General features: G+C 40.7%; 5 protein-coding genes across 14 annotated transcripts; all 5 read right to left on the bottom strand.

Moving 5' to 3' along the window:
• Positions 1-361: 361 nt before the first annotated feature.
• LOC122864239 (ATPase family AAA domain-containing protein 2-like) lies at positions 362-20549 on the bottom strand. Of its 2 annotated transcripts, XM_044171500.1 has the most exons (28): positions 20131-20549; positions 19029-19117; positions 18838-18866; positions 18131-18224; positions 16996-17068; positions 14772-14850; positions 14520-14645; positions 14176-14242; positions 13486-13572; positions 13044-13152; positions 12810-12925; positions 11794-11968; positions 11549-11637; positions 11123-11282; positions 10609-10699; positions 9807-10121; positions 9603-9720; positions 8807-8993; positions 7994-8179; positions 7656-7791; positions 6913-7109; positions 5404-5563; positions 4063-4185; positions 3638-3724; positions 2497-2925; positions 1781-1914; positions 1218-1346; positions 362-591 (listed from the first exon to the last, which is right to left on the bottom strand). In XM_044171500.1, the coding sequence occupies exons 1-28, from the start codon at positions 20272-20274 to the stop codon at positions 559-561; spliced, it is 3762 nt and encodes a 1253-aa protein (XP_044027435.1). In that variant the 5' UTR covers positions 20275-20549; the 3' UTR covers positions 362-558. The 2 variants fall into 2 exon arrangements, with proteins under 2 accessions (XP_044027435.1, XP_044027436.1); XM_044171501.1 differs by lacking the exon at positions 2497-2925 and having other exon boundaries at positions 20131-20548.
• Positions 20550-22829: 2280 nt separating this feature from the next.
• On the bottom strand, positions 22830-30802 carry LOC122864719 (H-2 class I histocompatibility antigen, L-D alpha chain-like). The gene is made up of 6 exons (XM_044172330.1): positions 30781-30802; positions 28164-28436; positions 27626-27916; positions 25031-25342; positions 24529-24633; positions 22830-22909 (listed from the first exon to the last, which is right to left on the bottom strand). The coding sequence occupies exons 2-6, from the start codon at positions 28357-28359 to the stop codon at positions 22830-22832; spliced, it is 984 nt and encodes a 327-aa protein (XP_044028265.1). The 5' UTR covers positions 28360-28436; positions 30781-30802.
• Positions 30803-31358: 556 nt separating this feature from the next.
• LOC122864240 (H-2 class I histocompatibility antigen, L-D alpha chain-like) lies at positions 31359-41453 on the bottom strand. Of its 4 annotated transcripts, none has more exons than XM_044171502.1 (8): positions 41196-41453; positions 36639-36911; positions 36094-36384; positions 35491-35775; positions 34654-34767; positions 33272-33289; positions 33156-33191; positions 31359-32759 (listed from the first exon to the last, which is right to left on the bottom strand). In XM_044171502.1, the coding sequence occupies exons 1-8, from the start codon at positions 41266-41268 to the stop codon at positions 32614-32616; spliced, it is 1236 nt and encodes a 411-aa protein (XP_044027437.1). In that variant the 5' UTR covers positions 41269-41453; the 3' UTR covers positions 31359-32613. The 4 variants fall into 4 exon arrangements, 2 of the variants coding, with proteins under 2 accessions (XP_044027437.1, XP_044027439.1); XM_044171504.1 differs by lacking the exon at positions 41196-41453 and adding an exon at positions 39902-40090; XR_006375178.1 differs by lacking the exons at positions 31359-32759; positions 33156-33191; positions 33272-33289 and adding exons at positions 34989-35194; positions 35321-35370 and having other exon boundaries at positions 34653-34767.
• Positions 41454-43279: 1826 nt separating this feature from the next.
• LOC122864482 (LIM/homeobox protein Lhx9-like) lies at positions 43280-59309 on the bottom strand. 2 transcript variants are annotated; one of them, XM_044171947.1, is made up of 8 exons: positions 58670-59309; positions 56931-57063; positions 54611-54813; positions 54321-54429; positions 53475-53610; positions 52388-52626; positions 50309-50524; positions 43280-44598 (listed from the first exon to the last, which is right to left on the bottom strand). In XM_044171947.1, exons 2-8 carry the CDS (start codon positions 57054-57056, stop codon positions 44038-44040), a joined length of 1590 nt encoding a protein of 529 aa, XP_044027882.1. In that variant the 5' UTR covers positions 57057-57063; positions 58670-59309; the 3' UTR covers positions 43280-44037. The 2 variants fall into 2 exon arrangements, with proteins under 2 accessions (XP_044027882.1, XP_044027883.1); XM_044171948.1 differs by having other exon boundaries at positions 52388-52620; positions 58670-59307.
• On the bottom strand, positions 50532-119200 carry LOC122864481 (tenascin-X-like). 5 transcript variants are annotated; one of them, XR_006375231.1, is made up of 21 exons: positions 119045-119200; positions 113709-114135; positions 112952-113009; positions 111799-112011; positions 106831-108198; positions 99820-99935; positions 82531-82684; positions 81353-81622; positions 75975-79232; positions 71272-71394; positions 70119-70262; positions 69413-69532; positions 68460-68609; positions 67898-68040; positions 66743-66875; positions 66505-66656; positions 66314-66410; positions 64153-64308; positions 63807-63970; positions 62313-62508; positions 50532-50554 (listed from the first exon to the last, which is right to left on the bottom strand). XR_006375231.1 is itself a non-coding variant. In XM_044171944.1 (21 exons), the coding sequence occupies exons 3-21, from the start codon at positions 113841-113843 to the stop codon at positions 62410-62412; spliced, it is 7053 nt and encodes a 2350-aa protein (XP_044027879.1). In that variant the 5' UTR covers positions 113844-114135; positions 117399-117607; positions 119045-119188; the 3' UTR covers positions 61260-62409. The 5 variants fall into 5 exon arrangements, 4 of the variants coding, with proteins under 4 accessions (XP_044027879.1, XP_044027878.1, XP_044027880.1 ...); XM_044171944.1 differs by lacking the exon at positions 50532-50554 and adding an exon at positions 117399-117607 and having other exon boundaries at positions 61260-62508; positions 119045-119188; XM_044171943.1 differs by lacking the exon at positions 50532-50554 and having other exon boundaries at positions 61260-62508.
• Positions 119201-121896: the final 2696 nt, after the last annotated feature.

Genomic DNA, 121896 nt, shown 5'->3' with positions numbered 1-121896 from the left:
ACATTTTCAAAACACAATCTAAACTTTCAACACATATTAATATTAAGCACAAATATCAAAGGAAAAACAGTCACATGACAAAAAGACAAAAAGAAGGAAAATATTTTCTACATTTTTGTTTATTGGCTGTTTGGCCTGAGCTGTCATCAGAGGCGAAGATTAAAGACATTCAGTGGTGAACTGCTTCAAATTTCATGCACGTTCTTAACCTCGCAGCTTTGATTTTTCTATACTAAAAGCGATCTAAGGTGTTTAATTTGTTCTGTCTGAACTACTGTTTCCAGATCAGTTACGAACAGCCTGGGCTGAAAATGAGAAAGTACTTCAGTTGGCTGCTGAACAGAAAACACACAAACAATGATCATAATTAAGCCTCAATAGCACTTTTATTTGAGTTTACGTCATGATAAATTAAAATTAAATAATACTGCATGGTCGTAAGGATTACTCTGTTATAATTGGTCACATTAACAAATATTCTAGCTAACAGAATGAGGAGTAAACAACTTCCTGTTTGAATGCACTGAGGTTTTATTAAAGTAGACCTGGTACGGGAGATCAAGAGAAGCTGTCGATTTCTTTCTTCATTTCCTGGAAGAAGAAAAAAAAAAAAGACAAAAAAGGGAAATTAAAACTGAACACAAACCTGGAAACCTGCAGCTGCTGAATACACAGAGAAACATTTGTCAATATTTTCAATGCGCGATCAGGTTCTCTGATGGTTTGACATCATAACTGTTCACTCCTGACAATTAAAAAAGAAGAGTGGTGCCCAAACCAGTGTTTCCTGACTCTATGTAATGATTACAGCAGAGGGTCACACTCAATGACAACAAGTCGCTTTATTTACAGAAGACAAAACGTTTTCAGCCGTCCGGCCTTCGTCAGGGTCACAATCACGCAGTATAGATGCCTCTTAAATAACAAAATTCAAGTTAGCCGATGAGCTACTGTAACAGTGTAAGCAGCAGTTTAAGCTGCTCAGAGTGAGACTCAGTCATGTTGTGGTTCGCGGCGTCTGTAAACTGTTGCAGAGCAGCCTATCACACAGCTTTGCTGATATAAAGAAGTCAAGAAGCACCTTTTCACGACGTTTGAGGCTGCGTCCCCAGTGCACTCTGGGAAGAGCTTGGAGGACTGAAATGAAACAAGGTCTTTACGACCCTCGTGTGAAACATATGCTCTGTTTCGGGACAGCGTCGGTGTGATGGTCGTACCCGAATGAGCTCCGTCTTGTTGTAGCTGTGTCTGTGTCTGTAGATGCACTGAGCCAGCAGAGCGTAAAGCTTCTCCAGCGGCTCCACCTCTGCGCCTTCTGATTTAGCCACAGCTCTGCTGAGGAGATCCTGAAAAAACACACAAAATTACTCTTCTGGCAGCAATATTGATAGCTCTAAATACTATTTAAACCCTTACTGCTACCACCAGGTCACCACGGCGGCCTGGTTTCAGGCCCAAATCCAGTTTTTCCAGCCATTCAAATAGATTTGGTGTTGTGCTCAGTGTCAGCTGTGTCCCAAGTTGGAAAACCACACAGCCAATCAGAGATTAGTAGGCGGGATTAAGATGATGTCATCTTTCATTGCCAGAGCAAGAAAAAAAAGCGTCAGAAAATTGCCACCGTCAACTGACGGTCACGGTCAAATTGCGTGTCAACTGACGGGACAGATAGGAAGGTCACTACTTATTGGCTAGGACAAAATACCCCCCCCCTCCTACTACTACTGTTACTAGTGCCGCTTCCCCTCATCATAATAACAACACGTCCTGGTGGACTCACCCTCAGTTTGCTGTGATCGACTACCAGCCGTGGTGTTTCCTCGTCGAGGATCTCCACAGATCTGCCTCTGTTGAACAGCTGCATCTGCTCCAAGGCGGCCTTCTTGGCTCTCGTCTCACCCCTGTTAGACTTTTCTGAGGAGGGAGACATGGAGAAGAGGACGTAATTGAATGTACTACTGGTACTTTTCAACTGACTGGACGACTTCGGGTTCTGTTGTTTACTGGCTGAATTTGCCAGGTTAAAGAGATCTTAAATCATTAATTTGACGTCATTGTTTGTTTCCAAAAGGGACATGTAGTGTATTTGGAAGTGCAAACATCATATGTAGACTAAAGAAAAACCTCTCCACTCTCCTAATGAAGCATCTGTGTATTTCTGTGAGGGTACAGCTTTGATAAGATATCAGAGAAACTGCTGTGTTCTCAGCTCAGCTTTGTGTCAGCTTGGCTCGATGCCCAGAGTTCTGCAGAGCCTCCGAGTCTGAAGCTTTGGCCTGTTGAAGCTTGTTCAGCAGCAGCAGCAGAAGCAGCGGCCTTACGTTCACTCCCTGTTTTATACACTTTTCATCTGCAGTGCTTTGAAGCTGCAGCAGCGTAGCTTTGTCGCAGTACCATGAAGACCAGTTAGTAGAGCAAGGCACTCACACTGCCACGGGAAAGGTGCCCTCAGTAATAGAGGCGTCCACCAAATGGCGTTTTCTTACATATACAGACCTATTTTGCTCAAACAAACCCCGTTCACCATCGTCTGCAGGCTCAGGGGAGTCTTTGAGGTCCGGGTCTGATCCCTGAGGTTCTGCCTCCCTGTGGGGGCGCTGTCAGCTGGCTGGAGGATAAGTGGCTCGGGATGATGGTACCCATTCACAAAGACTCCATTTTGGATATCTGGGACGCCATTTAAGTCGTGAAGATACCCGTTCATGGCTGTTAGGTGGCTCTGCTCCCCATCGCTGCTCTCTGACGCGGTGGATGAGCTTGGATCATCCACAGCTCTGTTTTCCTCTGGGCTTGACTCAGAGTTGCCCCTGCTGGACGCGGAGGAAGACGAGGCAGGGATGGGCAACTTCTTTTTCTTGGTTTTCTTAATGACACCGGTGCTCCACTTGGTTTTTCTCCAGTGTTTGTAACGCTTTTTCTTACAAGCTGCAAAGAGAAATGGGGATGCGGAGGAGAAGAGGAAAGGTCATTGGAAAGAGCAGAAAGTGAAGGTCAGAGGATGGTGAGTGCAATCAAATCTCCTCGTCTCTGCACTTGATCTCCTCCTCTTCTTCTCTTGACTTTTCCATTTCATCTGCGCTCTCCCTCTCGTTACTTTCTCTCCTCTGTCAGCGCTGCTGAAGCTGCCTCTTCCTCTCCTCCTCTGCTCTTTCACTCTGACGCTTTGATGGTAAAATAAAGAGTCTGCAGCTTCCTGTCCATGTAGCTTTACTTCACCCTCACTTTCACTTTTGTTGTATGAACATTTGTTGTATGATATTTTGAAGTAGATGTTTTGTTTTAACACAGCAGCCAAATGAAATGCTATGAGCTGTTTTCTGTAAATATTAATTTATGTGTTTGTTACTGGCACTGAGTCTAAAAAATAAGGTATTTGCCTTTTTAAAAAAAACTTTAAATTAAATATTATATTGCACTTCAGGTCCCCAAGGACATGACCTCTTGTTAAGGTTATTGATCATTTCCAATAACACAATCATTGCTGCACCATTACTACTATGTTGAGACTGTGCAAAAGGAAGTACGTTGTCCCAGTGTTGTTGTAGTTTCTCACCCGTAGATGTCAATAATACAAGCCAAATTATTTCATATTCCTTTCAAGAAAACAAATACATTTCATCCTTCGTGGTGGACGTACTTCGAGGTCCGGTGCTGTTTCTGGTGAAGGCCGAGCTGCAAACACCGCTAGCCTCCTCTGGGTTGGCCTCAGTCCCACCGGAAGAAGCTGAAAGCAAAATAAAAGTAAATAAAACTTAGAGTAAAGAGATTTGATGGTATGAGTAGCAGCTCATTGGGGTCTAAATATTCAGCATTTATATTTTAAGAATTTATAGGCTGCTCTTTTCTACATTTCAGACACATCTGTGGCACAAATCCTGTGTTTTACTGTTGTGGTTCTCAGTTAGCTTCTGTGGTTGAGACTGATTTGATTTAACAGAGTCAGTGTTGAACCTCTGCTGCACTTTCGCCATCACTTCTTGCTGCAGGTAAGATTTGAATCGAGACACCAAACAAACGGACGGGACACGAGGAGACAGGAGAATCAGTTTCAGGAGGTTTCACCTCTCTTGATGCGCGACTCTTGGATCTCCTCGCAGACTCTCTCAAAGTCTGCGTCCAGCTCGTCTCTGATGATGGCGCGCACCGTGTCCTTCAGAGCGCACGCACGGTGACGGATGTGACGGTCTGACGCACACACACACACACACACACACACAAAGAGTTAAACATAAATAGTAAAATATATAAACTTTAAGGTCACATTTTTTCCTATATACTATTAAAGACAGAGTCCTTGTATATACGATAGTGAGGTTTATGAAACTTATTTCAGTTCTGCAGAAACATGGTGTTATAATAAGAAATACATTTTTAAAACTCTGAGTTTACTTTTGTTTCTCATATACTGTAGTAATGCAGTTCCAGTAATGCAACGAACGATTATTTTCATTAAACTTTAAGCTATCAAATGATTATCTTGATTAACTGATTAATGTTTAGTCTATAAAACATCACAAAATAGTTTAAAATTCCCAGAGTCCAAGGTGACGTCTTCAAATGTCTTGATTTGTCGAGCAGCAGACTTGTTGAACAGTCCAAAACCCAAATATATTAAATTTACACCATCATTATATGATTAAATGCTATATAAAAAACAGAGAAAAGCAGCAACTTGTTTGACATTTTTGTTTGATAATTGACTCAAATGATGATGAAATCACTTATCAAAATCATTGCAGATAAATTTTCTGTTGATCAACTAATTGACTAATCAATCGTTCAATTCACCTCTAAGATACTAGCTGAGTGCGCGATGCAGAGGTCATAGTTCCCTCCAGTCTTTCACCCTGTTTCCACTGTGAGCAGGTGAATCCAGGTGAAAGATCTGCGTCTGTTTTATTTCACCTGTTAAACCCACTTCCCTCATCTAACACAGACACAGACGGAGAGGCTCAAAGAAGGATCTTTTCAACAAAATAAAACGTGCGAAAGAGACACAGTGTTCTCAATGAAAATGTCAGACTGTCAGCTGTTTTAAATCTTTTCGAACTCGTCTGCTTTATGACTGAAGTCCACGTAACGACTGAAATCGATGCAGCATCCGAGCTTTCGCCTGGAATCCCCTGCTCGGTCTGATTCACGGAGACAGCGAAGAAATGGAAAATAAAAGGTAAGATAAACCTCCAGTGGAAGGGCAAACAGAAGTCTTATGGATTAAAAATCCCAGCTAATGATATTTGGTCATTTTGAATAAGGCTTCAAATGAAAACTGAATTTTTGCCTCGGCCATTTCTGTCATTTCTGGCTAAAACCCATCTCACATGCCTGGTTCTTGTATTTAGTCTGTTTGAATACACAGTGAATTGCTCTGGGCCTGCGGGACAGTGTTAGTGGTTGTCTCACCCATGGGGTCGCTGTCTGGGTTGTACTCGAGGGCGTTCTGCCAGATGAGGTCTACGTCAGACATGAACTCTCTGACGGTGACGTACTTGTGCTCGTCGATGTTGGTCAGCAGCGTGGAGAGGTCCATGGGCTTCCTGATCACCATCGTGTAGTCCGGGACCTGGAGGAGATGGAGAGGGGAGGTTTAGGAGATTTTTTTGCATGAACATGGTTCACAGTTTCTGCTCACAGTTCTACTAAAACATTGTATACTGATCATTTCCTGTATGCATTACAGTCAATTTAGCCTCTACTTTTGCTTCAGAGTTTTTTAGGGGCCCTACTCACCTCGAGACGTGTACAAAATTATGCAAACACACACACACACACACACGCAGGTAACTCTGACAGACAACTTGGATTTTATAGGTCAGCCAGTCAAAACACAATCTCTAATGTACAAGGATATAAACTTATTTAAACCTGGATAAACTGCTGTAATACTGTAAATAAGCCAGATTGACCTTTTTTGTCTGTTTCAAAGACGATGTTTTCCTGCGGCCTTTCACAGCATGTGAGGCTATAACTGGGATCAAGGTACAATCCAGACAATCACAGGGTTAATGTAGTAAATTCAATTCAATTAAAGATGATTAGTAGCTAAAATTATATTGATTCCTAATTGGGCCATAAAGATTGTCAGGCTGTGTTGCAAGCACAGTTAACAAAGTATAAAAACGTGGAATATTTTAGACACAGATTTCTCCGCAGGACCAGAGGACCAAATAGATTGCTGACAAAACACAAACAGCACTAAAAATACTATAATATTACGTCTTCTTATTTTTGGCACATGACTATCAAAATTCTCATATTTCACATGAAAAAATACATCCGAAGCAAGCACTGACTTCAGTCACTCAACAAAGAAATTACATCAGTTTGGCACAGCGGCAAATCTGAAAACACCCCCAGCCCCTGACAAAATAATCACCTGTTGTACTTTATATTCACGCACACAGACTGGAAATGTAACTGTAACAATGATAAACATGAGTTTATTCATTTGGAGATAAATAAACTCCTTTGGTCCAACTACTGGGGCCCGTGGGCCCTGCTGCAGCTGCACATCGTCTACATCGTCTAATCGTTTTAAAGATTTCGGGAGTGACGTCTTCTGAACCACTCTGTAGTTCAGTGATTGCCCCCGTTTCCAGCTGCAGAGGCGAGTCAGTTTTCAGTGGATGTCTTCCAGACTAAACTCTCATAGAAAAAACTGGGCTTGTAAGATTTTGTTTGGCTTCGTGAGACCAGACAAAATTATTTTGGTAGATGTTTAAAGCACTTTGAGGACTTTTTCGTCCACGTTAGCTTAAAATCTGAAATCAAAAATACATTCTTGACCTTTGAAACAGTAGTTGACAAAACAATGTCCCCAGTTTGCTCGGTTGTCATGGAAATACAGACTTCCATTTTTTTTTTTTTAGCACTTAAAAGACTCATTAAGTTTACTGAACAAAATCCACTCACTTCCTCTATGTCGACCGGTTTGGTGAAGGCCTTGAAGCGGCGGTCCAGAGTGAGACGCTCTGTGACGTTACGCAGGAAGAGGCGGAGCTCCCGCAGCACGTCCTCCTCCTGCTCCTCCAGATGGAGGCGCTCCTGCTCCGGCAGCTGGCGGGGGGGAGGCAGGGGAGCCAGGGGAAGGATCTCCATGGCCTGAGTCACTGAGAGGTGAAGGAGGTCAAAAATATCATTGTTTATTTAATTGCTTCATGATTTTATTTATGGATTATCGGACACAGGAAAGAGAAGGAAAATCCAAAGGATAACATAAAGTGAAAACACTTATTTTCAACATGATGTTAGATGACAAAGAAAACACAAAGAAACACAAAACATCTCAATTTAAGAAAGAAGAAATAACCCCCACATCAAAAAACAAGAACAGCTAAGTAACATGTCTTTGCAAATTTCATTATTAATCTGTTACCCTGTTCCATAAAAAGTCCTAACCCGACTTCTGTTAGCCACTCTCATATTGAAGAACTTGGTGTGTAATGCTGCTCCACAACATGGCACCAGTGTAAAAAAAGGAACTTCTGGCTACATTATTCACTCGAGGCACTTTACATGAACGCACACTGGCCCTGGCATTATAGTTAAGATGAGTATGGACCATTTTTAAATCTATTTAATTTTATTTTAAGTCTAATTCTCCAACACTCAGGACTTGCGCTCAACAAACAGGTAAAAGCATCTGAACAACATACATGTTTTTTTGTTGGATGGCGGCGCCTTGGCCGCCTGGTCCAGAATGAGGTCCTGGAAGAAGTCGGTCCTCTCCTGCCAGCTGGGAACACTGATGGTGTAAACCTCCCCGTACTCCTCCCGGAACAGAAACTGAATCTGAAGATAGAAACAGAAGTTAGAATAAAAAGATTATTCCCAATTTATTGTTTTTCCTCAATTAGGTTAAAAAAGCAGAACAGTTTGGCTTCCTGGGGACAAAAACTGCTAAAAACTACGATCTGATGCAATAAATGTGAGAGGAAAGGTTTCAAACACGTTGTGTGTTATTTCTGACCGAGGGCTCAGTCCAGCTGCTCACCTCTGGGTCCAGCTGTTGATGGGGGACGCTGCAGGTGGCGAGGAGGAGGATGGGGGAGAAGGAGGGGATGCTGCCCAGCAGGCTGAGGAAGGAGGCCCTCAACGCGGGCCCCGCAGTCTCCCACCACTGCTGGATGTGGGGGATGTACAGGATGCTGGGAGACGTCCGCTTGGCCTCGCAGAACACCTGAGGGGGCAAAGAACAACGTTTTCATGTTGTTTCTTCCCCTAAAATAGATTTTTATGTTTTGTGTTGTTGGTTTTCTGCAATTCAAAGATTACAACATACTGTTTAAGCATGAAACTAATTACAACAGTCATCTAAAATATTCTGCAGTTGCCTGTCATCACCACCAGATGTCCCTAAAGGACAGCTGAGCTCTGTGTTGTTGCAATCCCATCGAATCTAGGGAGATGTTCAAGAAGGCAACGCCTGGAACCTAATTTTATACGTGAAATGAGTGCAGGTCTTCACTATTCAAATTGAAATGTTTTTCCACTACTTGAATATACAACTTGTTCAACACACTACTGGATACTAAATTAACAAAAGTAAGACAGGAAGTCACAAAAAGACACACTTCACCATGTGTATTTTAAACTGTTACTTCTGGGTGAAATACTTTTTTTTAAAAACTGTTTTAAATCCTGCAGAGTTTCGTCATTTTTTGTCCTAACTGAAATCCTCTACTCACTACTGTGTTCTTGCATTTTATCAGGAACGACAAGCCTCCAGTCTGATTACAGCTGCTTAACACTTGAATTAATGAATTAATTGAAGTTTAAATCGGTGTGGTGTTTGCTGAGGGGTCACCTGGGCGCACGCTTCCTCTGGGGAGGTGCTGCTGACTCCAAACAGCACTGCAGAGTCCAGGTTGTGGACAGTGAAACGCTCCACAGTGTGCAGAACCGCAGGAGCCAGGTGGGAAGTCTGACCAGCACCAGGACGACCTGCCAGGAGCATCCTGGGACGGTGGGACGTTGGGTGTTTGACTGCACTCCTGCAGGAAGGAAGGAGAGCAGTGACACGTGTGATAACGGGAAGTTGAGCAAGATTAGGCGAAAAAGGGAAGGCAGCTGAACAATATGGAGGGGAGAATGATGAGAGAGAGAGAGAGTGAAAAAGAGGGATTTATGAGAAAGCAAATGAAAAAAGACTTCAAAGTACCAAAGATGTGAGAATACCATCAGCTGAAGAGAGAAACAACAGGAGCTCTAAATCTCTGTAGTAAAAACACAGATTAAAAGTTTCTATTTTAAATTCAGTGTGAAAAATGTCGTCAGGGAGAGGCCAAAGCAGGAAATAAACCGTTTTACCCTGAATTCTTGTAAGTAATATAAGTAATTTTGTCTCGCATAGGATTACATTATTATTTAGTACAAAGAGTGCAAGGCTGTTGAGCCATATAGAAAAGTAAAATACAGTTTATTGCTTTATTTATTGTACAGTTTCTTATTAAATACACATACAGTAAGTGAAATTAAAGGAGGGTGCAACTGAGTTGGCATCAGGCTGGAAAGATGTTCTTTTCACATTTTTGTAGTAAAGTAAAGGCATCTTAAACCTGACCTGCTGGTCCAGATCTCGATGAAGTGTTGATTACACTCACCTGGCAAAGTGCAGAAAGTTTCTGCTCTTGGAGGTGGAGCGTGTGGAGATGCTGGATGTGCTGGAGCCCTCATCTCCTCCACACATCAGGCCGTCGTCAAGGATACCAGAGGTCAGATCTGACATGCAGAAAACAACAGATAAAAGAGTTGTTTAAACACGATGTAACATTTCATCAGGTCTTCAGCCTTCAGCTCTGACTCACCTGGCTCCCTCTTCCTCTTAATCCCCTGCTCAGCGTGAGGGAACAGCCTCTGCAGAGTCTCCAGGATGTCGCGCAGGGCGGCGCCCAGCAGCGGGTGAACCACAGGTGACAGGGGTTTGGCGGGCGAAGCAGCGAGGCGGTGGGAGGCGGGCGACATTTTCCTCATGGCAGCCAGAAAGTCGCAGCTGCCGACGGCGATGGAAGAGACGTCCAGCAGGAGCTTCTGGGAGGTGCCGTAGATCTGTGGGTAGCGGCGCCGCAGAGCACACAGCGCCGCCTCGGTGCACACCGCCCTGACGTCAGCACCGCAGTAACCTGAGAGAGGCAGAGGGAGATTCATTAAATTCATACAAATTCCTGCAGAGACATACAACTGACGAACCCTGCACTGTTTTAAAGGTCAAAGGTCAATGCTACCGTTCAGATTTTAACAATTATTCCTAATAAAACTTACAGCGCTTTGTATGTATTTTTTGAACAACTATCCTTCTGTAAGGACACACAATAAGTGTTAAAAATATTTTTCAGTCAGTTAGTATTTAATGCAGTTACTGCTCTCTAGCTTTGTATTATTATATCATTTATTATTTAGGCCACTGAGACATTTTTCTGTTCTGTCAAGCATATAGAAAATTTATATCAGATTTATAACCTGCCTGCTTTTTAATACTGAACGTCCTTCTTTTCAAACTCATATCTAGAAAAGTCATTTTTCCAGTAACATTATATCTGCAGTATTAGATACTAGTCAGAACAAATCTCTTTATTTGGTGTGATGAAGCACCTGTGCAGTCTTTCTTACCGACACATCGCTCAGCCAGTTCATCCAGGAAATCTTCAGACGGAGGAGGTTTCCACTGCCTGGTGTGGATTTTCAGAATCTCTTTACGAGACTGAAACACACACACACACACACACACACACACATATATATATATATATATATATATATAACAAACAACATCAACATCATTAACAAATAAAATCATGTTTGTCCGAACTACTCAGAATAAATGAATCTATCATAGCCAAACACACTTGGAGTGTAAGTGTGCCATCATAATTTTAATGCCAAAATTCTGCTAAAAAAGGATTCAAGTAATTATTGTGATGAGCTTACTGAAGATAAGTGATCATATGTCCTCGAAAAATTAATATGGCTTTAATTTGCAGCATCAAATTAAAACATTTTGTTTGTGTACACTGGATTTGGGAAAGATCCGTAAACAAACTGAAATGATAACAAGGGAAACTGAATGTATTATGTAATGTTTAAATGGTTTATGTATTTTAGAGGCATATAAAAAAGATGTCACCTCTCTGTCAGGCAGGCCGAACAGGAACTCCCTGTCGAAGCGTCCGGGCCGTCGCAGCGCTGGATCGATGGAGTCCAGCCGGTTTGTCGCTCCGATCACCACAACCTCACCTCGACTGTCCAACCCGTCCATCAGAGCCAGGAGCGTCGAAACGATGGAGCTGCAGGATGGACACAATGAGACAAAAAAAAAAAAACTGAACTACTCTGCCTTTATCATTTCAGCTTTCATCGTTCTCTGGTGGGATCCGAAAGCTGCCACGGTCAGCTGCAGAACAGCTGATCCAGAGGGCAGAACCCACTAAAATCTCCCTGAAGCCGACCATAAACACAGAGGCAGAAACTGACAGAATTGAAAAAGGTCTTTCTGCATGCAAATGTATGTGCTGCAGTTTTGTTTTGTTTTCTTGAGTTAGGTTGTTCTGACCTGTGGATCTGGTCTTGTCTGCTGGATCGGACCGGAGCCAGACCGTCGATCTCGTCAAAGAAGATGATGGAGGGACGCATCTGATACGCCTGAGGACGGCACACGCACCAACACACAACCAAAGCACTTTTAAATGACAAGTTCACAGAAAACTCAGATGAAGAAAACAAATTAAACGGTATTTTAAAGTATTTTTCAATAACGGTACGGTGTCATCTTTAACTTTTAACTTTACGTGACGTTACCTGCTCAAACAGCAGCCGCAGCTGCCTCTCCGACTCGCCCACCCACTTGCTGAGGCAGTCGGCTCCCTTCCTCATGAAGAAGGCCACCTTCCTGTTGCCGTGGCTACACTCGTTGGCCAGCGCCCGGGCAACCAGCGTTTTCCCCGTCCCAGGAGGTCCGTAAAACAGACAACCTCTGGAGAGAGAGACAGACGAAAAATGTTTTTGTTAATTATTCTTCCTAAATTTAAAAGTTTCATTGATGCATTTTTTTTGTCTCAGCAGTAATCAGATTTCCTTTACAGGGAGCATCCTAAACTTTTAAAAATCACAACTCAAAGTTTAATAATCTCCATAAATCTAAAGTGATTCTGTCTAAAGTAGCTCAGCTGTGTTCCCACGCAACACAAGCTAAAAGCTAACTGTCAGTTAAACTGTCACACAACCACAGGTGTGTGTTCACATATTATAGTATTGTCACATTAATACTAAAATTAATGTTTTGAGGCTTGTGGGTTTTTTTGTTTTTTTTTTACACTTTGATTTATTAGAAAATCTTTTTTATATCAAAAACAATAGCACTGGAGAACAGCAACATCACTGAGGCTTGTGTTTAACAGGTATTTTACAACCAGGTGTGGCCAATCACAACTGAGGACAGCAACTCTCTATTTTAATATCAGATTTGTATTGCAGTGCAGAGACTGTTTCGAAAAGGTTTCTTCTTGTTTTACATGATGAGTTTTACGCATCTTAACTAATGCTCCACGGAACAAACATATACTAATCTAATGAACACATAATGTATACACTGTGTGTGTGTGTGTGTGTGCAAATATCATTGAGCTAGGATATGAATGTAGATTAGTTACAGTACATTTTCACAGCCAAAACTGTCAGTGGGTTACGATTGGCAGGTCTTCCAAAAATAAATCTCAGGCAGTGTTTTCTTTATCCACGAGTGTCACAGGGCACAGAATGTATGTAACCTCTGTAAATATCTGAATCATCTGTGTGTGTGTGTGTGTGTGTGTCACCTGGGAGGCTGGATCTTGAAGTTGTCAAACACCTCGGGGTAGAGAAGCGGGAAAACAACCATCTCCTTCAGAGCTGAGATGTGACCCGACAGACCTCCGATGCTGTCAAACCCCACCTGAGGAGGGAAGGAGGGAGGCAGGAGATGAGAGGCAACGAGGAGCCGAAAAAAAGGAGGGGAGGGAGAAAGGCAGTGAGAGAGGATGGTGCCATTAGCAGCACATGTCTAAACTCACCGATTGGTCGATGGTCATGGGATCAATGTCTGCCAGACCTGCTCCTGCGTTAATCCTGTCTCTGCGAGTGCCCAGAAGATCTTCTGTACGCAGGCCGAGCGGGCGACAGCTGGCAAGAAGAACCAAAAATGTCCAACTTTTTGTTTAAGTCTGGAGAACATCCAATGAGAATCAATAAAGTCTGGCCAGATATGAACTTTATAAACACTGTCTTAAAGATCTAAAAAGAAACAAGATTTCTTTGACTGCATGGCCGATTTCTCTCCTCAAATTAGTTCAGGTATTTTGTTTGATGGACCTTTCCTGAACAGGAGCCAAGTTTGACGGTTTGAAAATCTAAAAACCAATGACAGCTCAGCGAGTGGTGCGTTCGTCCAATTAACTGTAGGGAAGGTTCATGTTGTCGTACCTCAGTGAAGAGCTGCATCATCGACCTACTGACCTTCCAGGGACTTTTTCAACGTTTTGCACTTCATCATCAGAGTCGTTGTCTTCATCAGATTGCTTCGACCACGCACTCTTAGTGGGTCTGGAGGATGAAAGGAAAAGAAATGAGGAAACAGAGGTAAAGGACTCCTGAAAGTAGAGTTTGTGGAGTTTTGGTGGAATTAAAATGTTAACTCGACGGCCTCTTTCACAGGCTCCATCTTGCCTGAGCGATAAATATTTTGGTCAACATTCACATGTGAGTAACCCAACTAAGGCAAGAGAGACACCAGATCAATGTTTCACTCATTTCAGACATTAACGTTTCTCTTTCAGCTGGGGTTTTAACTCTCTTAACTTTCTTAATTTCAAAGCAACAAATAAACTAAATCAGATTAAACTTCAACCTGGAACATCTTTAGAAAGGATTGTCAAGATTGTGTCATAAAGCAATGCCATTTTTCTTGGAACGTTCCATTAGACAATACAAAATAATAAACAAAGGTCATCACGTCATCCTGTCAAAGCTTCCTCAATGCTGAACTGGTTATGTGGCAGTTACCGGGTTTCCAAAATCTGAAGTTTTGACAATTAATTACAACACCTCCATCAGGCCAACTTCATGCATTTTCGCTCCAGGTTTGCTCCCACGTCTTTCTTTGTTTAAAGAAAAGAAAAAAGTTGTAAGTTCTGCCAGCAGTCTGACCTGAATGCTCCTCTGCGGGTCGTGTTTGGTCCTGAGGCGCTGATCCTGAAGGTTCCTCTCGGGAACTCTAAACATCACCAGAGGAAACGACAACATCAGAACTATAAATTTAAAGGAGGTGCCTGGACTTGTATAAATTTCACACATCAGAAATATTCTTCTTAACAAAGTTGGGAGGATCAATATCAAATATAAATGTGATTTCTTTTGAATGGTAACAAATTCCACCATTAAAAGGACCTCAAATTCAGATGTCTGATTAGAGCTGCCTTTCATCAAAGCTAATAGCTTATGTGAGGTGTTCTGGATGATCGCTGGTTTTAGTTCAGTGGTGCGGTACTGACCGTTGCCGGGTCCCTGGTAGAGCGACGAGGCTCGGCTCAGTTTGGCGTCAAAGTTCTGGTTAGTGCTGCAGTTGCTGTCGTCATCTGCAGCCACTTTCTGCCTGCTGTTCTCGTCATCGACTGCACCTGGAAATAACAGTTTATATAAGAAAAAACAAAACAACGGGAGATGTTGATTCACATCTCCCTCTCTTCTCCCACAATCCATGTTCATTCTCCTCCTCTTAAATTCTCCTGAATGTTCGTACAAACCCTTTTCATCCTCGCTGTCACTGAGCTCTCTCTGTTGCGGCACCGGTGTTCTCCTCCTCTGGGCTTTAGAGTAGATCTTCTGCAATTTCATCAAACACAAAAACACTGTAAGAAATTCAAAGACAAAAAACAAAACAATAACACATTTTCCACCCACAAAGAGATCCCGGGGTCAATCCCGGCCAGTGGTACTTCCTGCTTGGTTGTGTATTCCAAATACACAAGTGGCCAATTTCACAGGGACTTTAACATATCACACTTTTAATATTTTGCCATTGTGCCTATGTCCAAATATGCTCCAGAATCAATATTTATATCCTGCATATTTTAGGCTTGATAGTGTGTTTTTCTTTGTATAAAGCAGGTATAACGACCCTGATTTTTCTGGCCTGTAACAACACACTTACTTATTTTGTTTGTGCACGCAGGACAGAAGAAAATACCTGGAGGATTAAGAAACACCAGCAGAGATTTAAGTAGCAGGATTATTCCAGGTCTAGTCTAATGTCTGGAACTATTCCGAAATTTCAGTTTTAAGGCAAACCGAAGCTTAATGACAACGGCTGTTAGCGGCGTACTACAAGCAACATGTGGGCTCATCTGGTTCAGCACCAGACAGTATGGGGTTAAACTACGGAAGAATGAAGCATTTCCACAAGAACTGTTTTTCTTGTTATTGGTACCCTAAATTACACTAGGTCTCAAAGTTTACTGTAACATAGGCACAACACAAAGAGTATTTATATTTATTATAAAATCCACGCACTCCGCATATCCAACTGAACCAAAGTGGTTTGAACCAACAGCCTGACTGACATTTCCCTCCTTAATCTCTCACCAGCCCTCATCTCCGTCTTTTAGCTTCCAGTATGATGTAAAATTGTGACAGAATAGACCTGCCACAGTCCCGGTTGACAAAACTGGGAAGAAGCTTTTTAGAAAATGAGATGTTTAATTATAAACGTCAATCTTACACATCCTCTCACTGCGATCACATTTAGTCAATTAAATCAGAATGATGAAGACACAAGTTCGCATTTTGACTGGAAACAAACCAGTGTGAAGAGCAACGGATCTAAACTATGTCAGCTCTTAAACGTCATGTGACAAAAACATACAAAGACAAAAACAAGGGCTGGTGCTTCTCAGGCTTTTGGCTGCCTTCCAATATGGTGGCAGTTGATAGAGATTAGCCCACGTCGCCCACTCCCCACGACCAGCGAGCAGAGGGAGGGAGGCAGGGTGCAGCTGGGTGCACCGCCCTCACATCGGCCTGATAAGAGAGGCAGCACCCACCGAGAGAGACAGATGTGTGAACATGGTTTCAGCTGTGGTTTTGAAGCTGCTTCCAAATGTAAACACAAAGTCTGGACAGAAGGTCAAAACAGCAGCAGCAGCATCACTTCAGTAAACTGTCAGTTCTTGTTTTGAGAACTACAGTCCATGTAGTCAGATTTGTGTGACAGTCTATTTAAACTCTGAGCATTTCTTGTGTCACTGGGGTTTGTTTCTTCGAGTGATGTGAAAATGGTAGAAAGGTAAAAATTATACCGTTCAAATATCTGCTAGATGACAATTTACTAGAATTGTCAAATAACGAAAGTACTTCTGAGTCATGTGATTTTTGTTTATCTCTTGTAATTGGACAGAGTGACAAAACTATGTAATCTTCCCAAAAATAGTTTGGACCAAAACAAACAGCAGGATCGAACACTATCATGTGTGCAGGAAGGTAACTTGAACACTGCACATGAAGTGCCAAATCTAACTGATCTCACCTGGCGATCCACACTGTCGACAATTTTCTACTGAAGAAATAGTCCCCATTAAAACTGTTGACAGTTTTGTAGATCATTTAAAGTAACACATGGAAACACATGTGTTGTGAGCACCACAAACAAAATTTCATTTACCTTCATCGTATTTGGGTGGAAGCAGAGATATCAGAAGGACTGAGAAATTATGTCTTCGTAATGTGGATGAACTGACTCTTTAACGGGACGCATCCGGAGACACATTCAACCACTTATCAATACAGTATTCAGTAAAGGCAGTGTGTCTCCCACCCACAAACAGGAGCAGTGTAAAACCTCCACATTGCTGTGTACGAACCACATCTGAGGAAGCTCAGACCGTCGCCTCCTTGTTAAATACAAACGAACTTTGAGGCCAGATGAGGTGTTTACTGTCAGGACGGAAATGCTGAGTACATTACATTACTTACTCCTTCTTCGTTGTGACTAAGCCGCCTCTTCTTCTTCATGTTGTCCATCCTCTTCATGACCGACCTGGCCGTGCTGCAGAGAGAACAGTGTAGAATGAAATGTTCATTATTCCGAATAAACCTACTTTATCATCACATCCATACCAGTACTTATTTGCCCTAATTTTTGGAGAGACTGTGATGGAGGTAACTGATAACACAAATAAATGCTACAGTGCATGTTAATCCCCAGGACTGGTACTAAAATCAGTGCCGACAAAGTATCACAGCGTAGATATAGATGGGGATCGGCGTGCAGCCAGTTTGGAGAAGCAGACAGCTGCTCCGCCACAGATGCTCAGCTCTGTATTGTTGTGAATGGGGATCGACAGTAATACGTATTTTAACCGCCAAAAAAAAGTCCTCGTATGCTATCAAAGTAAAGTTCTCACCGCTTTACCGTGCTGTCAGATAGCCCTTTCCTTTGGCACTGCATTTTCTCAACCGCAGGACTTCGCATATCAGCTGTGCCGCCGGTAAGAAAGTGCTGTTATATTTGAAAGATGGTGCGTGCTTGTGTTTTTCCACGCTGTTAAACAAGCTAACAAACAAGTGTCTAGGTCACCATATATATTTCACCGTGTTCCATTGTAGGATATTGGCCTTCGACAACTGTGACTAGTTGCACTGAATTTAGACATCAACGCTCCACCGGTACAAGTGAGACAAATCCGCGTTTTCAGTGTTCATTTATCTGAAGATTATGTTCAACCACGGCCACATAGACAAACGCTGAAGAGCACTGCTGTATCCAGCCATCAGGTAAGATATATACCTATATATATCATCAGCACTGAATACCACAGTAAACTAATGGCTGTAGTGTTTGTGATTGCAGCTTAGTTTGCTGATACAAAGTATTCTGTTTACTATCGAATAACACAGAGAAAAGAAGCTAATCCTCACAAATGAGAAGCTGGAACTAGGAAATGTCTGGCAATGATTAATCGATTATCAAAATAGTCGCCGATTATCTTTCAGTTGATCGACTAATTGATTAATTGACTAATCATTTCAGCTCTGAAAACAACATCAGGCTACTTTTGTTTTTGCTTCTGAAAGAGTGTTTTGATGCAGTGCTGAGCTGCTGTCTAACTTGGTGCTGATGCCGTCGAACATGTTGGAGGCCTGATATCTGCTGGTCGGTTTGGTCGGCCTGGTGCTTCTCCTCAGCCCGCTCCTCCTGCCACCTGGGTACACATACACACTCATACATGTTGTTATACATGCTGACTGACAGGTGTTTTTGAAAGTCACCAATACCCAATATGTTGCACCAAAATGCAATGTATTTCTTGGCGCCAATAAATCTGAAGGGTTCCAGCTTTTACACCATCATGAGATGGTAAAACTCTCAAATTAAACCAGATAAAATGTCGATAACCAAATATTGTGGCCTGGGATGTTTAAGTGACAGATTCATTTACATTAAATACTCCTTTGTTAAATAAACTAAATAAATCTTTGCAGCTAATCTGCTTTTTCTGTAGTTGAACAGAAATTATACAATAAGGCAACACACGTAGTAACATACAATTAGTGGACACTTCACGATGGCTGTACATTGTGCAAATATATAACATTTCCCACTAAAATATTAAAGTATGACGTCTCAATCCAACAGCCAGTACTTGAGTAAATGTACTTTACTGTTATTTTCCATCTCTGACAGCTGAATTCCTATGAAATGAACCTGAACTTAATATTTTTATGACTTTTTTGAAGACTTCAATTTTTTCCAGGACTTTCTCTCTCCCTGATATTCCAGGTCTTGGCGCTTACTGTTACTGTGAATGTCCTTACCTGCAGCGTTTTGAAGCCTTGCAGATTTCCTATAAACACAAAACAAGACCGCTGTTTAGAATTTGCAACGCCGTCTTAAAATATAAGCATGTTAGGTACATTTATTTTGATACCGTAAATAACTGCAGTGATTCATTATAATGAATTAACTTGAATAATCAGAGTCACGTGTGTGGTCATTTTGGTCTGACCTGATGATGCCTCTCGCTGGTGTCTCATCTTCATCCTCGTGTGTTTCTGAATCCACGTGATTCTGTTCATCATCTTCGGCATTAAATTGCTGAAAGATATGTCAAACGTTTCAGAAGTTAGTCAACTGCAACTAGCAAGACGCCAGTGTCATATTCACACCGTCAAAGTATGACATCAATACAGACAACACTGCACACGTTTATTTTACTTTCAAAGTCGTGCATAGACAAGCTGAAACAGTGAGTGGATTATATATGCGTATCTTTCTTTCTATTGGCTACTGAACGGCTACTTTAACTGTGGATCTTGATAGCTGAACGTGTTTCCATCTTTATAATTAAAAAGCAAACCATTTGCAGAGCTGTACAGTGAGTACTGTACAGAGCTTTTTAAGGAAGATACCAATATTGATAATTGAGAGTTAAAGAAAATCCAACAATGATATATTGGCAGATATTGATAAGGTTCCCTTAAATATGTGACCAAGACATGTACTGGACAGGACATTTTACAGATGAAAAATAAATTTGTCTCTGGTGGACAAACTATAGATCGGTGACACTGTTTCAAAACATGTCTTTGGCATTTCTGTACTTGCATTTCTTGTCATTTATCGACTGGCATATACGTCAAAAACCAATATATCTGCAATGAGCTAATATCAGTCGATATATCAGCCAAGTCGCTCAGTATATCAGTATCAAGTCGCTCATTTAAATAAGTGTATTTTTAGACTTGTTGCTACCTAATTCCTGTTAATCTAAATCTGTATTATTTGTTTTTTACTCCTGTTTTCACCTGTGTGACATCTTGTGTAAACGCTGGTCATCGTAATATTATTAGCAGTCCTGTTGTTTGTTAGTAATTAGACAGTGCACTTAAAAATGAATTTAAAATACAGATAACTAAAATTAATGTCAATAGGTAAATAAGTGCAACAGATAAAAATGAAGCAAACTTTTAAGTAAACTCAAATAATTAACTAATCATTTGGTTCTGACAAACTGACAGTTAATACTGAAACGTATTACAACTCAAATGATGCAGTGAAGCCTCGTTAGAAAAGCTAACTCTGTTCCAAACCCCCACAGACAGACTCACATGCCCGGTGACGGTGCTCCTGCTCCGGGTCCCTGGTGCAGCCCGCGGCGGGGGATCGGAGCTCCTGGCCGGCCTCTGCTGCTGCGGCGGCGGCCTGCTGCTCCGACCCGCTTCCCCTCTGCCGCTACCTCGGAGCGTCACCATGGTAACGCCGCACACACACACACACACACACACAAGCTAACACGCAAACTGTTAGCTTACCGTTAACAGCGAAAATATAAGAAACACCAGAATAAACCGGAGATAAACAAGTCTCTACCGGTTGTTTTTTTCTCAGACTGACCGGCCGGCTGCTCCGTGTGTTGAGGCAGAGCTGAAACACGAACACACCCAAACACACACACTTGATAAACAGATACCGACAGCGCACCGTCAAACTGCTGTGAGGATTCAAAAACGTCGTGTTCTGCCGCCGCCTAGTGACGTCATGGCGTAATGTGCGTGTGTAAACAAAAGACCAGCAAACAAAATACTACATATATATAAATAAATTAAAAAATATATATATATATATATAATACATGTATATGAATATACAATGCTGTATATTTCTAATGTTTAATATATATTTATCAAAATATAAGCTACCGGTCATCTAAAAATAAAATGCTTTTTTATTTTTGTTTGTTTGTTACCTTACTGGATTAGCTTTCATGCTAGAACACATTTTAAAGTAAATTAAAGCATCTTTTTATTTATTTTTATACTACTGCTGTTAACAAATCTTTAACAGCATCAGAAAACATTAACTTTAATTTGTTGTCTCGTGTTAGTCCCTGTCTCAAAACTCGCTGATTTTTGGTGTTGGGGCAACTCTTGTCTTCATTTGGATCATTGGTAATACTTTTAACTTGCATTAAAGTAAAGAAGCTTAAGTTTAATAAAGGAAAAATGTTATTTTGATTGATAAGAGTCACGTGTGTGGACGAGTTTCTAAAGCATTGGCACAATGTGGGTAAACTGTCACAATGGTAAAGCCGTGGTAGCTGTATTAGCAGCAGCAGTACTTTTTTAGAGATACACACAATTAATACTAATATACATGGAGGTCAAAGGTCAGAAGCAGCTGCGAGTATTTTAGTACCACAGAAAGTTATCTGAAAGACACATTACAGTGAATGAAACTCACTTTTATAACGCGACACTGTGCTGATGAGATAAAAGACAATTCAGTGCAGAGGATACCTAGAAACACAATAACTATGCAGACATCTCCCCTACAAATGTCAGCATGTTATCCAGGACGTCAGGATGCAGGAGAGTCTCTAACTGTAACCTAACTGCTGCCATGTTTAGATTTAATTACACATCAGTTACATTTTAACAGTGATGTGATTTATTCAAACACAAATAAATGAGCAAACCCTGATAATTATGCTCATGCCAGTACATGTTGTATAATTGTAAATGTAAAAATGTACTCAAGAAAACATCAAAACAGTCAGTAGATTGTCAGACATGAGATTGAGTAAAGTGATTGTGTGTTAAATAGTTTTTAACATTTTAGACAGCAACTGTAAATATATCTCTACAATCTGACAATCCAAGTCTTCTTTGAATAATTACATTGATCTCTGAATCTGAATAAATGTACTTACTTAAAAAAATAAAAATAAATTCAAAGTCAGCAGCTGAATTGCAATACACTCAGATTTGTCTACGTACTGTAAATACCTATATGGTTCAAGAACCTGAAAAGTGAAACATACAAAAATACTACATTTCCATAACACATAGATGCATATTATTATGATATAAAAAATAACTGTACGATAGTCCATCAGGTGCAGGTACAAACACTGTTTACCAGTAAGAAAAATAATACGTAAAACAGTATAATTTACAGTAATCTTGGCTTGGTTTCATTTTATAGTATCAATTAAGTCGATTTATTTGCAAAATAACCTTATTGATCATTAAAAAAGGCCAAAACACATAACGTACTTCCTCTTAGTCCAGGCTAAAGCCCTGTTCCCCACTACCCCTTATTAAATGTTAGCCTAAATGTGTATTTATATGTGTGTTTATACCATGTTCACCATCTTAGTTTAGCGTGTTAGCATGCTAACATTTACTAAAATTAGCACTAAACACAAAGTACAGCTGAGGCTGATGGGAATGTCATTAGTTCTGCAGATATTTGGTCATAAACCAAAGTATTGGAAACATTTAAGTTTTGACCTGATGATGGCGCTAGATGAAAAGTGAACGTTATTACAATTCATCCTGAGGGGAACATGAATGTGTGTACAACGTTTTGTGCCAATGCATCCTGTAGATACAGATGAACTTTCACCGGATAAGTGAAAACTTATCGTTAACTAGTTGTTGAGATATTTAAATCTGGACCAAAGTGGCGGACTGACAGACATTGCCATCCATAGAGCCGTGCCGTTAGTGTGGCAAAAAATTATGAAGCAGCGCGTCTTATTCTTGAGTTCACCGTCAGTGTGACAGGAGAGTGTCGTGCCTTTCGTGCCTAAAACTCTGCTTCAGCAGCGTGAAGCCGCTGAAGCTCATTTAAATACTTAAATACATAATATTCTTTGTCCATTTCATTTCTCTCCTGATTTTCAAACTTTCCTCTCTGATTTCTGCCCAGTAATAAATACATTCGTTTTATTGGTCAGTTTGGTTTTAGGCACCACAGCGAGGCTTCATGTTCTCTGATGGAAATGATGTTACTTGCAGGAGCTTCACACTGCATCCTCCACATTCTCGTACACAAGACCGTCGGCGTCTTCGGGGCTGGGGTTGTGGTCACCTGGATCATTAGCTGCAGCAGGGAGGAACAGAAATGTTATTTTTTGTATAAATACTATAAAGATGAAGCACTTGCTGCTCTTGTTTTTTATGCATTCTGTATGGCTAACATGTACAGTATTTTGGTTATTAATTTCTTTAACTCCTTCAAACATTCAGTTAGTGATGTTCTTGCTGCAGAATTATATTGATCAACAGAGATACTTACAAGAGTTGCCATTTTTAGGCCCTGCAGAAAACAGAAAATGTATTTGGGTGAGTATGAACGTAGACGCAGTATGAATGTAGGTAATATATCTGTGCTTTCCTGTTCTACTTATTCATCCAAATATATTGTAATAGTCCTTATCAGTTGATGAAGATCATGTTATATGATTGTTAGTTCAGCTACTAAATGGACCTTGTGGTGAGATTCTGTTAAGCTTCAGGAACTGTGCCTGTATCAGTGCCCTCTTTATTTCTGTAAAATGACAGAAAAACTGTTTCAGACAGTATTTATTGTGTCTCACCATAATTTTACTTGAATGTTATTATTCAAAGGTTACAACATGGGCAGGACTAACTCAGGACTCGACTTGGTATCTTTTAAAGCTGCAATATTTTTCAGCAGCAGAGAAAATAAGAAGTTACCTTTGGAAGCAGCTCATGTAAACAAAGTTAACACATTAAACTAATTTCTATTCCAAATTTTTGTTACTTTTCTTTGAAATTGTCTTAGTCTGAAGTTTATTATTTAAAGTTTACAGCACTGACAGGACTAACTATCCTTTGAAAGAGTTCTCCACCGATGTATCACGTAACACTGTCAAACTCATAATGGACAGTTAAAAAAAGGATCAAAATCGATGCAGCAGAACCAGAGATATCGTCTTTTTTATTTTCTTTCTTGTCAAAACCTGGCACCTTCATTACCCACAATGCAACGTGACCACCAAATGTTTGGCTGGTATTCAGCTTTATACTACTTTATTCACATATGCAGTCGTACTCCCCAACACCTGGAAACACACGTGTAAAATCGGCGGAGTTCTCCTTTAAATGCAACTGATTGTACACAACAAAGTCTGTTTCCAGGTCTTGGTACAACTTTCTACAACTTTTTTCACATATGCTGTAGTACTCTCCAACACCTTTAGTGGCTCCAGAGTGAGCTAGAGGCTCCAGGCAAATAAAAAAGATGACATCTCTGGTTCTGCTGCATCAAGTTTTGATCCTTTTGTTTTAAGCTGTCCATTGTGAGTTCGACAACGTTGTGGAAGTGTAATGCTAAAGGTATCACAACAGCATTTAAAAAGTCGACATTTCATGGGGAGAAATCACGGCAAACACAGCAAGATTAATTCATTTCAGTAGAATCACTATGATTAGTGGATTCAGTCAGATTTGTTTCGTGCGTTGAGTTCTACTTTGGTGAATTCTGAAATGGGAAGTCGTGCCACAAACAGGAAGCAGTCCTGACAGTGTTTACTCTTCTGCCAGGAAAGTTGCAGGTTCTGTTTTTTTTTTTTTTTTTTTTGGTTCATAAATGATGACATACATTTTTTCATGGAATCAAAACAAGTCAAAAAAGAAATATTCCACTCCATCAGTATCAGTCTGCATTGGTGAGACAATAGTGTGTATTGCACCTACCAATTATGCCTGCAAAGACCACTAGCAGCGTTCCCACGATCACACCAACAATCACCACTATAAACCGAACAACACCTGCAGCTCCAGAGCTGGGAAGCTCCTGATCTAAACACACAAAACAGTCAACTTCAGTTTTAAAATTCAAATCGCTTTCAGCAGCACTTCTATTTGTTACTTTCAATCTACTATAGTGTTGGTGTAAGTTAGTAAAATAGAGACATGAAGTGATAATAATGACACAAAATTACAGAAATGAGTAATATAACAAACACAACAACAACAAAAGCAAAGAGATCAAAATGATGTAAATGTACTGAAGCTCCAACAAAACACAGTCCCCCTGTCCCATACTGCCGCTGATGGTCAAAAACTCCACAGGCTACCTTTAAAAACCCAAAGATTGTTCTAGTTTGTGATCAGAAGCCGTCCCAGGTGTGGATGTGTGAAACTCCACTAACGTGACGGTGAGCTCTAATTCAAACCAGAAAAAAATAAAAGAGACAAACTGCAGTTACATAAAGTTTCTTACCCCAGACCTTCTCAACATGCAACCTGGATCCAGGGTGATTCACTTCACAGGTGTACGTAGACACGTCACTCCTTAAAATCTCCACGCTGTCTCTCCTCTGGAAGGTCTCGTCTTCATTTGGTCGAACGCCCGAGGAGATCAATCCGTCCTCTCTCGTTAGAACACGGCCGTTCCTTTTGATCTGCAGGACGATGTCTTTTGGGTAGAAACCTGTGGCTAGGCACGTCAAAATGATGTTTGCCTCAACTCTGGTCTTCTTTGTATACAGGTACACCGCTGGAGCAGCTGGAAAGAGAAACCGTAAAGAGAGTTCATATCTGCAGTATGCTACAGATCAATGTCACCAAACATATGATACTGTTCGTACCACTGATGTCTTCATAATGACCTGAATGACTCAGAATAAAGACAATCTATCGCTACAACTTCTACTGCGAAATCAAACAGGCACAGTACACATTTTTAATCATAACACCAGTATGACACAAAAACACACGATACTAAAACTAGCAACATCAAACACCACTGCTTTGACACATGCTTCGTTTTAGAATTTCAGGTCATTTTCCAAACTACTTTCTGTCCGGATTAAAAAGATCATGGCTGTTACTGAATATGGCGTTTGCGAGGGTTGGGTTCACAGAGCCGGTTCTATTTTGGATTTGGTTCCAGGTTGGCAAATTACATCAATTAGGCTGCCACTAAAACTGTAGTGTTTCTACCTTCTCAGCCCAAAAAGGTGATTACAGATCTCAAATGAATCTTTGAGTTTCTGTTATTTTTTAACTTTACTTACAAATGTTGAAAGGTGAAACTAAGTGGATTCGATCAGGGAATTTATAGAATTTGGATTTGATAAAATACTATTGAACCCATATCAGTTTTTTTTTTTATGAAAAAGGTTGATGGAAACGTTGCCACATCTAGAGCTGAAAATGTCTCTTGACAAATACTATAATTTAAGAAATGCTCACAGAAGAAATTGCAAGTAATTATTAAATAAAAAATAAATGTAACAGATTTTGTGTAAATATCAATTGTTAGTTTCAATTTCAATTCAATTCAATTTTATTTCTATAGCGCCAATTCAAAACAGAAGTTATCTCATTGCACTTTTCCTATAGAGCAGGTCAAGACCGTACTCTTTATAATTTTTTTAATATAGTAGAATAGTAATTATAGCGTTAATATTAAGAAATTTGTAATAATAGGAATGACAGCTTTAGGAAGAATCATGTCAGCATCAGTAACAGAGCCAATAACAACAACTGTAGTTGTCGAGCTGGCCCACAACCACAGATCCAGACTCAGCACAAAACTACGGGAGAGAGAAGGTGTCGAGTTACTAACATGCAGTAATGGGATAAAAATGCATTCAGATGGAGAGGGAGAGGAGGAGAGAGGTGCATCATGGGAAGTCTCCCGGCAGTTGAGGCCTATAGCAGCATAACTAAGGGATGGTTCAGGACTCACCCAAGCCAGCCCTAACTATAAGCTTCATCAAAGAGGAAAGTCTTAAGCCTACTCTTTAAATGTGGAGATGGTGTCTGCCTCCTGAACCCAAACTGGGACCTGGTTCCACAGGAGAGGAGCTTGATAACTGAAAGCTCTGGCTCCCGTTCTACTTTTGGTGACTCTAGGAACCACAAGTAACCCTGCATCCTGGGAGCACAGTGTTCTAGTGGGGTTAAGATATGAACGTACCTGACCATTAAGAGCTCTGTAGGTGAAAGAAGGATTTTAAATTCTATTCTAAATTTTACAGGAAGCCGGTGCAGAGGAGCTAATATTGGAGAGATATGATCTCTTTTCCTAGTTTTTGTCAGTACACGTGCCGCAGCATTCTGGATCAAATGGAGAGTCTTAAGGGACTTATTCGGGCAGCCTGATAATAAGGAATTGCATTCGTCCAGCCTAGAAGTAACAAATGCATGGACTAGTTTTTCTGCATCATTTTCATCATCAGGATGTGCCTAATTTTTGCAATGTTACGTAGGTAAAAAGGACAAATCCTGATCAAAGATAACTCCGAGGTTCCTTACGGTGTTGCTGGAGGCCAGGGCGATGCCATCTAGAGTAACCATATCTTTAGATAATTTGTCTCGGAGGTGTTTGGGACCAAGTACAATAACTTCAGTTTTGTCAGAGTTTAACATCAGAAAGTTGCCGGTCATCCAGGTCTTTATGTCCTTAAGGCATGCCTGAAGTTTAGTTAACTGGTTAGTTTCATCTAGCTTGATCGATAGATATAATTGGGTATCATCTGCATAGCAATGAAAGTTTATGGAGTGCTTCTTAATAATACTGCCTATAGGAAGCATATATAAGGTGAATAGAATCGGTCCAAGCACAGAACCTTGTGGAACTCCGTGACTAACTTTGCCGTGCACGGAGGACTCACCGTTAACATGTACAAACTGAGATCGATCTGATAGATAGAATTTAAACCAGCTTAGTGGTTTCATATTTTAACAACCTGCACAGTAGTCCTTCAACACTAAAGCTAAGTCTATTATCTCTAGTAATAATGAATATAAAAATATAGAAATGATTTTCTGTCATACATACAGGCCTGTTGTAGCTGCTCTTGCTCATATTTCACGAACTTGCTCAACCAACTAATACACTCGTTCTCCAGGTAGCCTTTGGTGTATTCTTTTAGGACCTGGACTTCATCCCACTTCCTCTTAGTCTGTACGGCCTCTTGAACTGGGGCGACCCAGACTTCGTGGGCGGCGTCGAAGGACAGGAAGTCGTTTCCGTCGTAGCTGTACATGTCCATGCCGCGTTGGAACTTAATCTCGCCGTTGGGCTGCGTGACGCCCTCACAGCCGTGCATCCACTGAAGAACATGGACGTCTGAAACAAGAGATAATGCCAGGACAGTTAAATAAATGACTAACAACAAGGAAAAGGATCCATAGCCAGACACGATGATGAGGTGGGTCACATTTGAATATTTGTGGTTTTCTGGTTAAACATTAAAGAGTAACTTAACACCAAAAACACTTTATTTTAGGATTATCTATAGAGAGTTATCATAGTTGTTGATTTCATGGTCTTCATCAAAAAGCGGTCCCGGTCCTTCACGTTTCATGGATCTTACCGGTGTCGTTCTGTCTCATTCGATGCATCAGGATGTCGATGTTGACTTTGAACCACTGCTGCTTGCTCTGGCGGGACTGTGTGCCTTTGTCCCAGTAATCTGCAGGCAGTCGCTCTTTCATCCAGGTCTGTTTGGGAACTTTCTTCTGGTTCTCACTGTCAAAGTAGTCGATCATCCTGTCGTTCAGCAGACCCATGGCTGTGAAGTCATGGATGCCCGGGAGTCCGACAGGTTTGGAGAGGGCCGTGTAGATGTAAGTGAGGGAATGCTTCTCTGAGAGTCACACAGGTAGAAAGACAGACAAATATCTATTAGACAAGGCAGATAATTCATTAACCCCTGTGGGGAGAGGGAGTTACAAGTTATACAAGTTTCAGGGGCAGAGATGTGTTTGGTGTTTCTGGTTTATTTGGAGTGAACAGAAAGAGAACTACATCTGTAAGTGACAATATTACTCCTGAGCTCAGGATAGCTACTTAATCAGGAGGACAAAAATGAAATTAATAAATGTAGATTCTCTCAATGTCTGTGTTGTCATTCTGACTTCCCCCAAACTAGACAGTTAGCCTATTTTAAGATTAGAGGCAACTGCTTCCTTCCTTTCTTCACCCTTGAGGAACGCTTGCTTTTGTCAGTTTCATTTTGAATGACTTTGTGTTTTTCCACCGTTGGTCAGATTTAAGCGCTTCACATATTTACCGAAACAGTGATCGGTAGATCATCTGATAATGAAACATTGTTAATGACTGTCCTGCTGCAAAAAGATCGTAAAGCACAGCTTGTACATGACCACACTTAACTTGACAGTGCATGCACTATTACTTATTACTTATATTATTACATTGTATTATTATACCGTACATACTTATCATCAACTGGTAATCCACTTTACTTTACACTTATTTTAATTTTATACGTATATCCACTTTGTACTTAATTAATCTGACCTGTATTATAGTGTATTATATTTTTTTGCTTAGTACTTCTGTTCCTGTGAGTTTCCCCTTGGGGATCAACTTTTTGGTTTCCTCTTCCATACTTTCCTGATCTTTTTCTTTACTTATTTGTTACATTCTTGTTGTTGATGTTCGTCTTGAACGTGAGAAGAAAATTAAAGAAAGGTCAACCCCCTGCATTTGCTTAATTTTCTTTAATCTAAGACAATTTTCTCTTTAGGGAGTCAATAAAAGCAACCTTGACCTTAATGTGTGACATGTTATACACAGTGAAGATAAGTCCTCGAAGAACTTTCTGCATGAAGAATATTCATCTAATTTCTTGTATTTCGACTCGACTTCATCTGCTATCACTTAGTTGCAGCAGGCCTGTGGGGTGAGTGGAAATTGATTTTTTTAAAACAGCATAAATGATTTCTTATTTTGCTTTTTCCTGCCTCACATTAACGGGTCTCTGGTTCACCATCAGCCCCGTCCCGAGCACGATGAAAACTGCAACCGGACACATTTTGAGCACAAAGCTGACCTTCCTGGTTTTAAACCTCGGGCAGCTGAACTGATGCTCACTCTGCTGCTGCAGGTGCTGCGCCTCTTCGCTGTGTGACGTCCAGTAGATGGTGCATTTGGGTGGTGCTCCAAATAAAGGCCATCCAAGTTTCAAAAAGGCCAATTAAACACTTTGTTTCTGCTGCGTGAAGTTAGGCTTACATTTATTCAGATGCCTGCTACAGTAACGTGGAATAAACGTCAACGTTGTCAGTGCTGAAATGATTCATTTAATGGGAATTTTAATAACCGATTGACACGTCACTAATCCCACGAAATACCAAACATTTGCTGGTTTGGTGAACACACCGCTGCTGACTGCTGCTTCCACATTGTGTGCACATGTGATGTGTTGTGGTTTGCAGCTCTAATGTATGTCATTAAAGCTTCAGGTTTGGCTTTTATTAATTAAACATCCCTGACCTCAGCTCAGCCTTTTGAACAGATCATAAATATGTTTTGTTTTATATCAAATTAAATTGAAAAACAGGGCTTCTGTGTGTGTCTGTATAGAGTTGTGTAATTATTTATTAACCGCACTATTTCATTAGCGGGGTGTTATTTTTGTTAGGATAGTTATTCTTGACGCATCCCACTTTTTAACCACCAATATGACTATCAGTATCAATATTTCTATGTATTGCAGATGAAGAATCTTGCATATTTATTTCTTGCAACAAATCAAATCAGAGAGTAACTGAGGCAGAAGAGTCGGCTCTCGGAAAGGTAAATGGACTGTACTTTACTATACAGGGCCTTTGTAGTCTTTCGGACCACTCAAAGCGCTTCAACACATCACATCATCACATTAACACACATTCATACACTGATGGCAGGAGTTGAGAGAAACTAATCATTCACACACCGAAGCAATCGGGAGCAATTTGGGGTTCGGTGTCTTGCCCAAGGACACTTCCACATGCGGGCTGGGGGAAGCCGGGATCGAACCGCCGACCTTCCGATTGGAGCTCTACCACTGAGCCACAGTCGTCCCATGACTCCGGGGATCACCTGACTTTTCATTTGTGTCACGTGCTGTTATGTTTCCATTAATAGGACTACACGTTAGTCATTTTCTGATTGGCTAAGACAAAATGTTAATAACACGTTATTACCAGTCAGTGTGTTTTCCGACTAAGTTCCCATACAGTGGGAGCACGGGGATAGTCCCGTGCTCCGTGTTAAAGCAGAGCCGAAAAACCACGGATGTATTCCACGTGAAACACGCGCACAATAAAAAAAAAAACGTGCTCTTCTGTCGCCGTCTAGTGACGTCATGCCGTAACGCCAGCCTACCGCCGCTGCGTGTCTGCTAACTGCTGCCACAATTAAGACTTCTTCCGTGTTACAGTACAGTTTATTAAACGCCGCTTGAGTTCAACAGTGGTGTACAATGTTTATCTGACACGTGCACGTGATTCAAACGCCGACACGTGACAGGAGGAAAAAGCTGTGGCCGCGTCTTGGCTTTGCCCTTTCAAAAGAAACAATACAAAAAAATATCAACATTAATTTAATGTCTCTCCTAAATCGTCGGCACATGAATTCACAATGAAATATTAATGACTCGAACTCATTCTAACTTTTTAGACAGAAGCTGTAAACATCTGACAGCTGTCTCTACCGGCTTCCGGTTGAGCAAATTGATCTTTTGATTCCACATGAACGTAATGCAGAGACCGACAGACTGATACTTGTTAAGCAGACATATTTTATTGTATTTTCCAAAAAAGATAATTAAACAATTATCATTATAATTATTATCATCATCAGGTGTGCACTTTTTTTTTTTTTACCACAGGTAACAACAAAAAAATCCTCGCATTTCAGCAACTAATAAACAGCTGGATAACAATACTTTCATATTTGTCAACTACGTGAGTGCCAAACAAACCAGAAATATAAAATCCAGAAAATAATATTTAATATGCTGAAGACAGACAATGTTTCATGATTTACTGTATTTAGAAAAGCCACCAGCAACGAATTACCAGGAAATTGGTAAATAATAATAAAAAAATAATCTTTATTTTGCAAACAGTATTAATTTAATCTTGGATTTAAAAAGTGATCAGAGGCCTGTCATTCCCTAACAATACACCCAGCACAAACGATCAGTGACAGGAGCATGTTTTATAATATCAGATCAGATTCTTGCAATAAACTTGCACATCAACAGCTTCTAAAATGCTTTTTTCATAAACTCAAAAAAAAGAAAACTTGTATTTACAACAGAGGGTATTAAATGAATACAAGCAGTACTTTATAAGTCACACCACTTGCTTTAAATGATACCTGCTTATCACTCACTCAAAATATAGAGTACTTCTTTTTAATCCATGGTTAAAACTTTGAGACTGACTGCATCAGGGCTGTTCAATTACAAACTCAGTTGGGCCAGATTTTAAAACCAGGACGTGTAGATGGGCCGGACATTTTCAGCAGCCTATTTCAAACCTGTTAAAAGTGTTTGGTAGTGACAAATTTTAAACAAATGCAAATAAATGTAATAAAAATTAGCAGGCGTTTGGAGATGGCGGTAAAATAAACACATACTTGCCGGTCCAGGCAGCGTTAAACTGACGGGTTTCATTGTCGAATTTACGTTTCAGGGTTGACAGAGACACATTTTCAGAACAGCACTTCCTACTTATGACTGTCGACAGCCAGATGTTTTAAAAAGCCGCTAAGCGTGGCTGGAACACGCTGATTTGTGAAAGTTGTGATTGGCGGTGTCGCTACATCCGTAAACACCCTGTCCGATCGGTGCTTCACTGTACTTCACTGTATTGAACCCTTTAAGAGGCAGTGGAGAAATTTCTGAGCTTATATATGTTTGTCGATTTTCAAATTCCCCTTTTAATTTGCATCCCAGAGTAAATGTATTTGTTGTATTGGTAAGCACAGTGAGTCTTCATGTAGTCTGATGAAAATCATCTGCAGAGACTTCAGGCTTGTTCCGCTGCATTTCCCTTCAGGAGACTTTGGGACTCGGGGGCGGTGGACCCGGGGGTGGAGGACCCGGTGATGGAGGACCCGGTGATGGAGGACCCGGTGATGGAGGACGCGGGGGTGGGGTTTTGGCTGCCCGTGTCTGCAGGGATGAACAGAAGAGTTATTTTATGTATACAATAGATAATACAAACAGAGGCCTATCTGCTGTGGCTTTTTCATGTATTTTCTATGATAACCATACATTTGTGGTGATGCGTTATTCTTTCTTTCACATACAGTGTAGATTTTTATTGTATTTGTCCAGGTTTTGAGTTTTCTGTCTCTGAGGCTTCTTCCAACACAATAGAGGTGAATGAACGTGTATTTGTGCTCAGAACATTTGTGGAGTATCCCAAAAACCCGTTGCGGTTACAGCACATGCCACATAACCGCCTGGTTTGCTATGTTAGTCGCCGGGGGACGGGGGACCGCTTGGGGCTACGGAAGCGTAAACCTGCTCTGTGCGGCTTTCAATCAGTCCACAAAAGACACTTACCGCCAGAGTCACCGCTGCTCAGAGACTCTTCTGACCCTGCGAAGAAAAGAAAATGTATTTAATAGCTCAATGCAACATCACGTCTTCGTGACATCTTTCTAGAGGAAAACACTTACCCTTGTTGGTCTTGTTGCCTGTGTTACACACACACACACACACACACACACACACACACACACAGAGGAGAGAGAAGAAACATTAAGGCCGATCATCTCCTGACTGTTTTCAGAACATCGACAGCATGAGAAATCTTTTTAAAACAACCACTACCAACAGAAATGGATAACTTTTACGTAACAATGCGACCATTTCTTTGCATTTTGTAATTATGTTTAGACAAAATTTATAAACTTAAATTTAGTTTGACCAGACTTTTGGGTTTCCTCCTTCTGAGTCAGGGTTATAACAATATAAATACCATTCGCAGAAAAACACTTAAAATGTAATAACATTTCTAACTTTAATAGAATTCATAGCAGAGAAATAAAGCCTGGGGAGAACCTACAACTTGAATTTGTGCAGCTGTTTATAAAAACAAACAAACTGGAACAGTCCATGTAAAGTTCATTGTACAGAGGTTACAGTCTGGGCAGGACTAACTTAAAAGGATAAGGTTGGCGTTATTCAGTATTTTTCTTATTGTCAATAAATCACAATAAAAAAGACCAAAACCAACAATGATATAAATTAAAGTTTAACTGGGAGAATGTGATTCCTGAAACTAGAGAAGATGTGTCACTCTGTTGTTGATGTTCGAACAATTGTACAGTGGTGTTACAGAGTGGAGCATTTTTGCAGAGTACAGACTCGGCAAAAATGTATCAAATTTTATTCTCTCAATTTTGCGGAGATGAGGGCAAGCTGCATGGTAGAGAAAAACCATATGAAAGCATGACGGAGTAGTCCCTCATTCATCCAGGAGTGTTCCATCGTAGAAAAGGTTTCAATCGTAGTCATCTGGACTCTGTTTTCAGAATCAAGATTCTGAAACGTCTTGAAACGACTGAAACCTTTTCTACCATATGAAAGCACCGTAAATGATCTTGTTATGTTAACAACTTGTGTGCACACTATACTGTACAGTATGTATCTTTTTCACATAATATTTTGTTCTAACGAAATAAATAAAAACAATCTTATGGGACTTATCTTATGGAGGCTCAGTAAATAATACTCATTTGAATAACTGAGGGATCATAGATCATATTGAAAACAGAAGCAACCCTTCTGTTTCTTCTGGATTACAGATGAATGGACTTTGTTCATTTGTGGAAGTACATGTCGTGACATTTACATGGCATTAAACATGCTTACAGTTAGCATGGTAACATGCTAATGTTTAGCACGTTTGTATTAGGGGTGGGTGATATGGATAAAATCCTCCATCACAGTATTATGTGTTTTATATTGTGGCAGATATATGATCTCAGATTTGTTCATTAAGCACAGCACTTTATTGTTCTGCCAGAAAAGGTGCCGGTTCATATATGTCACCTACCAATCACGCCCTTTTTGTACAAGACAGCCAGCACCACACCGATTATGAGCACAACCAGGACCACCGCGACCACTGCACCAATGATGGTTCCTCCAGAGCCAGGAAGTGTATGATCTAAAACACAGAAGACATTCACATTCGTTTTATATTCAGTTCACTTTTAACATAAATTCTATTTGTTAGATTCAATTTACTATGGTGTTGATGTATGAAAATGTAGACGTTGAGTGATAGTAATGCTGCAATTTGATTACATTACAATAACGTGAATTTAGTCATTTGTGCTGGGGAGAAACAGAAAAAGAGGATGTTAGAGCCTCAAAAAGGATTCTTACCTTCTGCAAGTTCAAAATTTCCAAAAATCAATTCTTGCTTGTAAATACTTCCTCCTTGCTTAGTAAGCGCTCTGTGCCGTCACATGTAACTGATAGCTATGGTACAGAAATGAATTCATCCAGCCCCATCTTCAATGACGGAAATAATCTCCCGGAGAAGAAGGAATTTCTAATCGTATTAATATGCAGCTTTTAGGGGACTCTCACTGCACCGCACCATGAAATAACAGAAAAAAAATGATTAATGTTGCGATTTTAGTTTGTTCTATGAAGAAACACATCTGGTTATGTAAAGGACAATTCTGATTTATTACAGCTTGGATCGAACTCACAGGTTTGGCCATCACTCTCCACACCTTCTGACTGTTGCCTTGGTTGCATCCTGTATAATCGTCTGATAGTGAGCATTTTTTGTCTCATCGAACTTTCTTGTAGTAATGTTGTCGTGTTCCCTGAATTTGACTTTCTTACCATAAACAAAGAAGAAGAACAAGTTTCTTACCCCAGACCTTCTCAACATGCAACCTGGATCCAGGGTGATTCACTTCACAGGTGTACGTAGACACGTCACTCCTTAAAATCTCCACGCTGTCTCTCCTCTGGAAGGTCTCGTCTTCATTTGGTCGAACGCCCGAGGAGATCAATCCGTCCTCTCTCGTTAGAACACGGCCGTTCCTTTTGATCTGCAGGACGATGTCTTTTGGGTAGAAACCTGTGGCCAGGCACGTCAAAATGATGTTTGCCTCAACTCTGGTCTTCTTTGTATACAGGTACACCGCTGGAGCAGCTGGAAAGAGAAACCGTAAAGAGAGTTCATATCTGCAGTATGCTACAGATCAATGTCACCAAACATATGATACTGTTCGTACCACTGATGTCTTCATAATGACCTGAATGACTCAGAATAAAGACAATCTATCGCTACAACTTCTACTGCGAAATCAAACAGGCACAGTACACATTTTTAACAGTTTTTGTGTAAATATCAATCGTTAGTTTCATATTTTGACAACCTGCACAGTAGTCCTTCAACACTAAAGCTAAGTCTATTATCTCTAGTAATAATGAATATAAAAATATAGAAATTATTTTCTGTCATACATACAGGCCTTTTGTAGCTGGTTTTGCTCATATTTCACGAACTTGCTCAACCAACTAATACACTCGTTCTCCAGGTAGCCTTTGGTGTATTCTTTTAGGACCTGGACTTCATCCCACTTCCTCTTGGTCTGTTCGGCCTCTTGAGTTGGGGCGACCCAGACTTCGTGGGCGTCGTCGAAGGACAGGAAGTCGTTTCCGTCGTAGTTGTACATGTCCATGCCGCGTTGGAACTTAATCTCGCCGTCGGGCTGCGTTACGCCCTCACAGCCGTGCATCCACTGAAGAACATGGACGTCTGAAACAAGAGATAATGCCAGGACAGTTAAATACATGACTAACAACAAGGAAAAGGATCCATAGCCAGACACGATGATGAGGTGGGTCACATTTGAATATTTGTGGTTTTCTGGTTAAACATTAAAGAGTAACTTAACACCAAAAACACTTTATTTTAGGTTGAACGATTATCTATAGAGAGTTATTATAGTTGTTGATTTCATGGTCTTCATCAAAAAGTGGTCCCGGTCCTTCACGTTTCATGGATCTTACCGGTGTCGTTCTGTCTCATTCGTTGCATCAGGATTTCGATGTTGACTTTGAACCACTGCTGCTTGCTCTGGCGGGACTGTGTGCCTTTGTCCCAGTAATCTGCAGGCAGTCGCTCTTTCATCCAGGTCTGTTTGGGAACTTTCTTCTGGTTCTCACTGTCAAAGTAGTCGATCATCCTGTCGTTCAGCAGACCCATGGCTGTGAAGTCATGGATGCCGGGGAGTCCGACAGGTTTGGAGAGGGCCGTGTAGATGTAAGTGAGGGAATGCTTCTCTGAGAGTCACACAGGTAGAAAGACAGACAAATATCTATTAGACAAGGCAGATAAACACCAATAGACTTGACTAACATGTTTTTTTTCAAGGATGTTTTTCCTTGCCGCTGTCGCCAAGTGCTTGCTCATGGTGGGATTTGTTGGGTCTCTGTAAATAATATTATAAAGAGTCCGGTCTGGACCTGCTCTATAGGAAAAGTGCAATGAGAGAACTTCTGTTATGAATTGGCGCTATATAAATTAAAGTGAATTGAATTGAATGTCTTGGGTTGAGTCCTTATCTATTTACTGGGCAAAGCATCTTTGAACATCCACCCAATATTTAGGCACACCATGAGTCAAAACACTTGGACACCTACCTTTGGGATTTCAGTCAATGAACAACCACTGAACGATAAGTTAAAAATACTCTTAACATTTGTGTCATTATTGGCCAGGTGAAGAATTTTATTAAACTAAAAGTAATTAGACCTGATGAAGTTTAGGAAACCTCCGGAAAATAAAGCTAGCACTAAGAACCTCTACCAACAAGTATTACACCACTCTGGGTCCTACGATCCAATACTTCCATGATCTTAAAAGTCGCCCTGACAGTATCTGAAGGGATTTTTTCAACTTTGTGTTTTAGTTCATTCTTGTTTAATTTTTTGTATCATTATGTTTTGAAATGGGTTTTTTCCATTATATCTGAACTTTGTTGATAGTAACTGATGCCTAGAGGGTGGGAGGGTTTGAGGTAGCGAGACAACGAGGCACAGTATGGGCTTCATTTGAGATATACATATTGTTATTATTTTCCTTTATTCAGTGTAACTTTTGTTACAGTTTGTTCAATAAATAAATAACCACCTATATCCAGCATTTGGTAGCTTTTTGGTAGCAGGGTAGAGACGTGTTTTACATTTCTAGTCTGTCTGGAAATGAACAGACCAACAACTATAGCTGTGAGCCGATTCCGTACAGATTATGTTTTTACAAAATAAGCAAATTTTAGTAATTGTGTAAAATACACTGGGCAAATGCATTGCACTATAGTTTACACAGGTCTTCTTAAAGTTTCAGCCAACAAAGCTTGAGCGAGTTGCAAAGCAGTTATGTAACCAACACCGTGTCTACACAGACTGCAGAGTGAAGTCAGCACACCAGCAATAGGCTGCAACTGGTAAATACTTTCTTTGATTGACCTGACAATTATTTTCTTGATTAAATCAATAATCTTTTGGTCTGTAAAATATCAGAAGTTGTGAAAAATGCCCCTCATAATTTCCTAAAACCCAAAGTGACCTCTACAGATTGCTTGTTTCATCTGACCAGCAGTCTCAAACCCAAAGATTTTCGGTTTACTACCACATAAGACAAACAGCTAATCCTCATAACTGAGCAGCAGGAACCAAAGGATGTCGAAAAACTGACTTAAGCAATTAATCAATTATCAAAATAGTTGTCTATTCATTTTCTGTCAATCAACTAATCAGCTATTTGATTAATTGTTTCCGCTCTAATCAGCAGTGCAACGGCAGCTTCAGTTCTCCGTCAGTGTCACACAGGATCTGTTCAGCCACAGGACTTCTTTGTGGTCGAGCACATTTTAAAACGAAAGCGTATCTTTTCTCGTCAGACTTCCTGTAATGCCTCCTGTGTTTACAGACTCTTGAAAAGCTCGTTTAGTCAGATATATTGGTATATATGTCTGACACTAAGTACCAAGAAATTGCAGTACAGAAATGCCAAAGATAAGTTATGTATTTATGTAAAAATAAAATTAATATTGGCCAATATATGGCTATTGAATTTTTTAAACTCTCAAATGCTTATATAACCGCATTGGCTTCAAGCTCCAGTTAGAAAGAAAACAAGAAAGAACAAGGAAATCAAACTTTTACAGTCCAACTTTGTTTATAAGCCAGTTCTGACTGTGCTTATCATGTCACAGATATTTCAACAATGTTGTCCGTCCAGCTCAGTGACAGCAGTCAAAGGGCGGTGAAAAGAGCAATAAACACTCGTACAACCTGTCTTTATGTCTCTGATAAGGAGATACTACAGTATGTGCAACAATTCTTTCAAGTCTCAGAATAAGACTATAGCTTTTCCATGAGTTCCTCCGGTAACTGATAGATCAATCTGATCTCTTGAGCAGCAATCCTTTTCATAAAAGCTTGATTCATTGTGCCCACCATTTTTTAAAAATGTGGATGTTTTTATATTTCATGCAAAAACTATTTCTCCTGACTGATGTAACCTAAAAGTATTTTTTCTTTAAGAGAATATACAGTGAATCATCACGTCTATTATCTCTCTGATGCCAATGATAGACCTGCTGACACCGGCTAACCTGTTTTTTTAACCTCACCTGTACTTTCCTGAATTTTCTCCACTTTATTTGTATATCGATGTTGTTTACAGCTGAAACGATTAGCCGATTAATCAATCAATATACCGACTATACTGACAATGGACCACCAAACACCAAACATTCTCAGGGGCTCAGTTATGGTGATCTCCGGCTTTTCTTTCCTATGGTATGGCAAATTAAATATATTAGTTATTTAGCTTTTGGACTGCTAGACAAAACAAACTGATTAAAAACCAAATAGACGTCCCCCTGGGCTTTAGAAAATTATGATTTTTCACCATTTTGACATTTCAGACCATGTAAAAACGATTAATCCAGAATTAATTACAGAAATAAGTAAATAGCTTAATTTGCGTCATACTGTTCATGTATCGCTGACGACATGTTATACACACCGCCTAAATTACTAAGGATCTGGAAGCAGTCAATCCATTTCTTCTTGTTTGTTTTGATGCACGGGGCATATATAGAATAAGTGAACATTACCAAATATGAAAACACTCAACGCCCATTTTTAACAAATTAAACTAAAATAACTAACGAAAGTCCGAATTTTAAAGACGTCACAACTTCGCCTCTTTTACTTTCACTTTTAACGAGCCACGTTAACGTGTCAGAAAACTCTCAACTTACCGCTGTTTACCGTCAGTCCTGTCCCCAGCAGGACCAAAACCGCGATTAGAGACATTTCCACCGCAAGCCGGACTCCTTTCTCGTCTCTAAAACTCAAGTTTTATCCCGCTGTGGGACCGTGTTGTTTCTCGGTGTCACTCCGCGGTTACTGTGCTGTCTGCTTCCTGCTTCCCGTAGACTGTTGACATGCTGCATTCAGGGCCGCTCGTAAATTACAAATGTTACGTCGCATTCCATTCACATCCAACTTTTCAAGTACTTTTTGCTGCATGGGATCATTTCACTCACGTAACTGACACACCAAACTAACCATAAGGACTGTTATTGCAAAATATGTATTTCTATAAATCTAAGTATAATACATATTTACATAAAATAGCAGGACGCGTATCGGTGAACGCACCACGACTGCAGCTTCCTGGTTGCTGTTTGTTGTTTTGCTGTGATCAAGTGGATCAAGTTCATCGTCCATCGGACAGGCAATAAGTTTGTAATACAGGCCAAGCTGACTGCAAGTTATCATTCGTTTGAAATAATTTACTTCACTGCACTGAAAAGACGTCTAGCAAATAACATAGCCTAACAAAGAGTTTTCCTACGGGGAAGTATTTCTGATTCTGATGATAACTACATATTATTTTATAAGAAACCCAATGTTATATTAGCTACATATAGTTATAGCATTATAATTTTTTCATACATCTGTTAAGTGCAATGGAAAGATGTCCGACAAAGAATAAATCACATATATTACCTAACGTTACCATGATATAATTTTAATATTAAATATGAATTGGATTAAGACAATAGCTAACGCTATAACGTTATGTAATGTAATGCTATAAATATATGATAATATATCGTTATAACCAGGTCGTTAACATTATATTAATACGCCCTAAATTGCTGACATAATATAATTGGAAAAAATCATGAAGCTGGAGAAATGAAGTGTTAACGCTAGCCAAAACTAAAAATAGTTTTAAACGGTCACATTTCTGGATATGGCGACGGTACAGGCCCAACACAGACTAGAGAAGCGACACTAACAGGCAGGTTGTTAGGTAGGGCAAGTAGGTTTTGGTACACATCGTCTTTCTTCTAAAATGCGTCTATGAATGTGTTAATTAGCTAGCTAACTTTTAAAAAAAAATTAACGTCTCTAAACCGTTGGTTAACCGTTAACCGTTAGCTAAGCAACGTTAACTGCAAACTGCTGTCAGTTAGAGACGTTGTTTTTTTTTTTTTTTTTTAACTTCCGTTTTATAAAAGTGACTGACGACAGTTAACTTACCGCTTACAGTTGGCTGTAAATTCAGCCACATTAACGGAAGAAACAAAAACATCCAGGTTGTTGGTCGATTCATGGTTTTAAAAGGAGAAAACTTCTGGTAAGGACAAAAGCTGCTCGGGACGACAGAAGTGGCCTGCTGTTCTGGTTTACTCTGCGCGAATCACCCAATCAAATAATTCAGAACAGGTTGCTAGGCAGATTACAACAAAGAAGGTTTTGGTCAGACAGCCCAACAGGAGATAAGTGTTATGAAATAAAGGGCCTGCTGGATGAAATGTAGCTCATATTATTATCACATATTACCAGTGGTGGAGGAAGTATGCAGCTCCTTTACTTCAGTAAAAGTACTAATACCACACAGTGAAAAAACTCTGTTACAAGTAAAAGTCCTGCATTAAAAATGTTACTTAAGTATAAGTAGGCCTATGTAGGTATAATCAGGAAAGCAGAAAAATGTCCCCTGTGACTTATACTATTATACATCATGTCATCAGATTATTATTCCTCGTGCATTAATGTAAAGCAGGATGTTGCTGCTGCAGCTGGTTGAGCTGGAGCTCATGTTGAACTGTTTCGTATCGGACTGCAGCCGACGATTATTTTCATTCTGGATTAATCTGCTGATTATTTTCTCCATTAATCGATTGACTGTTTGGTTTGTAAAAACTCTAAAAGAAGTGAGAAAGGCCGTCACGACGACCCAGAGCCCAAAGTGACGCCTTCACGATGTTGTTGTGTCCGACCGACAGTCCAAACCTCAACGTTATTAACAAAACATTCAAATCATTAAAAGCAAAAGCAGCAAATCTTCACATTTGTGAAGCTGGAAATGTTTTACATGAAAAATGACAAACGATTATCATCATTTCTGCTGTAGTTGTGTATATATATACATTTCAACAACAAGGCAATTCAAAGTGCTTTACATAAAACATAAAAGCAACATGGGGCAACAGAAAAAGACATTTAAAAACAATTAAAAAGAGTTAAATAGATAATGAATTAAACTACCCAACAGTTTATACAGCTCAGTTTTTATGCACCACATATCTGGAACAAACTCCCAGAAAACTGCAGGTCTGCTGCAACTCAGTTCTGTTAAATCAAGTACTTTTATTAAATCAAATAATGATTCATTTCTTACACTGCACTGTAACTTTTATGGTCCTGTTTTTATCTTGTTTCTATTATCTATTTAACTCTTTTTCTGTTGCCCCTTTTATGTTTTATGTAAAGCACTTTAAATTGCCTTGTTGTTGAAATGTATATATATACAAGTACAGCAGAAATGATGATAATCGTTTGTCATTTTTCATGTAAAACATTTCCAGCTTCACAAATGTGAAGATTTGCTGCTTTTGCTTTTAATGATTTGAATGTTTTGTTAATAACGTTGAGGTTTGGACTGTCGGTCGGACACAACAACATCGTGAAGGCGTCACTTTGGGCTCTGGGTCGTCGTGACGGCATTAATCACTGTTTTCAGAGTTTTTACAAACCAATCAATCAATCGATTAATGGAGAAAATAATCAGCAGATTAATCCAGAATGAAAATAATCGTTGGCTGCAGTTCGATACGAAACAGCTCAACATGAGCTCCAGCTCAACCAGCTGCAGCAGCAACATCCTGCTTTACATTAATGCATGAGGAATAATAATCTGATGACATGATGTATAATAGTATAAGTCACAGGGGACATTTTTCTGCTTTCCTGATTATACCTACATAGGCCTACTTATACTTAAGTTACATTTTTAATGCAGGACTTTTACTTGTAACAGAGTTTTTTCACTGTGTGGTATTAGTACTTTTACTGAAGTAAAGGAGCTGCATACTTCCTCCACCACTGGTAATATGTGATAATAATATGAGCTACATTTCATCCAGTACATTTTCCTGATTATACTTAGGCTACATACTTTTCATCTTCAATGCAGGACTTTTACTTGTAACAGAGTATTTTTTCCCAGCGTGGTATCAGTACTTTTCCTGAAGTAAAGGATGTGAATACTTCCTGCACCACTGGTGTTGCTGGTGACACTTCGACAGGTTGTTGAAAGAATCAAACATCTGACCCCAAAATCTGTGTTGAGAGTTTTGTGTTACAGTCTGCAACTCCCAGCTCTTTATTCATTGCTTATATTCAAGCCAACAAATTAACACATTTACAAAGGCCTGCTTCCAGTATATATCTATGTACATATATTATTACACTGTTTTGGATACTTTAACATTTACATTCACTTTTGCAGAGAAGCCTAAACGTTTGATCTCTTTCTGTCTTTGTGTACATCCAGTCACTAAAAAAAGAAGTGTCTCACTGCTTTCTTTGCGCCCTGATTCACAGAAGCAAACACAGAAGGTGAAACACTGGCAGAACATTTTAGATCCCAGTGTGGCACTTTGTGCAGTGTTGAATCCATATACTACCATTCATGCACTTCAGTTTTGTTACGCTTTCAAATTTAAATGACGGTGATTTTGTCGTGTTGATACGGGCGTTAAATAACATCTGTTTATTTTCTTCGTCCTGTTATGTCGAATATTTCCTCAAGCTTAAGTGCAGTCTGCCCTAAACCTTGTACTGCTTCTTATTTTCAAGGCAGTGATCCACTGGGCAACTTCTCCAGCAACGTTTGGTTGCCATGAATCATTTAAATACTCTGCATACTCTGTTTATTGCCTGTTGCTGGAAGCCATCTTTGCTGCCTAGAAAATTGCTGAGTGTATCACCCCCCTCACATGGAAAGAAGCCTGTTTTCTGAATCATCTCCTCACAGCTTCGCCCTCTTTATCTACTTTCAAACTCCTTTTTGCTTCCCGTTGAAACCCCTCCCTCATCACTTCCACTTATTCTCCTCTGTGCTCGCCCTCCCTTCATCCTTCCATCCCCTGTCAGTCCATCTTTTCCTCCCAAAGCGGAAACCGAATCCTCCTTTCTCCCGGCTCACAGCTTGGAGTCCTCCAGCGATGGAGGTCAGCGCTTCATTTCTCTTCCCTCCGTCCTCCCCCTCTCCTCCCTCCTGGTAGTGCATGCTCTCCAGAGAGTGACCCCCGGGGAAGGGCGACAGCGGCCAGGCCGCCAGGTCCCCTCTCTGGGCCCTCGGCAGCACCTCCTCTTCCCAGGACCTGCCTTCCTCGTCCCCGGGCTCAAGCAGGGCTGGCCGGGGGTCTTGAGGCCACTCGGCCCAGGTGTCGGGCTGGACGAGACAGTCGTCCCTCGGGTCTTCCTGAGCAGCCTGGAGGTGCAGCAGGCCAGACTCCAGCTCGGGTCCGTCCACTGTGGGCAGGAAGGCGGTGGGGAAGTGGGGGTATGATGTGACGGTCCGTGGGATGGAGCAGAGGAGGGCGAGGGAGAGGAGGGCGAGCTGTGAGGCACCGGGATGGAAAGAAAGTCTCATCTGGAAATAGAAAGATAGAAATAAAATGTCACTTTTATCATTGTGCAAATTAATTTATCTAAATTAATATTAGTTCATAAGTCGGTGTAAGAGAAACATGATGTAATTATTACAGTAAGAAAATTAAATACATTCACAGAAGTAATGAAAGAAAGTAAAGTTTTCAGATGCAGCTATCATAAGTTTTCAAAATCCAAAAACACAGATTGTGATCACATTCAATAACAACATATAACAACAGTACAAAACAGCTAAATCAAAGTTTTTCTATGGTGTAAATGGTTTGCTTACATATGTTATATTCATAAAAACGGGAGAAACAGGCCTGTGTGAGTATATGTATGTATTTTATTTATACGTCCACCAAGGCTGCATAATCTGATCAAAATACACAAAGTGACAGAAGCTGATTGGCTGATGGCGGCCACAATTTTTGAATAATATTGAAATCCTAGCTGTGTATGACGAGACTTAGTTTTATAAGTCGGGCGGACTCATGATCACCAAGTTATGGACATTTAAATTTATCAGGCTATCTGCAGGAATCATCTAAATTTGGTTGAAATTGCACGATACCTCCAAGAGTTCTGGCTGTTAACCTCAAATAAGCCACAAAAATTGGCTCAATCAATTACAGGAAAATGGTAATGATTTTAATGTTTTTTTAGGGAGAATTATTCAAATGTGTCCCAAATTTGGCAAAGACCGGAGGAAATATCTGTTTAAGTGAGTTTTGCATCTGCTCCTCCAGGTTCAGGACATACGATCCACACCAGCACCTAGCAATAATAACTAATAAACACTTGTCCCTTGCCCCATTGCCAAACTTTCCACCACCAAATTTCATTGAAATCTATTTTTTGAGATATCATGTTAACAAAACCCATAAAAAAACAAACACGTCCAAAATCATAAAATCTCTGCAGTGGAGGGAATAAATATAACTTGCCTGATAACCTGCAAAAGAGATTCCCTCAAGGAAAAATAGGTGCTTATATCGACTCAGCTACAATCACAATGAATTAAAGACATTTGGAGAATAAATAAAAATAACACTGACTTTTTTTTTTACCCTTCCAGAGGAAAATTCGTTATTTTCAAACACTCCAAAACTTATAACCAAGAAAGTGAATTATCACCATCCAAACTTTGGGAAATTTTGACTGGTTGAGTTTTTCCTGCCACGTTGGTAAATGACTAGTTTGTGTTCAAACAAGGCAAATTCTCAAATGAATGGTTAAATCAGAAAACAACAAATTAAAGAAGAGATGAGACAGGTATTGTCTCGCCTTTGGGAGGATCATCGCACTCACGACACGATGCTGAGTTGCAAAAAATCCGAACAAATCAAATATGCGAAGGAGAAGGCTCTGCACAAGTAAGTCCAATGTAACTAAAGCCGTCTGTTACTAGACCTTTATCAGGTCAAATGAGACAAATGATGAGAATTTTTAACAAATTAAAACTTGTAGCTCCTCATGTGGATGATGCGAGTCGACGCCTGCACAATCGCATCACTGAGAAACTTATACATAAGTACAAAATAAGAAATAAGTTACATCTTTTAGCATCAACGAAGAAGAAGAAGAGGGGAAAAAACAAACAGAAGAAAATTCAGTTTAGTCGCGTCCCAAATTCACGTCTTACCTTGTGTCGCGGTCTAACTTGCTGTATCTTCTCTAATGTTCGTCGCCTCTGACCTTTTTAAAAACTACCCGCCCTCCATCCTCTCCCCGCCTCCATCGGGTCACAGGCTGCTGTCACCCATTGGTCCCTCGCCCCTCTGACGCACACAAAGTCAGTGTCGACTGTCATAACCTTCATTCTTTCCGCTGAGAAACCTCAGCGACGAGGCCCAGACTGTCACCGTAATTATCGCCGCTTGATTGGGGAGGCAATTCACAAAGAGGAAGCAGCCAATTCATTAAGATGCTTCTGGGGAGAGAAAGTCTCCGGGAGAGAGAGGGAGGGCACGGTGAGGAAGACGAGGGCAGCTTGTGGTTTCTTTTGTCATGTGCTCACCATGAAGGTCGTCTCACTGGGAAAACACAGACACACCTGCAAGAATGTCATTCAAGCTGTCTGGTTTTGAGGAATTGACAAACAATCAGTCATTCTAACGTCAAACCAAATCACGCTATTCTCTAACTTAATTTGGCACAGATTCTATGACAAAGGCTCTGCAGAGCCGCAGGTTTTGTCTGAGTGTTGATTCTGTAACGATTTCTGCCTTCAGGCTATTTTAAGATTGATGCTGGTTGCATTTGTTCAGGACACATAGAGAGGAACAGGCCTAAAACTCTGGTTTATTACAACTTGGGTCTTATTTTGGTAGTTTCGTCCATCATTTCTATCAGTAATAACAACATACCCACCAAATTAAAAGCTGAGATCTGGGAAGACGTGGCTAGGGTGACATCACTAAAATGAGGTGAATATTGTCGAGAAACACGAAGAGTCAGACGATCAGACAAACTCACGAGAAGAGAGTAAACAACTTCTTGGTTCTACGAAAGAAATCTGATTACTGGTACATATAAACCGTAGTTTCAAAATAACCTTATTGTACATCACGTCTGGTTTCCTGATTTCTCTCTGTAATCTGATTTTGAGCACGTAAATATGACTGCAACTAATGATTATTTTCATTATAGGTTAATCTGCTGATTACTGTATAGATTTAAAGGAACCCTGTGGAGTTTTTGACCACTAGTAGCGCTGTGGAGCGATGTTCTTATGACTGGGTCCCTGTTTTGTTTGTTCTTATGCAATCAAATACACACCTTCCTGCAGCTGGGTTCACACGTTTCACTATCTGCATGGCGGTGGTAATGCACCAAGACACGCAGCGTTGCACCAACAAAGGCAGAGAAGAAGAAGACTGCTAAACATGGATGTAAAAATCAGCTTTGCAAATGTTTTATGAGAAGGGAAACGTTTGTTAGACCTCAAGGATACACACGATGCATTTTGCTGAATGAAAACTTTGTTTGTTTACAAGAAAATGCCATAATGCCAAAATATCATAAGGTCGCGCCCCGGTAGCTCACCTGTGGTAGAGCGCGTACCACGCAGCGGCCCGGGTTCGATACCAGCCTGGGCCTTTTGCTGCTCGTCATCCCCTCTCTCCCCTGCCTTTCCTGTCTCTCTCCAGCTATCACTATCGTAATAAAAAGCAGAAATGCCAAAATGTCATAAGAACTGTGAAAAATGTCCAAGGTGATGTCTCCAGTTTTCCTGTATTGTCAGATTAACAAAAATATTAAGTTTGCAAACACAAAAGACAAAGAAAAGCAGAAAATCCTCTTAAGTGAGATGCTGGAAGTACAGGATGTTTGGCAATTTTGCTTAAAAAATTACTTTAAAGATTAAGTGATTATCAAAATAGCAGCCGATTAATTTTCTGTTAATCAGCTTATCGATTAATCAGCTAATCGTTTCAACTCTACATGTAAACTCAACGGGCTGGTTGGGGAGACAGTGCGGGGAGGATGAGCCGCTGCTTGTGGTGCACAAAGAGGAAACTTGGAGGAAGGAATTGTGGGAAAAGAGTTGATGGTTTATTCGCAAGCGTTACACAGAAAAAGCTTCATCATACAGGAAGCAGAGAAGAATCAGAATCTCACGGTTTGAAGACTGTTTCAACGTGTACGAAGTGTTTGTTGTCGGTGGAAAATAAACATATAAACCCACAAAACAAGTTGTACAAAGTTTGAAAAATATTGTGCATAGAAGTTTATTCTTGATCTTTGGAAACAACAAAAAAAAAAACATTCAAGGTCCGCATACAAAGCTGTTTCCTGAGCTTTTACCCGCATCTCACGGATTTCATCTGCAAATGGAAATGTTTGCGCTGTCAGGGTCATCATGTGACCTTGATCATAGTTGGCCATAGCTGTCATCATGAGCTTCTGTCACATGACAACAGGTGGTTGTATGAGGCATGAGTAAGTATGTTCTTAGATCACGTGATGTTGTTGGAAGCTCCCAAAAAAGCTAGTAAGTTGACCTTGAGTTAAGATTTTCCACATTGTGATGTGATGTAGAGTCATTTTCTGGGGCCAAACAGGGGCCAACTAGTACTGCTACTAATGATTTGTGTTACTACTGATTAATCTATCAATCATTTTTTTAAATGAATGGTGTCCATCGCATTTGTTCCCAGTTTGAGTGACATCTTCAAATCAGGGCTGGGCAATAATTCAACAATTGCAATCGTTTATCAACTTTACTTAATTCAACACCTGGATGTACTGGTATTATTTGTGACATCGCAACCAGTTTGGAGCCAATCAGGGTCCATCACAAATAGTTTGGAGCCAATCAGGGTCCATCACAAGTAGTTTGGAGCCAATCAGGGTCCATCAGAAGTAGTTTGGAGCCAATCAGGGTCCATCACAACTAGTTTGGAGCCAATCAGGGTCCATCACAAGTAGTTTGGAGCCAATCAGGGTCCATCAGAAGTAGTTTGGAGCCAATCAGGGTCCATCACAACTAGTTTGGAGCCAATCAGGGTCCATCACAAGTAGTTTGGAGCCAATCAGGGTCCATCAGAAGTAGTTTGGAGCCAATCAGGGTCCATCACAAGTAGTTTGGAGCCAATCAGGGTCCATCACAACTAGTTTGGAGCCAATCAGGGTCCATCACAAGTAGTTTGGAGCCAATCAGGGTCCATCAGAAGTAGTTTGGAGCCAATCAGGGTCCATCACAACTAGTTTGGAACCAATCAGGGTCCATCAGAAGTAGTTTGGAGCCAATCAGGGTCCATCACAAGTAGTTTGGAGCCAAGTAAAAACAAGGTGTAATCAAGCTACATAACACAGCGTACATCCATTAGATTATTTTCTATTTGATTTTGTATTTATTTGCCATATTGTGTTATTGATATTTGACAATATTCTTACTGATATTGTAGCATTGATTTTGACTATATAGCCCAGCCCTACTTCAATTGATTAGAACAAGTCAAGGAACCCAAAAGTAGTGTATTTACAGTGATATAACAGTCAGTCAGTGGTTGTAGTGCTGAAATGCTTAGTTTTTTAGCTCTAGTTTGATTGATTCATTTTGAGTCACACTGCAAGAAAGTTACACACTTTGTCAAAGTTATAATCCTTAAGATTATAAATATTTTAAAAACTGTTTCTGATACTATTCATGTTCTTTTGAATAGTGTTCATGAATTTCTTCTGCAATAGCCATTCAATGATTTATGTTATGTAATTACCTCTCTATACAGTGGTTTTCATTGTTAGTGGCGGAGTCCGCCATACTGCCTTCTTCACACACGAGTGATTGACAGAAAACGATGCAGCGTGTAATCCAGTGTTACTGTTTGTAATTTGATCTCACTGATTACTGCCTCACTGTTCGCCACAGATGTATCAGAGCTGGATTAAGTTACATTTCCTACTGATTTCCTGTTGCTTCACATTAAAAGCTGAAATCTTATGGATTATATACATGACTATTCTGTATGTGCGAAAAGATATTTCTTGAAGTTAAGGATGAATGTAACGACCCTCGACTAGCAGTAATGTGGCCTGAAAGAACTATCAGGATCAACTTCTCCCTCTGCTCCTCCTCCTGCCTCTCCAAAGTCCTCGTAAGCCTCCAGAGAGGAGACACACCCTGGTGCACTCTGGGTGTCGTAGTCCAGGAAGAAGGTGGGGTTTCGCAGCTGATGTGACTGGTTGATGGCCAGACTCACCGGCGGGTCGCTGAGCGGGGCGGTGAGCAGAGAGAGCTGCAGCTGGTCGATGGTGCTGGTGGAGAAGGGCTGTGATTGGTCGGGTGGGGAGCAGGCCGCGGGCGGGGAGCCGGTCGCCACGGTTGCGCCCCTCGGGGGAGCGGAGGGCGAGTTGACCTGAGAGTCATCTGTGGTGAGGGAGCGTCTCAGTTTGGCCCGAGCATTTTGAAACCACACCTGAGAGAGAGTGTGTGTGTGTGTGTGTGTTCACAGGTGAAAGAAGAACATAAAGATATTTGTTAACTAAGATTAAATGAGGTATGTAAATGCTACAGGTTTCTCACAGTGTAGATTTTATGTATCTCAGACACCATGTCATTATTTTACATTACATTTTGTGTGTATTTGTGTATACATACTATATATGTATGTATAGACGTAACTTTATATCTTCCTTTAAATATATTTTAGTTTTCCTTTTAATTTGTTCTCTTAGTGCTACTTTTATATGCTTTGTTCTATTTTATAGTTTTATTTTATTATTTAGTATTTGAATATTTATTTATACTTTTTCTGTGCGTGTAGCGTGGAGGGGGCTACAACCGCATTTCATTGTGCAATCCTGTATTATATAATGACAATAAAGCTGAACCTTGAACCTTGATAAAGCAAGTCTACACCACAGTAAAATGCTTCATGCTGAATCGCTAGTTGCTGCATTTTATTAAGAAGCTCTAACAATAACTGTGTGCTGATTCATAGGAAGTACTGAAATGATAAATTAATTGATCACTTAATGGACTGAGAAAAAAGTAATCAATGACATTTTTAAAATTGCTGCTGCCTTCACAAAAACATTTAATTTACACTGAACCCCACAGATCTCCAGACAGGTTTTCAGACATGCTGGAATATTAATTTGTGTCTGTTATGTTTCTTCCACCTAAATGTTTAATTAACTAGTCAAAAATTACACCTACTCCCACGTTATTGTTGATGTTGAAATGTTTAACTGCTGGACGCAAGATGTCTCCCTCTTCACTGAAAAGTTCATTCTCAGTGTGTGTGACCCGGAGGCTTCGGGTTTCCACATCGCACTTGTGTTAGGGGACTCCCTAAAAACTTTGTATTTCAGCCGGGGGCGGTGCCTTACTTCCTGCGTCACACAGTGTTGTGTGCCTGATGCGCGTTCTCATCGGCTCGCATTGGGTTGTCTCGTCACTTTTTGGATAAGCTAGCAAACATATGTAATGTTACAACTAAATAGTAGTAAAATATATTGACATTTAAATTGACTAAATTACGTTCAACAACAAAAATCTCCTCAGATTGGGGGTCTGTATGTTAATGTAGTATCTTGCATCAATAGATGCCCAAATGGGCTTACAAGGCAGACTATCAATTTCAAAGTACATAGGTGTGAGACCAAATATACAAATTTTAGGAAAAAATGAATAGTATATTCTGGATACCTTCATACTTGACATGCGTGAGACGGTCACGGAGCTCGCCGAAGCGTGCACTGCTACGTCCTGCAAAACCTCGCCCATCTGGGTGAAATGCCAAGTTTTTAGGGAGTCCCCTTGTGTTAGTTGCATACTGGACCCTGATTGGCTCCAAACTAGTTGTGATGTCACAAATAATGCCAGTAGATTAAAATCCAAAATGTGATTTTAATTCTGAATAGTAATCTCTCCTGTAAACTAGAAAACATATATAAAGGGAGAACACTAGTCTCAACATTGAGCATCTGTTTAGTATCTGTGATCTGGTACAGCAATAGCTCCAGGATGTGTTTACCTAGCTTAGCACAAAGAGTGGAAGCAGTTGGAAACCGTTAGCCTCGAACAAATGTACAAACAGTAAGGCTTGATACAACTCCAAACTGTCTTATTGGCTCGTGTCTCGTCTGTAGAAACTTAGAACTGACTCGCTGTAGAAGCAGCTAAACTTTGGACTTGGACCGAAACTTTAACATCATTGCCGTTGACTTATTTCAGCTCTACTGTACAAAGCCGAAACAATAAAAGAACATATGTCTTAATACTTTAACTGCAGTGCAGACCGATCAAACATTACGATATCACCTGTATTTCGTACCTGCAGGACTCTCTTGGGCAGGCCGGTCTTATGTGCGAGGCAGGTCCAGTCTTTACCGTCAGGGTTGTGCTTCTGAGCAAAATATGACTCCAGCGCTCTGAGCTGCTCGCTGCGGAAACATGTCCTAATTCGCTTGGTCCGCCTGCGGGTCCGCCCACCCGTCACCCCGCCATCCAATCGTGGCTCCGGACTGCTCACAGACTCCTCCCCTTCACCCGAGACCTGAGTTTGAGCTGTCTCTTACACACATACAGGAGTGTTTTGTTAGCTAGCTAAATGTCTGAACACACCACAATGCTTTCAAACAACTTTTTTAGCCTCTTTTAGCTCCTCGTTTTGGTTTTGCGGCACATTTCCTGTCAGGTTCAGTAGCAGGCAGCTGTTTTCATCTAACAAGCTCTGATGAACTCACTGTACACTACCTGCTCAGCTCTAAACAGCAGAAACACACAGTTGGAGACTAGCTGTTTGCTAACACGTTAACCAAAACAACTTTATAAGGTGATAATATGTCAGGAGGTGTGTTTTCAGCTTGTCGTGGAGTTCTTCCACCCCCCAGTGGCCATAAAAGCAATTAATGCAGCCTGACTGTGCGGACCCACTTGACACAGCAACAGACTTCTCGCTTGTTGCTATGTAAAGCAACCTACATTTTCTCCAACAATTTACATTATGTTTGTGCCACACAACACTTCCTTTCTGTTTGCATCTACGATCTTTGAGGGACATACAAAAGAGGGATCCCAGAAACTCCAATATTAATATTAATATTCTCCTCCACAGACATTTGTCCACCCCCGTGGCAAAGACTGCAACACCTGCAACACCTTTTCTTTGTCAGTGTTTTTGACAAATCACTTCAAAGCTTCCTGGTGAATTATGCCCTCATTTGTATACAGTTACATTTGTTTAACTTTCGACCCCTCCCTTTTATTGCGGTCAATTCTGAGGACAAGCAGGAGGATAAATGACACCTGTCACCAGAATTTCACCTGGACAAATACTTCTGCAGTGTCTCAGAGATGGAAATGGTGTATTTTTCTATAAATACAAATAAAACGCACGCACACACACACACATCTATCACCTTCTTTCAGATTTGGTTGGGGCTGGAGATCGTGTGATAGCGAGGCACTCCCGTCGTCGTGGTAATGGGACTGACAGTAGAGGTTCTGGCCCTGCATGCAGTACAGGTTCCCTGGTATTAACTTCACATCACACTCCTGCAAAACATGTTCATTATCACAGAAATATCTGCATTAAGGATAAGAAAAGGTCACTCATATCTCAAGTTGCTTCTTGGTGATTACATATAGATGTGTATGTGCAATGTTGAATTTCAAGTACAGGTAAGTGTATATGGTAAATTCAATGTCCATGATGTTGCACATTATGTCCCATTATGTCCTTTAAGTCAGAAAGTTGTAATGATTGTTATTCACGGAGAGACAGTAATCCAGTCCAATGTATTTAGTTTTTTTTTTTTTGGTGTGAAAAAGTGTTTGCCCTGCCTGACAAAGTGAAGTAGACCAAAAGATCTTCAAAAGCTAGACATCATGCCGAGATCCAAAGAAATTCAGGAACAAATGAGAAAGAAAGTAACTTTTCAGTCAGTTATTAGGTTCAGGGGCAATCACTTTTTCACACAGGGCCGTGCAGGTTTGGACTTTGTTTTCCCTTAATAATAACAACCTTCATTTAAAAACTGCATTTTGTGTTTACTTGTGTTATCTTTGACTAATATTTAAATTTTGACGATGATCTGAAACATTTAAGTGTGACAAACATGCAAAAAAAAAAAAAGAAATCAGGAAGGAGGCAAACACTTTTTCACACCGCTGTAATAACAACAGGATGAACTGTACAGAACGGGGCGCAAAATGTGTTATAATGTTTCTGTAAATGTTTCGTATAAAACTAAACTCTGAGCTACCTGGCAGGAGAAGCAGTGAGGATGGAAGGTCAGCTCACCAGACCTCATGACCAAAGCGGAAGCTGGGATTGGCTGGAAGCAGCGAGCGCATTGACCGCCTCCAAACATCCTGACCGGGAAGAGAAATCAAGTCAGGAGAAGCTGTGAAGGACCCGGGTTTAATCCCAGACAAACCCAAACTTCCGAAAATTACATTTGAACAAAACCTGAAGAGCACCAAAATGTTTGACACTGTTAAAGGAACATTTTGGGAACCAAACTACTTCATCCTAGAGAATCATCTCTCTGACCTGCAGTAGTCCTGCTGGCAGTAGATGTTTCCGTCTCTCCAGTAAAGTGAAGGGTGCGTCTGCAGCTCGCAGTGACATTGGCTGCAGCGGAGGCAGACGCTGTGCCACACGCTGCCTGCAGCCAATAGGAAGAAGCGGTCGCACACCTGCTCGCCACAGCCGGCACACATCATTGGCTCCTGGATGGACACGGCTGTCGGAGTCTGAGACAGATTGACAGACACATTTATTTTGCATCGGGTTTCCCTCTTTATACCACCTGAGGTTATTCAAAAATAGTGTTTATGTGAAGAATCTTCGCTTGACAAGCTGAAATATTTCTCTTTATTTTGCAACATTTGTTTTTAATTAGTTTAAGGGTGTCTCATGAGATCTTATCAGCCCAGCAGATTAACTTCTACCTTCTAACTCTGACTTCAATGAAAGGAATGAATCAATCAAGCAAAGAGAATTTGCTTTCACTGTCAAAGGGGAAAAAAACAACATGATTAAATAAAAAATTAAAGCTTATTTCATGTTTAATTCTCTATTAGGAAGTTTACTTTGGAACTCTCTCCCTTTGGACTTGATCTGTGCACACTGTCCCACACACCTTTAAAAAGCAGCTGAAGACCCATCTGTTTAGACTCATTTTTCTATTTACTCTTATTTTAATTTATTTCTATTTTATGGTGTTTTGTTCTTCCTGAGTCTGTATTAATGTCGGTTGCATTATTTCTTTTGTGAAGCACTTTGTGGCGCTCCGTTCTCGGAAGGAGCTATATAAATAAAGTTACTGACTTACATTTCACTTCTGCACCTTTACAGGTCAGAGGTCAGGTTGCCGACCCAGCAGCTTGAAAGCAAAGCATTATATTTAATATTTAAAGGCAGCACGTCTCTCTGTTACTCTGTTTAGATCCCATTCAGATCAGAAGTTTATTCTAATGGTCTGAAAAATGTTGCATCTTTGTTGAAAATGAAGATTGCGGCATTAATTTTTGTCTTCTTACTCCAGTGGTGGAATGTAAATACTTTTACTCAAGTGCTGCACTTAGCTAGGCGTTCAGATGACAGTTTTTCTTCCTGTCCGGTGAAAACCACATATCTTCAGATGTGGGGATTTTGACTGTTTGTGATGAACTGAAGGATGAAGAGTTTCCTTTATGTGCTGAGAAAACTCTCCTCCTCCTGAAGCTGAATAAACTCTTTAACCCCCCCTCAGATCAGCTGGAAAACGCATCGTCACAGAGAGATACGTGGTTCTCACAGGACAGCGACGCTACAAACACATGATGATCTTATAGACCATGATGCATTGCTGCAGGTTAAACTACCCAACAGTATATAAAGCAGTTAAAATGAGCTCAACCTGAAACATCTGCAGCAGTAAAATGCAACACACACATTAATGCAGCAGGAATATGAATCCAGAAACATCAGATATAATAAACACTGACAGGAGCGTTTTACTGCACAGTGAGGACTTTTACTGTCATACTTTAAGTACATGACTCAACAAACTGATCCGTAAGGCCGGTGACATTGTGGGGGTGGAGCTGGACTCTCTGGCGGTGGTGTCAGAGAGGAGGATGCTGGCCAAACTACACGCCATCTTGGACAGTGTCTCCTACATGCTCTATGACGTGCTGGTCAAACAAAGGAGTACCTTCAGCGGAAGAGTCATCCCCCCACAATGCACCACAGAGCGCCACAGGAAGTCATTCCTGCCTGTGGCCATCAAACTATTTAACTCCTCCCTCTAAGTGTCAGTCTGTTTGACCCTAGGTCACTAAACTGGACATTGAGCATTACATCTCCGCCATAATTAATAATAATTGTGCAATATTCTGTGTACTACTCCCGTGCAATATTAGTTTTCCCTTGTTAGTTTTTCTTATTTATTGTTACTGATACTATATACCTCTATTACTCTTGACAGTACATGCACCTCCGCTTATTACTATTACTTATTACATAATTAGTTACATTGTATTTATACTGTACTTTCATCATCAACCAGTAAACCCACTTGGTACTCGACACTTAGTTTATCTTATACTTATACCGACATGATACTTAATTTATTTTTGGACCTGTTTTATAGTGTTTTATAGTGTATCATATCGTTTGCTAGTACGTTCTCCTGTGTGCACTGACGTAAAGGCGAGCTACTGTAACAAAGAGTTTCCCTTCGGGGATCAATAAAGTATTTCTGATTCTGATTTTGCTGATGATACTTCTATAGGCCCTGTTTTTGATTAAGTAAGGTTTTGAATGCAGGACTATGACTTGACTAAATAAAGGATCTGAATACGTCTTCCACCACTGTCATGCTCACATCGCCTGCAGCAGCACTTTCCTCCACCCCGGCCGGGCCGCCGCCCAGCTCCGCCCCCTCCGCCTCATCACCAAGGTCACTGCCGTACAACAGGTCCTCGAGGGCTCGGTCGTCTGGCGACATCATGATTGTCCTGAGAAGGTAGAGGGGGTAATTATCAGTCCACTTGGTAATCACAGCCCTCATTAGAGAACTAAAAACAGACTCATTTCATGTCTCTATTAATAAACAGCAACAACAAATACATTCACGCCCAAACTGGAACACAATACATTTATCACAATTCTGTTTCTTTTTCCATCTGTGGTTTTAAACAGTATGAATGAAAATAAAACTATAGAATCACAGATATAGGGTTCATTTACTAACTGTAGGCCAGATGTTCACCAGCAGCTGGAGTTCCTCCTCCTCTCTCTGAGCGAGACTCATTGAGGTCTTATTATGGACTGTGCACAGAAATATCTGACATGTAAATTCCCCCAAGAAACATCTTAAAACTTCTTTTGAAACTTGCTTTTTAAGTAGTTTTTTTGTTGCTTATTTTATTGAAATATTTTATTTTCTACTCTGTTTTGTTTGAACTTTAAATGGTTTGTTTGGAACCTTTTAATTTGTCTGAATGTTTTAAACACTAATGTAAAACACTTTGAGCTGCATCTTGAAACGTGTTGTGCAAATAAAGTTTATTATTATTATTATTACACCCAGATATAGAGATTACAGATGCCTAATTTAAAAATAATAATTCACGAGCGAGTCCACAGACAAGAGGAATGTGTAAATAAAACAGCATTTTAAATTTAACACAGAAACTACATGTAGAACGAAAACATGGGGCGAACACAGCCAGATTACTTACAGCAGGAGTTTAAGTGTTGCGCTCTGATATTAAAGACCAAAAGGAATAATAAGAAGTGTCCCTTTCAAAAATGTTGAAGGCATTATTTCCTAAATTATTAAGTATTTCCAAGGCCATTTTAGACAAGCTGGTCAAAAGGTGATAGAACAAGATGACGATTGCTAAGTTTTCATCTACCGTACAGAACAACTTAAACTACAAACTATTGACTAATCTGAAAAATGATAATACCTGATGAAAAGTCAAAAATGTAAATACATAACTTGTTCCTGAGCTGCCACTTCAGTTTTTTTAGCCACATATATTTTCTTAAGAAGTGGGAATGAGATTCAAGGTTCAAATGTTTTATTTCATGTGTAGTAGATTGCAGGGTATAAAGAATAACAATTAGAGAAAGATTTAAAATAAGATTATAAAGGATAAAACTTCAAAGATAACAACTCATTAATATATGTAATGTAAGTATTCAAAGTAAAATGTACAAATGTCACAGTTGTAAAGCAAATTATATTTGTCGATCGACAGACAAATAATCAGCACCTCTTATGATAACTGATTCATCTTTTTTTTTGTTTAATGCCAAAATTCTCTAGCACCAGCTTCTATAATGTTCATATTTTCAGTTTTTCTGTCTTTCATATTATTATAAATTTAATGTCTTGACAAAAAGACATTTGAAGACGTCACCTTGGACTGTGGGAAGCTGTGATGGGCATGTTTCACCAGTTTTGGACATTTTATAGACCAAACAATAGATAAAAGACTTGCTGCAGCCCTAAACTGTACTTCACAATGTAGTTCACGCTCGAGTCCGAGTGTGCAGTAAGACAATAAAGAGTCTTTCACCTTCTGTATCCAGGTGGACAGAGGAGGAGCTCACCTGTCTTGTTGAGAGACTCCTGGTTGGTTTTCCACTGAGCGTGCTCTGTAGAAACCCTTCAGACACCACGGCCCTTTGAGATGGAGACAGTCTTCTGTGGGAAAACAAACTTTTCTCTGCTTTGTGTCTCTCCTGGATGTCTCCTTGTTTATCGTCTTGCTCTTTGGCAGGTTTTCCTCCCGCCAGTCGACCACCTGAGCGCTCTCACTTCTCCAGGTGTCTCTGCAGCCTCCTGTCTCGTGGTTTTGGGATTAGTTTCCCTCTGTGAGCGCTGACCTGAGATCTGCTTCCACCTCATCCTCCACCAATCAGAGTCACGGCATCTGTGCTGACAGCGGGATCAGCACCTGTCCCTCCCTCCTCGCCGTCTGTCCCAGGTGACGTCCTGGCACACACCTGTAAACAAGAGGCCCAGGTGGCTCAGAGCGCAGGTAAGAACTGATCTGATTGGCCGCCTCGTGAGCAGATGGGTGAGGGGCTGCACCCCGGGGACCAATTAAAAAATAACAAAGGGTGTTTAAAAGGACATCTGGGATCTGCACTCCAGGATGAAAAGACAAAGGCTCGATCCCTCGGCTGCGTTTGGACCAAACTGGTTTCATGTGACGTTTTCCTCCTGTTTAACCAAAGAATCCTGACTGGTAACGTCAAACTAAGAGGCAAAATGTGATTAAATCTTTGCTCGTGTCCAAAGCGAGACATCAGGTACATAACAAGAAAAATCTTCCTGTTTATTCACAAAATGACTTGAAAGCCATTAAAATGGGGCACAGTGTGCACACATCGTTAATATAGAAAAATGAATAACAGAGATCAACAAGATCTGTTCTGTACAGATAAATAATGTCTAACAATACGGCCGCTTGAAGAGGAATGTTTTCAAACTCTTTTGGATTTATTTTCTTGGTACAGTGTTATTTTCAAAGTCCCACAGTTGAAGGGGATTCAAAGCGAACTCAGACAACCTGAATTTGAACTTGTGACATTTTCATAAAACCTGCGATGACCTGCCGAAAACAAATGGGGACAAATTCTTTCTTTCCCAAGAAATTACAAACTATTCCAAAAATGTAGCACAAAATCAAAAAACCTTTTAAAATGTAAAAATTTTAGTCCCTACTTGGCAAAATGACATCATTTTAGATTTGTCTCTCTAGTATTTAATTTAGTAACGAAATGATGAACTTTAATATCTTGAAGTTCCATGTCTGGTAGAGAGTCGGTGGAACCGATGAAACGTTGGCCCGCTGTATCGAAGCATCACGACAGGCTGAGAAAGGTCACTCACTCGTCCGTCTTTCTTGACCCCTCTGGTCTGAGCGTCGTGGGGGAACAGGGTGAAGCACTGAGAAAAACATGATGAGAAACATCTCTGCTGCCCGGGAGAAGGAGGACGAGACACAATTAAAGATACAACAAACACACAAGAGACATTTCTGATGAACAAATTATTTTTAGCTATGCAAGCAGCACGTCTCTCGGGATGGCAATGTCTGTCTGTCTGTCGGTCTTCAGACTGAAATGTCTCATCAACTACTGGATGGATTGACATGACATTTTGTACAGACGTTCATGTTGCCCAGAGGATGAATCTCACTGACTCTGGTGATTCCATGACTTTTCCTCTGGCAGCACCATGAGGTTGACATTTGTGGTTTTTTAGTGAAATATCTTAATAACTAGCGGATGAATTGCCAGGACTTTTGGTAAAAATATTTGTGGTGCCAAGACAATAAATGCTAACGACATTGGTGATCCTCAGACTTACTTAGAATACTTTGGTTTATGACCAAAAACATGCCAAACAACATGGGGGTTAATCCATTTTCTTTTATTAGGGGTGCAGCCTCACTGAGGCGCTCACCTGAAACACAGCTCTGTCTCGGGGACCTGGCCGCTGACCCGGGGGGGTCCCGGGGCCGGCTGTGGGGGGCGACGTTTAGAGGTTGTGCCCTTCATGAGGCATCGACTCCAAAACAAAGCTCAGGACCACAAGAGGAGAAACAGTGGAGCAAAGGTCTCAATATGTGCTTTATCAATCAAAACCTGACCTGCAAGCTGTAACACTTGTATTCTGGCTCGCAGTGGTGGAAAGTAACTAATAGATTTACTTAAGTACAGTTTTTAAGTGCTTGTACTTTACTTGAGTAATTCCATTTTATGCTACTTTATACTTCTACTCCATTACATTTCAGAGGGAAATGTTGTACTTTTACATTAAGGGGACGAACACAATGCATCCATAGTTATAATCCAGTGATATAATATAAATAACTCTGAAATGAACCATTCTGCATGAGTACTTTTACTCTTGGTACTTTAAGGGCATTTTGATAGTGATACTTCTGTACGTTTATTTAAGTAAGATTTTGAATGCAGGACTTTTATTTTAGTATTTTTACACTGTGGTATTGCTACTTATACTTAAGTTAAAGCTCTACTTCTTCCACCACTGCTGAAGTGATTGGAAAAAATAAATAATGAATTAATGTCCTCAGTATTTTCGTGGAATTTCATGTAAGTTCATCAACTTCAACTTACACGAAGTGAGTCATTTATCAGCCGAGAGCAACAAAAGCAACTACGCAGCTTTCATTTTCAATCATTTTATTATCGTATTCTTTTAGGGGGCAACATAAAAAGGAAAATAAAACTCGGAGAGATTTACAAAAAGACAACATAGAAGGACAAACGGTCGGCAGCTGAACCACAACAAGTACAAACAAAACTCTCCATCACTCACCTGCTCGTTTCCAGGGTTGTACCCATAGACTGTATATACCGAAGGGCCACAGTGCATCTGATATAGCTTACAGCGAACAGCAGGGGGCGCTGCCGAGCTTTAAAGGAAGGCTGAATCAAAGTCTTAAGATGTGGTTGCTGCACAGCGACATGAAGAGCTTCTACAGGCTTCAAAACCACATCCTGTGTTTGGTTTCAGGCGGACAGGTGGATCAGAGATAGCAAAGACATTTTTGGATAACTTGCTTTTATAAGAGCGGCACCTGTTGTCAGGTAAAAAACTGTAAATGTTTTCCTTTTAGGTCTGAATAACACAAATGAAAGCCCACAAAGATGAAGTCAGGAATATATCAAGCTCAAAACAAGGCTGTTCATTATTTCCTGATTAGTAAACATTTTGGAGGTTTTTGCTCGACCAGCAACAGATGACTCTGTAACGATGACTCTGTATTTTACTGCATGTTTAACTCTTTGACAACTGTCTGCGTTCCACCGGCTGATATTTATCTACATCAAAAACAATGAAAAGCCAGACAGAAAGTCCCCTCTGAGTTTTGGTCCACCAACCTGAAGACAAAAACTGATCCAGGTGCTGCAAACGTCAGCTACATTTAAACCTGTAAAAAGTGATCCTGGCAGATGTTTCGGACATCTCAAAATATCAGCTCACGAAACCAAAACTATCGGCACCGATGGAAAATATGTTTTCGTAATTTGGGTGAACTGACCCTTTAAACATAGAACAAGTTGGAGCAGCCCTGCTTCAAAGAGGAAAAGATAAAAATGAAGAAACTGTACAATCTACAGTAACATACAGATAACTGACCTCTATACAAATGAAAAAAATACGTCTTCATCTCTTCTGAAGTGAGAGCGAGGCTCCCTGTTAAAATGAGTGTGTGTGTGTGTGTGTGTGTGTTCACATGTGTGTTTGCACATGTATTGACACACTGCTGTCCATGCATGTGTTGCGCAGTTCATTGTCCTCTTTCTCTCTCTCATCCTCTGGCTGGAGGACTGAAGGCTGCTGGTCTCATCTTCATCTCAGTGAACGGGATGGAAAACTCTTTCCCTTTCCAGGTGGTCCAGATCACACCCTGACACACACACACACGCACACACACACGCACACACACACGCACACACACACAAGTGTCAGACAGGAAACTAAAGGTGCTTTCTCACTTTTACACACTGGCTTTTTACAAACGAACCAAGAGGAGTAAATAAAAATATAAATGTAAGTCATGCAGACTGACAGGTAACTCATTCATTGGACAGTTTTGGTGATGTCATCCTGCATCCTAATCAGCGCTATGTAGGTCACTTTACTGTGCAGCATGTGTTGATTTATCTTCGCTGGTTTCACAAAGAGCTCACAGAGAAACTGATCATAAACATTATTAGACAAGACTGCTGCTGGACCTCGTCCATCATAAATAGTGACGGACAGAAATGGACAAAAAAGGAGGCGATGCCGTGATATTACAGTTTACAGGACAGTCGCTGCGTTACAGCTCGTCTGCAGTTTCCGGTAAAAATCATTTAGCTGTTTTTATTTACGAATAATTCTCCTAAAAAGATAATTCAGTAAAAGACAGAACTCTTTGTTGTAAAGGTAAACGTTTTAAAACTGAAATTTCAAAATGTACTTGAGTTTAAAGGTTCATTGTTGACATTTTCATATAACATAATTACAATATTTATCAAAAAGTATCAGGTCTCTAACAAGGAAATTATAGGTGATTGTTGGGTTGGTGCATTATAATCTGGTTTACTAACATTATTATAGAAAGCATGAATTTAATCTGTTATTTGCTAGATTAATTTATATCAATGAAGAAAAACGTGTATATTGCTTGTATATACTTGGTTTTGTTTGTCTGTTTGTTTTTCTTGTCGTTGTTTAGGAACCTGACTTCAGTGCGTCCCCCCCCCCCCTTCTCAAAGCAAACCCGCGCCCTTGTGCGTTACCATGGTTACCAAATAATCTTGTATAAATAAAGGTTTAACACTGCTCACACTGCGTGGGAGATTGCTTTCTCAACAGCTGCCGATCAGCAGATGGATTTAATGGCAGTTTAGCTTTTAAATTCATGCTGAAATCACAGATCTGCTTTCATAAAATCCCGCGGTTGGTCTGTTTTGCCACAACACCACAAAAGAACCGCACCGGCGTTCACCTCCCTTCCAGTCTCGGTCCGGGTGTTTAGTCGGCACCAGAGTCCAATGGACGGTTTTCACACCAGCTCCAGCAAACCGAACTAAACTGGCAAACGCACCGGAGTCTGACTGAACTGAAGCAAACCGGTCAGGCGTGAAAGCACCAGAGCAGCCTACTTTACCAAACACTGCGCGTTTACAGTCACTGAACTAGTTTGCGTGATGAGGTTACCTGGTGTTTGACGTTGATGCCGTAGAGGCCGTTGAGGTTTGCCTCGTGGCAGTTCTTGTACCACCAGCCGCCTCGGTACGACATGGCACAGCGGGTGATGGACGACGTCAGGTCCCGGTCTTTGGTGGAGAAGATCCGGTGGTTGTGATAGCTGAGAGAGTCACCTGAAACCATGGCGACGAAATTAAGAAAACTAAAATCACAAGAAAGTCGCTGGCTTCCTTCAGGAGATATTACAGGAAGCAGTTTGATATTTTATAATAATTACCTCCAAGTTAGTTCGTATTCAGCTAATTTTAAGACCACATTTCCCATGAACGCCTGTGGCTTCCTCTTTTGCTCTCACCTGCAGTGCCGCTGTATCCGCCCACAGTCAATTTGTAGTTCCTCTTGGCCACCTCGAACGTTGAGTACTTAGCGAACACCGCCTGGTCTCTGTCTCGCAGGTCGACACGCAGACTCATCCTGGTCGCCGCGGTCAGGTTGTGGAGGCTGTCGAGGCCTGAAGCAGCGGGACATGAATCACTTTCAGACAAACATGACTTCCTGTTGGGATTTACTTCAGATTTATGTTTAAAGAACCTTAATTAGTCTTTATTTGAACAGCGTGGTTTAAGCTTAACTGACTTTTTGGAATAAGTTATAAATACACCAAAATACAAATTGTGGTTTTTGTTATACCACCCAACAGCAGTGGTGGAATGTAACTAAGTACATTTAGTACTGTACAGTTATGAGGTACTTGTACTTTACTTGAGTATTTCCATTTTAATGCTACTTGTAATACTTCTACTCCACTACATTTATTTGTCAACATTAGTTACTAGTTTCTTTGCAAATTCAGATTATTGATACAAAATATATATCAACTAATAAATTAGGATGCATTATTATTATTATTATTATCATACATTTAGCTACCAGATGTATATAAAGCAGCTGAAATGAGCTCCACCTTCACCAGCTGCAACGTTAAAGTGATGAACACATTATTGCATCACTAATTAAACCAGTGATATAATATACAGTATATTATTCTGAAATGGGCCATTCTGCATAATGAGTACTTTTGGTACTTTAAGTATATTTTGATGCTAATACTTTTGTACTTTTACTTTAGTAAGACTTTGAATGCAGGACTTTTACTTGCAGTAGTATTACTACTTTTTGTTAAGTAAAAGATCTGAGTACTTCTTCCTTTTTTTCCTCAAAGTCAGGGGTTCGGTGCCTTGCTCAGAGGCACTTTCAGGATTTTTCCTAAAGGGACTCGATCACTTCTGTTTCCCAGAATCCCCCTGTTGGCTCCAGTATTCAGGATCTTCTGGTCAGCAGCCCAGATAAACTGTCTGTGTGACCGGTCCGCCTGCTGAACACATTAAAGTTGGACTCAGTGAAAGAAGAAGACTGCGATGAAGATGAGAATCGTCCCCTGATTACGGGGCTCCTGTTCAGTGTCTCAGATTTGTTTTAGGCCAACAGTTTCTCCTAAACTCGCCTCCATTTCCACATTAATAGTGGATGGACATCCAGCTAAGTTGTAGAGGAAAATAATGAAAAAGACTGGAGTTCTTCGTGAGTTTCGTGAGTCTGAGATGTCAAAAAAACACACGCAAGGCCGGCGCGTATGCCGCTAGCTACGTTTGTGTTTGTGGCAAATAAACAGATTGCAGTGGTCGATTTCGCACAGATAATGAAAGATACAATTTTTCTTCATTTTCAATCTGATCACACTTTTAAACTACTAATATTAAATTTCATATGACCTCTTTTTAGACGGAGTAACCTTGCTGTAAACACCAGTGATTTACCACGTTTTCTGTGCAGTGACCAGAGGTGGAAGAAGTATTCAGATCCTTGACTGCAGTACTAATACGCAACTACAAGTAAAAGTCCTCACTGTGCAGTAAAGTGTTCCCTGTCAGTGTTTATTATATCTGATGTTTCTGGATTCATATTCCTGCTGCATTAATGTGTGTGTTGCATTTTACTGCTGCAGATGTTTAAGGTTGAGCTCATTATAACTGCTTTATATACTGTTGGGTAGTTTAACCTGCAGCAATGCATCATGGTCTATAAGATCATCACGTGTTTGTAGCGTCGCTGTCCTGTGAGAACCACGTATCTCCAAAAAGTCTCCCTGAGCTCAGAGAAACAGCCTGTTTTCAGCTCTGTGACGATGCATTTCCCAGCTGATCCGAGGGGGGGTTAAAGAGTTTATTCAGCTTCAATCTTTCAGCTCATCACAAACATTCAAAATCCCCACATTTGGAGATACATGGTTTTCACTGGACAGGAAGGGGATGAAAAACTGTAATCTGTAAAGTAACTAAAGCTGTAGGACAGATGCAGTGCAGTAAAAAGTACAATGTTTGCCTCTGAGTAAAGTACAAGTACCTCAGAATTCTACTTAAGTACAGTACGTCAGTAAATATACTGAGTTACGTTCCACCACTGGCAGTGACTGTGTTCTCAAAATGTTTCAGTATCGTGGACAGTGTCGCTCTCACCCAGCCAAAACTCTCCGCTCAGATCCCCAAATCCTTTACTGTACTCCTTCCAACCTCTGAAGAAGTTCACCGAGCCGTCTTTCCTCCTCTGGAAGACCTGCGGACGGCAAACACACAGACCAGGTTCCACACAGGAAAACCTTAATATAATCTGAGACTACATCACCAAGATGTCATCGATGTCCCCGTACCGTCCAGCCTCCTCCGTCCGTCTCCATGTCGCAGTAAACCATTATCGGCGTCCCGAGTTTCCCCTGAGGGAAAACCTCCACCTCGCCTGACGTCCTGATGCCGTTCAGCAGCTCCTGAGAGCAGTCTGTGGGGAAGGGGAACCTCAGGGTGCCTGAGGAAGAGGAACACAAGAATAGGGCTTCAGCTGTCTATCAGTTAGTCATCGTGACAATAACGTGACATGTCAGCAGATGTTACCGGTGGTGAAGTCAGCGGAGATGGCAGCAGTGTATCGACCTCCACCCTCTGCCTGTAGCTGCACCGTGTACTCTGACCCAGGGTGAAGTCTGCTCAGGTTGTACTCTGTCAGCGAGGCGTCCACAATCACTTCCTTTGAAGAAGACAAGAGATGGTTGTCTACTGAGTGAGTTTTGAGTTTTAATGACCACTAATTTTAATCTATTAAACCTATTTTAGACACATTAAAAAAATTATAATTTATAAGTGAAACAATAAGTCCATTAATCAGTTGATCAACAGAAACTTAATTGATGAAAATGTTGGTATTTAATCATTAGAGTAATTTATAAAGTAAATTTACCAAAATTTGCTGGTTCAAATATTCGGTAAATGTACTTGCTGGTTGGACTTGTAATTTGGTAGTTTTGTGGATTGTTGTTTTTGCCTTAATTTTTTATTTTAGTTTTTTATTATTTTATGACATTGACGCAGTGTAGTTGTGCGGTGTATGAGGTGGTGTGTCGTGTGCATGTATGTATTTGTAAATGCATGTGAAATCAGACGAAACGATTTACGGCACGCAGACCCGAAGAGCCTATGTTTCCATTTTTCCAGGCAGAGTTTCACAGCGAGTAGTGCGTTACCCAGTTAAAAGGAAGCAGGAGGAGATTTTTCTTTAGAGAATTTTATTTCCGACGTTATATTATGTGGTTATGGCTGATACTGGGGCCGGATCGGCAACGAGAAAAAGGGACAGTGACAAAGCACGGGCGAAAACACGAGTCCACCTGGGTTTCCAACCTTTCTGGCTTGTGACTCTTTATATAAAAGCAGTATCTAGTTGTTGCCTCTTGTCGCGTTTCAAAGACAAATTTCCCCGCTAAACTTCTCAGATGATTTCATTTAAATAACTGTTCGAGACCTAAAGAGGTAAAATTATCCACTGTTTCACAAAACCGCAAAAACTATCACTTCTTCCTCTCCCATTAATTATCTCAGATACATGAATACTAGTACTTTTACTCAAGTAAAGGATCTGAATACTTCTTCCACCACTAGTGATTATGAGTATACGTCATAACCACGAGGACAACAGGACAGTCGAGATTCTGTGATTTCAAAACGCTGAGTGACGAACTTAAAGTAGCAAAATGAATCAAACACTCTTCTCACCTTCATTTCCTGACCTTCGGTCTGATAGGTCAGTCTGTAGCTACCCACGGGATTTGAGGGTGGTTTCCACGACAACAGGGCGGTGCGAGGGGTCACATTTCTAACCTGGAGATTGCGTGGCCCGTCCCCTTCTTTCTCAGAGCCTGCAGAGGTAGAGTAGAGTATTTCCAGTTATTTTCAACATATAGTTTGTCTTATTGTCCTAGTTTCTGCTCAGTGATTGGTTGCTGTTAAAAGTTTGTCACTTCAGTGTTTTTTCAGGGTTTTATGTTCCCGTAGTTCACCAGCTCAACTACTCTCCACGACACATTCAAGGGTCAAACCAACACACTTAACACCCAGACAACACACTAACACGCAGCATACAGAGGAAAATTAAAGACGACTACACTGACAAAACAGCAGGGCTCACGCTTTATATATTCTCACAACTGATGAAGATGACTGATAAACTACAGACCTACAGTTTACCGTCTGTAGAAGCCATGACCCTCTAAAGTTCAACTGCTTCATGGTAAGAGTTTAGGGAATGGCTGCTGTGTGTGTGTGTGTGTGTTCTGACCACCGGCGGTGGTAAAGGTGGTGGTGGCCGGTGAGCTCTCCAGGCTGCCCAGCTGGCTGGTTATGGTGACGGTGTAGGTGGTGGATCCTTCCAGACCGCTCAGCTGCTGCTCGGCTGCGTTTCCAGACACACTGACCCTCAACTCTGAACCTGAACAAACACAGACACCGAACAATCAGCGACTCTGTGTCTTTAACATGATAATCTATATGAGGTTCTGCTTTAGTAACTTTGTTGTTCTCAGTGGTGGAAAGTAACTAAGTACATTTACTCAAGTATTGTACTTGAGTACAATTTTAAGGTACTTGTACTTGAGTATTTCCATTTTCTGCTACTTTACACTTCTATTCCACTACAGTTCAGAGGGAAAAGTTGCATTTCTTACTCCACTACTTTTATCTAATAACTGATCTGACACTTGTTGTTCATGTTAAGATTAATAATACAAAATATAACCAACAAATAAATTATGATAATATTATATCCATAAGACTTTCCCAGGGGGAATTTCACTGAGAGCCAGATCGTTGATCTTTCAGCCGTCGTGACCTCAAACTGCACGTTAAACAGCAACCGATCTGGCAGAAATTTGACCTGATTCTAAAATTAATCAGGGGCAACCGATTTGGGGCTAAAATCGGGCCGAATCCATGCAGTGTCCGGCCGGCTTTAGAGAAAGTGCAACGGGACCATAAGCAGAAAACAAAAAACATGTCTCCTAGTGAGGTACTATGTGTGTACTTGTTGTTTTACTTTTGTGTTATAATCATTCAAATGTTTATCTGTGAAAAGCTGAACTGAAGCGTGACAGTAGTACTAAAAAGTTGGATTTTCAGAGAGTTTGTATTACAGAGACACTCAGTTCAGATTCTGCTGCAGTGTTTAATGAGCTGACGACGTACAAAACACTGCAGTAACAGATACACAAAAAACTCCACAGCATCACCGCTTACCTGTCCCAGAGCCATACACGATGGCGTATTTATCAATGGCGGCCAACGCTGGACGCCACAATAACAAGGCCTTGGTGTCTGTGATGTTTACGGCCTGGAGGTCTGTAGGCGGGTCAGGGACTGCGGCAGAAATAAAGATAGGGATATTTATATTTATTATTATTTCATTTGCACCAAAACCACAGAACACATAAAGAAAAACAACTAAATGAAGACAGAACAACGTTGGAGTGTGCAAAAGAGGCCAAAAAACATCCATAAAGAATTCACACAGTGAGACACTGTGCTTGCTTTGTCAGCAGTGACACCATCAGCGGTGGGAATCATCTGAAAAAAAGAAAACTGTTTTGAAAAAACACAGAGCCCTGAACAGATCCAGGGTGACTCCCCTGGCACAACAATGCACAGACTGTTTCCAGATCAGCACCAGCTGCAGACGTGTAGAAATAAAACTCAAAATTCTTCTGCAACATAATTCTTGTTTTAAAGAAACTGGGTCTTGATTAAATCATACTGGGACATTTTCAAAGTAGAGATATTTCACTTCTAAAAGTCAAAGCATCAACTCACCACAGTTTGTAATTTCTAGTTTAAAAAACACAGGATGCCTAATATTTGTACATTTATTATGTTCTCATTGTGTTCAACATCAGCTCAGCTGCGATACAATAAAACAAAGTGAAAAGGGGAAACCTGCAGTGCTTACGCGTCATGACAAAGTCTTTGATTGGATCGCTCTCGTCCAGTTGGAGGATGGAGATGACGCTGACCTCGTAAGAAGAACCAGGTGAGAGCTTTGACAGTTCGAGGGTGGAGTCGTCTGAGTCGACGGACACTGACACCGGCTCACCTGCAGAGACACACAAAGAAGATACACATTTAGATTTAAATATTTACTTGTCAAGCTGAAATCTGTCAAATCTAAATCACAAATTCAGACTGCTACAGAAATTCACTGATATTCATTGATTAACGAAATGGGCCAGGCTGTGTTCTGGCCCTACAGGAACCAGTGTGAGCTGGCTGCTCCGATCAGCAGCACTTAGGTCAACTGACTGGACCAGTTCTTGTCAGGAGTCTGGCGTTAGTCTGGCAACAAGGATTGAGATTGAAGATCTCTCTAGATTGAAGCTGTTGACGTTTTGGCCTCCTATCAAAGAGCAACTAGCAAAGGCTTTTTCAAGAGAAAGCTTGGTGAGTGTGCTACTGTACAGTTTTTTTTGTACTTCCAAAAAATGTGTTGTGATACATATCTGGTAAAGGTTTAGTAGAGCCGATAAAACAAATGCAGAAACTACAAAAATTAAATTCTGTATTGTAAAAAACCTTAATTTACTTGATGCCACATTTCTAAGGATGTCCCATCGCGTTTCTTTGGTCCGATCCAAGTATAGTATATAGTATCTGACACACTGAAATAACAGCTGCTTTTTCATGTGCTACTTGTTCAAAATATCAACTATTAACTATAACTTTATAAGTTTAAATTATTGATCTGATATGAGTGAATGATTAACTGGGAGACTGTGACTCCTGAAATGTACGGTAACGCGATTTAAAGAGAAGACGTCTCACTCTGTTGGAGTTATTGGAACAACAAAAACACTGATTGTACAGTGGTGTTACAGAGTGGAGCTTCCTCCCTCATAAACAATCTTTGGCTGAGTACCGGCTGCAGAGAGCACTTTAACCAAACAACAGAAAAGTTTCATTTTGGCCTGCCATCCAGTCGCTCATGGAATTAACATTAATTAGTCACAGCTGATGTGACTGGCATATTATTTTGTATATCAACACACTTGTTAGATGTTATTATTCACTTGAGTGCCTTTTAATAAAAAATGGCTGTCAGTGCTCACCATCCTTTGTGTGGGTGTAGGTGACCTTGAAACCACTGATGGGAGTCTTGGGTTTGGTCCACGACACCGTCAGAGAGTTATCTGTCACCTCACTGAAGACTATGTCGGTGGGAGGCTCCGGGCCTGAACGGTACGAAGAATACCATGAAAGAGGTGGATGAAAGCAAGGAAGGAAAGCAGGGAAGCGAATTAGAGGAAGAAGTAAAAGAAAAGGGGAATCATATAGAAGAAAGTGGCGAAATAGGAATCAGAAGAAGACAAAAGAAGGTGAAATAAAAGAGCAGTAAGAGAGGTAGGAAAGAAGGTAAACAGAAGAACTTTGGACAGATAGTATAGCAGGTTTCATGAAAGGATATTTGAGTAGAGAGAAAAGACAAAAATGGCCACTAAAAGAGTGAAAACAGTATGTACATTATTATTTATTCATCCACACATTTGTTATTAGTGCTCCGATGAGTTTATGTGTATATATGTACAGTGCAAACATATATACAGTATACAGATCATATACAGACACATAGTAATTAATTATAACACATAAATGCAGATGACGGATCCTGGACAGCAGCGAAGGAAAGAATGATGAAATTTAATAGTTATCTGGTCGATCAAACCTGAAAATAAAAGCGTGGCAGGAATGAAGGAAGAAAAGTGGACAATTTTACAGAAACCATTCCTTTGATTATATCTTAATTTATTTACACATTTGTATTACAAAGGAGTACTAGACTCTTGTTTGTAATACAGTCTGATCCTGTAAAGTTAAATATGTACCATACTGTCAATCTATACTGACAGTACTGACACATATTGTTTTATTATGATAAACACAGACCTGTTAAATTATAAAATATCCACTTTTAACCAATGTTCTTTCGCTTATTTTTTCTTGTAAACTCATAGGATTAAAAGGTGAAGACAGACCAAACGTACAGAGACCAGCCGTGGTCTTACCCTGGTTTGGGTGAGAGGTGAAGGGCTGTCAGTGAAGCTGGCTGTTAGCTTACCCTGAATGAGAGAAGACCAGAGCAGCAGTGAATGAAAGTTGTTACTGTTTTTTGTTTTTTTTAAACTCTCATTTGATGTCAACTCAGTTCAAAAACTGTCACACTAAAGAGGCACTGTATAGTTCTCCGTTTGCTGCCATTCTGCAGCCCTGGAAGTCATTTATCAATGATCACATAGAGTAAAGAGCTAGCCCCGGTGTGGCAGCCCATTTTCCAGCATTCACTAGACACACACACTGTCCCCACGGCCTGGACAACTTCACACATCATCCCACTTCCTAAGAAACCATGCCCCAAGGAGTGCAATGACTTTCGACCTGTGGAACTAACCTCTGTATTAATGAAGTCTCTCTCTCAGTCTATACAGGATAAACTTGACCCATAACAGTTGAGAGTGAGAGTGCAGCACTGAAGATGCTGTCGCTACCCTCATGCACCTTGTTTCAAAACATCTGCATGCACTGAAAATAAAACCATATGCCAGCGTGCTGTTCATAGACTTCTCCTCTGCATTCAATACAATAAAGCTGGACATACTGCTCTCCAAAATGCATCAGTTGGAGATTAACCTATATTTCATCCATTGATACTGTTCCGCATCAACAGGCACCAGCTGGTTAGGATCAATAACACATACTCCCCCCGGTCACAGCAAGCTGTCAGCTCCCCACTGCTATTCACCCTTTATACCCACAACTGTGTTACCAGTGTGCCTAACTACCACATCATCAAATTCTCTGATGATACTGCACTGGTAGCACTGATGAAGGAGGGGGAGAAGCCAGGCCTTTACTTGGACAGTGTCAACAAAGTGGTTTAGTGGTGTGATCATAACGCTGTCATACTCAATACCCTCAAAACAGAAGAGATCATCTTCGGAGCCACACGAGACACCCATATTGCTCCGGTTACAAATCACAACCAACCCATAAAACAAACATCATTCAAATACCTGGAGTGATACGTAGACAGTGCACTGTCCTGGACCTACCATGTGGACTTCATCTGCAATAAGGTACAACAGAGGATTTATTTTTTAAGGAGACTCAGGTCATTTGGAGCCAGTAAGGAAATCCTCACTCTATTCTTCTGCTCCACCATACAAAGCATCCTGCAATACGGAGGCTCAGTCTGGTTCAGTGGCCTCTCAGTCCAACTGAAAGCCAAGATTCTACGGCTCTTGGGGATCTGCTCCAAGGTGGTGGGTCACTCTGTGGAAAACTCCTTCCTTAACGGCTGCACTAAAACTGGCTGACAAAATCGCCCTGGATCCTTCTCATGTCCTACATGAGGAGTACCGACTTCTGCCTTCTGCGTTAGGGTGCCAGACTGCAGGAAGAATAAGTACAACCACTCTTTTGTTCCTCAGTCCATAACACTGCTCAACCAACAGAGCAGCACGAGGAGGTGATCAACCCCCAATGTTATTCTGACTGTTGTAGCATGTGATGCAAGACAAATTTCCGTGTCAACGGACAATAAAGTGTTATCTGTATCAATGTGGCTTGTAGCTGTGTTTATGTGTTTGCTAATTCAGTATGGTTAAGGTTTGGTTAAGTTTAGGCAACTAAAACAACTTGGTTAAGTTTAGAGAAAGATTTGTCGTCATGGTTAAATATTTAAAAACAGGTCATAAACCCAGGCCTCTTGTGTCAAAGACAAACACAATACAGCTTTACTTTTCGCCACACTATAGAAAGCTGAAGTCATGACGTCACTTCCTGTCTAGCCTCTGTTCCACTAGCTTCTGTAACTCATTTCAGTCTGTCATTTAGCATTTATTTAATCTGTCTTTGTGAAAAAATGAAGCATGTTCCTGGAGTTTAATTTCCATATTCAAAGAAATATCGGCTCCACTACAGCAGTTGCTATTAGAAATTGAAACCTTCGTAGGGCGCCCCGGCAGCTCACCTGGTAGAGCACGTACCATTAAGGCTGAGTCCTTACCACAGCGGCCAGGGTTCAATTTCAACCCATGGCCCTTTGCTGCATGTCATCCCCTCTCTCTCCACCCTTTCCTGTCTTTCTTTGCAGCTATCTCCATCCGAAATAAAGGCAAAAATGCCCCCCAAAAAATCTTTAAAAAAAAAAGGAACTGAAACCTTTGTGATTTTCACAAAGTTAGACAACGATTACTTTGTGGGCACAGAAAAAACTACAGCTCCCATGAAAAAACTACAAGTGCAGCAGTGCTGGTACTTGGTTTCAAATTCACCAACTCTCTCTTCAAAAGTAATTTGTCCAACTTTCTAGCTGTAATCTCTGCTGTTTAAAAACTTCCAGAGCTTTCAGTCGTCTCTGTCCTGCAGTTACTACAAACATGTCTGAACTATCCGCGATCCCGCAACTCGCTCAAGGACTCCCCTCTTTTGTTGAGCTGTGACATTTGACCCACGAAGGTCTAGAGCTTATGGGAAATGATTTATGTTAAAGGCTGCTAAAAAACAGAAATATTAAATAAGCAACAATATTATCTTTTTTTATTAAAACAACCGTCCTTATCTAAACATATGACGCGAGCCACACAACAGACTGTTGAGAGAGGCTGTGTTCCAAGGCAGGATTATGTCAGTGGGATTTTGAATGAGGGTTTCCTACTTCTGGAACGGTTCCGGATATATCTAATATGGACATCACACTACCTCCTGCATTGTCATTGTGTCTTGGCAATAATTGGATATAAATCACGCACTGCAGAACCGTCCATTTGAAGGTTTTTGGGTTTTCAAAGATGTAACAGTCTGATGGAAACAGATTTTTCAAACAAACAAGAACATTGCGTCTGCTTCTTGTTTTTATTTCTGGCATTGTAGACATAGGATTGGTGAATTGTTGCATATTTGCATAAACTCTGCTCAATATTTCGATAGGAACTTACTGGAGGCTTAATTTCTTTGATGCAGTACACACTACTCGACCCAGTAAATATAGAACTTGAGAATCAATCAAAGATTAATCTCCAGGTTAGCTAAACTGAACAAACTGTTTGCAAGCTAACAAAGTTAGCCATCATGCTAAAGGCAACTAATGCTAATGTTAACATTCAACTAAAAGCCACTACAAACTAGATACATTAGCTAGTGCACAACTTAGCTAGCTAACAATGTGACAAACTGTGTCAGTGCATCAATCTGAGGTTTGACATCAAATAACCGAGTGTGTCTTCATGGTTGAGAGTGTTGATTATTATAATATATGACTGCTAATTCATGAATATGAGTATTTCATATAATCATGAAAGCTGATGAATGAGTGCACAGATATAGCATTAACACAAAACACAATAGCTTAATGGACATTTTGAACATCAAGATCCACTGAAAACAAACAAAATAGGTTACGTCATTACCAAATCAGTGATTAAATGAGAAATACATGGGGTGAAACTGTAAATCGCAAGCTTACAGTTTTCAAGAGCACCACAGCACTTGAGCTCTTGAAATGAACATGGAGGAAGCATTTAGTGGGTGAGCAAACATTTCCAGACATACTCAAGATGAGTGACAATTAGTTAACAAATTATTTTTTGTTTAATGTTCAGCATAAGACATGTGGTGCAAATTTTTTATTCTAAGGTAATGGTGGTGGAAGATGAAAAGAGCAAGTTTTCTTTAGAGGTCATCGCAACATTCACAGTAATGTTCTAGCATTGTGCAGTAGTAATTAATGTTGTTTTAATGTCACTGTGGCTTGTACCTGTACTGATGACAAGCTTGTGCAGTCTGGACAGAAGGCCAGGACCCTTTCCAAGCAAGGTCACGGTGTACTCGGTCTGAGGAGGCAGATTCTCAAACTGGAAGGAGCGAGCTGAACCAGGAAGAACTTTTTTGAAGGTTTTGTCACTTCCTATTATAGGTTTGGCTGTTGTGCTGCTTTGGATCCTTGGAATTTGTGTAAAGACACTGTCAGGTACTCTATTTTCAACTTCACTGCTTCCATTTTCTGATTCAATTTCTTTGGTTGGTTGATGTTTTGCCTCCTCCTCTTCATTACGACCCTCTTTATCAGGGTCTTCTTGTTTTTCCTGACCTTTCTTGCTTTCCTTCTGCTTTGGCCCTTCATCTTTTCCAACTTCTTTCCTTGTCACAACAAAGTTTTTGTACTTCCCTTCCGGTGAGTCCCATATGAGCGTAAATCCATCTGAGGTCTGGTTTGTCACCCCCACATAGCCCAGAGGTTCCCTTGTGACTCCAGAAGAAGGAAGATCTGATCCTGTCACAGGTTTGGAATCAGCACTTCTTGTCTGTTCAGTTTTACGGCCAAACAACCTTTTTGCAGTATTATTTGTTTTTGTATCCTCTCTCCTTTGGCTCCCACTGATGTAGTGTCTTATCTGGGTACTTCTTGTTGGTGGTTGTCTCTTTGGAAGTGTGACTGGTCTTGGGGCTCCGGGCCTTGAATTAGAGGAAGTTTGTTTGATAGTTGGTCTACCGTGACTTGTAGCGGCAGTATTTTTACCAGCATTGACTCTTTCTTTAAGGATGTCAGAGTCAGAGTTAGAATCTGGGGCTCTAGTTTCTTCTTCCCCAGATTTGGTGGTTTGGGTTGGAGCACTGTCCCCCCAGTCTAATTCGTTAGTCTGTGGTCTAACAGTAGTGTCATGGCCATACAACTGGGCACTTGGAATTACCTCTGCAGTGTCTTGTTCTCCTGATTTTCTAATTTGGACTCCTTGGGTAGGCATGGGGGTATCCTGCTCTCCTGATTGGTTATCTGGGATTTCAGGGATACGATCCTTTTCTAATTGGCTAATTTGACTTCCAACAGTAATGCTGCTGCCTCCATTTAGCTTTCTGGTTGGGTTGCGCATGGGACCTCTATGTGGATGTTGAGACGGTCTCAGGTTTGTACGGGTTTTGTTTTGGAAACGTCCACCATACAGTTGCGGGCGACGGAAGTAACCAACTTTGGTGGTTGGGCGATGAGAGGAAGGCACTCCACTTCCTCTGAGGGTCTGATTGAACTCAGAGGACATGCTGTTTGAGGACATCCTCGTCCCAACTTCATTCTCCTCTTGTATTGGCCCTGTACCTTCAGCTGGATAGGATTCTTTGGAAACAGGAGGAGATGAAGTGGCTGGCAATTCAGTGGAAGATACCTGCTTTTTCTTTGTTTCTGATGCAGGATTTAAAGGCTGAGAGGGGGGAGGCAGCAGCCTCAAATTTGGACGGGTACGGTTCTGAAGAGGCCCAAAGTTTGGAGGTGGGCGACGAAGGTATCCCCCCTTTAGAGGAAAATGACGAATTGGGATTCGTCCTCTTTCTGTTGGCATCTTTTTCTGGTTTTGTTCAACTCCAGAGGATGCAGTTGTAGTTGCCCCATCTATGTTTCCACTCATATCCCTCACTGATGCATTTACCTCAACTGAGGATGATTCCTCTGAAGCAGATGAAGATGGTGAAGACAATAATTCACTTGTGGATGTATGTCTGGTCTCTGTCTCTCTTCCAGGGATGAGGTTCAAACGAGGAGGGGAATGGTGAGGACCTCTCAAATTTAGATGGGTTTTGTTCTGAAATGATCCAAAGTTTGGGCGTGGCCGTATAAATCCAGATTTTGCAGGTGTGCGGCGGAAAAAAGGTACGCCACCTTTTCCTGAGGGTAGTAGTTTTCTGTCTTCAGTCGTACTTTTGCTGTTATCAACATCTGGTTCGTTGCTTCCATCTGAACCTGATTTATCTGAGCTTGAAGGGGGTGATGATGGTGATAATGATGGTAGTGATGATGGTGGTGATGGTGATGATGATGAAGGTGATGGTAATGATGAGGGTGATGATGAAACTAAATATGTTAGTGATGATGATGGCGCTGCTGTTGATGAAGATGAAACTATTGAAGGTGGTGCTAAAGAAGATGAAGACGAAGATGAAGATGATGACTGTGATGATGATTGTGAGGTTGATGAGGATGATGGCCAGGACGGGAATGACGACAATGGCTTCAGTCCACCTAAAATCTGCTTCCTCACTCTTTCTGAATCAACAGAGAGGTTTGATGGTTTGGACAGGTGAACAGAAAATGTTGTGATATTCAAACTGTCAAAAGTGTCCGTCAGGAGTTTATGTAAAGGATCTGGTGAATAGTCGAGGTCAGTCTCTGCAGACAAGGGTTTTAAATCAGGAGTATCATCTGTTTCAGAGGAACTTTGATGTGAGTCTGGTGTCTTTTCTACCAGCACTGTTCCACCCCCTCTACACCCGCTGCCTCTGTCCTTATGGGGTAATCTGATGTGTGTCACTTTAATTTTGTTCATACATTTCTTCTCTTGGCTTTGAACAGTCTCAGTTGGCTCTGAAGACACTGAAGCAGTGTCGTTTCCATGGCCTGCCATGCCAACATCTGGTTGCTCTTTGGAGCCATCAGCAACAGTTGGTTCCTTCGAGCTACTTTGTCTGTTTGTATCTGAATCAGTCCCAGACATTATAGCTGGATTTTTGTCATCCCTCCTCTCAGTGCTTGATACCTCTACACGTGGGTCTCTCTCAGTCAAAACTATTGTCCTGTCTCTGATAGTGGGGACACTTGGTTTAGGTTTCTTGGGTACCATTGGTGCCTTCTTCTTATCCCCTACTAGAGGCTTTTTCAAAGGGCCTGGGCCAACCTTTCTCCCTCCAGGCACAGCTCTGGTTGCATTGAAACGGAAAGGGCCTGGGACATTTGGCTTCCTGGACAATGTGGGCCTTTCAGCGAGTTTGGTCCTGGTGCCATTTATTGCCAACTTTCTGCTGACCAGAGGTTTAGTTCTTGCAATCACAGAGGCTTTGTTAGGTCCATCAATGCGTCCAACTTTTACAGAGTCAGCCTCGATCTCATCCTCCCTCCTCCCCTGTTGGTCAAAGACTTGCACCTTAGGCGATGGGTTAAACTCTTGGTCTCTGTCGCCAACATCTTGTCCAGGTGCTAGTGTGACCTGCATTGTCAAAGCTGCCATGGTAACCCTTGGTAATGTCTTCCCTAAAGATGTGGAGGGAGTGAGCATTTGGATTCAATGTTAAGGTCATCATATGCTGCTGTTGTTAAGGAAAGATCATGTCTAAAGGAAGAAAAGCAGTTTTAATATTCATTATGATACTTCAGGAAACATGATTTTCAGTAGTTTGTCAGTTATTATGCAAGAGCAAACAAACAATTTAGGGCATTGGTATCCATGTAGAACCTGCAAGGAAAAAATTTAAATATAATTAATGTTAAGCTCGGACAGAGGAATTCAACATGCTTGGTGTCTGTGTCACTGTTGAGAGGGAAATATCATGACCAAGAATATCAGGAAAACAGAGCAGCTTAAAGAATATTTCTCATTTCAACATTTAGTCAGTTTAATGCATTTTATATCATGTGTTCCATTGAATAATGAGGCGTCTGGACACATAAAGTTTCACTTGCTTTCACTTAGCTGGAGCAAGTCTGTTCTCAACTGAATACAGTCTGGACAAGAAACACTTAGCACAAACCAGGCCGAAGCATCTATCAATGCAACTTATGCTGAAGAAGTTTTTCCTATTATTTCTTTGTGATAAAAGTCCCTGTTATCTATCCCTATCTATTTTTCACAACAGCCGCTCACAAATATATAGTTTAAATAAAAAAAAGACTTCCTAAACATCTGGTCACTGTAGTTTTTGACAAACAAACAGGAGGAAATAGTGCATTTGTTGGGGACTATTTGCAGCGGTGGATTAATCCACATTTGGTGCTCTAGTCAGTATTTGGTGAAGCAGGACGGTGTATGTGGGACTGAGTCAAAATAAACTACAGTGTATTTGTTCATGGTAATAACGGAACATGTCACCCGGTGCAACAGTGTGGCTCATTTATGTGTTTTTAATAATATTAATATTTTCAAATCTCATCACAAATTACAGCATTGGCCCGAATATAAAAACAATATTTCTTTCTGGAAAGTACATTTGAAAAAGTGGGGGTCATATTATATTTGAGGACTAGATATTTACATATTCACAACATTACCATCCAACATTATCAGAATACCGGCACCTACAAAAGTGTTGCATTATGCATGTTTGTAGCCTTACTGTTGCTTCGCTAGCGAATTACTTCAAGTCTGTATATTATTAGCCAGCCCTTAAAGTTTTTAAGGAAGCCCAATTTCTGATGGCCTGTGTAACGTATTTTACTGCCACAGAAGACACAAATTCCCAGAGAGTGAAAATGATCTGAGAGTGTGTGAGTATGTGACTTAAAAGTAGTATTTACAGTATGTCTTCAGGTGCAGCTAGTTCTTCTGTGTGTGGGATTTACATTCTGCTTTAATGGAAGTATTTTACGTATCACTTTTGTGAGAGAAAAGGTTTTAAAGATCAGTACTATCTAAAAGTCACTCTCTCGCCTCCAACTAGTTCAGAATGCAGCAGCTTGGCTTCTCACTGGTTTTAACAGACGACATCACCCCAATTCTGGCTTCTTTCTATTGGCTTCCTGTTCATTTTAGAATAGATTTTAAGATTTTACTGATCACTTTTAAAGCATGCGTGGGTCTAGCCCCAAGCTACATAACGGAAATGTTGACCCCATATGAGCCAGCTCGCAGCCATCTTCAGGTGGGGCCCTTCTGGCCGTTCCAAAGTCGAAGCTTGAATCTAAAGGTGACTGTGCTTTTGCCATCAGGGCCCCTCGACTGTGGAGCGACCTGCCTGAGGAGATAAGGCTCGCAGAATCAGTGACTTCTTTTAAATCACTTCTTAAAACTCATCTTTATAGACTTGCTTTTATGTGATGTCAGCTTTTTATTTGTCTCTATTGCTTTGTTTCCATTTGTTTTTATTTCCTTTGTCATGTTTTTCATTGTTGTCTTCTTGTCTTAATTTTTTGTCTTGCTTTGTTTGGCATTTCTGTTTGGCTTTCTGCTATGATATTGCCCTCTGGGTATCCTGTTTCTGCTATGCCTTGTCTGTCAAAGCACTTTGCAAACTTGTTTTTAAAAGGTACCATATAAATAAAGTTATTATTATTATTATTATTATTATTATTATTATTATTATTATTATCTTATCCTTTGACTAATAGGGGAATTTCATTGACCTCAAAAGTTCAGACATACTTGTCCTACTACTCACCGGGGGTAACTTTGGTGGTTGCTGGTTCACTCTGACTTGTGGCCTTCTCGGCCACGAGTATAATGTCATACAAACGCCCCGCCTCCAGATGCCGGATGTGGGCGGAGTCTTGGCCGGCTGGAATGGTCATTTCTTGACTTCTCCCTGCTCCGTCATTGGGTGTGATGGTCAAACGGTACCTGTCAATCTCACCCTGCGACTGCTCCCATTGGACCACCGCAGACGTCGAGGTCGTCTTGACAACTTGGAGGTTAGTGGGACCAGAGATGACTGAAGATGAAGATGAAGAAGAAGAAATATATACAATTTACAGTTTTTACAGTCTCTATTCTACCAGGTAACATGTGGCTGTGGGAGTGAGTTCATGGGAGAAAGTGGGTACACAAGCATCCACTTTTTCAACCTTAAATTTACCTTGGCTCAGCACATTTCTTCTTTACTTTCCTAAACTCACAGTTACACTTCTGCAACCTCAGTCTTCCTGTTTGCAGTCGGCCGCTGGGCAGCCTCCCTGCAGCTGCCACAGATTACATCTTTCAGAGGAAGGGCAGCGAGAGGGAAATGTTTAAACTCTCTCTGCCAGTTTGGCGATTTGAGCTGTTCACAACAGCCAATATGTTGGTCAGAAGCTCCATTTTCTAACTAGTACACTTGAAGCTGCACTTTTATAGGGACATTTTACATTTGTAAGCATTACTGTCAACTGCAATATATTTAAGATTTCAGTATATGCCATATTTGATGAATGGGGCTTTTTCAGTGCAGATATTCATACCAATATGCTTCAGGGTGTAGTATATATTTTGTACTGCTTACAATATCCTTCATTGAGAATTTAATGTTTTCAGTTTTAAAATTTAAGTTACACCCACAATACCACTTCAGTACTGTAGCAGTGAAACTCTGAAATACATTATTACTGTAAACCAGCCAATGAAGTAACATTTTCAAAGATAATTCAAGACTTTAATGACTGACTGACCACAAGTAATTCTATAGTCTACATCTCTATATACAGTATATTCTAACCGTTGTTATTTGGGTAATTTACAACCTTCATCCAGATGTTAAAAAACTATTTTCTACTGTTTACTGTTGTTCAAATTACCCGAGAAGAAAAATACAGGATCATATGTGTTTGTTGTATAATAAAAGACAAATAAATATAGACAGCTCACGGGTCATGAATTCAGCAGAGCTCTCGCCTCCCCTCCTGCCGTCGATCTCCCCGGTGATGCTGACGGTGTACTCCTGACCGGCTGCCAGGCCCGTCTGAGTGAAGGTGGTCAGGCTGCCCTCCACCTGCGCAGTTATCTGCTGGTCACTCTCCTTCTGTTTGGGCCAGACAAAAAACACACATTTTCGAGATTTATTAAAAGTACTGCATCCATCAGGTGTAATAAATTAGAGGAAACATGACAAATTCAGGCTCCACTGTGTTCAGAGAGTGAATCCAATATGGATCTATTCCCCAGAACTTCAATGACGCTGCAGAGCCTCGGTCAGCCTGTGCATAATGCCAAGCAATAGGATAATGCATGTTTTGTGTATGCATTTAAAGAGTCAGTAAAAGTCTGCATGAATTCTGTCAAGTCCAGCTGCTTAATGCTGCTAAAATTTGTAAATCTGTCCAACCTTTTGGCCACTCTGGTCAGTTTCACACATATTTCCATGCTTGCAGAATTTGCCACGTATTTGTGATGTAGACCGAGATGTGGTGGTGCACTGCAGATGCACAGCAAAAAGTAACGTCATTTAATCTGCTCTCAGGGTTTTCTGAGAGTTCGTCTTCTTCTTTCTTCTCACAGTGTCACATCTGATCCATCATCACAGTTGCTGCACAATGACCAGTAGAGGGTGTGTTTTCTCCTGTTTCCTCCCACACTGACAGCTGATAATGAACTCCATTAAATTTTCTTCAAACTGCTTGTTGATTTAAGTCGTACGCTGACTTTAAGTTTGGCCAGCTGAGGGATACAAACACACTCCCAGTAATAAAAAAATAATAAATAAAGACGTAAACATCATCAGGGTGCATGAAGAGCCTGATCAGTAAGAGTGGAAACACTGTGCTATCTGCGGGGCATCGACATGTGTGGGCAAAGAGATACTCGTTGTGTTGTAGTTTTACTTTCTGGAGTTTCCAAAATCTAAAGTCAGTGAAGCAGAACAGAAACAATCCTGAAGGAAAACAGTGATGTCACTGAAACTCTTCTTGTTGTGTTTCTTGTGCTGCAATCACAAAGTTTCCTTTATGTGATTGAATGTTGACATTACTGTATATATTCAGTGATTGCTGGGACCATGAAGCCAATTTTAAATCCAATTTTCTAAAAATAAAAGTTTGAAATGATTGACGTGGATTTTTCCTGCTGCAAGATGACGCTCTGTATTGACGTGAAAAGAAAAAAAGAGCAAAAAGGAGCGTTCAAAGTAAGTCAAAAAGACAATTAATGATGTTTACAAATGGCTTTTTTGTAATTGTAATTTCACCCAAATGTTTTTATAAGACATATTTTTAAAATCTTATTCTTGAATATGCTTTTCAATATTCAAAATAAACACTGATTCGTGGATTCTTTTCAAACAAAAACCTAAGATAAATAACACTATAAGCCACTAGTGGCTGACTCCAGCTTTTTCATTAAAGCCCCTATGTAAAGAATTTTTATGTCATATAGCATCTTTAAAATGATTCTGATGGCATAAGTTATGGCATGTAATGCAACCAATGTGTCTTTTAATGATACTACCCCCACTAGGAGTTGCCAAAGTCAGAAATTGTATTCATCCAAATAGATGGAGACCTTATTTCGATATAACCAATCAAATCTTTGCATAAAGCAGTGATGTCAGTGTTCAGTATCATAGGCAGAGCAGACGGTCACACTGAGCCAATCAGCAGCTACAAAACACAAGAGCCAAAGACTCAACAACCACATTAGCTTCATGCTAAAGCCTCCTGTTTATCTAACGTACAAACACGAACACACATCTTGTCCTGCACCTCAGCTCGTTGAATGAGCCACCAAACAAACAGTCACCGGTGAAAAGTGCACTGCTAACGTCAGTTTGCAGGCTAGTTAGCTAATTAGCTGCTCAGCTGCAGCGCATTAAACAGCATGTAAACATACCTGCAAATGTCACTTGGGTCCATTAAGATGCTGGTGTGGTTCTTACTCCACTAATACCACTAACAACACGCCGTCTGCCCATGAAATGTACAGCAGTTTGTTTTGTAAGGTGTAACACCGGCACTCTGCCAGCTGCTGTCAATCAAACACAGACAGGGACACGCCCCTCCATTCGGCTGAGACAAAAAGGCGCATTTCTGACCTTTTATTCTTCCTTTTAATAATAACGTTGACATTATTTGTGACTACAAAAAGGGATAACTAAATGTGATTTCAGTTGGCCTTTAAGAGGATAGAGCATTTGGGAAATATGATTATTCACTTCCTGAGGTAAGTCACTGTGCCTGACAAAGAAATAGTCTGGCACATAACCCTCAATAAAACCACAACTTGTCATTTTTACACTTTTGTTGTAGTTTGTGTACAGATTAAACAAACAAAGTATAGGACCAGTGTGTAACATTTAGGACGACGTATTGACAGAAATGGAATATAATATTCATAAGTATGTTTTCATTAGTGTATAATCACCTGAAAATAAAAATCGTTGTGTTTTCATTACCTTAGAATAAGCCCTTTATATCTACAGAGGGAGCGGGTCCCCTTCCACGGAGGCCGCCATGTTGCACCACCATGTTTCTACAGACCAGAACAGACAAACCAAGCACTGGCTATAGATAGGGCTGTACCTGCCAACGGTCACGTCTTTCCCGGGTTTCTCCCGTATTTCAAGGCCATCTCTCAGCGCCCTCCTGTTTTGTTGTTTATTCCGGGAAACTCCCTTAATTTGCTTGGCCCTCAGCCTTTATTATGAATAATCGTCATACACAGATCCAAGTTATGGATGTTTAGCTGATGTCACCCAAGTTTCCATATCGTCTATGAAACACCGTCTAGACACACAATCCACACACTACATACAATTTCAACCCATCTGTCACCGCAACCTGGCAACCCACAACCCGATCCAAGGAGTGTGTGTGCAGCTGCTCTCTGCGCAGACAGACGTGCCAGCTAACATTAGGCAGGATGGCGTTCTAGCTAAAAATCTAAATACACCTACAATTTTAAGCAGAGTTGGACTGAACTGACTGAACAGTTTGAACTAACACAGCCGCAAAAAACCCCCAATATTTTGAAACCTAAATGTTGGCAGGTATGGATAGGGTCGTTTCTCAACCACCGTAGTTTCTCCTACACGATTGGAAGGGGAGGGTGAGGCGAGCGGTATTCAAATGGTTGCAAACTGCAATTTCACCACTAGATGCCACACATCCTTCACACTGCTCCTTTAATGAACTTTAGAGCTGCTGGTAGGTGAATTTTGTTACCTTTGGACAGAGCCAGACTAGCTGTTTCCTGTCTTTATGCTAAGCTAAGCTAAGCAGCTGCTGGCTGTAGCTACATATTTACCATACGGACACGAGACTGGTATCAATCTGAACATCTAACTTTTGGCAAGAAAGGAAATAAGTGTATTACCCAAAATGTCAAACTTTTCCTTTAAGACTCACAAACCGGCCTGTTTTGGGGCTTGTTGTTTTAACTGATTGCTTTGTCACAGTGAGCTGTGTTAGTTGCTGCTTGTCCGGCCCACTTAAGCTCATCCCAGGCTTCACCCTCATGGCTCCAGTCAAAGACAATCTCCAGGCTTAAAAACATGTTTTTCTACAGTCTAATTAGAAAACATGAAACCTGTGTCACAGCTGGGGGGAAAATACTCACAATTAGAAATTATTCTTGTATCTCTGTCACCACAGAATCTGTAATGACAATAATCACTGTGTTCAGTGTTTGTTCTTCAGTTCACTCATTCCCATAATTTAAGTCAGGATCATTTCATGCTGCACAAAGTTCTTATTATTCAATTTATCTATTGGAAACCCTGAAACTTCCCATGAATTAAAATCTGAGGCTTACTCAACAATTATTCAGCTGGGAGTACTGGGCTGACATTTTTTTTTTTTAACTTTCTAATGAATGGATACCGTGTTGTAAAGTAAATGGACCACAGCTGGTTGCCATGTTGGTTACTATGTTGGCTGCCTGGCGTTGGAGCTCCAGAGGACGTCCTGGATCAGTGTCCGTGTGTCAAAAGGCTTTCAACCATTTCCATATGAATGAGGGTGACATCATTAAAACTGAGACTCCAATAAATTCATGATACGCTTTAAAATAAGTCGAGGCTCTGTGGCGTCTCTGTGGGGCGTTCAGGGATGATGATGTTTGGTTCTTTCTGAACACGAGGAGGCCTAACTGGGCCACCGGGTGACTCTCAGGTTTATTTTCCATCATAAACCTGCAGACCAACGTCTCTAAAGAAGATTCTCCTCAAGGACTTTTTCTCTGTTTGGTTCTTGGTTTAAAAGAATTTTTGGTGTAAAAGTAGGATTTGGATGTAACACCCAACATAGTGTGTACATCAGTGGTGGAAGAAGTACTCAGATCTTTTACTTGTAGAAATACAAGTTACATGTACAAAAGTATCAGCATCAAAATATACTTAAAGTACCAAAAGTAAAAACTACTCATTATGCAGAATGGCTCATTTCAGAATTATATATATTATATCACTGGATTATAATTATTGATGCAAAAATGTGTTCAGCACTTTAAAGTTGCAGCTGGCAAATGTGGGGCTAAGTTTAGTTACTTTATATACTGCTGGGTGGCTTGTGCACTTCCCCCTGGTGATCAATAAAGTCTTAACCGATAATTTTTTTTGTTGATTATATTTTGTATTATTAATCTGAATCTGCAAAGTAACTAGTAGCTAAAAGTTATCAAATGAATGTAGTGGAGTATAAAGTACAATATTTCTCTCTGAAATGCACTGGAGGAGACGCATAAAGTAGCATATAATGGAAATATTCAAGTAAAGTGCAAGTACAGTACTTGAGTAAATGGACTCAGTTACTTTCCACCGCTGATGATCAGTGGGTCATTCAAGTTGTAAATCGGTAAGCATGGCCACACTTACTATCGCACTCACTGCTCAAACATCAACAACATATTCTACAGTCAAACTATAATCCATGAACTGATATCACGGCACAAACCTCCGTCAGAGCTAAAAACAAATATACAGCATACGGTTACGCTCGCAGCTCTGTAAGGCTGTTCTTTGAGCTAAACGCTAACATCACTATGCTAATCAGAGGATCACCAAAGTCATTAGAATTAATCATCTGGGACGATGAATTTCAGTCATGTCCGTCCATCCGGTAGAAGTTGAGATATTCCCGTCCACAGCGATGAACTTTTCCTAAAGATACAGAACAATCTGGGAAACACTGACATCGTCCAGCGTAAAAATAAGGAAACGCTTCTCCTTCAGTTTTCAGTTGACTCCACTGCAGAACGCATCAGAGTGTGATTCAGGCTGAAGTTTAATAACAACTGCTGAATGAATGACCTGCTTGAACTACACTGACCACTGATTTATTCTCAGGAATTTGGTTCAGATGATTCATCCACAGAAAACTGGACAAAATAAAACTGCAATTTAGTTCTAAATTAACGGCACTTTGCTCAGATAACCACTGCCGGGCAACACTGCTGCTTGTGCTGAGGGTTGATTCATCGTTCCCACTGACAGAGTCTCCACTTCTTGCCACTGAACTGGTCATCTTGGACGGGTGTCCTTTTTATCCACATCCATATGAATGAGACAGACGTCATTAACTGGAGACTGTTTATGAGGCACAAAAACAACGTGAAGTAACCCACACTGCACCTCACCGCCTTCTAATTCAGGAGAGAATCAAGCAAGTGAGCAGCTTTGATCAGTGATGGAGGAAGTATTCAGAAGTATAATCAGGAAAATGTACTTAAAGTACTCAAAGCAGAAAAATGTCCCTGTGGCTGTTATATATTCTGTCATTAGATTATTATTCCTCGTGCAGTAATGTAAAGCAGGATGTTGCTGCTGCAGCTGGTTGAGCTGGAGCTCATGTTGAACTGTTTCGTAGTCGATTATTTTCATTCTGGATTCATCTGCTGATTATTTTCTCCATTAATCGATTGATTGATTGGTTTGTAAAAACTCTGAAAACAGTGATTAATGCCGTCACGACGACCCAGAGCCCAAAGTGACGCCTTCACAATGTTGTTGTGTCCGACCGACAGTCCAAACCTCAACGTTATTAACAAAACATTCAAATCATTAAAAGCAAAATATTTTAAAGCAAAGCTGGAACCATGAAATGTTTATCAATTGTCAAAATAGTTTCCAATCAATTTTCTGTCAATCGACTAATCATTTCAGCTGTCCTTGTACATTTCCGTATGTTTTGTGTGAAAGAATCTTAATTTGTAAAGTAAAAGTACAATATTTCCGTCTGAGATGTAATGAAGTAGAAGTAGAAAGTAAACCTGCTGTGATTTCTAATGATTTCAGAGGCCAGCTGTGTTACAAATATCACGTTTTTATATTCTTAACCTGCCACGTCTGTAATTAAGGAAGTAAGAACACCACTGCAGACTTCCTTCCAAATTCTGAAGGCTAAAGTGGAAACTATGAACCTCTAAAGTCTACCAGACCAACCAGTGGCACCACCGCAACAAACCCATGGTGTTTGGTCAAGTTTTGTTCAATAGGAATATTATTTTTTATTCTAGTGGAGATGATAAAACGATGCATGCAGTGAATTGCTACAAGCATTAAAAACCTGGTGTCCTCAGTTTGAATATAATGAATTCAGTGTAAACATGTAACTTCTAATATGTGATACTTTGATGCAGTGTGGAACAAGTTTTCTACATTTAAAGATAAAGAGATATTTATGGGTAAATTAAGAATTTAACAGTTAGTAAAAAATGTTAATGCCAAAACTATTAGACAATTATTTGATGGGACGACAAAAGAATTAATCGATCATAATTTTGATAACGGACTGATTGCTTACACCATATATTAAGCAACATGTAAACTGAACATCTTTTTTAGTTTTAAGACTTCTGGTTGGACAAAACAAGTCATTTTAAGACGTCGACTTGGGCTCTGGGAACGTGTGAGGGGCAATTTAATTAATCATGAAATCAGCAATAAAATGACGCTTCTTATTTTGAGAAGCAAAATGTTAAAGAGCAGTTTTGACGTACTTCATTGATGGTGAGACCTGGAAACAATAAATATCTGTCGGATGTAAATGTGGTTCATCAGACTGCTTGAACATTGTTTCTCTCAGCCAGATGTTCTCTTCAGACTCAGACTCGTTTCTTTCTTTTGTTCTCTTTGTTCCTCAGAGACGAATCTTCTCTCCCTGCTGACAATCTGTCCTCACTTCAGCTGTTGATGTTGTGACACTCTGTTGTTGTTTATCTGTTGGTCTGGTAAACATGTCTTTCCCCCTCTCTCTCTCTCTGTCTCTCTCTCTCTCTCTCTCTCTCTCTCTGTGTCACAGCTGTGGGCCGGTGGTGATGTCATCCCTCTGGCAGTTGCCATGTTTTTGACAGTGTTTACACGTTTCCGTAGCAACAAGCATCCCACATCTGCATCTTTTCCTCTCCACCTCCAAGCGTTCTGTTCATTCACTGCTCTTCTGCTTTCATTCTGACCTTTTCGACTGTTTTGTCTCTGAATTTCATCTTTTCTCTTTTATTCTGCTCGTTTGTTCTATTGTCTTCTATTCTGTCCTTCTCCAACTTAAGACTAATAAACACTGTGTAACAACTGTGAGAGAAATACGGGGAATTCTTTGGTCATCGGTTTAAAAACAGTTAGACCACACTGTGAGACATGATCCACTGATGACTGATTAAGATCTTTGGAGACCAAAGAAAGTCCAGAGTCTGAAATTCTCACAATGTGTCTGCTGCAATAAGTCATCCAAACAAAACGGCAAAATATGTAGTTTTACATAGCTTTCCAAAATGACACATTTGATCGCCTTCCAAAACTGTTATGATCTGAAAAATCGTTTTTCTTCTTTTATGGTCATTTTTATGCCTTTATTTCATAGCTCCAGGAGAGAAATGAGGGGAAAGAGAAACAGGGAATTGCATGCAACAAAGGCTGAAAGCAAACAAGAGGCGTTGCGGTTCATGGTCGGTGCCTTAACCCCTTAGCCACCAGGGTGCGCCACAAAAATTATTCTTAGGATAATTCTTAGTTTTCTGATCTACGTTTACTGTCGGTAGGAAACAGAAAACAAACAGTGGTCTTTGATGTCAAAGTCACCAAAGTTCTGTCAGTCTAAATGTACTGTTCACTTGCTAGTATTAGAGCGAAGCGATGGGGATGAGAGTCAGCACCCTCTAAGTCTGAGGCCATGGCACTCTGCTGGAAAATGGTGGATTGCTTTCTTTGGGTTGGGAGTGATTTTGGTGTAGTGGCCACACTCGGTGTCGCAACTTCTGCGTTCATCCCGTGATGCACACTGACTTTTTCAGCATATGCGCCCAGTGAGCAACTTTCATAGGAATACATGGGGCGCCATCTTTAAACTTGGTATCCAGTTCACCTTAATACTTCCATGCGATGCAGGAAGCCAGCATGAGTTTTCTTTGCAGGATGTCTGGACTGAGCCTTAGATCCAGGGCGAGGAGCTCAGACATCCAGAAGGAGTTTGGAGTGTAGAGCTGCTGGAGGCAGTGGAGGTGGTTCGGGCATCTGATCAGGATGACTCCAGGACTTCTTCCTGTGGAGGTTTTCCGGGCACGTCCAACTGGGAGGAGACCCCTTTGGCAGACCCAGAACACGCTAAAGGAATGACATATCCCATCTGGCCTGGGAACACCTTGGGAACCTCCAGGAAGAGCTGGAGGAAGAAGGACCACCTTGCTTAGCCTACTGCCACCACCTGGACTCGAATAAACGAAAGGATGGAGTATTAACGGAATAGTATGACATTTTGGGAAATACCCTTATTCAAGTTGTGTGTCTTGTGTGTTGTCTTTCTTTCTCTTTCATTCCTCTTTTCCTTCTCTCTCTGTTTTACATGGACTCCAGTCAGGATGATTTCTCCTCTCTGTGGGTTCATAAAGTTGTTTTCATCACATCCTCTCATCAGTTCCAGTCTTATTCCCTCTGCAGGACTCTTCAGGCGTCTCTCCATCACTTCCTCTGTCTCTCAACTCTTAATCTCTCCACATTCATCCATCCATCCATCCATCATGTCTTTCTCTCTCTGTCTCTCCAGCTGTGGGCGGTGTGGATGTTTCCTGGTGGTGGTACTCTGGTCCAAACCTCTCAGAGTCATTACTGAGGCTTAATCCCTCGATGATGTCACCGCGGGGAGATCACTGGTCTGTTTTGTCGAAGTACGAGGTGATCACTGTAGTCGTGTGTGTGTGAGAAAACATGTTTGAGAGGAAGCCAGGACATGTGCGGTGAGGTGATTCCTCTGTGGTAAGCTGTCCAGTGTGTGTGTGTGTGTGTGTGCGCTGTAATCTAAAGCAGTGAGTTGGTTTCTTTTCATCTCAGTGACAGTTTTGATTTTGACTGATTTAAAAAGTGAGGTTGAGAGTGTTTTCTTTGTTCGGCGGCCCGTCCTCTCTCTCTCTCTCTCTCCTCAACACGACTCTCACAAATACCAACGCAATTAGTAATTTTCCACTTCTTTAATGCCTTCTGCTGCAGATTGATCACACATGTTTGAGAACAGTCCTGATGAACAAGTGAAGCAGAGGTTACCGGTTGATGTAGCTAAAGGAGAAATAATGGTCAGTGCGCTGAATGACCATAATATAGTTTCATAACATCTGATGGTGTGTTGAAGAGGTTGATGATGAAAAGCTCATTGATTCACTGGCAGCCGTAACATTCAGGCTTTAAAAGCAGCTCTTTTCAAACATTTTCAATGTCCAAGACTTGTCCTTAAAATAAACAATATTATAGACAAAAACACAGTTAATGCCTCATACTGGTGGTCATGTTCATTACACCCCACAATACCAGAAGTACTGTTTAGTGCCTTACCAGTAGTGGAGCTAGAACTGTAAAGTGTGTACAGGAAAGGTCATCAAAACTAAAAGGTCCTGTGTGAAAGTGCTCAGTAAAGGTCATTGCAATCTGCCTGTTGCAGTGATATCTGGTATGCAGATGAAACATTTTGTCAGTGATGAACAATCTCATGGTGTGTCCAACATGAAAAAGATGAACTGAATGTTGTCTTATTAAACTGGGATTAGATATTAACTTTATTGAAATCTACATGACTTGACACCCGACAAACGACTAGAGGCGAAGATCCTGTGTGCGGTGAAGGGACAGGTGCATGCAGGTGTTCCAAAAACAACAGGAAGTTAGTTATTGTAGTTTGGCCAGCAGCTGGAGCTGCAGCAGCAGCTGCGACACAGCGCATGGAGGCAAGTAAGGTACTTTAAAACACTTAATGCCCGATTGCTGCAATTTGCATCAAAAAGTATACTCCTTCTCAGAGTCAAATCTGAACACACAGGCACGAAACATATTGATATCATTCAGTGTGACTTACACTTCCTGAGGATATCAATATTTCTGATGTCCATCATGAATAAACGTTGTTCCTCCCACAACGAGTGTAAATATCTAAATATATGTATGTATAAAATAATTTAATGACGGACAGCGACTGGATCAAAGAGTAAAGGACTAGAACCCTTCAGCCATCCCTGTCTCCTAGAAATTACTTTTTATTATACTGTATAGTACTAAATTGTTTTCCCAATTACGTTTTGCTGTCGAACATAATCACTCGCTGGATTAGGGTCAGAGGCAGCAGGTTGCTACATTTCCGTACGTGCGGAGGTTGTGGTGGCTGGTGGGCGCATACAGTTCAGGACTTTGACTCCAGAGACCGGGGTTCACATCTTGAATCCCGTCTGTGGTTAGGGATCTCAGGGAAAGATTGGTTTTGGTTAAATGTTAATAAACATGTTGAAATCACTGCAGACTTGTATTAAACCAACAACATGATCTTTCCTGAACCTTAACCTTTAAGTGCTGCCAGAGCCGAAACATAACCATAAAAAAAGTTGAATAACGCTGTAGCCTAGTTGCTACGAGCAGATATTAAATTGCAAGTTTGGATATTTTGGTGGAAAACAAATTAAATAAGTTGAGTGAACACTTTCCTGATATGTTCAGTATCAACATAATAATAATAACATTTCCTCATGATGTTAATAAAAAAATGGAATCCAGTCAGAATTGTGTTTCCTACAAAACTTAATTTATATCCAAATTAGTTGGATATAAATTTCTAGGAGACAGTGTTGCTTCAACACCACACACTGTATAATTTAATTTTAATTTGACAGATCAGTCGTGACGCCTAAATCACACAGCTTGCATGTGACCTGACATTCGCAGTCCCTCCACGATGCAGCAGCCGGTGATCGACAGTCAAAGCCAAAGGGCCAAACCTGCAGGCTGTAACGTAGCTGACAGACGTGAGGAGCAGGTTGAGGTTAGTCTTGTTAGTCACAAACTCACAGGAGTTGTTAATCTGAGCTGGTTCCTCCTAAAGAGACTTTGTTGCTATGTTGCAGTTCATGTTTGTCCAACACAACCAGTGTGAGTGGTGATTTGATGCTGTTTGTGTTGCTAGCGCTGTCACTAACGACACACCCTCTCTGTTCAATGATCTGTTCCTGTGAGGGATGAAAATAAGTATAAAAATCTGACGGAGGAAATGCAACACATTTTCTAAAAGAGAAGATGAAGTGTTACTGTCTTCCTCGTGGTTACACACACACACACACACACACACACACACGAGTTCATCCGACCGCGATGAGACAGTTTTTAACTCTTACATCTTCAGTCTTTGCATGCTTCAACAAAATGAAATGAAGCTTGTTTTCTACCAGTTCGAAGTTGACTTTGGTTCATTACAAAGAGGATTCAGAAAGACACCAGAGAAAAGATCTTTTAGGTTATACAGTACATTACATATACGCAGGGTTTCAAGAACTTCACAGGTGTGTGTTTATGGACTAAGTGCTTGCATCCTAACATGTTTCTGTCTGCAGCTCTCCCTCCTCCTCAGTGTGTCTTATATAAACCAGCGTGGTGCGGTTGGACCCGACAATGTGCTGTTGATCTGTGAGCACAAACAGTTTCATGTTTGGATAAACCAACGTGAAATATTATGAACATCAGGATGTTTGTTACAGAATCACTTTATAAATCCACATTTATTTTGTGGATTATTTTAAAGCCAGATCATTCTGTGGTTGGCCTCTAAATCAGCTGGATGATGTTGCTGTTTTCTGTCTGTCGCTGTGGAGTGACCAGCTTTATGTTTTACATTTCTTTTAAAAGTTTGCCTTTTTGTAGTTACCTTGAACCTGAATTTATTTTTATGTTGTGTTCTTATCATTTATTTATCCCATTTCATCATTGTCTTGTTTTCCTTTTTAATGTTTTCTACATTGCATAAACCTCATTTTACCTCCTTGTTATGTACAGAATGTGACCTTGAGGACCCTATTTTAATGACACAAGCACGAAGACCACTGTGAGGACGGTCTGGGCGTCTCCACCTGCTATTTTGGTTCCTGTGGGTGCAGCAGCACGAAGTGCAAACGGGCTGGATGAAGCGGAATATGAATCGGAGGGTGTGGTGATTAATAAATACTCTCAGTCGGGAGGAGGAGAAAGACTTTTCCAGGACATGTTGTCCGGATGATGCAGAGCAGCACGATGTGAACACACAGGATCACAAACCTGCAGCCAGAGGCAGGTGGCTTTTAACTTTTAATTAGTAAACGGGTGATATACTGTGAGTAAATAATGGAAACAATATTAGTTTGTTGAAGCCGTTCGACACTATTTCAGTCCTAATTCTGCCGTATTTCACAACTTAGTCAAATCATGTTGTAAGTGATGTGACACAGTGACGTTTGCATTTAAGGAATAAAAAATTAAACAGTTAGAAAAGAGGCAATGACCCACAGAGCCGCAATAATCTGATGTGTCCCACATAAGCAGACAGAATACAGTCAGAATAGAGTTATAACAGACCGGTCTGGTGTGTGTTGAGGTGTTTCTGATCATTTTGGAGCAGCCAGGTGTTTGCGTGTGATTTAATTAAGATAAACACAGTGGACGGCCACAGATTTATCAATATATCTGTCCTGCTGCCTTCAGATGGCTGCAGGGTTTTAATGAACTGAAGGAGAAACTTTTCATAAAGCAGCTGTGGACAACAGATACTGTAAGAATCACTCATATTCATTCACTTATAGATCACTAATTTACTGACGTCCCTGCTTTATCAAATGCAAACTTTTCATTTTGTGTGTCAGTTTAACTGCAGCTGCTGGTTGGAGTGTGTTTCATTTCAATTGTTTATTGAAATGTTTCAGCATTATTCCATATTTTTACATGTAAAAAAATCTGTTGCGTTTAAATTATTCACAAAGGTTTGTAACAATAGTATACACTTTAATTATCTTGCCTCTTAAATAATTGTGTGCACATAACATTCACAGTTATTTGTTGTGTTATATACTTTTTTAAATTATTTTTGTTGCACTATCTTGGGAATGACAAGACTACAGTATGTTGGGTTCTGTCATACCAGACTGTGTCAGTTATAGTTTGTACACAGTAAAGTCAAACACACAAACTCATTTGGTACCAAATGTTGGAGCCGATGATGAATCAAAGTGCTTGTTGTTTTTAGAATTAGTTCTTTATGTTCATTTGCTTTCCTCTCACTTGCTTTACACTCGGTTCCTCTGCTCTCTGCACATTTAGGCCTGTTGGTGTATCATCTGAAGCAGACGGGGAATCAGGTTTTGTGTACATTCAGCTGCAGTCAGTGAACCGAGTATGTGTGTAATATTTAGGATGAAATTTCAAGTGTTTTTCATAAACATTTGGGAGGAAAATCCTCTCGAGCTGCTGAGTAATTAAGTCATGGTTTAGATAACGACGAGAAGGTAGAAACACACACACACACACACGATGAGGTCAGGGTAGGAACAGTTTATCAGAATATATTAAATTTGTCATTTTTATCCAAACATCTCCAAAAGGAGTCAATATTCTTTTCCAGGGAAAGAGAAGAATTTGTTGTTGCCATCTTCAGACTCCCTGGGGATTACTCTGAATTTAATGGCAGATTTTTATAGTGTTTGTCATGGAAATAAAACCTGGTGAGAATCTGTACTGATCTCTGCCCCCCTGACGTGGATCTGGATCCCGGTTTGATTTATTAGGTGTCATCTGCAAAACGTTGAAATATCTTTGGGACGTTTTAAAACGTTTTTTTAAATTGGATATGCAACACAGAAATGACTTTACTCCCTGAATAATTCATCATAGCTTCCTGCTTTGTGAATTTTTATGACATGCTTTGAATTGAAGCTACATTCCCTGATTGTGTGATAGTGTCCCCAAATCCCCAACGTTCTGATTTAACTTTTTCAAATGTTTTAAAAGAACAGTCTCAGATTTTGGTGGATGACAGATAAAGTACCTAAAAATGACCCTAAAATGGACAAATTTACACTTTTATCTGTTAACGTTACCTTTAATATTTCAAAATCAGTGTTTCTGAACCATTTAAAAGACTATAAGCTTCAGTTCCTGTCATGGAAACATGAAAGCAGCACTTTGCTCTTAAACCAACATCCAGTGTACAGTGTCGGTGAACTGTAACGTCATAAAATCCTGCTGTAATTCACTGTTTATAGTGCCCGGAGATCTCCTCTGGGACTTTAAGTCAATTTCACAGATCATATTTTCTGGTGTCTGTCATGGAAATTACAGGCTGCTCAGTTTCTGTTCAACAAGACTTGCTGTGGTTGCAACCAAATAAGACCATGTTCTTAAACTATCTGTTGTGTTTTTATAAGAATGTTTGAATTGGTATTTTGTGCCAGCATTTTTATTCCCAGAAACTTACAACGATGCACCGTGTTTGCTTTGAAGTTGTCTTCTTATTAGGATGGAAAGTGTCTAAAGTTAGATAATTAATGGTTCATTAAAAGTCTCAGCTGAAACCCAGACAAAGCTAATTTATTTAAAACTAAATAAAATGTTACTTTGAGTTTTTCTGGAGCTGTTCAGGGTGGATAGTTTACAGTAAACTCTTAAAGAAACAGTTCAATATTTTGGGAAACTCTTTCTCAGTGAGATGTTCAGATTAATACTGATCTCATGTCTGTGTTAAAGCGGCTATAATCAATATTTTTATAATATCAATGTATCAAATGTGAAAGGTCTGGCTCGTAGTGGTGAACCTATAGAGGATTATCAGCTGAATCTGCAGCTCCGCTCGGCTTTACGGAGCTTTAATCGAGTTTCAACTCATTGTTTATCTGTCCGGCTACAACTTTACTGTTTTAGTTCACACTCACTGCTCTATTGCAACTATTGCAAGTTTAAGTACAGAGCTGAAGTCAGGACGTGGTTAGCCTAGCTTAGCATAACGACTGGAAGCAGGGGGAAACAGCTAGCCTGGCTGTGTCAAAAGTTAAAAAATACATCCACCAACATCTCTGAAGCTCACTAATTAGCACACTGTATCTCATTTATTTAATCCGTACACCACAGAAATGTGAAAACGTCGATTTGTGGTTTTAAGGGGAGTTACGTGCTGGAACTTTGGTCTCTGTACTTGCGAGATGGTATGAAACCTAGCAACCCCACTGTGACGACAAGCCTTCAGGAAGCTGCACACAGTCACCGCGCCGACTGTGGTTCAACAAGAAATAGTTCCAGTAACTCCACCATAAACACGAAACTTCTGTTTCTGCACGGATGAAACACACGAGACACGACGTGTTATTCAGTGAGCTTGAGAGGTGTGGGCAGGTCTATTTGTGAACTTTGGACGCAGCCAGGTTAGCTGTTTCCCCCGGCTTCCGGTCTTTGTGCTAAGCTTAGCTAGCCGCTTCCTGATTCCAGGTTTGTACTTAACACACTGACATGAGAATGGTATCCATCTAATGCTTGGAAAGAAAGCAAATAATGTTGAATATTTCTTTAACTATTCTCTTAACCTACAAAACGTGCATTTGAAATCCAGGCATCATTTACCTTTATGCTGACCATGTCCTATTATTCTACCATTATAGCGCTTTAAAATCAAAATGACACTCTTCAATATGACTTGGTGCATTGAGCTTTGGCCCTAACTGCAACAATCTTGAGTTAATTTATTGAAGACCATCTGTACTCTAAATCCTCTTTGGGGCATTTTGCATCAGCACTTGTGGTGGAAATCAATCCTGGAGCTGCTGAAGTCTCTGAATTTATTGTTTGTCGTCTTTTCAGGGTTTTGTGAAAATTTCATGGACATTGTTACTCTTGTTGTCATGGAAAAGATACAGTGAAATGTCTTTTCAACATGATCTGCACAGAGTGCTGCCACTCTAAACAAAAGCCTTATCCAAACCCACTCACAGAATTAATTACATCTTACTTGGCATTCAGTAGAGATTTTCTCAGAGTGTTCTTTGAATAATTCCTCTTGGAGCTTCTTTAAGTGGGACTTTATGCCATCTGTGAGCAGATCCTCAGGTCCTGTTTTCATACCGTGCAACCTAATGTACAGAGCTTTAATTTTAAAACAAAAAAAGGCTTTAGAGGAAGAGCTCTGGTCTTATTATCTGAAGGTCAAGGGTCGGATTCTTTTGTTTTTCCATCTCCTCAGACAGTATGAGTTTGTTTAAGGTGATGCACAACTGTTTTACAGTTGTGTCTGCAGACCTCATCGTCATTTTTTAAAGTTCCCCGAGGATCTCGTGTAAATTTCAGGCGCAGTTTTTCTTCTGTCCTCTCAACATGACCTGGCATATGAAGATTCTGACCCCCTGAGCAGCTCTGAGTCCTGAATCCTGGGACAGCGAGGACTCTGTGAGAGCAACTCTTGGTCGTTTTGGTGCTGGGCCATTTTCTGTCAACAAATACATCTGCTGCCTGAGTTATGTCTAGAAATATGTGTGTGTTTATCTATTTTTTGCCTCTCTGTTGTTCTACAGATTATGAACTGATGCAGTATTTTAAATTCTTCGTATGAATCAAGATCATGAAGCAAATCTCTGGTCTGTATGAGAATGGGCGATCACCTTTTATATCACAATAATTTTGTTGTTCTTGCTCTCATCTTATGTTTTACTTTTATATCTTTACTCACTTCTAGGGGGGGGGAAGGTCTAGGGGTTACCGTGCCGCCCATTAACCGTGAGGTCCTGGTTTGAGTCCAGCTGGGGTTCTTTGTTGCATGTCATTCCCCATCTCTCTACTGTCTGTCGCCCCCCCCCCCATGAAGTTGAGGTTGTCTGGTTCCTCCACATTAATGTAAAAAGGTGAGAGGAAAAAGACTTTATCTAGAATCAAACTGACAACAAATGACAAATCCCAGCTTTGTGTGAGGAGCGATATTTCTGTACCTGGCTGGTGAAGGTGATGTGGTACGTCTCATACTGGACGGGAGGTGGTGTCCAGACCAGAGTGACAGACGCCTCGGTGATGTCCCGAGTACTCAACTGAGAAACACCTGACATGACTGGAGAGAGAGAGACACACACACATAAAACAACAAGTTGCAGTGTTTATATAGTTTTCACTTATTTGTATTTTTTAAAGTCTAAATTTATTATTATCTCATCTTACTTATCCAAATATATTTAACGGCACATTTCCTCTGTTTTTATTTCACACTTGCTTTGGTAATGTTAACGTCTGTTTCCCATGCCAATAAAGCCCCACTGAATTTAATTGAAAATAATAATAAAAAAATAATCGGACTAAGGAAATATTGTGACCAACATATCTTCAATGGTTGTTTATAGGAACCATTTCATTTAATACTCCTGTTTCCATCAAAGTGAATATCTGATTTTTAGCCATCAAACACTGCAAACTTAAATAGTTCGGTCCAAATGCTAATTTCACCAAAATTTGATTAAAATATACAACTCCATTTCAATCCTCAACCTACTTGTACATCCAGCAGACACAGAGCAGCATGATCATGTGTTTGAATTCAGTCTCCTTTTAGCTCTGCTTTGGTCGTCACCAACTCCTGAGAAAAGTATCTGGCTCTTGGAAATTTGTTTCATTCTCGTCTTTTTACCTGGATCTCAAAGACATTCAGCTACTTTCCCCCAATCTGAACCCAGGCCACTGTGGCTCCCAAATCATGGACCTGGATGTAACCCTTAATGACAAAAACATCTTCACCATCTTCACTGTATCACTCTCAAGCAGCAGAACAGTTTGTTTCATTGTTGTGGTGCCAGTGAGCCAATAAAACAGATCAACAGATAAGATTTACTTTTTCCCCACCAGACGTTTAGTCTTAGCAGCGTAGAGAAGCAGCCTTTGTGATTTTATTTACAGAAATACAAGTAATCAGATGAATACACAAAATAGGACAAATCCAAATCACTAAAAACTGTTAGAAACTTTTTGTTGGTGTTTGGCCAGAATTTTCTGCAGAGGAGGTGCACTGGGGGGATGTTGGACTTATGATGTCCCAGTTTCTAAAATCCTGGGACTGGACTGTAACTGTGGGCTTGCTTCTGCACCTACAGTATATACAGGAAATAAAACAAGAAGAAGAGCAAGAAGAAGTTGAAGCAGTGTCACTAATTAAACTAAAAATCCAGTTTCCATCCATCGTCATCGCCAGCCTTTTCACCTCTGCCAGGCACATGCAACCCTCTCAAGCTTGTTAGTGTAACTCCTGCTCTTCCATTGGTTATAGCCGCTGCACCCTCGCTCACTCATTGGCTCGTCAAAAAGCAAATAATTTAAATGACCCATATGAATAAAAAGAGCAAGACAAAAAAAATGAATCCGATTTTATGTACAGATATGTACCCCCGCCCAGAAGAATAGAAGAAAAGGAGGACTCTCAGTCTGTTTGCAGGTTTTCTCCCTCATGTCTCTTTTTCCTTTCTCGTATGATTGATGCAGTGGAACAAATGAACCAGCAGGCATTTGTTCTGATTTTTGCTGAAATTGAGACGTCCACCTTGTGAAAACAGAGTGATGCATGTATCAGCGTTTGGCATCAGTCTTGATCAATCGTTTGCTCAGTGGCAATGCAACAAACTGTTCTATCTGATCTGCTGCTTGAGAGTGATACAGTGAAGATGGTGAAGATGTTTTTGTCATTAAGGGTTACATCCAGGTCCATGATTTGGGAGCCACAGTGGCCTGGGTTCAGATTGGGGGAAAGTAGCTGAACGTCTTTGAGATCCAGGTAAAAAGACGAGAATGAAACAAATTTCCAAGAGCCAGATACTTTTCTCAGGAGTTGGTGACGACCAAAACAGAGCTAAAAGGAGACTGAATTCAAACACATCATCATGTTGCTATGTGTCAGCTGTTTGCTAACCTGTTCACTATAACAGCTTTATAAAGGTGGTAATGTGTCAGATGTTGAGCGTTTTGTGCTTGCTGTCACGTTCTTCTGCCTCCAAGCATCCAAAAATGTAATTAATGCAGGAAGAGAAAAACTGTTTTTAATCACATAATCTGTTGATTACTTTCTGTTAATTGATTAATCTTTCAGTTTATAAAAATATCAGAAAATCGTGATCACAATCTCCCAGAAGTCCCAGGAGATGTATTTAAATGTTTTGTCTAACAGTCCAAACCCAAAGATATTCAGTTTACAGCGATATAAAACAGAGAAAAGCAGCAAATGTTTGACATTTTTTCTTGATAAAATGATTAACTGATCAAATATAAGATTGGCAAATAGTTTTCTGTAGCTCAGCTTCTCGTATTGACTAATGGTCCTTTCTCCACTCTAGAGAAATCCGAGTTTCACTTTTTAAATTGCAGAGTTGTATTTTATTACTTGAAGTATTCATACTGTCAGTGCTGTTGTTACGTAGTGTCTATGCATGTTTTGATGTTTTAATAAGCTGTCTGATGGGCAAAAGACAATTTTCAACTTTTGTGGACAATAAAGTTGTTTTCTGTTCTACTGCGGAAAGACTACTTATCACAGTTTTATGACATTTTTTTATAAAGCAATTTCACCATGAGAATCATTCATTTTTTCTGCCATGTTCCATCGACATGTCTTATATATCACTCTTACTTAACTGCAGTTCATGAGAACATGTGGCACTCTGTGAAGCTGCCAACACAAAGCTCTCAGCCTGGCAGAGCCACGCAGCTGATGTATAACTGCACACAGTGAAGGCATACTCGATAATAATTCACAGATTTGTTTCACTGCACGAGTTTCTCATAAAATTAGTGTTGAAAAATTCACTGCTCAGCGGGTCACTGAGAGCCTGACGTAATGTTTCCCGTAACCAATTACCAAAATCCAACATGCACTTCACGTACGCACTGAGAACATAGAGAGGCGTGAGGCTGGCTACCAAACAGGCTCACACATGCATTTAGAATCAAAAACTAATTTTATGCAAATTCCAAAAGAGAAGGCGCAAGAAAATGCCAATCACGTTTTCTTCCATTAACTACTTTTATAGGAAGATTCTCAAGATGGTGACAGAAGAATAAATTAAAACAGCAGCAATTCTTCTCCAACAACAAAATCAAGGCAAGTTCTGTGTCCCACCAGAAATAGTATTTCTATCACTTTTTCTTTAGTCTTTCTTGGGGACAGGATGCAGGGTTGTGGCAAACATTGAGGACACTGAGGTCATATCCTTTGTATTTTTCTATGAATTCAGGAGTTTTAGCAACCTGTGGGTGCTCTACAGTTAAAACAAGAGACCTACTAAATGCTAACATGCTCACAATGATAATGCTAACATACTGATGTTTAGCAGGTATAATGTTTAGCATGTTCGCCATCTCTGTTCAACATTTGCTAAATAGCAATAAACACAGCAGAGACTGATGGAAATGTCGTTAGTTTTGCAGGTTTTTGGTCAAAAACCAAAGTTTGGACAGACAAAAACTTTGACCTCATGGTGGCGCTAGATGAAAAGTCAGAGGATGACCATTGTTGTACACATGGTGTTGTTCCTTGCCAAGCCTTGACTCTGAGTTTGTATTGTATTCTTTGTTCTCCTGTGGACCTTGTTTGGATTTTGGATTCTGGATTCTTGGATTTTGGATTTTTGGATTTTGCCTGCTCCCTTGTGTACTGTTTTTCTACCTTGGACTCACGCCACTGCTTTCACCTCTGCTAGCCAGTAACTTATCTGCCTTTTGTCTACCTGTACTTGCCTGCATACCACCCCACAATAAACACAGAAGTTCTGGCTACTTCACCTTGAGACTGCTTCCTCGTCATCTGCTTTTGGGTCCACTTACCTCTATATAGCACCCCCGTTACGACAGAATGATCCGACCATATAAACTCACTAGATACACTCGACAGCAACAACACCATGTGTACAACAATGATCCGACACAGAACAAAGAAGAGACCCAGAATAAATACCCTAGGGGAGGTGAGATAACAAGACACAGGTGCCAACAATCAAGGGAGGACCAACAATCAAAACTGGAGGGAAAACACAGTCAGGAAGTAAAAACACAAGACACACAAGGGAAGAAGAATACTACCAAAATAAAACAGGAAGTGATAACACCAAAACTACCACACCTGAGGGGAACACGAACGTCTGAACCAAATTTCATGACAATCTAATACTTTTCAAGATATTTCACTCTAGGCCAAAATGGTGGACCATTCAACCACCCAACTGCCAGCCATACACATGGTGGGGTGATGCCAAATATTTTTAGCTTCCGTCTACTTAAAGATAAAGAAAGATAAATAAACAGGATTTACCATTTCCCCACTAGACCTTTAGTCCTAGCAGTGTAGAGAATTGGAAAAAGTGAGTAGACATTTTTTAGAAACCTTTTTTTGGTGTGTGGCCAGAATATTCGGAGGAGGAGCAGGATGCATTAGGGGACCTTGGACTTGTCACAGTTTCTAAAATCCTGGCTATGGCCTTGACTGGAGTTTGTTTGAATTTCAGGTGTCTCCATTCAGGCAATTTTGCACAAATTCTAAATGTGTATAAAAACAGGTGGCTGGAAACATGCTTAAGAGTTGCTGCTCCCCACTTGTCTCACTCTCTCCCTCTCATATGAGGCCTCAGATTGTAGGACTTCTATCCCTTCGCTCCAATCAGTGGTCAGTTACTGTACATTTGGGAAAACACTTAACACTCACACATGTGTCTGTCCTGTTTCAGCCTCAGGAAGCACAGAAAGCCATTACGCAGCAGACTGAGGGAGTTTTATGGGCAGCAGGACCGTGCCGCTATGTTAATGAAACAGTTCCGTCACCCGAATCACTGCAGCTTGAACCAGCTCCAAACAGACGAGCTAATACACTAACGTAGCCTGGCAACAACAATGACGACAACACAAACAACAACAAAACAGACTGAAGAGGCAAGAAACACCACTCACTCTGCAAATAATGATGCATCACATTAGCAAAGTGAATGAAAATTTCCTCAATATTGAAAAATAAGTGTTTGTCAGGAAAGATATTATCAGATAATTAAAATGGAAATGCAGGTGTTGAATGAAACATGAAAACAAACAGTTGAGTTTCATAGCAAAACATTTCCAAAGTCTGTAAAAAAAATGTACACTAAAGCAAAGCATCTGGGATATGCAAGCTCCGCTTACATACCAAACACGTAAAGTGTTCTCCCTGATGTTATAAACCACTAACCCACATGGGGAAAAACAAAGCCAAAGTGATGTTGGAGAGGGATATTTAAACATTGCCGCTGTAGAGGAAATGTGTGATTTTACAGGCTTTTTGCAGCTTTATTGCTGAAATCCTGCAATGCTGCAGAATATGTTAATAAGTAAGAAAATAAGTAAAGTAAACAGTCTTTAAGTAAATACATTTTTATAGCACTTCTCTAGAGCACTAAGTGGTTTACAATAAAAAGCAAAAGCAACAGATAGATAAAACAGAGACATAATATAAGAATGTGGAAAACACTGAACAAAGGCAAGGCTGAACAAGTGCATCCTGAGTGACATTTTTAAAGGTGTTCACGGCGTCTTGGACTTGAGATCTGTGTCTTACAGTAAGTCCAAGAGGAATAAGTTTCAAAGTTTAGAAGCTTAAATCAGGTTACAATAACTTTTAGTTTTAGGCCTGGATCAAGGTACAACCAACGGTTGTTGGTTGTACCTTGATCCAGGCCTAACAGAGGTGACTTAATAGTGACACAGGGTTGTAGGAGCTCGCTGATGTAGATGAGTGCCTGACCATGCAGAGCTCTGGAAGAGATCGCATGAATCTTGAAGTGGATCCTGAATTTGATGGGGAGCCAATATAAAGAAATCAAGACAGGTGGCACATAAGACCTTTTAGAAGACCTGGTTAAAAGCCTTGTATCAGCTTTCTGTGCCACATTTTGGGGCTTAAATGAGATGTGTTATTAGATATCATCTTAATAGAAGTGATGCGTTACATTGTAAAACTACTTGTCTGCCCAGGCTGAAGCATGTTCAAGGCAAACAGAAGGGGACCAAGAATAGGACCTTGTAGTACACCACAAGTCAGTGTTATAAAAGCAGTGTACTACACATTTTGGACAACTAATGCAGCTGCTCAACAGCACACCTGATGATTTGCACACGTTTCTTATGTATGTTACAACACTAACTCACTATTATAGTACTGTAGGGTCATTTGTTGGTATAATAAAATGTTACCTGATGCATTTGTTAGTTTGTTTTTGTCTTATACATATAGATACACATTTAGGGGCGGTTGCGGCTTAGTAGTAGAGTCCCCACTTTTTATGATTGTACTGTAGAGCTACTTTTTGGTATAAAATATTACCAAATGCATTACTTTTTTGTCTCTAGATGAATACGTTAAATTTGGCTAGGACTAGCTAGGATTAAAGAAAAACAGTTTCCATAATGTAATCAATTGTATAAAGGCTACATTCTTGATAAAAAGGTATTTCAGTCCTGATCGAGCATTTAATTTCAAGTGAGATTTGAAAACTCTTTTGGTTCAGAAGTTGGATTGAAAAACTGAGGAAAATAACTGGCATTTCAACATCAGAATTTACTACCCCATTTACACTTGTTTACATATGCATCTTGATACACTACCTGGATAATAAAATGTTAATGCCTGGTGTAAATGCAGGCAGAGCGCATTGGGATCTGATCTGCCACATTCTTAAGAAAAAAATCCACCCAGCAAGTTGAAAGGTCACCTAACTCCACCTCTTCACAAGTCCGCCAGTCCCACCTGACTTTGCGTATTGAGATCCGGTCACAAGCGACATAACCAGAATGCTTAATTAATACCAGGTGTGAAAGCAAAGACTCGTGGATCGGATATTATCCAGATAACACGTTAATACCAGCTGTAAATGGGGCCTACCTCTGCATGACACAGGTCTCCTTTGAAGAGCAGTTTTAATTAAGGATTCTGTCATTTGTTGGGTTTAACTCACCAGTATCGCAGTTGGGTCCGGTCACCCCCTCCTCACACTGGCTGCAGTCTGGTCCGGTGAACCCACGCCGGCAGACGCACCTCCCTTTGACGCACCGTCCTTTATTGTTGCAGTTACTGGGACAGCCTTTGGCGGCGCAGTCCGGCCCGGCGAAGCCCACGTCGCAAGCACACTTCCCGTTTACGCACGTCCCGTGGTTGCTGCAGTTGTTGGGACAAGCTCTTTCAGAGCAGTCTGCACCGGTGAACCCATCATTGCAAACGCACTGTCCATTAACGCAGCGCCCCCTGCTCTTGCAGTTTCCTGGGCAGGACTTCTCAGAGCAGTCGTCACCCGCGAAGCCGCTGTCACACACACATTTCCCGTTTACACACCTGCCGCGGTCGCTGCAGTCATTAGGGCACGTTTTTTCCAAGCAGTCCGGGCCGCTGAATCCATCATCGCAAACGCACTCTCCGTTTATACAGTGCCCCCTGCTGTTGCAGTTTCCAGGACAGGCGGTCTCCGAGCAGTCCGCACCAGCGAAGCCACTGTCGCACACACATTTCCCGTTTACACACCTGCCACGGTTGTTACAGTCATCAGGACAGGCCCTTTGGGAGCAGTCTGGCCCGGTGAATCCAGGACTACAGACACACTGTCCGTTGACGCAGCGCCCCCTGTTGTTGCAGTTTTCTGGGCATGAATTCTCCGAGCAGTCCGCACCAGCGAAGCCGCTGTCACACACACATTTCCCGTTTGCGCACCTGCCACGGTTGTTGCAGTCATCAGGACAGGCCCTTTGGGAACAGTCTGGCCCGGTGAATCCAGGACTACAGACACACTGTCCGTTGACGCAGCGCCCCCTGTTGTTGCAGTTTTCTGGGCATGAATTCTCCGAGCAGTCCGCACCAGCGAAGCCGCTGTCGCACACACATTTCCCGTTTACACACCTGCCACGATCATTGCAGTTGTTAGGGCAAGCCTTCTTTGAGCAGTCCGGCCCGGTGAATCCAGGATTGCACACACACTGTCCGTTGACGCAGCGCCCCCTGTTGTTGCAGTTTCCAGGACAGGATTTGTCCGAGCACCTGGGACCTGTGAAGCCGCTGTCGCACACACACCTGCCGTTCACACACCTGCCCCGGTGGTTGCAGTTGTCGGGGCAGCTTCTCTGTGAGCAGTCGGGGCCGCTGAAACTGGGATCGCATAAACACTGTCCGTTCACACACCTTCCGTTGTTGTTGCAGTTTCCGGGACAGTTGGACCCACTGCAGTCCGGTCCACTAAAACCAGGGAAGCAGACACACTTGCCATCCACGCATCGACCCTGATCGCTGCACTCGTTGGGACACTCGTCGATCTCAGGTGTGATGGAGCACCCTGCACCTGAAGCAGAGGGATGGATAGTGTGTACAGTTTTTAAGGCAGAAGACACAGAGACACTTCTTACAAGCTGACTGTCACTGCCTGTGACTGGGTGAGAAATGTGGGTTTTACCTTGTACATATTATTCAGTCAGATGTTGCTTTTGACCTATTGGCACCGACATAAACGGAGACCTTGTGATTTAGGAATTTAACCCCCTCTACTCTCTTTCATGTTAATAGGATAATATATTGGAGTAAATGCCAAAAATGACCTTTGGGTTTAGTGAAATATGGCAGTATCTTTTTCTAACTTTTGCATCATTTGGCCTTTTTGAGACTTCTTCCATTTTAACAGTGCCCATGTTTTTGTTGTTTTCTTTTTGTCAAATATTGCTTTTATTACATCTGTTTGGTATCAGATGTACCGAACATAGTTCAACATACCGGGGCAGTAGAGATGTTTGTCAGATGTCAGTGAGCAAAGTTAATTTTCAACAGGTTTTGATATTTTTCCGTGTTCATGTTGGGATGGTGGCATAAGACATTTAAGATAGAAACAAACAAACAAAATTAAAAACAGAAGAGTGCCTTTGGCTTGATGTAAGTGTCTTCCAGCCTGTAGGATCAAGGTGTCCAAGATAAATGGGAGGGGTTGCAGGATGATAAAAAAAGGTAGCAAAAACATATTTCTGCTCCATAAAATTGTGCTGATTTGTTGGGTAAATTCTCTTGTATTTGCTTTTTCATACTGAAATACTGAAGACATTGATCTCGAGCAGGTTAAAATCCCTCTTTGTTTGAGGACTCATAGAAATATATTGTATAAGCTTTGATGGGGGGGGGGGTCATGAGTTAAATTTGGATCATTTTAAAGGGTCAAAAAGTTTCTCTAGAGTCTGTTATATTCATTGCACAAGTGTTTAACAGAACAGACAACATCCTGATGATTTAGCTATTCTTACACACTGACTAGCTGTGGAGCTAAAAATGTAACGTTCATCCTGAGGGTGGCGCTCAGGACAAGGAAGGTTTAAAGGGTTTACCGAAACCAGGACCATAAATATCCATAACAAATGTAGTGGCCAGTAGTTGAGCTGCCTTACTCTAGACTGAAGAGCAGGGTAAATGGACTGATGGACTGACCCCCATAACCACCCTCAGGCGTCTTCCTTCATCGTCCTGCTTTAGTATTGGGGAGGGGGGGGGTGTCTAATCCTCTCTAATTAGACTGTAACGCACCCTTGAGGAGGGTGGAGGGGAGGCTGCACTGGACTGGGAGGAGATGGAGACTGAGATCACACTGGGCAGAGAGCTGAGGACACACACACACACACACACACACACACACTGCAGAGTTAGCTCATGCTTTGAGCTCTGCCAGTTTATAATGTGATCAGTCCTGAGGTCAGTCTCCACTCTGATGGAGAATGTGAGTGATGGACTGAATCTAACATAAATCTGTCAAAGATACTTTAACTGACAGCACAGTGAGAGTATTCTCAAGTACTGAGCTTAAGTACAATTTGGAGGTAATAGTACTTCACTTGACTATTTCCATTTTGTGCAACCCACCACTGCAATTATTGATGACTGTACTAGCAAGCAAAGACACTGATTCCACTGCAGCTACGTGTTCGTTATATTTGATTATAATCGACTTTTGTTGGATTGAATGTTTTTGTTTTGTTGTGGATGTGAAACAGTTTGTGCCTTGAGATGCACGACACATTTCAGAGAAACCTGTCATCAAAGTTAAATCTAGTTGAATCTAATATAAAACAGAATCAGCTTTAACTGAACCAGCTGCAGAATTAAAGTTAATGCTGTAAGGTTGGTGAGTAAACTTACTCAAGTACTTTACTGAAAAACAATTTAACTATGAGATGCTACTATAGATTAACAGTACAATTAGTTCAAATGAGCTCCATATTTTGTACTTATAGGTTCCCCGTGGAGTTTTGTGACCACCAGAGGCACTATGGAGCAATGTGTTCATGAGTGTGTCGCTGTTTTGTTTGTATCGTGCACAAGGACATACATGCACGTGAGATACACAATCCTGCTGCTGGTTTAACGCTATTCTCCTAAATGACAATGAGCCAACAAAGGCAGTGAGGAAGAAGACAATGAAGTAAACAATGAAACAATTTAAAATGTTGAAAAAATCGGCTTTGCGGAAGGAAATGTATTCAACACCTCGAGCATTTGGTGAGAAACACCGACTGTAAACAAAAACTTTATTTGTTTACAAGAAAACTCACATTTTGAATGCCAGACGTTTACTTGTCAGTGAGTTACTTCTGTTGAATGTGTGGTGTGCTTACACTTCTCTGTTTGGATGTATCCATGAATACATGTATCCACTCTATCGAGTGCATGACCGTACTTTAGTGACAACAGAGTGAGGCGGGCGGGTGGGATGAGTTCATTCTTTTCCTTTTCCTCTCAACTTTTCCTTTGTTTTTGTTTTGTGTCGTTGATGTCCTTGTTTTGATGCGTTCACCTCTTTCTGCTTATGTGTTTGTTCACTTTAAAAGAAAAAAAAAACAGTATGAGAGTTTTATTCTGCTTTCAATTAAAATATAATTGTTAAAAGAATCTAAATACTTGATGAATTTGTCATCTGTCGGCTAACTCTGCAGCAGGAGGTCATGTGTGTGTGTGTGTGTGTGTGTGTGTGTTATTCGGGATGAGTCAGTGGAGACGGGAGAAGCAGCTACAGGCAGAGCAGTGAAGTAATATGAACTCATGCGATTGGCTGAAACAAAGACATGTGCACACGACTGGGCAGACTGTGGCTGAATCTGCTTCCAGCTGTAATGAAGAGTTACAGCAGAAACAGATGAACGATGAGATGTGAAGAAAAATATATGGACTGTAAACCGGAGTCAGGCCCGAGATGTACTGATTTATCTTTTAACAATTATTAATGTGAGGAAACGTCACTGAGTCACGCTTGGCTTCATATTCATACAGTTTACACACAGTTGCAGCAGAGCAGCCAGACACAGTCATGTTAAAGTGGGGGGTGTAGTGCCTTGCTCAAAGGTAACTTGGCAATAGCCATTAAAGGTCCAGTGCAGCGTGAGTTAAGTTTCTGTTCATGTCTTTTATTCTCTTCCAGTTTTACATCCCCCTAAATTATTCCCCAGTGCTGTTGTCACATTATGAGATACTTGATTATGATTTGGTTGATTTTGGTGACTTTTCCTCTAGCGCCACCATTAGGCCAACATACCAACTTGTACAAAAAAAATATCAAATAAGCAGAATGGCTTGTCTGAATCATTTTTATGATCTCTTTAACTGAATTAAAATATAGGATTTCTGTTGTTTTCTGAGGGAACCAGAACAGTAAAGTTGCAGCCGGACAGATAAACAGTGAGCTGAAACTACAAAGCTCCGTGAAGCCGAGGGGAGCTGCAGCTTCAGCTGATAATCCTCTGTAGGTCCATCACCACCCGAGACACGTTTCACATTGTCACGTTGTTCTCACATTGTCATTGTTATTATAAAATATCGATTATAGCCGCTTTCACTTTTGTTGCTTATTTAGTCATGAATGTTTAATTGAGACCAAGTTTTCAGGGGCTTTAAAGTAACACCCAGCGGGTTTTACCTTTGCTCTCCTTGGAGGTGCAGCAGCCTCCCTCAGGTCCTCCACATTTCTCCCTGAGGGTCGACACCTCCCTCTCCAGCCTCTCCAGACGCTCCCGCAGGGCGCCGAAGTCCGCCTCACAACCACAAGATCCTGAACCTGAACCCGACGGAACAAGTTTGATCTTATGGGTCAGGACCAGAGGAGAACCGGGAGTCAGGTTGAGTTCTTTATCTGAGAAATACAGAGACGATCAGGCCGATCAGTCAAACTGGGAGATGGACACTGAAACTTTTTCTTTTCGTTTGAGAAGCCAGCCCCACTCAGTCCAGTACTCAGCAGTGGAATGTAACTAAATACATTTACTCAGCTACTGTACTTAAGTACAAATTTGAGGTACTTGTACTTTACTTGAGTACTTTCTTCTCATGCCACTTTCTACTTCTACTCTACTACATTTTATTGGGAAATATTGTACTTTTTACTTCACTACAGTTATCTGGCAGCTTTAGTTATTAGTTACTTTACAAATTAAGATTTTTGCACACAGAACATTTTTCATGTAAAAACATTTCATGGTTCCATTCCATGCTTTTAATGACATTAATCATTTTAATGTATTTTTAACAGTTTTGAGGTTTTGGACTTTTCTCACTGTTTTCAGAGTTTTTACAAACCAATCAGTCAATCGATTAATGGAGAAAATAATCAGCAGATTAATCCAGAATGAAAATAATCATCGGCTGCAGTCCGATACGAAACAGTTCAACATGAGCTCCAGCTCAACCAGCTGCAGCAGCAACATCCTGCTTTTACATTAATGCACGAGGAATAATAATCTAATGACATGATGTATAATAGTATAAGTCACAGGGGACATTTTTCTGCTTTGAGTACTTTCAATACTTGAAGTACATTTTCCTGATTATACTTCTGAATACTTTTACTAAAGAAAAAATTTCAATGCAGGACTTTTACTGGTAACAGAATATTTGTACAGTGTGGTATTAATACTTTTACTAAAGTAAAGGATCTGAATACCTCCTCCACCACTGCCAGCACTGATGAGTTGAAACCACGTCAAACAACGTTAAAATGAGGATGATCATAATAAAATAAACACAAGTTGTTTTAGTTCTGTTCTCCATGAGAACTTTTCACTGCAGGCTTTTACCTCCCTGGCCGACATCAGAGGAAGCTCCCTGAGTGGCGCAGCCCTCGGAGATCACCACCTGTAACAATGACAATGGATAAGGTCAGCCTTTGCATTTCATTGTGTTATGTTTGCTGCGTCCTAAGTCCACATTGCAAGACAGAATTTGCAGATTGCAACCAACTGAATACCGCTCGCCTCACCCTCCCCTTCCAAGCGTGTAGGAGAAACTAAGGTGGAAAAATGCAAACGGCCCTGTCTAGAGCCAGTGTTTGGTTTGTCCGTTCTGGGCTACTGTAGAAACATGGCGGTGCAACATGGCTGCCTCCGTGGAAGGGGACCCGCTCCCTCTGTAGATATAAACGGCTCATTCTAAGGTAACGAAAACACAACGATTCTTATTTTCAGGTGATTATACACTAATGAAAACGTACTTATAAATGTGATATTCCATTTTTGCTATATTCTGCCAATACATCCCCCTAAACCTTACACACTGGTCCTTTAAGTTAAGGAAACTTGTCTAAATGCACCATTATTTTTGTTCTCTGTGAGGTGAGACTGTCTCGTTTGGGGAAGAGGAGCAGGTTCAGCTTAAGCTTAAGCTTTTCACTTGTTGGATGTTGTGTCTAAATTCAGATGGGTATTATCTTAAATTGGAGGGTGCGTCAGTCAATCCAGCAAAGAACCTGTTTATCATTTCTATGAACCCGTTCTGCCACTGGTATAATCCACCAGTCCAACTGTTCATCACTCACACAAACACCCAATGTCTCACCTTGATGGAGTCCTGCTTGGTGTCCCGTGGTGTCCTTTGACCGCTGACCTGTAACTCCTGGGAGGCTGATGGGGTCAGGAGGGCCGGAGCAGCCAGGAGGAGGACGAGAAGGAGGGAGGGGATGAAGGGAAACATCGCTGGGGTCAAACCAGGACAAAAAATCTTCCTCCACTTGTTTAGGAAAAAGAGGGAAGGGAAAGATGCTGGACTCGCAGTCTGCTCAGGAAATCTGAGCTGATTGAAGCAGTTTGTTTGGTCGATTGTTTCCAAGAGAGTGTTTTAAAAGATGAACAGATTAGTACTTGAATTGCAGGAAAAAAGAGATCTCTATCAGCTGCTGTCGCTTTGTTTCAATCAGACGCTACAGAGGTGATGGCAGTTGATGGCCGTTTTTCCTCCCGCCTCTGCTTTGTACTCCGGGGAACCCCTGGAACGAAGACAGAAACACACTTAAACCCACCTTAAAGTTTCTTGTTAGCTCACTAGACTCCACTTTGGTCCCAATTAGCAGAAATGGGGCCATTAGCTGTTTATGGGCCTGTCAGTGTAGCGTGTCAGCCAGTAAACCACAATGGAAAAAGTAACTTGGTCTGAAAGAGTAATGTGTTATCCTGCAGACAGTTTTCATGTGCCACCTCACGGGATGGTGGCACACGGATCAGACTGAAGGCTGATCATTTAGACTATTTGTTACACTGCAATGGGCTAATTTGTGTCAGAATATAAAGAGTACTTCTTATTGGTTTAGCTACATTAGGCCTCGCTGGCCCTGATTGGTGTGGAATTTCCTCACAGGGTGCAGGAGAGGACCCAAATGAATCTCAATAGAAGTGCTCTTTACCACCTGGTGGTGCATCTTTGTCAGTGGAGCCAAGATATTTCCTAGTTTTTGGAAGGGTAAACAGAAGGATGAGAAACAGAGGTAACTCTAGTAGTACAATATTCTGATAAAACGTTAAAGGTATAATAATAATGATGCCTACCAAATGGTCAGGGAAGGTCATTTTGTCAATCCAACTCAGTCAAAGTAGCACAGGGAAAAAATGGCTGCTTTTACCATTACTTAGGTTACTGGTAGACATTTTTAAAATTTAAACTCTTATGGTATTTTTTCAGAAAGTCACTGCTCTATTTTATAGTGAACCATGTACAGTATTTATTGAAATATATGCATAGTAAAATGGTTTTCCATTTAAAGGTGAAAATCCAATAAAACCCCACGAAGAACAAATTCAATTACAGGAAAAAGACAAATATTATTGCACTTGGAGTTACAAAGTTTCCCCCTGACTTTTCCTCCAGCACACATACAGTAGCTAATCCACAAATATGAGCCCAACCCTAAATGATCTAACCACCGAATCTCCCCTGAGAGGTTTATAACCAAAGCTGGTTAATACTTGGGAGATCTACTGTGTGTCCTCCATCCAGCTCAAATCCACTTTCAGCAGCAGCAGGTTTGAATGTTGAAACCAGCTGCTCAGAGTTCCCAGTGCTGGGCCGAGTCCACGACAACAGCATAACGTCATCCGGTCTGCTGGTGGAGATGTGAAGAGCTGTTTATTTATTTTAGACAAAATTAATAAATATGTCTTTATTACAAGGCAGCCAGTCTGTAAACACTGAGTAGTTTAATTTCCTAATGCCAATGTGTGAATGTTATTTTAAGAAGCCATAAGGTATCCTCACAGGTCAATTATGTACGTTTTCTTTGCATGGAATTGCATTTTTATTTACCATTAAGAACCCAAAGAGTTCTGCACACTGTTGATCACTTGTACTCACTGTATTAGCAAGGACTGAGGACCCAAATGTTTGTAGTAAAGTGACTGCAAGCATACAGGATCCTTTGGTTCCTTGAATTTTTTTTAACAATACAAACCTACATCTTATGTCAAGAAGACTTTCGGTTATGTGTACGTTTTTGTTTAGTACCAAAATATATTTCCATCTTATGCACGGTGACATTTCAAACCAGAATTTTGCCTTTGAAAACACAATTTTTGTTGTTTGTCTGTGTTGTTAGCAATATGTTCATTTTAGCATTGGTGGCTACAAACATTATAGCTTTTTGGAAGTTTTGCCCAGCAATGTTGCCACAATATCTTTCATAGGAAACTAAACCTTATTCCTTTTCCCTACGAGATGATCGAGTTCATCAACTCATGAACACTATCCTCATAACCTGTGCTTCGAATAAAAATCAATTACAAAAGTAGACAAACAATTCAAATGTGGTCATAAAATAAACAAGACTAAGTCTACAGCCATGCTAAACACAGACCTCTGTTTGAGCTAAATGCTAACATAATGCTAATTTGCTATTTTAGCAGATATAATGTTTGCCATGTTTACCATCTTAGTTTGGTGTGTTAGCATGCTAACACTTGCTAATCAGCACAAAACACAAAGTACAGCTGAGGCTGATGGGAATGTTATTAGTTTTGTAGATATTTGGGCAAATTAAAATTCTGATGATGATGAAAAGTCAGGGGATCACCATAGTCAGCAGGATTCATCCTCAGAGGAATATGAACCGCATTTTGTGCCAAATCCATCTATTAGATGTTGAGATATTTCAGTGTGACTGACAGACCGATGTTGCTAAACATTACAGAGCAAATAAAGGAGCAAAATGAAGGCGAGAGAAATTCCCCGAAATGTCAAAACCAAAAAATACAGAATCTATGAAGATACCAAATATTGTTAATTTCATAAGTTGAACTGTTGGACTCAAGATGTCTCCTACTTCACTGAAAAGTCCATTCTTACTGTTTGTGCACTGAAGGTCATATCCAGGCTCTGAAAAGTCTCCTTCAAACTGGCGGACCTCATATGTGAGTATCTTTTACATGTATTTTGTTGCTAATTTGACTTGGCTCGACACAAGGAGGGTTCAGCATCAGCAGTTTAATTTACATCTTTGTCTGGACCTCAGCCAGTTAGCGAGCCTCCTCTATTGACTTCAATGTGAACAATTAGCTTGTAAATACCTGCCCGTAACAGCTGTTCCAGCTGCTACAGTTGGACCTCTCAGAAAACACCGGAGGGCAATAGAAACTCCCCAAAGGTCCCATAAAGACTCTACACTTGCTCTGCACCTTTACTTTCTCTCGCTGCTGCTGGTTTTCATCGGAGCCTTTCCCTCCGGCTTTCAGTAGCCAAAATAAACTCCTTCTGAGCGGCTCGTTCAAACACAAACTTGGCACTCGATACCCAAACTTGGCTCTGGTTGACGCTTCAGATGTGAGGTGGATGAAGTTGTGTGCTTTTACTGCAGTAATTATAAAGAGAGTTTGTATTACCAGCTCTCTTTTTAGAACTTTCTGTCATTTCCTTTCCACACTTTATAATTTACAAAAAACAAAAACAGACCAGTTTTAGGGAATTAAGACTTCTCTGGTGATAAAATATTTCACATTGTGGTCCATCTGATCAGAAATCTTACTCTTTAAACTCATCCTGCACTTGTCATGGTTGCATGATGACCCACTTTGATCAATAAAGACTTTATGCTCTTGATAAGCTGTTAAAATGAGTACTCCGCATATTTATCATTGCACTCTTGTAACATTGTCAGACTCACAATGGACAGGTAAAAAAAAGGATAAAATTAAATGCAACAGAGAGATATCGTCTTTTTAATTCCACACATTCTTCTTTTTTGTCAAAACCTTGGGCCTACATTACCCACAATGCAGCTCGACTGTACAGATTCAGGTGTGTTATGCTAGTAGCGGCTAATGTAGCCTGGAGCCTCTAGCCTGCAGCGGGGATGAGGAGTGGGCTGCAGAGGTCTCCACACCAACAGATTTTTTTCATTTTCAAACTTGCAGTCTTCAGCCCCAACCGACGCCGACTCAGGTGACATCACTTGAGGACGTTTATCAGACACCTGGCTGGGAGCAGACGTCGATGTGTAAAATTGGTGGAGTGCTCCTTTAACAGTAATTATTGTATGTTAAGTGTAGAAGTTTATTTTGCTGCCTTGGAAAAAACTGGTTGAGGACCCAGAAAAAAGCTAGTGAGTAGACCTTGAGTTAAGATTTTTGGTCAAAATAATTGTATTTTTATTGCAGGTCCATGATGTGTTACAGTGCCTTGATTGACTATTAGCGATGTAATGACTGACATCCATCACAGGCCTTCGTGAACGAGTATTGGTGACGCACTTGCTGAACAGCCAGACGCTGTGAAATCCACCGCAGGCCAAGGTGGACACACGGACAACATACAAAACTGTGAACTCATTTGGAGGAGAAAAAGCTCCGTCACTCACAAAGTTTGTGGTTTTCACATAAATTTGCATCAATTTCCATCTTGTCTGCTGCCACGTCAATTAACACTGCAGCACGGACATTTCAACATATGAGCCTTGAGATGAAGTAGATGCTGTTGAAAGCACCTGACGTCAAAAATCTGAACTTTCTTTTCCATATAAAAAGCAAAACATCCTCATCTTAACTGGTCGTTTTGTCTTTTATTCCTAAAACGTCCGGGGGACCTAAAAATCAAATCATATTAAAACAAGTCGTAATGTGCCCACAGTGTGCAACAATCTGCCTTATTCTGTCTCGTTTCTGTTTTGATTAATATAACTAAATTCATGCCACTGGCAGATGTTTTTTAAAGAGAGACTTCAACAGATTGGGATTATTTCAGATATACATGAAAAAAATTATGACTGCATTGCAGAAGCACATTCACTTTTTATGACTCAGTAAAAGACAAAAGGACACAAAAGTTGTACAAAAGTTTCTATTTTTCATTAACTGTGGTGCTGAAAGTAGTTAATATTTTCTGTATTGTTCAGATAAAATAACCCTTTTCAAAAACATTTCTGTTGAATTATTCAAAATATTATGAATATATGGTTGCATGTTATCATTATTTCTGTCATAGATTTAGCTACCATTTATTTTCTAGATTAACTGATTGATTGTTTGGTCTTTAAAAAAATGACAAAATATTGAAATAGTGTCATCATAAAGCCCAAGGTGATATCTTCAGGTTGTTTTGTCCAACCAGCAAACCAAAAATTAAAAAAAGATAATGATAAAGATAATTTAATATGAGACACAGAAAAGCAGTGAAACCTCGCAGCTGAGAGGCTGGAACAGGGAAATGTTTGCCGATGATCAAAATAATCAATGATCAAAGTAGCTGCCAATTAATTTTTGTCAATCCACTAATAAATGAATAACTGAATTCATATCTCCTTATGCATGTTGATGCAATATCCATAATGCCAATGAAATTATTTAAATTTTCTCTTTAATGATTATAAATGAAATGAATTAAAGGTGCAAAAGCAAAGATTTGCAGAAGCATCTTACCTGCAGAGCTGCGATGACTTTCTCTCTCTCGGTTGGTCCAGAAGTGTCTCTCTGTCTGTCTTTCTGTCCGGCTCGGTGAAACGCTCATTGACTGACCCACAGGAGCAGAAGGACGGGGAATGGACAGAGAGAGAGAGAAGGAAAAAAAGAAAGAAAGAAAGAAAGAGAGGGGAGGAGAGCAGTAAAATTTTCTCATACTTGAAGAATTTTTCCTCCCTCTCCTCTCTCTCTCTCCTCCTCCTCCTCTCTTTCTCTCTGATGTAATTCTATGTGCTTTACAGGTCCCTCTTGGGCGGAGGATTTGCGATGGAAAACATCTGAATTTTTAGACGTTTTTAAGGGAACGCGAGGGCCTAAAATCTTTAAAGCGTTTTGAAGCGGTCTCTGTCCTCTGCTGGACTCTCCATGATGTTAGAGAGACCGTCCCCTCTGTTTCTCTCTGTCTGACTCTTTTCGTTTGTTGCAGCAGATTTTGATGCTGTACTGACAAACCTGCTCTTCATTTACTGTCAGTGAAGCAGCTCCAGGATCTGACATCACACAAACAGACATGTGGCTGCTGCCTTCAGTCTTGTTTTGTCCTGGGAGAGGATGTACAACAAGTCTCTAACATATTGTTGCAGTCGTAGAAGGTTTGGACGGTCTTTGATAAACTGAACCAGGAACATTTCCTCTGAAATATCACTGGAATATTTGCACAAATAAAAAATATATTTACTTTAGAACAACAAGCATAGACTAATACAGTCCCGTCCTTCTTCAAGAAGAAGATTTTTTATGCAAATCTTCTTCTTGCCAATTGATTTTAAAGTAGCAGATTAGAGTTAGTACTTAACCACTACTACAAGTCATAGGCTAGTAAATCATGTGCCATTGTGCATGAAGAGCGAGAGTGCAAACATGGCAACAACATTACAAAGAACGAAACATGAATAGATGTATGAAGCACTTTGACAACCTTATCTGCCCGAGATAACAGTGAGGTGGAAAGTACTCGTGCTAGGAGAAAAAAAAAGTTAAACCCAATTTAAACCAAATGGTGTTGCAAACCTGCCTGGGGGAGGAACTCATGATTCATGTCCACAGTCTAGAATCTTTCTCACCTTCTCACAATCCTCACCTGAACCGCCAAAATCCTTTGTCTTGACCCGAGCTGTGTTCAAAGCTCTTCTGCTTGACCTCTGAACTCGGCCTTTGATCAGCTTTAACCTTTTCAATTCGCTTCACTCGCTGTCAACAAGACAGAACGTACTACAAAGCTTCTGCCGCTGAAGAGAAAAGTCAGCCCACCACTGATCCACGTCGAGTCAGTTCCAGTCATTCAGCGATTTGGTGAATCTGTTGATCAGAAAATGGAGTTTTATCTCTTTATTATCTACTGTATCTAAGTGAAAGCTGTAATACCCATATTTCTATAATTGATATGCGCAGAATTTGGAACTAAATAACAATGTGGGCTTTTTCACACTGCTTTTTTTTTGCCTAAAAAACTTGGTGATATCAACACCTTTTCCAAACCTCAGCGTAGACGAAGAAACCGAACCTGAGTCCACATGAAAGGCGGTCTGAGATGAGGTCTGATGACAGGAACAATATGTGCTCTCACAGGAACAACAACACGCTGCGGGACTAAGATGTTTTGTGTCTTTCTTCGAACAAAGGTGGACTTTGTTGATGATGGTACAGTAAGTTCATTCAGGTCCCGGTGTGAAAATGGCTCTTATGTTCCTGCTGTCATGTTGAATCACAGCTAAATGATTAAAGTGTTCCCCGCAGGGCCGGGAGATATGGCCAAAAAATGTAATCTCTATTTTTTTCAAGCTTGGGGGGCAGTTTCACTCCTTGAATCGTTTATTTTTTTCTTCTACAAAATGCAACAAAACTAAAACAGTGATTGAAGTTTCCTGTTGTTTCAGGACTTCATGTGCAAGATAGTTGAGCAGACCTGCACCGCCTCTGAGGCTGTGACAGTTATGGATATTCAAAAAAATACAGATTATCCCACACTTCAGTTCCAGCAGAGATCAGAGAGAGCAGAGAGGCTGTTTGTGTTTCCTGACCAGACCTTAGCCTGCTATCTGCAGTTAGCTACGCAGCACAGACTGAACAAAGACTCCTGTGGCTTCACCTCGCAGATCAGTCTGTTCTCAGTCCGTTCCTCTCAGATGCAACTGTTACATTCACCAGGACATAGCCAGATCCGACTGACACCCAAAGTCATGACACAGTCCACGGACGGGCGTCAATCAAGATAGCTAATCATCTTCCTTACTTTTGAACTGTGCCATACATCTCCGCAGTCAGGAAACGGGCAGGGATCATCACTGCAGACCCTTCCCACGCTGGACACAACCTGTTCCATCTTCTCCCCTCTGGTGGGCGCCACAGAGCAACAACCACACACAAGAACAGTTTCTTTCCACAGGCCATCACTCTGATTCAGTTCAGTTCAGTTTTATTTATATAGCGCCAGTTCATCAACAGAAGTTCTCTCATTGTGCTTTTCCTGTAGAGCAGGTCTAGACCGGACTCTTTATATTATTTACAGAGAGCCAACAAATCCCATCCATACCGATCAACAGCTAAATCAGTCATTTAGTGTCACTAACCCTTAACACTAAAACATCCACTTACCTACAAATTATAAACTATATATTTGCAGCTTAAAATACACACTGCACTTTTATTATATTTTATTTTCACCTACTTGTATGCACATAATAGTTCCATGTTTATTTTGACCTATCTGCAGCTTTGTTGTCCTCGTTTCTATCTTCCTGTATTGTTTTGTTTGTAACATTGAGAGAAAGAAAAAAACGGAGTAAAATTCCTTATGACCAATAAAGCTGACT

This window comes from Siniperca chuatsi, linkage group LG17, assembly GCF_020085105.1.
Source record: "Siniperca chuatsi isolate FFG_IHB_CAS linkage group LG17, ASM2008510v1, whole genome shotgun sequence".
Classification (NCBI taxonomy): Eukaryota; Metazoa; Chordata; class Actinopteri; order Centrarchiformes; family Sinipercidae; genus Siniperca; species Siniperca chuatsi.
This window is presented reverse-complemented; position numbering and strand designations above follow the sequence as displayed.

Coding starts and splice junctions, on each gene's coding strand:
- LOC122864239 (XM_044171500.1), bottom strand. CDS start 20,274: ATGGTGACGCTCCGAGGTAGCGGCAGAGGGGAAGCGGGTCGGAGCAGC. Junction 7,110..7,655: donor GCCATCCAACAAAAAAACAT/GTATGTTGTTCA, acceptor TTCACCTCTCAG/TGACTCAGGCCATGGAGATC. Junction 2,926..3,637: donor AAACAGCACCGGACCTCGAA/GTACGTCCACCA, acceptor TTCTCTTTGCAG/CTTGTAAGAAAAAGCGTTAC.
- LOC122864719 (XM_044172330.1), bottom strand. CDS start 28,359: ATGGGTCTGCTGAACGACAGGATGATCGACTACTTTGACAGTGAGAAC. Junction 27,917..28,163: donor AATGAGACAGAACGACACCG/GTAAGATCCATG, acceptor CTCTTGTTTCAG/ACGTCCATGTTCTTCAGTGG. Junction 25,343..27,625: donor AGAGCAGCTACAACAGGCCT/GTATGTATGACA, acceptor TTCTCTTTCCAG/CTGCTCCAGCGGTGTACCTG.
- LOC122864240 (XM_044171502.1), bottom strand. CDS start 41,268: ATGAATCGACCAACAACCTGGATGTTTTTGTTTCTTCCGTTAATGTGG. Junction 36,912..41,195: donor TTTACAGCCAACTGTAAGCG/GTAAGTTAACTG, acceptor TGTGACTCTCAG/AGAAGCATTCCCTCACTTAC. Junction 36,385..36,638: donor AATGAGACAGAACGACACCG/GTAAGATCCATG, acceptor CTCTTGTTTCAG/ACGTCCATGTTCTTCAGTGG.
- LOC122864482 (XM_044171947.1), bottom strand. CDS start 57,056: ATGATGTCGCCAGACGACCGAGCCCTCGAGGACCTGTTGTACGGCAGT. Junction 54,814..56,930: donor AAAGTGCTGCTGCAGGCGAT/GTGAGCATGACA, acceptor AATCTGTCTCAG/ACTCCGACAGCCGTGTCCAT. Junction 53,611..54,320: donor CTCACTGCTTCTCCTGCCAG/GTAGCTCAGAGT, acceptor CATGTTTTGCAG/GAGTGTGATGTGAAGTTAAT.
- LOC122864481 (XM_044171943.1), bottom strand. CDS start 113,843: ATGTTTCCCTTCATCCCCTCCCTCCTTCTCGTCCTCCTCCTGGCTGCT. Junction 66,657..66,742: donor CTCCGCTGACTTCACCACCG/GTAACATCTGCT, acceptor CCTCTTCCTCAG/GCACCCTGAGGTTCCCCTTC. Junction 62,509..63,806: donor GCATCAACGTCAAACACCAG/GTAACCTCATCA, acceptor TGTGTGTGTCAG/GGTGTGATCTGGACCACCTG.